Source organism: Calypte anna, chromosome 3 (genome assembly GCF_003957555.1).
Source record: "Calypte anna isolate BGI_N300 chromosome 3, bCalAnn1_v1.p, whole genome shotgun sequence".
NCBI lineage: Eukaryota > Metazoa > Chordata > Aves > Apodiformes > Trochilidae > Calypte > Calypte anna.
In genome coordinates, this window is record NC_044246.1 from 56,959,746 (window position 1) to 57,082,696 (window position 122,951).

At 38.9% G+C, this 122,951-nt stretch overlaps 3 protein-coding genes across 10 annotated transcripts in view; 1 reads left to right on the plus strand and 2 right to left on the minus strand.

Annotated features, from left to right (window-relative positions):
* The window catches only part of HECA (hdc homolog, cell cycle regulator), a 20,736-nt gene extending 10,074 nt beyond the window's left edge, over window positions 1-10,662 (minus strand). Inside the window, 1 exon segment of the mRNA XM_030448131.1 lies at window positions 10,466-10,662. Coding sequence (XP_030303991.1) covers window positions 10,466-10,662 — 197 coding nt within the window.
* Window positions 10,663-32,942: 22,280 nt separating this feature from the next.
* ABRACL (ABRA C-terminal like) lies at window positions 32,943-37,270 on the minus strand. Of its 3 annotated transcripts, none has more exons than XM_030447763.1 (3): window positions 37,125-37,270; window positions 34,581-34,647; window positions 32,943-33,477 (listed from the first exon to the last, which is right to left on the minus strand). In XM_030447763.1, the coding sequence occupies exons 2-3, from the start codon at window positions 34,639-34,641 to the stop codon at window positions 33,293-33,295; spliced, it is 246 nt and encodes an 81-aa protein (XP_030303623.1). In that variant the 5' UTR covers window positions 34,642-34,647; window positions 37,125-37,270; the 3' UTR covers window positions 32,943-33,292. The 3 variants fall into 3 exon arrangements, with proteins under 3 accessions (XP_030303623.1, XP_030303624.1, XP_030303622.1); XM_030447764.1 differs by lacking the exon at window positions 37,125-37,270 and adding an exon at window positions 36,849-36,941; XM_030447762.1 differs by lacking the exon at window positions 37,125-37,270 and adding an exon at window positions 36,555-36,780.
* Window positions 37,271-55,789: 18,519 nt separating this feature from the next.
* REPS1 (RALBP1 associated Eps domain containing 1) lies at window positions 55,790-120,692 on the plus strand. 6 transcript variants are annotated; one of them, XM_030446818.1, is made up of 20 exons: window positions 55,790-56,085; window positions 71,385-71,508; window positions 75,267-75,463; window positions 84,067-84,220; window positions 90,280-90,407; window positions 90,888-91,050; window positions 91,355-91,418; window positions 92,243-92,397; window positions 97,347-97,468; window positions 101,723-101,803; window positions 105,187-105,274; window positions 106,093-106,194; window positions 108,595-108,667; window positions 110,901-111,019; window positions 111,791-111,855; window positions 112,979-113,164; window positions 114,599-114,694; window positions 115,299-115,447; window positions 116,080-116,185; window positions 117,277-120,692. In XM_030446818.1, the coding sequence occupies exons 1-20, from the start codon at window positions 55,933-55,935 to the stop codon at window positions 117,343-117,345; spliced, it is 2,394 nt and encodes a 797-aa protein (XP_030302678.1). In that variant the 5' UTR covers window positions 55,790-55,932; the 3' UTR covers window positions 117,346-120,692. The 6 variants fall into 6 exon arrangements, with proteins under 6 accessions (XP_030302678.1, XP_030302684.1, XP_030302681.1 ...); XM_030446824.1 differs by having other exon boundaries at window positions 115,299-115,404; XM_030446821.1 differs by having other exon boundaries at window positions 108,598-108,667.
* The last annotated feature ends 2,259 nt before the right edge of the window (window positions 120,693-122,951 follow it).

The following is a 122,951-nucleotide window of genomic DNA, read 5'->3' on the forward strand; positions in this document are numbered from 1 at the left end:
AAAACATATGATCTCTAGCCCACTGAGAAGTTTACAGTCTCTTCATTATGCTGACAAAAAGTGAAATTAATGAAGTGGTTGAAATACAGAAAAAAATACCACAGCCCATGTATTGCACTGAACATACCCATAATTATTTGATTAAGATAATGTACTGGGTGTTTAGAGGCTATTGTAAAGGTGACTTTCAACAGATTTTTTTTTTCCTCCTTTTCTTTGGTTGGTCAGTGAATGGACTGTGAAATGCAATCTTCTTCAGCTTCTCTTAAATTCTCAGAATTTCAGAGATGCCAGATTGCCTGAGGAGGTCTACAGCAGCTGAAAGAAAGCAACGGAGTGAACAAGAGCCTTCTCCCATGCAAGAGACTCCACTGAATTGTTTAATGTTGGCACTGAGATTGCTCTGGAAAACACACATTGCTAAGAGGAGAAGCTGGTATCTGTTTACCTCTTCTAGAAACACACCTGACATTTCACTACTGTCACTGCAGTGGCACAGGAAACACCAGAAAAGCAACAGATCTCTGTCATGCCAGTCAAAGCACCTGCTTTCACTAATACAGGCTTGTTATTCACACCTTTGAAAGTGCTCTGGGTTATTTAATCATTTTATAAATGAGACAAAGCACTTATTATAGAATTAAAAGACATTTTAAATTGTTCTTATCAAGCTCTTCAAAAATTTTTATCAAGCCCTTCTATTTCACATTTATCAGAAATGCATTTTGATATTATTCCTCAGAAAGACAGAACTAGAATCACCATCTTAATATTTTATAACAGTACAATGATTGCTGTCAAGAAAGAGAATAAATGAGAGTAAATAGAAATTCACAAGGCCAAATTGCCCATCTACACCAGCAGCACTAAGCTGGTTTGTCACCTAAATATAATTTGCTTCCAAATAGCTCAGCAAGATTTCTAGCTTCTGAAGTTATAAAATCGAACTTCAGGAAAAACAAATGATTACCAGGTATCAAAGTAGCATCCATTCTCCCAGCAGACCCTTCTGAAAGAATGACTAAATGACCACAAAAATAGCTGGTCTATCTCTCAGTTTCAAGATGGTTTCCTCAGCCTAGGAGAACAAAACAAGACAGCATGCAGTTTGTGTAGCAGAATGGCTTTGAAGTTTTGACACAAGTGCATGGCTGTAACAAAGACTGCCAAGCTGCAAGTACAATTGCATGCTGCTTTTTTTGTAGAAGTTATGTTTCTACATAAAAGACATGTTTTCTCAATATTCCACTGTAGTGATTTTCATAAGTAATTTTGAAAACAGTTGAAAGGAGGAGCACAAAAAATCCCTCTGAGCCAGAAATTACATACAGTATTCCTAACAAGCATACATTTGAGCAAAGATAGTTCACTGTTTAAACAAGCTTACATCTTATGTTGACAGAACTACCACAAAATTAACTTCTTATTCAAAAATGAGAACCTGACAAAAGAGTAGCTGGTTTGGGTATTTGGCTTTTTCTCATTTTTTTGGTCCAGGTTTATAAACATTAATAAAAGCCAGGAATAGAAACAGCTGAGATGAATCTCCCTAAAAAAAAAAAAAAAATAAAGAAAGCTACATTACATAGTTTCTACATTTTAAGAAAAACAAAAAAGGGTATATGAAGACCACCCTTCCCATTTTCTGACCCAAATGAAAGGAGCAGAACAACAGCTGCCTTAGGAACTTCCCTTTGGTGAAGTAAATGGAGGAGAATGTTGTTTACTTCTGTTTACACACCCATTATAAAAAGCAAAGATGCACCCAGCAAGCCAAATGCAATGACTCCACAGCTTTGGTTTCGTGACTGCTCTCGTTTGCTCCAAGTCCTCAATGCAGATGCCTAAAGCAAAATTTGATCTTCCTCCTCCATGTTTCCACTTTATCCATTGGGTTAAGTACCAGTTTTTCAGTCACTGGACAGAAAAATACAATTATTTCCTGTATTCATTGGCGCAGGTTTCATCTTAGCACACAGACTTGCCATGGCTGGTAAAGCTCAAGTGAAGTGTTAAAGATGTGAGGCTGGAGCAGAGGAGAGAGAAACCCAGATGCTGTTGAAAGGGACAGTCCTACTGTCACCCTAAAACAACTGTCGGGAGACAATTGGTTGTTATGGATCTGGAATGGGAAATCACTTTATAAAAAGGTAAGGTCTTGGCACCAGATCAGCTGCGAGACACTTACTATGGCTTGGTTTTTGTCTGCTGTTACTCTAGTATCTCATCATCTATCTAACACCAAGGACACTTTACTTGCCAGTGCATTACCCAGGCCAGAAAAGGTACCTGTGGGACACAACGCTTTGCAAATCAAGCACTTTAACCTCTGCCACTGCTTTCCCACAAACAGTGCTCTCTTCACAACCCTACACAGCTCAGAATTGTTTGCTCTGCCAGCTTGAACCAGAGCTGAGTCATTTCTGTGGAAGGCTACTCCCTACCAACCATCTGCATGAATTTTCTGAATCTCCTCTGCCATCAGCATAGCTTTATTTTAGTTGAAGCAATACAATATTCTCATGCTAATGCCTGTAATGCATCTGTAGAAAATAAGCCACCATCACAACAACAAACCAGAATGAAGAGAAAACCTGTAACAACTGTCCATAGTGTTTGCTTTGGAGAATTTTGGAATACAATCTAATATTCAAAAGATTACTGAGATGTGATAAAAATGGTATTGCCATATGCATAACTGGTTAAACAGTACAGCTAATACAGCAATGATCAGCCACTTTCCTAAGTGAGAAGACTGCAATGGGAAAAAAAATCGATTCACAAGTGGATCTAAAAGGCATGCTTAGATCTTCAGTGCAACAACAACAAGTAAGAGCCAGCAAATAGTAAGAGAAGGCTTTCCAAACAGCTCAGCTCACAGCCTCTGTTGATAACACTCACTGATAATGACTTACATCTCTCCAAAACTTTTTAAGCCATCTTTGCAGACTGATCAAGACGAAAGTTTCCAGCCATTCTCCAAGAGGGAGGGAAAAAAACAAGTCAGCAATATCTGGCAAGCTGCCTAAAACACAAGTTTTCTTCTGTAACACGAAACTTCCTCTTATGTTCTTGGAATGAGAAGCCACCACCTGCAGTCCATCTGCAGTGAGCAAGGGACAGAGCTCAGGCTGGTGTTAAACCCAGCACAGACCCACCTGATTCACCCTCAAAGAGACACTGACCCCAAACAGACCGTCATTGCAATGGGAGTCTGGTCCATAGCTTTCCACATGTAAACACCTACATATTGACACTTCTGTGCCAATCCAGAGCTCAGTCCTACCCAAAGGACCAGGTAGCTGAAGCCAACATTTACATTCAGAAGGGACTTGGAGAGCACAGAACCATAAGTATCCTGTGTCTCCTCGGCACACTCAATCCATGTACAAGAGTTCACTAGTTCTATTACGTGAAGTGATCACCCAGAAAAGATTCCAGGTACTTTGGAGCTGCTAAACCCTAGTTCACCTGGGAACTCAGATGATGGAACTCCTGGAAGGCTCAGTATTTGCTAGAACCATCTCCATGCATTTCACTTACATTTCACCTCACATTTGGCCTCCAAGGGAGTCTCTTCACAAAAAACAAACAAAAAACCCAACCAAAACAAACAAACAAACAACAAGAAAGGCTTGCAAGTACCTATCAGTGGGAAGATCCCAAGGAAATGATGAAGGCTTAATTCAAGCCTGCCACATTCACACCTCCAAATTTGCAGCACAGTCAGGGCCAGTGCCCCTTTATGGAATCAGCAATAAGCAGGTGATAGAGTCAGTCATCTGTGGCTATAACTCAACCACCTACTACCAGCTCAGCCATCACCTCGCCTAAGTAAGCCAGCAATTCAAGAGCAAAACTGTACAAACTAAGGAGGACAGACACTTAGATGTGCATAGTAGTTTTGCTTTGCAGTTTGCTTATACAGACATCTGTGCTCAAAGCTGGACCAACCACATATGCCCCTGAAATCTACCTTAAGAATTCACATGGTCTTGCAGAAGTCACCATAATCTGTACAGTTATCACCTAGCCAACTCAGCCAATTTCTTTTTGTTTAGTAACCATTGTACTAACACAGAAAACAATCACCAGTTCTGGCTTTTGTTTGGGATGTAAAGACCCTCTAGACCTTCTCTGCACAGGAGAAATCTTGCCCTGGCTTAGGCTGTAATACCCTCAATCCAGACAAAAGTATCACCAATTCACCATACCAAAGAGAACAGGCCTGAGCCTCCACCTGTATCAGCACCAGGGCCACCAATGTCAGCACCAGGACAAACAATGCCAGTCAAGTCCCAGTAGTCCCATGTGAATTCTGAGTTGGCTAAACCAGGTCAGGCAACATTTAGTCCTCCATGCCACAAACAACTTTGCCTGGGCCAGGAAGACTCCTTGCACTCCTTAGTCTGGGGTGGATTTTTCTGGTTAGTTATAGTTAATGCTGAGATTAGTGACCATCTCAAGACTGGTGGGCATTAGCATGTTTTGAACATCAGCTGTTGCTTTGTCCACACATTAACGAACCTCACAAAAAAGCTTTTCCACCATGAAATTCTCCCTCTGTAGCCTTCTACTAGCTTTTAATAGCTTGAAATACTATAGAAACTAATGCTGATGTCTCAAGAAACAGACATCCTAATGACTGAAGCAGACTCTAACACACCTGCCCGAGCAAGTTTTCAGTGGCAAACTTCAATTCATGCTGGAAAAAAAGGAGATACATGTGGCAAGCAGTAGATGTCCTAATACAACCCTACCCATTCTATGATTCTATGATTCTACGATTCTTATCCCAAGCACGGATGTAAACACCACAGGCTGGATTTTGCCCCAGTTCAGAGCCTGCTAGCCACTAGACTAAGTTCAAAAGCATAAGAAGGGAAGAGAAAAAGGAGAAAAAGTTAAATCAAGTGGTCTTGGCATCGACATTGCTTTCAAGTCTAGGGCCATTTGTATTATTGTTCTATCCTTCCCAAGTTTCAGATTGATAGTATTTTTATTTTCCATGCTAAAGGCTAAATAAGTTGGTAGAAACTCAGTGGAAAATGGGAGACACAGTCACCTTAGATGCAGTACCCAGCATCTCTGCAAGACAGAAGCTCCTGAGTGCGGAGCTGTCGGCTCAAATAGACATCTCCTTCACGATGCTGTGCTGGCTCCCAGCCCTGCCCATGTGCCATCTCGGGCATCTGTGCAGTACACAGAGACCTTGACTGTGCACTGCTCCCAAAATGGGTATCGGTAGCACAGGAGTGGAGACGGGGAGTGCCAGGCACAAGTAAGAGCCAGGCTCTGACAGGAGCAACCTCCTCTGCCAGCAGCCATTCACGACAGGAACAACAGCAATATCCCTCTCAAGTCCTGGAAGAAGGACTGATAGGCTCTACCATTGCAGGAGAGACAAAGGGAAAGAGATAAAGATCAAAGTGAATGCTCTCAAGATAAATGTCACTGAAGTCTACTGGGAAAAGCCAGTGCTCCACTCAAAATCCTGCAAGCTTTCAAACCAGAATTACCCACTCCAGTGTCTAGATTACTGCTTCAAGAGGACTCTCCGAAATTATTTGAATTTCTATCAAAACTGTTTAAAGAAAGCCCATGCCCTAGCAATGCTGTTGTAATTTAGACTCTTCAAGGATTAGCTGGAGTATTTTACCCTGAGCTGGATGCAAGGTTTACCTCTGCTTTTTCCTCCTCACATATGCTGCAGGAAGAAAAGCAGAGATGGATGGATGCCTGCCAGTCATCATGGTACTTTAAGATCAAAAGATGTCTCAATATGCAAGGGTGTAAGCAAGGCTGAAGAAAACTTACAAATGTCTCCAAGGGCTAGAAATCATTTTGTCACTACTTGTTAGATCACTGGGAGGACGATAGGGGATGAGTACACACGAGGTAAAGCAATCAGTACAAAAACTGTATTTTCTCATAAGAAACCAAACAAAACACCAAGCCTAACCCTTACTCACACAAGAACTACACTTGAGCAAATGACTAACCACATGAGCACAGAATGCTGCCAGGGCACCGATAACCATTTTGATAGCAAACAACTGTTGAAAAAATACTAAATGGGTGTGTACTTACTTGCATGAAAGGAGACACAATTCCATTTGCAAAGATTTGCAGTACGTGAATCGCACTTGCAACAAAAGCATGTAATTGCATAGTTTAAAAAATCCTAAAACGAATATGAAAGTCCTTTCAGACCCAATTTGCATAGATATACACAGTGAAATTTGCATTCAATTGATTTCTGCAATTAGAAGAACTCAATGGAATTATGAAGTAAAATGGTTTTCCTTAAGAAAATTCATAGGTATTAAATTTTGTAGTCAAAACAGAAAAGAAACTTAATTTTCCAGGTGGTCTCACTGATACCATTGGGACTTTCTCAAGCTAAGAAGGTACAAATACTGAACATTGCTAGAGTGCCAAACTGGAATTGGATGTTACATGCAGCAGAGAACATTTGACAGCAAACATTAATCCATGTTTAAATACTACAGCAATTCATGCTCTAAAAATATGTTTTTAAAATAATATTGCCCTGACATGTTTTTGGGCCCTCTCTAGCTATCTGACTTCCAGGACATAATCTGTCGGAGTTTTAAAAAAAAAATCTTAATTGTTGGCAAGTCACAGTTTTCAATCCATTATTCACTGTGGTGCTGACTTATTTTCTTCATACAGTTGTCCTACATTAGCATTTTTATTTGAAAGTAAACCAGCCTTACAAATTTGTAAAACCCAGCTGAAGAGCGTGTAAAAGCACAGCCAGCCATTTTAAACCCAAGTAACTACAGCCAAGTTCAGAGCCTGGCCAGCATGGTGGGCACTGGTTGCACAACCCCTGCTGGTATGACAGCAACCTCCCCCCAGAAACCATGCTCCAGAGAGACTTACAGCAAGCACCCCCACCAGCCTTTTTCCCCTGAAGGACTCATTCCTGGGGATGCTGTATAAATCCTGTAGTGGGGTAAATACACAGCCCCGTGGTACTGCTGAGATTATTTTAATTCATGGCAGCTCAGATTTTCCAGTTTGGTTAAGAAAAGTAGCACATTACCTTAAGAATATAGTTGAAGCACTCTGAAGACAAGGAATCTAAGAAATGAGGCTTAGAGTGACAAAAAATTTCAGTTTCCCTGTGCATTAACCTAGCCCATCCCCAGCCCTGCCCCCGTGACTTGTGCCTCATTCAGTGTAGACAATGGATGCACTTTGGTCAAGAAAGATGCATCTAGCCTATGCAGAATTTCTGCTTGGTCTGATGGAAGAGATAGGAAAGGAAGGCACAGATAGGAAGTGTGAATCCTTGTTGGCATCATCCCAATACCTGCTGAAAAGTTACAGTGCAAGATGTTGAAAAGACATCACATCCGGTCAGTGGTTAGGGTTTCCACCCTCCTGATTCCCACAGCTGGACGTGGAAGCTGAGAACCATTCAAATGCAGTTTGAGCTCTGAACATGCACACGTTAAACCACCACCAAAAAAAATATAAACAAATGCCCTCTTGGGGCAGGCTATGTTTCTCAATAGTGACATCAGAAATTGACTGACAAATTGAATGAAAATTGTGCAGAGTTTGAAGTTAAATTTGTCAAAATGTAAAAGGAAACATCTTTCCACTGTAAAGAGGTGCTATGATGGCATGGTAAGAGCTGCACGGAGAAGTCCTGAGAAACTCAAAGATTCTGTTTGATGATAGCACATGGGGGGGCAGAAACAATACATGGACCACATAATAAACTGTGAAGACTTAAAAAAAAATCTGAACCACTACCTCTTCCCTAAATGAAGCAGGGTCCTGATGGGACTGTATAATTAGACTGTCATAACAACATCATGAAGCAAAGCCAAGGTTTGCACAGACAATCTTGATTTGCAAGCATTAAATCTGCTGCTTTGATCTCTGCATACTTCTGTTTCGCTACATTAATGGAAGAAAACATGATATGCTATTAGGATCATCTACCACTTTTCCAGAGTAATGGTAGAGAAGGAGAGCAATAATACTGGACACATGCAAATTACTCTAGAACAAGATACAGTGATCATGCAGGAAAGAAGAGAGAGCTCAGGAATGAGGGACCCAGAGGACCAGTGAGCCTGAGCAGCACGAGTCACAGCATGCAGCTGCATGATCCCAAAGCAGCACAGTGAGGACCTTCCCTGCACCCAGCATGCTTAATCCACAACCCAGATTATCTCCCATGAATAATCGAGAGTTGACTGTGTACAGCAGAACTCTATTAACCTATAACTCACTGCAGCAGGCCACATCCTCCATAAACTGCTTAGTGATCAATTAACCATAAGTGCACAGCCTCTTACAAAGGTCTTGAGTCTAGTAATGGGATACTTGCCTCCAAGGCCCTGGCAATACTACATAGCTTCATTTCAGATTCATTGGTTTTGAAGACTAAGGGGAATCCATTATTATCATCATCTGATCTTTTCTTGCACATGACAGCCAGATCTCCAGCTCTGTAGCACGAAAGGAGCAGTTTCTCCTTTCATTTCCTGAACCAAAACTGTTGAAAGCTTTGGACTTATCAGCAAGAAAACAATTTACAAAACTTCCAGCTCAGGATTATCTGATGGGCAGTGGCTGATGTAAAATAAAGCTTGCAACTGCATCTATACCTCCAGCCTTTATGATTATCTGAAATGAAAGATATTACTAGACACAATAATCCTGTCTGCTGACCAGGCACTTAGAGCAAATGCCAAAGCCAATGAGGTACCTCTGTTGTGAAAGGAAAGAAAAATAAAAGGGGGGAGGAGGCAGGATTTGAATCAAGGATGTCTCTAACTACATGGAGGAGAAAGAGAAGATGTTAGCTTTCAGAACAGCAGCCTCAACTTCTCAGGAAGTTAGTCAGCACAGAGAAAGGATGCACAAGGTACCTGGGACACACAGTCTTACAGCTGAAGATGACTGACAACCTGTTCAGCTAGCAAGCTGCACCGCTGCCAGTGCTCATTGGCATCACCTTCAGTGGCATCTGCACAAGGAACAACGCTTCATTATCCCCATGCAAAACAGCCACACGGGAAGCCTGCCTCTGTTTTCACTTCTGCATAAGCAAAAATATTGGAAACACTGTTTCTCTTCAGCTCAAAAACTAAATACAAGCCAATGGTGTCATGTATGAGAAACCACCTGCAAAGCAGACGTCCCACATGTTGCATCACTGCAATGAAATAATGATAAAAACGCTCTAGGAATTCTCTTAACTCCTGCTAATCTCTATTTCTCCGCCTTGTTCACTCAGAATAAATAGTAAAAAACCCTCAAACACAACAAACCAACCAATAAAAAAAAAAAAAAACACCTCAAAAAGGAAATTCTAAGCATTCTTCATGATTCTCTGGAGTAAATAACATTCTTATAAAAGCATTCTGGCAAAGACCTTGCGAGCTAAAGTGATTCATAATTAATTGCTAATATTTATAAGGAAAACTTTCCGTTAAATAATACATGGGAGTCAGACATCTTGAAAATCAAAGTAAGATTCGTGGAACTATCCGTTTGGCTAACAGCACCCAGGCAAAACTACCATCACCAAGTATAAAACCAGTTGTAGATACCCTCCCACTTTTTCCAAAGCATAGAGAGCAAAAAGCTGAAGTCCAGCTTGGGAGGAGAAAAAAAACAGAAGCAGGGATTCTGTGTCCCTGTTTGTAAATCTATCAGCAAACCTAAGATGTGAGGGTTCTTGGTTTAGCAAAAGGCCTAATAAAATCCTAGCTTACCCTTAGTTTTAGGCTGAAGTATCATTTTGCAGTAATACCATCTCCAACCATGGAGAGCAAAGCAAGTTTTTGCAAGAAAAACACCTTACCAAAATTGCTGTGAACCAAAACCCAACCCTTCAACCAAAGGCAGCATAAAATGGTTGATGAAAAGTGTGTTAACCTGACAGACACAACTGCTGCCAAATGACAAATAAAACGGACCGAAAAGTGGGACTCCATTTTCAATTGTGTTGAAATAAAGTCGGAATGTTTCAAGTCGGCACTCGGTAAGCGGAGACTCGGTAAGCACCTCCCGCCCGCCACCGGGGATGCGCTCTGCCCCCTGACTGCGCTCCCGGGCGGACACTCCCCCCATCCGCCGCCAAGGCGGAGGCCCTCGTTCTCCGGCGCTCACCGGGCGGGGACACCCCAGCCAGCAGCCCGCCGCGCGTTTCGGGGACATCCCGGCAGCCGCAGCGGTCGTGCAGGGCCCCCCGCGGGGCTCGCCCCTACCCTCGCTGGCCGCCCCTCCTCCTCCGCCCACTCCACCGCTCCCCGCGCATCCCCTCTCGCCGGGCGCTCCTCTACCCCACCGGGCCCCCCCGTGCCGCCCACCCGCCCCCAGCCGCCGCCGGCGCCACCGCGGGCCGCGGGAGGCCGCGGGGCCCGGCCCGCCGCTCACCGCTCTTGACGTCTCCAGGCGCCGCGCCGCCCGCGGCTGTCCCGCCGCCCGCTCCGCCGCCCCCCCGCCGCCGCCGCCCGCCGCCGCCGCTCCCGCTCCGCCGCCGGCCGCGGCCCCGCCGCCTGCCGCCGCCGCGGCTCCGCCGCCCGCCACCGCCCCGTTCTCTTGCTCGTCGCCGCTGCTGTTGGCGCGCTTGTTCTTCTTGCCCTTGCCGCCCTTCTGGTTCGGCATCGCGGGGCCCGGCCGCCGCCGCGGCGGGGCGGACGGCGGCGGCTGCGGAAGGCGCCGCCGCCGCTACCTCCGGCTCATGGCGGGGCCGCGGCGTCCGCGCTGCGCTGCGCCCGCGGTGGGCGGTGGGGCCCGGGGGGCCGGGACGGGGAGGGCGAAAGGCGTGTCTCGCTCGGCCGGCCGCCGCCGCCCCGCTTCCTCCCGGAGCAGGCGCGGGCGCTGGCGGCAGCGGGAAGCGGATCGCGCTGCGGGGGGGCTGGGGCTGAGCCAGGCGGGGGCAACGGGAGGGGCTTATCGGGAGAGGGAAAGCTCCGTTACAGTCGGCGCCGGGCGGGAGGCCGCCGCCGGTGGCAGGGGGGCGGGAGGGCGGCAACAGATCCCGGGAGAGGACAGATCGCACCCCTCTGCCGGGACCCGGAGCGGGAATAGCAGCACCCCTCCTGCAGCCGGGGCGGGGCAGGCGGGCGCGCCGGGAAACTGCTGGCCAGGGCCGTACCGCGCCCCAGGGGTAGGGCGGCGGGACGGGTGAAGTGGGGAGGCGGGGAGCAGCTCGGAGCCCGGCTGGTGTCGGGGGTCTCCACGAGAGCTTCCCGCCGAAGCTTCGGCCCGTCAGCATCCCAGGCGGTATGAATGCCCAAAAAACGGGGAACGACTGGAAAACGTCACCTGGAGGTGCAGGAATAAAATGGGAAGGGGAGGGGTGTCGGTCAAAGTAATGAGTCTCGTGGTTGGGGGGGGGGGGGGGAGGGCGGGCGAGTTTATAAGGAATAAAAAGCTCTACAATATTGCAGTCCTCAGTTGAGTGTTTTCACGTCATGTTGTTATTGATAGTGGTATCTGCGTGGGGATAGCGGGGATAAAGCTTTAGGATACAACTTAGATGAAGGCTGTCAAATAGCTACACAAGCCTGAGAGACCTGGAAGCCACCGCGCCTCCATAGAGGAGATGAAGAGGGGCATCCTCAGCTTCTGCAGGAGTCCGGGCTCGATGGGAGGCCCTGGGGAAACTGGTAACAAATATTCACGGGATTTCCCGCACCCAGGGAGAAGAGATGCTGCCAGTCAGCTGCAAAACTGCAGCACTCACAACACGGCTTTAGCTCACCGACCAGCAGCGGCTCCCTGCTCTTAAGTGTCCCTGCGGGTGTGCCCGCGGTGGTACCTGCCAGTTTATCCAATTTGAGAATGAAAAAAACAATCTGTCCTAAGAACAGCGTGTCACCTGCGAGGATGAGCAGTTATTCTTAACCTGGTAAGCTTTTCCTCTCACATAAATTAACTTTTTTTCCTTCTGACCCATATCCTACAGATTGGGTTTCTGTGATTTCCTTACAGTAGGCGTACAGGAGTGCACCTTCACAGAGCAGTTATGGTTTGTGCTCTGTGACTGATCCAGCCTGGGAGGACAAGAGCTTTTGCATGAGCTATCTGGGTTCTAAAGGTCAAGTCGAAGTGGATCAGTCAAATCAAGCGAGCTCTGTCTGCCGGGGGAGATGCCACATTTTGTAAGTTACAATTTATCTACATTGTTTTGCCAAACTGTTTGGCTGGAACAGTTCCCAGATTTCTTCGTAGTGGAAAAGGGAGATATGTCCTGAATCATCTTGTACCTGTAGCTAGGGCTTTAGGGTTCCAAGAAAATTAGCCACTGTATTTTCAGATGCACTTTGAAATAACTACCAGAAGTTTCTTGTGTTGGTAACAACCTTCTGACATGCTTTCAGTATCTTGCATTCCCATAGCCAAATGTCCTGCTGACCTTAGTCCACAGTTTTGAACCTTCTTGGTTGCATTTCTTTCTAAAAATGAGAGGAGTGGAGAAAGTGTGGCCTATTTCTGAGGCAACAAGTTTGGCCAAATCCTGATCCCAGTATTTTGGGGACTGCAGAATTTCCATTTGTTTTGGCAAGACTGGATTCCTGTTCTTTAGGTTTAAAAAAAAAAAATTAAAAAAAAAAAAATGTTTCCAAGACCACATTTACAGGTTCATAAATGTGCTTGGCTGCAGCAACAGTCAGACCTCCAGAGAAATCTTTTGAAGTCTTCATGTTCCTGTAAAACGCTGAAACCCCCATGGGTACGAAATAAGGACCTGATTCTGGAGTAGGTGTGGAGTATCAGATTAAACTGTCCAGTGTGAAGCAAGAAAGCAGCTTCTTACCATGCATCAGAGGAGTAACTTCTTAAATGCCACGGCTGAATATAGGACTGTAACATTTCAAACATCAGTTTTGCAAAATCTGAGCTTCTTGGTTTGCAAGGTGAAATCTTGGTGATTTCACTCAGCTTTCACACACTTCAAGGGTTATGCCATGTGTAGGTGAGACCTTATTAGAGTGAAATCATAGAAATATATGCAGAGATGGAGTAATTAATGTCAGTTTCAGTAGCCATGGAGATATGCCATCGTGTTCTGGAGATGAAAAAAGTCTTTCACAAGTGTGGCAGGTATCTGCTGGCTCGCACAGAGTGTTAGCGTGAAAGTGTGAAAAGCCTCTCCAGCTTTTCTTTTTCAGACCTACTTGATGAAGTAGTGACAGGCCCTCTATAGGCACAAGGCGTCATTATTAGTAAATGCATATGCAAATAAAAGGCCTCTTAACATTGCTGAGAACTGATTTGTAACTATGCGGCAAAACTTACTGATTCAAAGACTTGCTGGTTAACAAAGAGCAGGATTGTAAGTAGCAGCAAGAGAAGTAAAGACGGGTCCTAAGTAATCAAAGCAAGGTGAAATTTCCTCTCTAGAGTAGTGTGATGTCTCTAACATGAGTTGGTAAAAGCAAACTGGGCATCATTAAGGGTGCGTTTGTGGTCAGCATGAGAGGGAGTAGCACAGATAGGTGATTCAGGATTTCCTGCAACTCTGAGCCAGCTGTGAACCAGGTTTGTGACCTAGGACAAGTTTTTGGCAGAGCAGTGAGTATGCCAGGCTGGAGAAGGCTCAAGGTACATAATGGTACAGATGAACTCAGCTGTCTCGATGCTACCATGTATGCTGCCTAATTCCCCTTGCTTTGGCAGCAGAACTAGACTACCACAATCCTCTGTGGAAAACAAGTGTCAGCTCCACATAAAAGTTACAAGCAAAACCTACCCCCCTACACCACTATCATGCATATCAGACACACTCAATGCTCACCTCTCTTTCCACTCCAGCACTAACCCCCACCCCTACTCAGGTTGGTAAAACACTGCTCCCTCTGTGGTCCCCATCTGCGGCTTCCACTGCTGCTGCAGTGGTCTTTTGCCTCCCACTCCCTATTATTAAAGACCCTAGCTGAGTGCCCAGGAACATCCATCTTCTCTCCTCGATGGCTTTGGCTGAAACTCAGAAGAAAGCAAGAGATGAAGTGACATTGTTCTTCACTCTACTCAAGTATTTTTGGTTCTGTAAGTCACTGAATTTTTTCCAAGGTAGTGTTACATGAGCCTTTCCACTTTTCAAGACGATGAGAGCTGGGTTCCCCCAACACATCTTTCTTCTCCCTTTATGTGGGAGAACGGGAAGCAGGCTGTTCTTGTCACAGTCGGTCAGTGAAGTTTGCCAGGGAAAAGTGGTTTAATCAGAAAATGTGAGCTTCTCAGCTCAGAAATTATTTGTGGCAACTGGCTGAACATGACTTTTGTAAAGGCCCAAGTATTTGTCAAGTCCTGAGAGCTTCAAGTTCCAGAGCAGCACATTCAAAGTTTAGCAGTTACTGTGGGAAAATTATTGGCATTTGTTACCTTTGCTGCTTTTTACATAAGTGAGAAGGTGATGAAATTAAAGGAAATTGTATCAATTTCACGTAGTTATTGCTGAGATGACAGACATTGCACAGATTTTCCAAGGCAATATCATGTATCTATGAAAAATATCCATTTTGTGGGAATCTGCAAAACACAAAATTATCTACAAACTGGAAATTTTTCCAGTTCTTCATGAATCTTTACTGCAAAGAAGTTTTTCACATTTCTTCCAGGCATTTCTTGACAAAGAAAAAAGAGAAAACAAAACATGTAATCTGTGAGCTGTTACTCATTCTTTGAATAATGGATGCTATTTTTTGTAAAGGCCCCGAGCTACACATCGGGAAGTTTTCTCAGCATCTGTAGGAAGGTGATAGAGCACAAGTTATTGAAGGAGAAGGGGGAAAGAAGTTTTCATGTCACTTATGTTATAATTTACTTATGAGTTTCCAAACATCTAGTCAGGAAGTGTTTACCATCCTTGGGATCTGTCTCCTGTGTTAAAGGGATGTGACAAAAAGGAGACTGGTCTCCTGCTGTCACTAAGTGTAAACCCCTGAAATTGGGGGCTTATAATGAGATCCCAGAAGATAGGTTCTGCTATTTCTAATTGCAGATTACTCACTTGAACTGGAAGACTGGTTTAGACATCTGTGATAGGGAAACTGCAAGGCACTGCAGAGCTGTACATGAAATGAAAGGAAGTGGTGTTGTATGCAGTTCCTGATGCTCAAGTGAGTTTGAGTGCTAACAATCAATTGTTAAGCATGAGAGTGATGTTCAGCTTGTGCTGAAACTTTTTCCCAGTACTGAGGCCAGGGCAGCTGAGGCCACAGCACAAACACTGTGTTTCTCCAGCCTTCTGAGCACAGCCTGTGCAGCAGGTTTACCTGTCCCTTCCCAGTCACAAGGTAAAGTCCTGCACAGTGCTAACAGACAGTTATCCCACATTCCTTGTTTGAAGATGTCACTGGTGTTTGTAATAATTGCATCTGCTCTCTTCTGAAAGCAGCAGGGCAGGCTGAGTTCAGCACTTGATGTTCTCCTACCATCCTCACTCTTACAAACAGATGGGCCTTATGTACAACTTGTGTCTCAGTTTTATTTAGCTAACAAAAGCAACAATCAAAATCACCACTGCATCCACAAAGAACAATGAGGATTAGAGTCTCATCCAACATGCCAGGAGGCTCATTTGCATTCCCCGATCTGGCTATTCCCCACTTTTCCATTTTATGAAAGGACAGCCCCCCCATTCCCACACCCCATACATCTTTCTGTCCCTGGGACAAGAGAGCTAACAAGCTTTCATTGATGGGTGGGTGTAAGAGCATGGTCATCACACCTCCTTTATACATAATTCTTACACATCATATACTTCTGCCACAATTATAATCTAATCCATGCCTCTCCAGAAAAATACACCAGTCTCCCTGTGGTCACGCAGTTTATCATCTCCATCTGTGGGAGCCAGTCCTGGCCAGGTGCAGGGACAATGCTTGGCCATTCATTTCTCTGTACCAGCTGTTCCCCTCAGCATGCACCAAGTCTGGGTCCTGCTGGTGACAACCCCATTACGGCTGCTGCGAGTTTGATTTTATTTTAAGAGCTAATCCAGACTGATCATTCTGAGAACATGCATATATATAGCCAGGAGTAAGTCTATTTTATGGAAAGGGGTATTTCATAGAATAGCTTATAGGTCTGCGTGAGCTTTGGGGATTTTCTTCCCCAGTCTCACGGGAGATATGGACTGGTATGATCGAATAACAACAGGTAGTAAATCACTACCCTGCTATTGGCATCCACCGAATTCTGAGTTCCAGTGAAGGGGTCAAATAATGACTTAAGCCACTAGCAACAAGAGGAGAGGGTGCTGGTGTTGAGGGCTTCATAATGAATCAATGGGATAGAAAAGAAAATTTGCGTACCAAATATCATGTGGCATCTGAAGCCTGGACTGAAGATACAACTCCCAGTCATTTGCTTTCAGGAGCATGAAATCCATAGTTTCCCATTTGAAAAGTACATAAGGCTACCTGGGTTTTCAGAGAATTTCTGGTTTCAGTTTCAAGTTCTGCTGTTCACCAAAACATCTAAAAGGTTTTTAAAAATTTCTTTGAACAAGATGTTTTGTAGCAAAAGGGGAGATATAATTTGCAGCTGTATGAAAACAATGCAAAAAGAAAAGAAAATTTGAACTTGGAAAATCTTTTTTAACCTTGATGATGTAATTGACAGATTCTTCCAAGAAATTGTTTTTAAATGAGTTTTTCAGGTAATTGCTTTACTTCCAAACTTTTCTCATTAATATTAAAATCAAGAAAAAACTGTCTTATAGTTGTGGCAATTGCATTTAACTTACCATCAATGGAGACTTTCCTTCCCCTCCTTCTTCTAGCTCAGTCTATTATCAATCAAACCTCCCCACTGAAGAATGTGCTTCTGCCACTGAGATTTCTGCTTTCTCTCCTCCATCTGTGAGAAGGAATTTGCCAGTACTTTGACCTTTCTCTCTCTCCTAATCTGATGTGAGTCAGTAGATACCAAAGGTAGCTTAGTTATTTCATACTTTTCCAGTTTTATCTGCTGATAGTCTGTCATTCATTGTGTAGACCCAGGTGTCTGCAGAATAGTACCTTCTATTCTTTTACAGGCCAACCAAATAAAATAAAAGGGATGTTGTAAATACAGGAATACAAACCAGAATAAGTGAAACTAGAAGCTTTGAAATAGCTTCAATTCCACTAGACCCTATATTAGTGACTTAAAAATATGTACAAAGCCAATTAAAGTGTCAGTTCATACTGGTTCAGTGTGGACCACTGGCTATTTTTTATGGATTTTTAAACTTTCTTTCAAGGCAATCTGCTTTCTTTTGCCAGTAGTTCCACATGTTCATGATATGATGTTAAGTAAATCATCCTCTGTAGCTCAAAATCTCCCATTTCTTAGAAAAAGGAGCATGATTTTTCTGTGCCTTGTAAAATACCTTAAAATCCATGGATGAAATCAAGCCTTACGCTGAAAAATCAACAGCCATATGCATTTACAGAGAAACTTACATGAGCCTCAGAATGTTATCATACAAAAATGCACACATGAATTCAGAAGCGCTCTAGTTAGACAAAGTTGTCTGAAAAGGCTGTATTCCTACTTCCTGGGCAAACAGATTTGTTGCTGTTGGGTTTTTTTTTCAGTTTCATTTTTGACTAAAATTGTATCAAACTCAGAGGTGATTAACATTTCCCACAAATAGAAAATTCCAAGGGGAAAAAAATAATAATCACAAGTACCAAGGAAGGATGGCTTCCAAAGGAAAATACATTCCCTAGTGTACAGACAATAGGTGCCTCAGGTGGGGGGTAAGGGAGGAAAGAAAATTAGACTTGCAGGATGCCTGAGGACATCCAGACACACCTTCTATAATTAAATTGCTGTTCCTCTTTTTGTGTTTTAACACAAACTCAAAATTCAAGGTTCTGTAATCATTTGCCATTAAGAAGGGTAATGGTAAGAGAAGTGGGTGTTATTGACAGAGCTCTACTTGTTTACAAATAATGTACAAAATCTTGCTTCCTGGAACAAGGCAGAAACCAGCAAGCTGGAGACAGCTTCTCAGATGGGAGTCCAGCATGGCCATTCGCCAGCACTCAGCTCAGCAAGATCCCAGAAAGATTTTCCCAGCACCATCTCCCCCATGCTTATTCATACCATAACTTAGGCTTGGCTTTGCCTTCTTCCTCTTGGGTACAGAGGTCCTCCTGGACTGCTTGCAGGGAGACACCATCCAGCCTACAAATGCTGCACCTTGAGGTGTCTCGGAAAGCCCCTGTTGCAGGGCACAGCATTGAAGTAACAGAGTCTACATTGGATAATTTCAAGTAGAAGTTGAAAAAAAAGCTCTCAGGGCAATCTGAAAGCTCAAAAAGAGTCATTTTCTTCACCACAGAAAAATGACAGGGTGGGAATGGATAAAGGTGATAAATAACTTAACAGAAAGGTGGTAGACAAGTGCCAGCAGCATGTCACCTTGGCACGGCCATCATTGCCAGACTCAGCCCCCTCTCCCTTCCTGTCACAGGCTGAAAGGTCTGTCTTGCTGTCAGTAGACATCTTTTTTCAACTCCCAAGTTATTTCTAGCACCAAAAAATCTTCTAACAGTCAGGAAGGAGGAACTAGGAAAAAAAAAAAAAAAAAAAAAAAGCCTTTTTCATTGTCTAATTTGCCATAATTCCTTGATTTCTCCATGTGAGGCTGCAGGCTTTACAGTAGACCATTAGGTCTTCTGTTCTCCTTTCTGTAGCATAGATCTCTGCACTACAGAAAAGGGAATCTGGCATTGGAACCTGTAGGGATGCCAAAAGCTCTAGCAGTTCTAGCAAATCCATAGAGAATTTATGGAGGATAACCCTAGGCACATGATCAAAAGAGCAGAGAGAGTAAATGTGATGTTCAGTGTTTGGAAACACTGAGAACATCTAAAGTTTCTTGGAAAATCTGATTTTTTTTTCCTAAGTTCCCACTTCTCTAATGAGCAAGAATACTTGTCAGATACTGAGTTTTGATTTAGATTGCAGTGTTGTTCACCACTCTGTTATAAAAGTCAAATAGATTTAGCATTCAGACCTGTAAATCCTATGCAGGGAAACAGGAAAAAAATGAAATTACAGAATGACAACAAGTTAATGGGAAGGTATGCATGAATGGCCTGTAGGGTTTTATCATTAACTGCTGTACTGATTTATATTGTTGTCATTGCAATCTTTTTGTATCATATTTCATTACATACAAAGAATATTGTTACTATTAGATTGAAATTTATCTTCATGGGAGGCAGTGCACTCACTAAAGGACAAGCATGATATTCCTGGGCAACCTGTAATGCAATTTGCCACCTACAGCTGCCAGATCATGTCTACTGGATCTCCATCTCCATTGACAAGGCCAGCCCAGACCCCAGGGAATGGTGAACAAGGGGATTTCAAAAAAACCACATCTGCAGGAAGCCTTCAAGTAAAAGATGAGCAACAACCTTTGCGTGGGACTGAGGAAGGGAAAGTCCAGTCAACTCCTTCCCTGGTTCAGGGAGAGCTGAAAGCAGCTGCGTCTTCTGGGCTTCATGCTCATGCTGCCTGAAGATGTCCTGCCTGGCTGGGATATCTGCATGCATTGCAGCTAATCACACTCTGTATATCAGACAGCAAAAACAAAGACAATTAATCAGCATTTCACCTTGCCAAGTAAATAAAATACTACTACCATCAGCTTACATACAGGAAAAATGAGTCACCAAGCTCTCACAGAAAGAGCTGGGGCCAGTGCCAGGACAGGGAAACAGGTATCCAAACTCTCTGTTGTGCTATCTCTCGTCCTGCTTCTCTCAGGCAATAAAACTGATTTCCCACAGTGTCAGACTTGAGTAAGTCCCTCTGGAACAGGCCAAGCCAAGAGATGACCTGTCTTGTTGTCCCATGGACTGTCTTGGCCAGCCAGACCCTGCCCTCTGCCAGGAGCATGTTGTACTTCCTAACTTTTTGCTTCCAGTAACTTGTTCTTTGTGTACTGAGAGGAACTGGGGTCTTGAGGACCCCATATGATAGTAGCAGGCACAAAAGATAATGGTGGCAGGTTTTGAAGACCAGCTAATATTTCATTTCCATTTAAATTTTAAACCTTTTGTGACTGCATGTACAAACACACAGGTACAGATTAAAATCCTCTCATCAAAAAATAAAACCAATAACCTGGACCTTTCTTAAACTTGGAAGCATCAGAGCTGATGCTTCACGGTGCTCATGGCTGACTCTGTCCCCTTCAAAGGCAGGACAAGACAAACTTCTTGCTCCTGCTCTCATCACTCTGTTCATCCTGTAGGACCATGAGACCACCTGTCTTAAAACAAGCACACAGGTATTTTTCATCTTGCAGCCCTTTCCTCTCACAACAGAACAAATAAATAAACTATAATAAATAAATAAGCAAACGCCAACATCAAACTTGGCAGGGCAAACAAGATGCTTGGCCAAACCTGGTTCTCTAAGGGAACAGACAGCTGATTTTCCCTACTAACACATCAGTAATTCTCGGTGCTACAGAAGAACGGTATGGTTCACCTTGTTTGCTCTCAGGGTTGGTGCTGAAACCCTCGAGCTACATTTTTGGGAAGGGGTCTTTTTATTGAAAAACCTTTTTTCTTTGCATTACAAGTTTTGTATGTAGCTGATACTGCCCTTTCATTATACCCTTGAATGGGATTGACTGTTGTGATGTGGCAGCAATGTGCTGATAGTAGAATTCAGCCTAACAGAACTGGGCTCTTACATTTAGTATGGCTAATGTCAAGAAGTAGGTCTATGTGTACATTACTAGCTCAGTGGAAGAACTCTGCTGACCCATATTCAAGAGACTAGCCTCAAGAATGACATGGTATTAGGATGGTGGGGAGAAGAGGAAAGAAGAAGCTGAAGTTATGGAAGTTCCTGTTCCAAGAGCAGCACAATGGATTCTGAGTTAACATATACCACAGGGGACTCCCCAATGTATGGGCAAACAGAAGAAAGATAGGATGAAGAGACAAGAATTTGAACCTGGCTAGTGGAGTCCATCTCCAGACAGACCCAGGCTTACTGAAGGTGTTGTGCACAAGGGTGGAGGGGACAGATTGTGTGCTTGCAGCCGGAGAGAGAAGACATAAGCTCTGCACTTTTCATTCTGGAAAGTAAAAGGACAACTTGTTCCACATTAAAAAAAAAAAAAAAAAAAAAAAAAAAAAAAAAGGAAAAAAGGAAAACTAGAGAATTTCCACACTGGACCATTCTTAGTCCACTTATACATGTATCTTTGTAGCCATTGGCAATGAATCTGGAAGGTTTATCTGCTTCCAAACAACACACCAACACCCACCGATGGAACCTCACGTGCTCTTTATATCTGTGTGTTATTATTTTACCCATGGGAAGGGAGGAGGAGGAAGAAATACAGTGGATTCACTTTAATCCCTGTGTACAGTTCTAGATCTGCTTTGTATTTTCTCAGAGCCACTCCCTTGTCTATATAAACAATCCTGCATGCTGAACAGGGCCTTCTGTACAGCCTGTGGAGAAGAAAAAGCAGAGAAGGAAGCACAGTGAGAAACAAAGACAGTACCTAGTTTAGGGAAGCATAATATAATAGCAGCAGAGTTTGCATCTTATGCCAGAAAATATCCTGCCAGTTTTCTTTACTTTTTTTGCTAGAACTTGATAAAGTTAAGAGGTAAAGAGTAATTTTATAGACTCTGACATGTTTAGATGAATTATAAAGGGAAAAGCATGGGAAATAGTTTTCACATTCAAATGTACAAAATCATACATCTTCTTGTTTGTATCAGCCTGGCTTTCTGCATGCCTAGGATTTAAATTTAAATCTTGTCAAACATAAGGGTTTTTAAAGGTGTTAATCACATTGCCTTTTTTTTTAACAGCGTGTGAAGTGATTTGAAATCATTAGGGAGCACTAATAACTTGCAGGGAGAGTTTCAGGTTAGAAGACTGCAGCTTGCAGCACTGCTAAGACATATAAATCATTTCAGCTACCGTGGAATGTGATGATTTGAAACCATTGGGCTTGGAAATGGAAAAAAGACATATCTGGAAAGATTCAAGCCACTTTGAATATGCTAAGCCCAGTCCTATAGCTCTGATTGAGATATATTCAACAAATTTCAAGATACAAGCTGCAATATCAAATATTTTCTTCTGGAGATGTTCCAGGAAAACTTACCCTTTCTAGCTCTGCATATATTTAGAAACACTGGGCCCTGGGTACAGCAGTTTGCACTTGGCATAGTCACCTGCTGTTGTGCAAACTGAGCACAAACACCTTTTCTGGTCTACTAATAATTGTAAATCATTTTGCCATCTTTGTGAGATGCAAAGCCAGAGTGAACAAATGCCTTGTTCTGCAAGGAGAAAGCAGTTGGAGAGACAATCTTCTTGCTTCCACAAGATTGCTAGGCTATAATAAGCAGAAAAAGATGGAAAGATGAAGGGTTCTTACAAAATTGGAGAAGTTACATAAGACGAAAGCAGAAAAATAAGGAAAGTGCAGCAGCTCCATTCCTTCAAGCAACATCAGCTAGAGGGTAGGAAAGCATTATCATCTGTACCATCATATCCTCTAACTTTGCTCACAGCCAGTCTTGAGGACTGGAGGGAAAATACAGCTTGTATGCAGCTTACATATTATATATGCTGGACCTGCACTGTCTGAGACCTAGTACTGTGCCAAAAGGGAATGTTATGAAAGGGAAGCTCTAAGAAGGAATTAGAAACAAGCAGCTGTCAGTAGGTGATGCTCAGTAAGATATAATTAGTGACACTGGATCAGATAGGATGTGTTTAAACATTACACTTGCTTCTAAAAGCCATTGTGTATCCACAGAGAATAGAATAAAATGTATCTCTAAGTTTACCTATGTTTAGACAATGTAGTCTAAATTTCAAAGCATACCAGCATCCTTCTAAAGACGATTCCCTGCCTTTTTGGCATGACTTAGTTCAGCAGTTAAAGTTGATAAGGGACAGCAAATTGGACTTGTACGTGCAGGCTGTGAGGAGTTACATGTTTAGCTTGATTAATATTTTCTATTGCGAAATATAAATGACTTTTTTTTGGAAGAGCTCAGTTGCTACCTCTACCTTGTGGCAAGTCTTTGCAAGTCTGAAGGGGAGTGATGACAAATGCTCTGCCTGCCTTCCATGGAGCTCCACTCGAGCTTGAACAACATTTTTCAGGTTAATGCAGTCCTTCTGACATCCGACATCCTTCTGTCCCTTCTGACATTTGCAGCACCAAGATCCTGCAAAAAATAATGGAGCATGAACCCTTCCAAAGAGGCAGGATGGAGTGTGCAACCAGGAACAATGCATACATAAATCCGGAGTGAGACTCTGCTCATCAGTCTTCCTCATGGAGGATTTGTATGTATAAAGATTTATCGATACAGAGATACAGCTTATCAATATGTATATATGCTCATACATAAGCTCTTAAATGTGAGATGCTATAGACTGGGGTTAAACATGCTAGAATTATAAATTATGTCTTTCATGTAGCCTTAATTTCGTTAGGCTTGGGCTTGTGGTTTGTTTTCTTGGGTTTGTTTTGTTGTTGTTGTTGTTGTTTGGGTTTTGTTGTTGTTTTTTGTTTGGTTTGTTGTTGTTGATGTTGTTTTTTTATTGGGGGGGGCAGGGTCTGTTTTTTTCCCACAGGGATCTTTTCATATGGTGAGAACAGCAACAAGAAAGAAGAAAGATTGGGAATTAATGAGGCTTCCTGCTTCATCTGCTCCACCATGCAGGGGATGACACTTCTGCAAAGAGCAAAGGCAGGACACTGCAGGAGAGAGCATGTCTTTTGGAAGGAAGCAAGTGAACACTACAGAATAAAACTTAGTCATGTCCCTGCTGCTGCTACAGACTTCCTCCCTGACAGTAACCACAGTTCCCTCAGTCGGCTTCACAGACAGTGAATCAATAGTTTAGACACGACAGGGTGGAAAAGAAGTGTGTGGGTCAGCGTAATGTGGGCAGACATTAGCGTGCCTGGGAGCTTTGAAAATCAGTAAAGACCAAGTCTTTTTAAGAATAGGAAGGCACAGAAACAAGACATGACACCCAGTAAGGATTAGGTGCCTATTAACATCCTAGCTCTCTGTGATATGATATAGTTCTTTCATTCTTCCATAACAGAATTTGTATTTGGCAAAATTCCCCTCGGGACGGTTTTTAGGTTCTACTCCAACACGTAAAACACCCAAGTTTTCTGAAAGCACTTCCCCAATTTTTCTTCCCACTGGTACATTAAATGACATAATTCTGGAGGTGAGCCAAGGAATGGCCTGGCAGCTTGTTCGAAGGAATAAACTGAAGATTTGGAAGCATATGTGTAGTGATCCTGACCAGGAGACTGCTGTGCATCGAGGAACCAGTTATCCACATCACAGGGAACCTGAGTGGTCCCAAACCTCTGCTGTGCCATGCCACATGTCCAGAGTGGCTTTTGGACTGTGTTGTGCTGCACAGATCCCTTGGACACAGGAGAAACACAGCCACCTTTTCACACAAGAGGAGCCTGTGGGCTGTTCCCACTTGGTGCCAGTGATTACGCCACCCACCAGGACTTGTCTTTATCTAGAAGTGTAGCCAGAAGTTCTCCTGCAAACATTCTCTAGGAATAGAGTTGTTTTCTTGTAAGGAAGTTATTTAATAGCTTGAAGGACCAAAAATAAAGTGCTGCTTCTTAGAGGGATCTGCCATAGGAAAACTCATGCGGGGCCTGTCCAGTGCTGTGCAAACATGGGGTGCCCAGTGACTGAAGGGACATAAGAATTACTCTGTATGTTCCTCTATTCTACCTCGCTGAAATGGTTATTTATTAATCTATTTGTTGTTGGGCTTTTCTTTCTGAGATCCAGAAAGAGCCAAGGTGTTTATAACAATGTAAGAGGTAGGGCTATGTGGCTTGGGCTTTAAGGGATGGAAGAGAGCAGAGGGATGTAATTCTGCTTAATTTAAATGTTCATCCTAGAGACAGAAACTAAAACAACAACAAAAAAAGAGACCTGTTGTTGTTACAGAGACACAAACTCCCACCTCACTTTCTCCAGCAAGGGCAGAGATAGTTACCCTTTTGGACAGTCACCCAAAGTGGTGGTAAGTGGAGGCATCATGCTCACCATACTACAGACCACCAAGAAAGAAGGAGCCAGGCAGGTGCTTCCCAGGAAGAGCCAGCAGTGTCCCCAGAGCAGAACCTCATCTTGCAGCCATGGGCAGGACAGGGATAAGCACTTAATGTGACCTCAGGTTCACTCCAGAGTTTCCACCGGGGCTGCCACAGGGTTGCTGTTTTCCATCAGCCTTTGCACCTGTACTACCCCAGTGAACCTTCTCATGAGGGAAACACATCTCGTGACAGGCGAATTTTTTAAACAGTAATGTTATTGGTTTAAAATTATAAAGGTTAAAATGGTAATATAAACCTGTGTCATGAGACAAATTATGTAGGGTAGGTGTTCATACCCAAGCTGTGGCCTTGGTACCATCTGGTCAATGTTATGGTATCCCTAAATACTGCAGTTGTGAAACCACAAGATAATGACCTTGGGCCTGAATGGCTCACAAACCAACTGTGCTGGGGATGAGAAAGTGCAAAAATAGTGGGTGCACCAATGAGACCTGTGATTTTCAACCTAATTTCCCTCTTTCTCCTGTAACTACAGCCGTATGCATGACTTGATGGTGTGTGAATTGCCCCGTTGACTCCTAAACATTTGCAGAAATAAAGGTCCTATGAAAAGCAGAAACATTCTTAGAAATGTGATGCAAAAAATGCATTTCCTCTTCTGGCCTCACCTGAACCATTGGTTACCCTCAGATTTTAGATTTAATAAAAACCTTACCTATGTGCTGTAAACAGTGGCTCAGAAATATGATCCATTCACAGACAAAAAAAAAAAAAAGAGACAAAGAAAAACACCTCAAGCATTCTTTAACCAAAGAACTTTCCAAAACCTCATCTTTATATCATCCTCTTGATATTTTTGCAGCCTGACTCATAAAATTCTGAGTGTGTGTGGGAGAGGTAGAGTGGGAGTGAAGGGACAGCACTGCCATTTAAAAAATTATAATAAGTAGATAAAATGCCAACTGTCTGCAGTTTACCCTCAAGACATCATTAACTGGATGAGATTTTTGCCATCATCTATAACTAGTAATGCAAAGATTATTAGTTTAGTTTCTTAAATTTGAAGGAGACCATCATAAGACTTGATGGCAACACATGCATCTTGTCAGGTATGGCTCAGGTCAGGATTTCTCTAGACCAGTGATGTTTCTTTATTTTTTTTTTAATTAAAATGGAGATTATCAACACAGCCATTTAAAATATGTACTTGCATGATCACTAGCAGCCTGGATTGCAGTGAAACAAATTTCTGCAGTATCATTAACTTTGCACTGTTTATCCTGTTTACTTCCTCTTCCTTGTGCTGCAGCGAATGGGTTTCATTTTCCCTTTGGCAGAAGCCCAGGGTGTGTCCCACCCCGACTGTCACCCGCTGCATACCCTGACAGTGCTGGAGCCACAGAGGGTGGGGGGGAAGGTCTGGCTTTGAAAACCAAATACATCTTGCTGTCTTTGTCTGATTGAAATATGCAAGGGAAGCTTGCTGGGTACCAGGCCTAAGCTTAGTGATGACAGTGGGGCTGTGGTATCGCCATTTTTTTTAACCCGTCATGGTTTCGCTGGGATGGAATTATAGAATCCATTTTCTGCTCAGGGAATCTGCATTTTTGAGAAGATTGCAGCTGCCAGTTTGGTGGGAACAAAGCTGGTAAGACGCTTTGTTTGCAGACAGCCATGGTATGTGTGTCTCTGTAGCAATCCGGGTGTGTAGATCAGTTCTGAGTTAGCCAAGTGCTGCAGCTGGAAGGGGTGAAACCCAACGCAGCTGACCCAAGCTGGCCAACACAAGTATTGCCTACCATAAACATCACACTCATTAGAAACTGAAAAATTTGCTGAGGAGAGGTCTCTTTCCTCCATGCCCACCATCCCTGCAGGGTCTCACCCATTGTTTTGCCCCTGAGGCCTCCTCTCCTGTTTGCTGTGACCATCGTGCCTCCAGCTGGGGCTGTGGTGCTCACAGGGTTTGACATGTGGCATTCACTGACCCTTTATAAAGCCTGAGTATAACTTTGTATTTCATGTTAATAGTGAGATTAAGAATACTTCTTTATTATTATTTTATTAAATCTATTTTCATTTAAACCCATGGGTCTCCTTTCTTTTTCCCGATTCCCCTTGTAAGTGGGGTGTAGGTAGCACCGTCAGGTGCTAGAACAATTGCTCAGTGTGGAAATAACCCCTCATCTTCTGAACTACATATTGAGACAAGAAGTGCTCAATAATGTCAACAAAGCTGACAAGACCCTTACCAGGGTGCACATCTATAAACAGGGTCCCAAGCACAACCGGGAGCTCCTTTTCTCACTGTGCAAAGTATCTGAGAGGGAATCAAGCTGATATGTGCTAGAGACTTATGGGTCCTTTCCAATTCGAGATATTCTGTGATTCCATAAACTGGCAAGTTTGCTTATAGAGAAGAAAACAATTCTGAGAAGTCCCACTGTGGCAGTTCCCTGCTATTGGGCCAGCTGGCTAGGCTCACTTGAGTGTAACACAATACAAATGTAAGCATACGCAGCAGCACTGTTTTCCACAACACAGAGTAAGACATGGGTTAGGGAATCCCACTCTTGGCTCCGAGCAAGCTACTCAGTCTCGGTGTTGCTAACACAGAAGTACAGACAGACCAACTTGCCAAGGAGCCCGAGGCACAGCTTTTTACACAGTGGATTCTCTTCGCCTGCTGTGCCATGCAGGGGGTACAGCAGCCTTTGCCCACCTGCTGCAGATGCTCCCAGACAGATCCATTTGTCAACATAACAAAAGGTCTCTTAGTAGACTCTTAAGAAGAAAATTACAGACATTTCTGTACAGAGCTGAAGACTACTCACTGTCCATGTTTCCCAGCACCAGTCCTGCAGGTGTTTAGGCACCAATGTGTGCTGTTCCCCTGCAAACTTAAGTCTGAGACGGGCACTTTGGTGTTTGGCGCAGACAAGCTGGCAATGCCTCTGGGTATGAGGAGGCTTGTAGGAATTTAGGTTCCCAGCAAAGTTTTCCTATCAAACCCTTGATGCCTGTAGACTTGGAGCTACCTGAGTAGCATGCAAATGTTATGAATCACATGCTTGGATTCAGGTACTCAAATACCACCGAAGGTACATACAATGCAATTATTTCCATCTTTAGAGCTTGACTCCTGTGTCAGCTGCTACTTAGTGTTGAACAGCTAAACAGTGGTGTCTTCAACTGCTGCTGCCTTTATGTTTTGTTTTGTTTTGTTTTTCTGAGAAAAACAAAAGCCAATTTCCAAGAAAGTCATACTGTGCTCCAAAAGAAAGCTTTTTAGAATACTAACTAAAGAGACAGACCAAGGCTTCTTGACTAACAAAGAGCTGGCACTCTGTCCACAAAGATTCACAAAAGACCTAATTCTGAAGATATATAATCTCAATTATTGTAATGTGATCCTCTGTGGCATTTAGCAGACTTAGCAACGACCAGAAAATGCAGCTCTCTATATTCCCATTCAAATGTAATTGTCATTTACTGAGTGTTTCCCCACTGGGAAAAAATAGTCAGGTTTTGAGTACATGCTGTACATGTTTGCATAATACACATATACAAATACATGGACAAACTATTGTCCTCTCAGGAGAACAGCTTTAAGTATGGCAAGGTGGCCTTAAGACTTACAGTGTCACTCAGCTTGCAGGGGCTGTGCAAGAATAGACTCCAAAAATGAGTAAGGTCACAGATACAAAGCTGATTTATTTGTGCAAATGTGGTACTGGAAAATACTCAGGTCTGACTCTAAGCATTTCTCTGAAAACAAGTTTGATCTGGATCTGAACTGACAAGATTCTGGAGTGTTTGTAGATAGCACTAACCCCTCCTCAGGTACCAGCCTTGTATTTAACCTCCCCAAGTTGCTCAGGTGCCCTGGCAGAGATAAGCATAATCTGCAATGACATCTAGGCTACACCACAAGATAAAATGCTTCTTCTGCTGTGTTATTCAAAATAACTGCCATGAGACAAGCTTCAGCTGCTAAAATATGCATCTGCAGTGCATTTGTGGCTAAAGCTGTACTCAGAGTGGCAGAACTAAACTGAACTGCCACCCTTAGGAAAATTTTATTAGAACAATTTCACATTAGGCAATTTATATAACTAGATCTTAAATACACCAGCTTTCTAGAAACACTGTCAAGCACTTAGCCTTAACTAACCCGTTCAGCTTTTTTTTTTTTTTAAAGGAGTATCTGGAAAGACTGAGTATACAGATTCTTAGAAATCATTGCACTGGATCAGCTCTTCAATCTGCTATTAATTTTCTTTGAGAATGCCATTTCAGATCAAAAGGCTGAAGATATCTTGCCTTGAAAATCAAAGCCTTAGGATTTTTATGCAGGTATGGTTACTGGACCTTTGAGTAAAGGAAGACTTATTTTTTATCATCACCTGATGATAACAGTCTTGACTTGGATGTTGTCTGCATATCTCGGAGAGAACTTAGCTATTCTTTTGAACTTGTCTTTTTCTCTGGTATATAATGAATGTACCGAGGGGACAGTCTGGGTCTTTTTCATAAGCTTAATGGTCAGTTTCCAAAGTTAAAATTGACTGGTCTGTAGGGAAGCAGAAAAAAATACAGAGTATTTTGGCATCACCACCTTTTGGGTTGCAAATCAAAGTACGTCATACTGACTTCTGCCCTGAAAAATATTCAGGGTTAAATGTGTCACTGGATCACCAAACTCATGTTCTTCAATCTAGCCAGATCACCTGTTCCAAGCAGCTGCCAGAGCACTGAAACATATTTTTTGGTCTACAGGTTAATTTTCCTTCAAATTGCTTGGTTCATATACAGTTCTACCCTTTGTGGCTGGATTTGGAATGAATTCTTTTCCTACAAATCAGAAAAAAAGATCCATTTCACACCAGACATCCCATGTTTGCTTGAGAAGGGTGTGAACAAGAACAGGAATTTTTAAAAAATTATTCTTTGCCAGTTTCCAGCAGAATATATGATGGATGGGCTTTTTGCTTTAAGTCCCTGAAAACATGATGCTACATCATCTTAGCAAAGGCTCTGCAACTGCTGAAGCATGCATAGTAGTCACTTTGTGCTGCTGGAGTAGAAGAGAATCTCAGCCTATTTCTGAAACATCCAAAATTTTAAAAATAAATCTGCTAAGTGGTAATCAGTGGCAATATAGTCAGTTTTCAGCATATAAGACATTCTTGCTTCTATTACTCTTGTTCTTTCCTTCAAGTGTTTGTTTTGGGGGTTTTTTGTGACAAAGAAACTAAGTAAAGATAACTAATTTTATACAAATATGAATGGTAAATGTGACATTGCTGTCACTGAGAGATATCCCTTGAAGTGGAAAGATCACCTCCAGCAAAGCTTGGAGGAGATGAGAAACAAGCAAACCACAGTATGCCTTTTCATTCCAACCTGAGTGAGGCATGGAAAAGATAATACCACATACAGTTCAACCCTTCTGATCAAGTTCCCAGCAAAAACGTATGCTCACAATACAAATATCTGCAAAGTTTAAGTTGTTACCACCACTTGCTAAAGGTTATGCAAATCTGCACCTCAGCACCTTCATAGCTTTGACAAAACTGCTCTGAAAAGCATGTTTATCTCCAGCCACTGGATTTTGCATGGAGACAGCTGAGGTGAGGTGAGTTACTCCAACAGCCCCTACTGAAGACATACAGTGGTAACATAACGGTACCAGCTGGGTTTGCCTGGAGCTCATTTGACCTTTCTTTGACATTCCACCATGCACTGAGATCTTAAGTAGATGGAGACTGACTTAGTTAATTCTTTCACTAATTTCTCAGCATCAGAATAGGCAGGTAACCACTCTACTTACCACTCTTTCATGCTGTTGTCCAAGATCTCAGTATCTTCCCACTTCCCAACAGTTAGGAGAATGATTTGCTGTTTTGGAATCACTGGCTGACCTACAAACTTCCTTCAGACTCATCGTTGGCAAGGTCATAAACTCATCACAGGGGACTGATGCTTGTCCTACTGTTTACAAAAATAGGCAATGCCTTGCCCATAATTAGCTTTTCTATTATTGTATCAAGTGTTCCAGCAATTACATCCCACATTCAGGCCATTTGCTGTAGTAATTATCTCCTACATTGAGGCACGGTCCCATGCATGTGAAGCAATATCAGTATTCAATTTTCCCTGCCAAATAAATTATTTACAAACAAAGTCATCAGTGCTTGTATGTCACATGAATTAAAGAAGCCTACGCAATTCTGGGACCAGTAGGCACATTAAATATTGTACTGAGGGCAAGTTCTTGGATATATAAACTTGTTGATGTTGTTCCTCTTCCATTCTCAGAAACACAGGGAAAATTAGTATCAGCTTCCCTGGGCAGTGCACAGTCACACTATCCTCTGGTTTCTACATGTTTTAGTGCCAAGTTTCTCAATCTCTTGCTACACAGTGTTCCCAGAAGCCCTGAATACATTCATTAGCATTGTTAAGAGGATAAATCTAAAATGATACAGAAAGGTCTCTTCATGAACCCATCTCAGCTCCAAGCCTTAAATTTACTAGTACCCAAATTTTCAAGACTGAGGCCCTTTCCTTCTTGAGGAGCCATTATGAACATACACAAAGAACCATACCCTGGCTGGGGCAGGATGGTGCCCTCCTGTACCAAAACCTGCATCCCAGAAAATCACAAAGCACTCAGTATCTGTCAGCATCCTCAGGCCATCCTGTGAAGCCAATGACTTAGACTTTTGACAAAACAGAGGCAGGGGGAAACCAGCTGTGGTTATCTGACAACACAGAGCTCCCTGGTCTCACCACTAACATAGAAGGCTTGGGCTCAGCCCTCCTTCTTTTCACCTGTGAGGGGGCAGGGGTGCAGGCACACTGGCCAGCTCAGGTTTGGAAGCAGAACAGCCTCACTTGGGTGAGAGGGCACAGGAGCCAGAAATCTGTGATGAGCTCTTGCTCCGCTTCGCCGCTCCAGCTGGTTTGGACCCACACAGCTCAAGTTTCTCTGCGTTATCACTCCCTTGTTCTCCAGCTTCTGGGGCAGCACAGGCAGAGGCACCCTCGATCTGTTTGCACACAGGATTTAAGTTGTTTCCCCGTTGCACGAAGCAAGAGCAACCAGAGATGAAAGGGGCAGCAGCTGGAATTACACAGCTTTGTAGAGATTCCATAGCTGTGTGGGCATTCCTGTACTGGGAAATAAGGAGACTTTTCAAGCATTTTGCACTGCAAAAGGCTGCTAAGTAAAGAGAATATAGACCATCCTGCAACTTTAGGAGTTGCAGCTGCAGAACAGAAGCACAAAGCAGTAAACATTTTGCTTATCCACTGCTGCTTTCCCCAAGCAGCAGCTCTAACCCTACTGGAGAGAGCATTTTTGCTAATACTAAGAAGTATTAGCAGTAAGCTAGAAAACAATCAAAGGGGCTCTTTTTCTTTCCCTCCCACTTTTTGCCAGGAGTGATTTAGAGAAAGCATGATTTATGCGAGGAAAATAATCACCTGCTGTACCATTTTCTGGTTAACACTGTATGAAAGCATTCAGGAAGCTCCTTAACCACTTCCTTCGGAAGTCTAGAGGACAAAAAATGAAAGAATATTACACTGCCAGAGATGAATGAGGTATATCTATCACTCATGGCTTTCTGTGCACTATCTGGTCACTCCGAAGGATGGTTATTCGTAATTGAATCATGCTATAAAGTTTTTCTATCTCACTGGCATGCTTTCTATAGTTAGTTAACTATGCTGCTTACAGGAATTTAGTTTGCCTTTGTTTCAGATTGCAAATAAAAAGAGAAACAACAGCAATTAGAATTATATAAATTTAAGCAGTTGCTTTTATTTTATACTTTCATGGCACATTTTCATTTGTAAACATTAAATTACCAGTCCCCTTTTTCATACGTTGAAAATAACCATCAGACATTTGAGAGTATTACCTGAGATTTTAAAAGGAAAAAATAAAAAGTGAGATCTGGTATCTTTTACCTTACTCACATACAGTACCACTTAAAGAAGAAGTACAAAAGGGAATGTTTTCCAAAATAGCACAGTTTTGTTTTGATTATAAAGATATAGAAAATAAATCAAAACACCCTATAATGATCAGCGATATTCAGAGGATGCTGCAAGTCACTGTCTCAAACAATTCCATTAATGCATAGATGAAACGCTGCATCAGTCCTGCAGAAGCATGATATCAACGTTGTCATGAACACCTTGTAAAAGTAGCTCCCCTTGGTAAGTGACAATCTTTCGTCGTTTTGCAGCCTTAAGAGTTCCCACTAAGGCTTCAAAGAGGTTGGCACACTTTTCATCAGCAAAGAGCACACCAAATTTCACACTCACTTGTCCATCAGCATCTAAACCAAGGATAAAACATGAGAACACATGCAGATTGTGTTTCAGTTAGGAGATTATTGTGGAAACAAAGTGGCATGCAGTAAGAACATCGAAAATAAACACCATGGTATTTTCCAATTTATTGGGGAACACATTATGAATGCTGATGACAAACAGTAAACAAAACTCCTGCCTGGTAAGACCTTCCTTTTTTTCCAGAGATTTATGGACCACATAGCTGCTATTTTTACTGATGACTCTCTGAAACCTATAACTAGCACAGGCTACTGAATCTCTTCAATGAATAAGAAGGAAATGAGTTTTAACTAATTAAAATGTTAACATATTTTTTCAGTTATTAATAGTTAAGGTTCACCCTGAAAAAGTTCCAAAGTGAACTAATTTCTCACAACAAAACAAGATTTTTAAAAAATATGTTAGGGTTAACTAAGTTAACTAAAAGGCAGCTGCAGTCATACAAAATGCAAGATGCACATATCCATTTAGGCTTTGTAAAACAAATGGGACTGGACAAAACTGCATCAAAATTGAAATATAGGAGCAGGTAAAACATAAAAAAACCTTAACAATGTAAAATAATCTTAAGATAAAAAGCTACCTTCTAAGTTTAAGGAAGATTGGGACTACACCTGTAACTCCTGGATTAGTTTAGGCATACAGGTCAATTCCTTCCAAATAATACTGTGATGAACAGAATTCTTAGGTTCTGAAACTTGCAAGTTACTAAGGAAGAAGGTGGAAGGAAAAGTGCAACTTCCTTCTTTGACAGATGTAACAAGTACTTGATGTCTAAAGAAAAGGGTAATTGTGCAGTTGTTTTTAGGGGGAGCAGCATTTCAGGCTTATACCTACAACCTCTGTGCTGCAGAGGTTTAAATGTTTAACTTTGTAACAGAACTACTTAAAGAATGGGATGCAGGAAGTACCATACAGTCCAACATAAAATATACATGGAAGTTTTCAGGTTACCTGAGCCTGCTTAATTAAATTTGCCAGGTTCATATATTCGTATAATATGACTACATCTGTTTGATGTATATGTGGCATGTATACGCATACGTATAACGTGACTACAGCTATGAAGAGATACTTCAGTACTTACTTTTGGTTCCCAGCCGCCGAATCTCCTCAACTAAGAGACCAATTTCATGTTCCACGTTCATTGTGGTCTAAAATGTAAAATAAATTTTGACAAAGTTAGTAGGCAACCTGTAAATCCTTAGCACCACTGTGGCTTGTTTTCAGTTCATCAGGCATGTTGCAGCACTCTGGAAATCCCTGTAGGCTGGAGACACATGGATATGGGATAATCTGAGATTTCAGTCTTGAACAGGTAAAGTGCCTCCATGTTTGAGGGAAAGTGAACAGCAATTGTAACCTTGACACATCTAAACATAAATATAAGGAGCTAATCCTAAATATGAAAAAGGTGAAGTCAAGGGAAGGGAAGAGAGTTGCTAGTTTTAAAGAATGAGCTTAGGCTGCTGTAGAATCAGAGCATCCTGGTAATATCACAGGTCTTCAGGGGTTTTGCAACTCTCTATCAACATCCTCAGTAAAAATGGAACATCTTCCTTTAAATTCCTGATCTGCTATTTCAAACCACATCACAGCTGTCCACTTATGCAGGTAAGATACTGCAGACATCCAGCTGGTTACAGCAGCTCTATGCATGTGGTGCATGAAAGGACAACATAGTGGAAATGAACCAGAGACAAACCATACAAGTATTCTAAGAGGGCAAGCATTAATTTCCATTCACAGAAATCCCAAGAAACTACTACACTGCACTCCTCTTTGCTGCCTACACTAATGTGCATCAATTTTCACCTGTGTGCATCAATGCCTTCCAAAAGTTTAGCAGTAGTCAACTTAGTAGATCGCAACACTGCAGTCACACAAAACACTATTTGGCTACAAAGCATCCATGATTGGTAACTGCAGGCATCTGAAAGGTGTTTTGGGATCTATGCTGTGCAAAACAGCATCAACACAATGAATTCAGGTGTGGAGGTCCTTAAGGCAAAACTGGCACCAAGGTAAGCACAAGGGACTGGGCCCCACAGACACTGCCAAGTGTCAAATGCAGCTCCCGCAGGTGCTAACAGTACAGCCTGGAACAAAAGCTACAGAACAAGTTTCTGGAGCTGAGCACTGTCCCAGAGAGGCTCAGTGAGCACTCAAGACCCTCTCTACTGTTCAAGAAACCAGGATTTCTGCACAGATCTGGTAAGTAAACAGAGTTTAAAATTTGACATCATGATGCATCACAAACTACTCCCTTCCTTCCTTTTTTAATTGAGTTTAAATAGGTAAGAGCAACTGTTCCACCTCTTGATGCCTCATGATTTGTCCCAGAGGCAAAAAAAAGACTTTTTCTGCAAGACAGTTTGATCTTCATATTCCTAAATTCACTCGCAAAAAATCTGGCGTTTCAGGAAGCAAAACTGAGCAAGCTTAGTATCAGCACGGGTTTCAGGCAAAGCCCCATCCAAACCAGTTTCACCCCCAACGCAGGGTGAGAACAAATGTCCAAGGGGATGTGGGGAGCCTCAGCCGCAGCACTGCAAGGGGATGTGCTGCCACCTCTGCAGAGATGCCTTAAAAGGGAATGGCCGCGGGGCTACGGCATTTTCATTGCCTTAGATGATTCCTGCGAACTCGTAGGTTTTCTTTAGCCGAGCACCAAATTAATAGCTACCTGTCACCAAGGAAAATATGACCCACCTACCAAAAAGCTTACACTACCATGACTGATTTCTCAAACTGCAGATTTTAACACTCGTCATCACAATGGCGTAATTAGCTTCTCTTTAAAGTCGTTCTTCTTACTTTAAGGGCTTTTTTAACTCTCAATTCTATACATTCACGTTAACTTAAAATTCTTTTCCCTCATACACACACACTGCCAATTTAAATAGTAAAATTTAGAACTAGAAGAAAACCCATACATTATTGTGGAGCACTTTTGAGAAAACGAAACTTCTTTTTCTCTTCTGGAATGTCACCAAAGGGCTGCTCAGCACTAATGCACCTTTCTACCCAACGCCGCCACCATTGCGGGTGCCACAAATACCTGAGAAGACGGCTCCTCGGCGTAGAGGCAGAGCGCGGTCCCCTTCGTACCGAGGCCTCCCCCGGCGGGAGCCGCCCCGACACCTCCCCGGGCTCCGTCGGAGCACGGCCGGGCCGGCGCTCTCTCCGCCGCCTGCGCAGGGCGCAGCGTGAAGCAGGCGGCGCCCGGGCGAGAGGCAGCCGCACCCTCCTGCCGACGGCTGCCCTGGCAGCACTTCGCTTCGCTCCCCGGAGCGGCGGGAGGGACGGCTCCCCCCGGCGCGGCACCCCCGGCCCGCTCCGCGCCGCCACTCACCCTCTGCCAACGCCGCTGCCGCTCTCGCCGCCAGGGACCGCCGGCGGGAGCCGCGTCAGGCGGCGCGGAGGCGGCGAGCAGCGGGCGGAAGGCGGAGGCGGAGGCAGAGCGAAGGGCGGGAGGCAGCTACCCGACCTCCGGATGGGCCTGGCTTGGCCTCCCCACGCCCGGCAGCCGCGGGGGTAAGGCAGCGGGCCGGCGCTAGGCTCCCCGCCGCCCAAGCCGCGGCGCCGTCGGCCCGTACGGTGCTGCCGTAGGACTGGCCCTGTCCCTCACCCCTTGTCCTGCGAGGGCTGCCGGGCGTCAGCGTCCCATAGACACCCCTGGCACCAGGCCCGGCTCTTCCGCGTCGCTCCGCGGGAGAGGAGCTGGCAGGCCGAGAGCTAACGCTGCGCTCCAAGCTGAAGGGCTGCGTCGTTCTCCCTCCCCCTTGTGATGATGTGACCTCGCTCCTTTCCGCATCGGTGGCTCCCAGCACACCGCCGCCTTGTCCTCCTGACAAAGGCATTAATGTGTTCGGTAAAGTGTTTTCCACAGCCAGTCCCTCAGTATCTCCCTCTCTTCCAGTAGGTCTGCTCACAGGATAATACGTTGTATGTCTTCGGTGCTCTTCTGTCACAGTACCGTGACTTTCTGTCATTGCACACCATGCCTCATACTCTGCATCTTCGCTGCCTTTCCAGGGTAACAAGTTCCTTTTCGTAGGCCCCATTTGTTTTCTCTTAGAAAAACAGTTCTCTTTCCAGACAAAGTGAATGAAATAGGTTAGTATCATTTACTTGAGCTAAAGTCATGTTTGTGTTTTATCTGTTTTTTCACTGTTTTTTCACTTTTTCGCTATACCCAGGTACCCTACACTGTGGAGAGAAGGCAGTTTAATTTCTTTCATCATGTATCTTGGTGTTTACTACTGCTCTTGTCTCTCTTGCTTCCTCTTCACCTCATAGAAATGTTTAGGTCTTCTCTCAAGGAGAGAGGCACTTGAGAGCTGCACTAACTCCTAGAAGGCAATGAGCCTGCTGCTAACCCACTAGTTAGAGGCATGGCTCACACCAAATGTCTCAGGAAAATTCCCACAGCTCAAGGCATTGCCATTCCCAGCTGTCTCTCCCAGCTCTGTATCAGGCATGACTGCCCCTAAAGCAGAGTTGGTATGAGAAGCTATTTCCAGCCCTTGCAATCCACATTTTCACCCACTATCTTCTGAAGGCAAGGCTGAGAGAGTTTCTGAGTTGTGGTAGTGGTAGTTCTGTGAGTTGTGGTAGTGAGGTTTGGTCCCATCCCTGGTGTAAAGATGAAAAAATAGCTAGCAGCACCACTAAAACAAGCTCTGCTAGGGCTTGTCTGGCAGAACCTGCAGCTAGATAAGTCAATTTGCATGGTGGAAATTATGCCAACATCCTATTTTCATCATCCCAGAGATGTATAATTGGAAGCTGAGCCCTTTCCTTTGCAAAGCTGTTTTTTTGTTGGTTTTGGTTTTGGGTTGTTTTTTGTTTGTTTTTGTTTGTTCATTTGTTTTTTTATGTTGGTGTTTATATAAAAAAATTAACTTTTCCTTAGAATAATCACCATTTATCAGTAACACAGTCTTTGGTTAATCAAAAAACAAAAAACTCATGCTACTTTCTGCTCAAGGAGCTCTGTATTCTTCAGGTGGTAGCATACCAAAACGATTTCCTGGACAGAGTAGCTGTATTTAACATCAGTAAGGGATGCTCTTTTGAAAAAACAGCAAGTCCTAATAGCTAGGAAAACAAGCTAAAATTGAAAGAGCTACATTCCTAAGTTGATAATGAAATTAATTAAATATAAACCTGACTTGAATCAAAAGACAGTGGAGAATTCTCAGAAAAATGAGGTATCTGAAGAACATTGATGCTCTGTGTATATAATGTACCTATATTAAGGTTTACTGCTTTTCCTGAGATCTTTGCTTTGTTGACCAATGCAATGCTAAACACTACAGTTAAAAGGATAGACTTTTAAGGCAAATCTAAGATGAGCCTCTCACAAAGTAATCTAATCAGTATCTTAGCAAACGTGTCAAATATTCCAGTTATTTAGCACTATAGAATAAAAATGTTTGTTTTCTGTTCTTTGTTGTTAAGATCATACTTTCAGATGCATGTACCATAGATTTCTTAATCATCAAAAGATCATTACATTTGCTCAAATAACTTAGGCCTTTGCTCTGCATAATGCGATTCTTATTATGGTTAATTTACGTTTGATAGAGTAATAGTTTGGGAATTTTCAGACTAAAGGTATTATTCGGATGATGATGAAACCTATGTTAGAAATTCTTTTCTAAGTCTGTTTTAAATCATAGCGCCTAATTTATAAGAAGCAGATCAACTATACACCTGAAAAAGATGAACAAAAATCTGTAATTCCTTATCTTAATTTCTTTTACTGCTTTTTTTTTTTTTTTTTTTTTTTTTTTTTTTTTTTTTTGCAAATACATTTATTTTTTTAAAAATCCATCTTTTGAAAAGAACGTGTTGTGTATCCAAGTATTGATCCCCAGGAACACATAAAGAGATTGTTTAAACAGAGTATACTTTCACTACTTTTTATATCATGACCCTTCCTTGTTGTGTAATCTTAAAATAATTCTAGGTGAATCAGTCCTCAAAACAATCTGTTACCATGACAATTAAGAGAACAGTGATGCTGCCTGAGTATGAAAATAAGCAAGGCTGCATGAGGACTAAGGCTGCATGAGGACTAAGTGACCGATTGTGTCCTTACAGAGCTGCAGCAGAAAGTAGGAAATGTAAAAAATATGGAGATGGTGATTTTTGGTTGTTCTGCTTCCATAAAATCATACTTTTTTTTTTTTTTTTTTTTTAAGCACATAGGACAGACGTGAAAATATTGCTCATACATATTTCATATCACTGATTAAGGTCATGCTCAGACTTATAATTCATATTTCCCTTTCTGCATTTACTCAGAATGCTCCCCAAAAGTAATGAGATTCTGCCTTAAAACAGACTATTTTAATTAACCTGCTTTGACATTTCACTGTACTGTTACTGTCCCCCCCAGATGCATCAAGGCAGCCAAAGGGAAGAATTATGCAACACAAGATTTAAAAAACATAGCTCATCTTATTTTGGAGAACACCTTAGTAGACATACTAGATCTGATCAAATAATCAGTTTTTAATTCAGCATTTTTCCTCCGGCAGTGACCAAAAGCAGGCATTTTGAAAGCAGAGTAATTAACCAAAGCTGTTGCTGGTTTGCCTGGTTTTTGTTCTGGCCTCTGGCACGTATAGGAACAAGTAAACATTCCATCTTCTCCTTTCTCCATCACATTCATGCCTATAGCTCTTCTATCTCTCATCTTATTTTCAATCTGAGGAGCCTTATTTTTACTTAATCTCATGTAAAATTAATGCCTTCCCATATTGCTGATCGTCCTTGTTGTTCTTTATAATTTTTTTAATAATTCCTCATTAATTTTTGGAATTGAATTAGTAGAATTCAGCATTATTCAGCACATGGTTATACTATACAGTGACATCATGATGTTTCTGGTTTATTCTCACCCCTAATAATTCCAAACATTTTATTTGCCTTTTTGAAAAGTGCTGTGCACTATCCACACTGGTTTCAAAATCTATTTCCAAAGTGTTAGTAATTAATTGTTCTGTTACCCTCAATTAGGAATATTTTCCCAACAGTACATTACTTTCCATTATTCGGTACCATCCACTGTTTTACTCTGTGATTTGAAATAGGATCACACAAACTGGAATAATTGGAATATTTTGTCACCTCTTTTCATCAATGACAGCTTTGAACAGCACAGGTCCAAACAGAGATGGTACTAAAACCACAGTAGTAACCTCTCTCCCCTGTGGAAGCTGGCAGCCAGCTTTAACGCTGTCTCCTTCCTTTCAGCTCTTAATTGATTCTGAATGAAGCCTGTGTTCTTACTCCATGGGAAATTGTTTTTGTGGAAGTATTAAATGTTTACAGAAAACATGTTGTAAGCTTGCCAGTTGTAGCAGGTTTATCCAGACAGGATTGTAGCAGCATGGGCAGAGCCTGAAGAAGGTAGGGGAATGTTACAAGGTCATTTCTTAGCCTATGGCCATTTTTTTTCTGTTTTCCAGCATACATTAACTAAATATTCTCATTTTGCTTGTATTTATTGGTAACCCATGCTATTCTTGTTTTGTACAACACCATTCTCTTGATTTTTTTTTAATTATACATGCTTGTATATAGGCAGATGCATGCACCACACATGTATACAGTTTTCTGTGAGACCCTCTCCAGCTAAAAACCATTAGAACTCCCACTGTGATTTGCAGATTCCATTGCTACAAGAGAACAGCTTACCTGCCTTCTTACACAGTCCATGACTTACTTGGTTCTTTCAATACATTTTTGCTTGACTTGTTGATTTGCTAGTCGTGAGTACCTGCCACATGTCCCTGTATCCCATCCTTTTGCTTTAACACCAGCAACCTATAGAAGTGCCAGAGATTCTCCTTACTGTCTCCAAAGCTGGACAGAAACCCCAGTGCTGTGATTCAACCAGGAATGTGTGTATGTCTCTTGTCTTAGCCCAGCCCCATCATGTCCTTGTGCTGCTGGCTTGCCATCAGTCACTCCTCAACATGGGTGTGCCATATTATGCAACATACTGTAGGCTTATGACTCAACATGAAGTCATAAAGCCACCTCAGCCCAGGTTTTCACATGACTTAAAGATTTCAAGAGGTAGGGGGTCTGCTACATTTCCTCATTCCTGTGGACTTTGTAACACCACATAAAAAGTACAATACCTTTCTGTACAACAACACCTTGGCTGCAATGAGTAAGAAAAACCACAGCAAGTCAATGCTGTCATAGAAATCTGGAGGGGGGTAAGCAATATTCAGAAAGTATGGTTGTTAGAGACTGTCAGAATAACAACTATGTTGTTTGAGGCAAGCCCATTAGCCAGGAAAATACCAATCTGTTCCCTTGTGAACTCCATATCTGAAGCATCTCCATCATTTTTGGTCCAATCGTTAGTCTTGGCCACTCTCTCTGTCTTTAGTTAGCAGTTGTTTCAAGGGAGAAATTTATTTTAATAAATTGAAAACCATAGTGATGCTGTGGAAAAATGTCCAAGAATTTTCTTGTAAAGCTATGTTTTAAAATAATAATTTTATGATCTCATAGCTGTATTTTTCCTATAATGCCAAAAAAAAAAAAAAAAAAAAAAGCTTAAATCAAAACAGAAACCCTCCCAACCCTCACTTTCTCTTTTTTTCTCTCTCAGTGATTTGAAAAAGTAACCTAGCAAAAGATAAGCATTTCTTTTAATGTAAAAGCAAACACGATGGACCAGCCTCAGAACAAGAACTAGTACAAATACAAAGAGTGACCATTGACAGTCTTGACACCCGAATGAGCACTTCCATTGAGATAAATTGAATTATTCACTTATGCTGGTTCTCACCTGAGTCTGACCAGGAGAGGGGACTTGTTTCAGAAATAGCCTCAGAGCATCAAACCCTTTCTGTTATCCACTAGGTGCCTCAAAAAATGTAATGCTGCTTCTTCCTAAATTAGTAATGTAAATCTTTACTATACTTGAACAGAAAAGAGTAGTACTTGTCATGAATTACTGAAATTACTTGCTCTAGCCCTAACCCAAAAGTAAACCTATACATGGAATGACAGAAAGATGCTGTATCAGTACAGGCTAAAGGACCAGGCCTGTAACGTAGTTATACAGTACACTCTGTAAAAAGAATTATAGGATGACCCTAATAATGTGTCTGAGAGTAGTTACTTGAAAATTGTAAGACTGAAATAAAAAGACCTCCCTAAATATGCACAAAGTCAGAATTAGTAAAAGGTTTATTTTGAGCTTGGATTATGTTTTTCTACACAAGTGGATGTGAAGTAAAGATTGTAAATACTGCACTGTATGTGCAGTAATGTTTTGAGGAATCAGAGTATCAGAAAATATTTGGAGACAGTTTACAAGGAGGAAAAGAAATATATAAATATCTGTTTGTATTTAATGTGGTTTATGGTGTCCATTGCTATAACAGGTGAATGTTTGAATATCTGAGAGAGGAATATGAGGACTAGTTTTGCAGATTCCTGGTATCAAAAAACCTCTTGTAGCAAGGTCTCCTAATCTCCAGACAGCACAGTAACAGCTGAATCATTCAGTCCCTCTGTCCTCTTGTTTTGTATGCATCATGAGGAAAAAAAACACCTCCCCTTTGCTTTTCCCACATACACATACACATACACATACACATATACATACACACACACACATACTGACATTTTCGTGACTTTTTCAGAAAATCAAAAGAACTGACTTTGCATAAAGATGTCAAATAATTGTAGCAGAGATGGAAGTTATATTAACATAGAATTACTTCACATCCATATCAAATACAGCCCTAGGTGCAATGGCATTATTTATTAGATTCATGTAAATCTCCTTCCTAAAGCTCAGGCATTTATAATGACTTAAGACAGAAGCACATCAAATCTTTTCCTGAAGGAAATCTTACTGAAACTGTAGATTGACATTTGTCAGAATGCATTTACTTAAGATATGAAATCTTGTCATGGCAAAAGTCATTACATTAAATTGGGGTTTTTTTTGTGAAATGTCAAGACCTCCTGCTGGCCATGCAAGTGTGGTTCACAGAAATTTATAGCTGGCTAAATAATATAAGAAAACTTTATGACTGGATTAATGACAACAAATACTAATTTAATGCAAAAATACTTCTTATAAGCATTTTGGGGATAAACCTGTGATTTTGATAGTCTACATTCCAGGTTCTTTGCTTAAAACCTATGCTTTAGGTGCACTTTGGACCATTCAAATATTATAATCTTCACAATTACAGTGAATTTATACTATATTTTAAAGCCAAGTACAGGAGTACTTTATTGGCTGCTGCATATGGAGTGTATTTCTAGGGTCAAATTTATATATAAAGTGCCTTTTAATAACTATTTTCTGCTTTCAAGATACAACGCCAGTTTTGAAATCCAAATGAAGTTCAAAGTCATAACTGATCAAACTTCTATTCATTTCCCCGGCACTGCAACCACAAATCTCTTGAGCCTAAATAAATGTATTTCATGCTGTTTGAAAGTGCAACACAGAACAATGATCAGACTCCCAACACAGCTTGCCACAGAACACTGTGAATGGTCTCATCTACTGACCTAATAGCCTAGGAAGAATTTCTGTCATGGTGTGGAAAGTTAAACTGTATGCTGATTCCAAAGAGTAGAAAAATATGTACTAGTGAAATATTATCAAAACCTCAAATTAAATGACAAGCCAGTTTTCTCCTTCATCTAACACCCCAGGTTTATAAATTTTCATTAATTTTTCATCTGCAAAATTAAATGGGATTGTGAATCCCAAACTTCTGGGATAAGCCTTACCCTTTTTTATTTTTCCTCAAGAAAATTTTGCCTGAGCATCTCTCCTTTGCTGAAGAAGATTGGATTTAAAATCATAGTTAAGACAATTAAGTATAACCATTTATATAAACAGTATTTGCTTCTCAAGGCATTATGAGATCATATGTTAATGTAAATATTATTTGTTCTCTGTCACACAAATAGCACAAATGAATGTCACTTCCCTTATGTTTACTGAGGGAAGAACAAAAGCTGTCTTGTGCACAGACAAGTGTGTTCTTGTCTGAATAACTGGGAACTGTTACCAAAACTTCCCAACACACTTCCTCTGATTCCAAGTCTTTCTGAAGTAAGGTTAGACCAGCTTCAACTTCCTTCTGCTACTAGGAACCAGTATATTTCTCCATTTAAAAAAGTTCATCTCCATTTTGAATTTGGAAGCTTATGAAATCGTGTCAGATGATGTGGAAATTTGCTTCTGATGGTCTGCAAATTTAGCAGAACCGAGGTGGGAGAGGGCTGACAATTCCAGAATTTCTATATGTATTTCTGCTCTAAACCCCATACGTGTTTGTATTCACAGTGCTAACAGGAAACAGAAATGAGAGGTTTGTTTTGTTTTGTTTTTTCTTTAGACTATCAGTTTCATCATGGACTAAGCAAAGTAAGTCAGGGAAAGATGAGAAACTTCCCAGCTATATAAACAAGCTTGGTACGCATGTCTATCAGAGGGAAAAGGTCCAGCTGGGAACAGGTACAATATTTGGGATAAGGTACATAGGAAATACTAGCTATCGTTCTCAGAAGTACATTCAGGAGAGGTGGGGTATTCAAATGGAGATTAAAAAAAATTAACTGGGACGTCTCAATTATTTTACCAAATCACATTGGCAGAAGTCCTCTCTGTGAAGCAAAACTGGAAACAGTCTCTAAAACAGAGGCAACTGATCTTTAGGTCAATCTATGGTTCTTAATACTAGTTCACTGTAGTACTAAGGAGGCATGCAAAGCCCTAGACTCCATCCAGCCAACTTTCCCCCTTTCCTCCTATCGAATTATTTCACTTGCCAGGGGAAGCAAAGGAGAAAAGAGATATGGTGGGAAAATGTTGTGAAAGCCTAATTTCTTGGGGTTTTTCTTGAAAGGGTCTGTTGAGAACTTTTGTGATCTACTCTTTTAGGAGACCTCCCTTGACCTCAGCTGGCATTTTCTCAGTGCATCTTTCAGAAGAAAGATTGACCATGATGCACTGTTTAAAATGGCTGCTGTTGCACTAGAATGTGCATTAGCCATGGAAAACTGTTTATCTGCAGGTGCCAGCAAAGTAATACAGCTGTGAGATGCATAGAAAGCAATTAACGCTTGCCCTGAGAAGTCAGCGGGTATTTAAGACGTCATTGGGTAAAGTGCAGTGGTTAAGATTTTGGACTGGAGTTGCATGTTAATTGTCTTTGTGGTAAAGAAGAGTGATAAATACCTCCCCTTCCAAAAAGCACTACTATAGAGAGATCTTCGATAAGTAGGTGGCTACTACTACTAACTTTCAGATACTTGAGGACACATAGAACAAGAATAGTTCTTTGGACACTGCTGTTGGTTGAGAGACATAAACTAAAGTACTGAGGCTGTACTGTTGACCCATTGTATCAATTAATGAAAGATTATCTAAAAATACAAAATATCCTCCATATAAACAGCTTCTCAAAATAGCAAACAGTCATCAATAAAGACTTAGTACATCAGTCAACTGGTTACTACAGATCAGAATGTTTCCATCACAGAGGCAAACAGAAGGTGGAAAGACAAGTGTTTCACACCAGAAAGAGTGCAGACATTTTTTCATTCACTTACTTTCTAAGGAATACACATCCTTTATTTCATTACTGGGAAATAGTGTTTGTATGTGTTCCCAAGCTAAAACTGACTGCACAGCCTATTTTTCTCACAGGTCAGATGTGACGAAGCTGAGCCATTTCACTTCCTTCAAAATCTCTATATAAAGAGAAGAGGAAAATGGGACCAGCCCTATTGTTCTTAGTTTCCTGCCTCCTTTTTAAATATGCCCCATTCAAAAAAGCAAGGATTTGTCACTTCCAGTGCATCATTTCTATTTAGTGTATTTGGATATCTAATCGTATATAAGTAGCACCTATAGTACGCAGAAATATCAGAACAATCTGAATTTGATTAAAAGGTTGTACATTAAAGGTAGCTGCTGCCTCTATTTTCTTTCATATAAAACATCATAGTTCTTCACTCAAAGCATTCACTCTCTTTCAAGAGAATAAGATCAAACCATAAAAATAAAAAACCTGCCCACAAAATCCCAATAGCCTATTTTTCTGCTTCTTTTTCTTAGCTGTTTTTCCTAAGTCCTCATTCCTTTGAATGGCTGGACTATGATGATCAAATCTGGAGCACCAGTCCTATGACGACAAGCTGAGAGAGGTGGGGCTGTTCAGCCCAGAGAAAAGAAGGCTCCAGGGAGACATTATAGTGGCCTTTCAGAACTTGAAGGGAGCCTAGAGAAAAACTGGAGAGGGACTTTTACAAGGGCATTGAGCAAGAGGACAAGGAGTAATGTCTCTAAAATGGAAGAGGGTAGATTCAGGTTACACATTAGGAAGAAATTCTTTACAATTAGAGTGGTGAGACATTGGCACAGATTGCCCAGAGAAGCTTTGGATTCTCCATCCCTGGAAGTGTTTAAGCCCAGGTTGGATGGGGCTTTGAGCAACCTGGTCTAGTGGGAGGTGTCCCTGCCCATGCAGGGGGCCTGGAACTAGATGATCTTTAAAGTCCCTTCCAACCCAAACCACTCTATGATTCTCTAATTTTTGGAATACCAGTCATATTACTTGGAAAAAACCAAACAATTTCAAACCCTCTCTCCTCAGCTTTACTTATGACCTCTTCTAATGCGTTCTATGATTCTATGAAACATAAACATGAGAAAGGTCTGAGTTATGAAGTACATTTAGCCCACTCTTGGCTACCATAGCCCAAGGCTTTTTGCCAAGGTTGCAACAATTCTCACTGGAATGAACTGGGAGGGGGTACAAGAAGTTTCTTTTCTCTCTTGGCAATTAACCATAACAGGAGATTTGGGGAGGCAAGCACGAGCCCACCATAGACTCCCAGCAGCCCCTGCTTTGCTGCCCAGTGCTATTCCTTGTATCTGTACAAGATCCTCCCCAAAGTTATTGCAGGGATTGTGCCTGAGGTTTGCTCTCTCTCAGTCTCTGAGCCATCTGTTAGACACCTATAGAAGCAAGCAGTACCCAGACATCTCCCAAAGCTGGTCAGAAGAAACCTACTAGTAAATCTCTGTCTGGGTCTGGAGAGGAAGAGGAAGATGAGGTAGCCTGATACTTTTTAGCACCTGTTCAAGCTAGGAAATCTAGGCTGTCATCTTAGCCAGGTAACAGCAGTGCTTGGATTCCTCCAAAGAATCAGCATTGCTTTATATCATATCCATTGTTTGATCTATGGGGGACTACAGAAGTGATACCAATCAGAACACAACCTTTCAGTCAGTAGGGTGATTCTAATCTCTTCCTAATTAAATTATTTGCCCCGTAAAGAACCACACTGCTCTTAGACTGAAAGAAAAGGCATGTGGGAAGAGTAATGATGCAAAGAGCTGCTTTTCTTCATCTTTTATTTCGTTCTCCAGTAAAAGAGAGAGATGCCCTTCATGCACTCAAGAGTATTCCCTGTGCTCTTTCACAGACACAAATCCTGCCAAAGGGCTTTGGTGGGAAGCACACACAAGGTCACCCACACATTAACCACTGTATGAAAAATATTTGTGGATAGCAAAAGCTACGATTGTCTCTCTGCATTTATGTGCATATATTAATTCCATCCTGCCAGTTTCTAATGTGTTCATTTTATGATTAATTTAAAGAACTGTAAGATCTGCAACAAACTTGGCTATGTTTCCACTTAAATTCAACAAGCCGAAGCACTGTGGGCTGAGCCCCAATTCTACCAAATATAGTCCCTCTAAAACAACTGGAACAGAATGTGATGTTTCAAAAATAAAGAAATGAGTTCTTTTAAAACACTTGAATGTGTGTTAATAAAGTATATTTATACTATGCTTAAATAATAGGTTCAGTTCAAATAACATGTATTGATTTTACATTACAGGACTGTCATTAGCATTTGATAACCAAATGAAGTTCAGCAGGAAGTCATGATGGTAAGAGCTTTACTTCAGGAATTATTTATACATTAACAGGAAAACTGCATCTTGTCTGACATCTTGATTCTCTTAATGCAAACAGAGTAAGTTTCAGTGTTATGCATGTTTTATATATCTTATTGACGAAATCAAAAGATTATTTTTTTCGTGAATGGGAAGGGTAATGCAATGAAAATGCTACCAGATTTCAAAATCAACTTCTGCTCTTACATACACTAATAGAAATACCAAGTTAGACTCCTCAGTGTGATGGAATTATTCCAGTTTTACAACAATATATGTAAGCTGGGGACATGGAGGTTACTTCATTGACCTACAGTTGAGCGGGGGTTTGGCTGCCAGGGATCAGGGCCAGCTCTCAGCTGCTGCTGGAGAAGCATCCATAGCCAGTGACAATCTCATCCCATGGGAGCTGGCTTCAGCTGAGGCTCTGCTGTGGGACCTGTCTGGAGCTGCAACCACACAGCACTGGTGTCCTGCCTGTCCCTGCCCATGGGCCTCTGGCCAGACCTCCCAGCCCTGCCTGGTGCTCTGGATGCGGGCGGTGGGATGGGACCAGGGACAGCCACTGCCTGTCTTGTCATCACGCTCAGCTCCTCACTTCCTTTCCCAATCCCTGACAATAAATGTGGATTAAAAAAATGTAATTGGAAGTAGATCTTCAAAATTAAGATGTTCCAAAGGTAAAAAAACAAACAAACAAAAAAACTGAAAAATCACGGGAAAAAGAAAAAATAGCATAAAATTAGAAAGTGTGATGAGAGTCTGTAAAACATATTAAAGCAAAACTCTTATAGAAAGAGACACCTTTAATTATTAGACTCCTTCCTACAGCCACCACAGGTAGAGCATACAGCATTCTTAATAGTTGTCCTGTGACTGACTCAGACATCAGAGAAATGTCATTGGGGGTTTTTTTAGCAAAAGAAACAGATTTTAAAGCATGTTGGGGTGGTTTTGATCTAGAGGTCTAAGAAAAAACAAAACAAAACAAAAAATTAGATTATTGCTATCTTAAGCAAATATAAAACACAGAAGGAGTTTTACATTTTATTTAAGCATATCAAGAGCAGCCCATATCACCATGGAGAAAAAGAACTAAAATCCTTGAGAAACTGATCTTAATGGAAAACAGCTAAAAGAAAGAGCTGAGTCAAATTCTGAACAAGAGGCAGAATCACACTGTGAAATAACAAACTGGTCAACCCAGAATAAATTAGATACCAAAGCACAAGGAAAAGGTGAGCTGGAGTATGAATGCCAAAACTATCAATATTGTGGAGGATTGTATTGCTAGTGTGAGGAAGAAATATGTAGAAAGAAAGCTTAAAGGGGCAAATTAAATCCTTGAGTAAAGGATTATAACTCCCAACTATTAAGGGAAAAACAGTAAGATAGAAACTAAAATATAAGTAAGATGGAAAATTAAAGATAGAAGCAGAGAACAGGAAAATGAAGGAGGCATAAGAATGTGTGTACAGGAAACAGAGATGTGAAATTCTGCTTTCAGCATTTCATCTCACCTTGTAACCAATTTCTGAAAAATTCAGTAATGTGCCAGAAGTTTCTTGAAGTAGCCATTAACACCCCTCCCAGATGTAGATAATTATTTGGTGGGATTACCCATTAGGAAGAGATAATGTCCTTGTCCATCAGAAAGATACAACCCTTCCACATTCAAGAAACAAGAGGAAAGGGTAAAAAGTATGAGAACAATGAGAACTGCTCAAGAATCCAAGAAATGTGAGCTAAGTAAACAAAGGCAGTGAAGGAGATATAAGACTGTTTTTTTGACTAGTTAGGCCCTCAGTAATGTAAATTTTAGAGCTTCAAAACAAAGAAAGGTATTAAAGGACTACAAAGGTAACCCAAAATACATACTAAAAAATATAATTTGAATATATCCTTATCATTCTTCAAGGCAGTTGTTATGAATATATAAATAAATTTATGAAGTTAGTGCCAAAAAGGGCAAAGAACAGTTAAACTATCTTACCTTTCCTTACTCTATAAAATTAGAGAGCATATTTATAAAAAAGGATGCAGCAAGACTGTATGGATTTACAGTTAAATGTTGAAAGGTTCTATGGGGAGTTTTAATTTCTGTAAGAAGAAACTTATAGTATCATGGAAGCAGCAGACATCCTCTCCTTCTGGAAGAAACAAGGTTAGTTTTAAACTCTAAATAGAAGTCGGACTTGATCAGCTGCTGAGGCTTTTGAGCTGCTGAGGTAAATAGGGTAAGTCACTCAGTCACTCTCCTTTCAGTACATTCTCTAAAGGAATTCCTCTCTGGAACCTACCAAACACATAGAGGTGTTCTGGGATGAGGGTAGATGACCCCCACGTTTTGAGATGCAGAGTTGAATTCTCATTAAGAAATCTGCCAAAATCTATTACCTTCCACTAGGATTGTTTTAATAAAAAAAAAAATAATTCCTTCAGTGGCTTTCATACAACTGCTTACTCCTTTTGATCAATATATTTGGATGAAAGAGAAAGGGGACATTTTTAAAAAAATATGTGTAACTTCTACAAGGACCATGACAGATATATATAAATTAAAAGCTTTAATGAGAGACCAGGGAAAACTGAGCAGGTGCAATGGTGAATGATACAGAAAAGGTATTACTCATTCTCCACTGAGGGAATTTACACAGACAAACACTATTAAATAGTCCACAGATAGCAGATATCTCCAGTGAGGATCCCATACATACTCCAGTGGTGACACAACACACCAGGGAGGTTGCTGAGAAAGTTGTTTGCCCTTCAGGGATGTGTCTGCTGCAGGTTCAGGAGGGACCAGAATGACCACATCGTGGTGAGTAACAGTGCCTTAGATACACAGTTTGCTTGCTGAATGCTCCTTGCAAAGGCTCTCTTCTTATACAGAAGATAAAAAATAAACAAACAAAAAACCCCAACCAATACACCCCTAGTTATTTCTTTTTGTTATGTGGCTCTGCGTGGAAAAAGGATTTTTTCATCAGTCATGGAAAATCTCATAGTCTTATACACGGAAGGCTCTTTTGATGGAGAAACAATCCCAGCAGGACAGGTAGAACAGAGGGCAAGTTCTTTGAAATGTGGATGCCATTTTGTAGAAGGTAAAATCAGCAGCAGGTGAAACCTGACCATATGACAAAACTGATGTTTCTCAAAATTGCAAGCATGTTAACACCAAGGTTGGAAAGAGGCTGTTAACTATAAAATATAGAACTCACATGCAGAAAGTACAAACATCTGTAAAGATCCTGTCTTTGCATTAAAATGCTGTTTCTTCATAAAGGAAATAAGGATGGTTTTATAAAAGCAGAACAAGGACTTAATTTTGTTAACATCATTCTCAAAGTATTCTGTCTAGGAATAAAGTACTTTTTTTTTTTTTTTTAAAGATCATCAGTAACAATAAAACAGCTCTAAGGTCTGAAAGAGCAGGCTTTTTTTCAAACATTTCCCAATCATCTCTAGCTTTCATTTACTTGTCTTTCCACTAAAGAATCAAGCTTCCATAACTTCTGATGAGATGCAAGTAAAAATGTTTATTGACAGATTGTAAAACCTGCTCCACAGCATTGTGTATGCAAAGAATTTAGAAAGGCAATGACAACCTCAGGGACATTTTTCTAAACTTGAGGAACCAGGTGCAAGAAGGAAGTGGACCCAAATACACACTTTATAAGGTTGAAAGTTATTTGAAGGTGTTTTAATACAAAACAAAAAAAAATCTGAGCACCTAACTTACTTTAATGTGAATGTGGTAGTATGTGAGACCCGCTAACTGTAAAACAAACTCAGAGATTCACAGGCCCATCAAAAGCAGGTAAACCCCCCACACAGCACTCCCATGACACTTGATGCAGACAAGACCCTGCATATGTGTAGAAGTTATGTTTATTTTTTTTAAATAAGTCTCAGCAAGTGTAGCAACTGGTTTTTAGAAACCAATAGTAATTTCACAGCTGATAGAAGATACTGAAACCTGGCCTGTGTTATAACTGGCATTTCCTTGAATGCAAACCCCACTATTTTTTGTTAAATAGCAATGGACGTACTTATTTCTGGACACATATCTAAAACATATCTAGACACTTGTAAAAGTATTCCTTTCCTAAAAAAAAACAACAAAGTTTTATTGATGTGTAATCTGACTCTAAGAGTTCTTATAGGCAGCAAAATAACTTTGCACTTCCTTCCATTTGGGTCTTTATATTTGGCTTTCCTGTAACAATGATGATTTTCTCTGACTTCTTAACAGCATGACTGCTTTGATATCAGTATATGTCATCTAAGAGTTGCTTCACAGAAAAGAAAGTACAGTAAAATTAGGCACCATGAGAAGAATTGCTTAAGTCTTAACTATCTAGAGCTCTGAATTCTAAGATACATTAAAAAGAGAGAAACAGAGGTAGAAATTCTAATTAATTAAGAAAAGGTCCTCTTCTTGCTCAGTTTAAGTTATAATTCAAGACATTTAAACTAAATTAGTTTCCATGTGCCAAAAGCTGAATCTTCTGTATCAAAAGTGTATCACCAATAATATATTTTGATGGGTATTTTGCCATAAATCATCTTCTTTACACATCTAATATCATCTCTGTGGGAAATGCAGATCTTTCCAAACCAAAATAACTTAAAATAGAAATGTGGTTTCACTGTTTGCCTCAGTTGCTCAGAAGTGCAAATACAGAGCAGTTAATATATCTTACAGACCTGCAGGAATACTATTTTCCCCAGTTGATCCTGTAGCAAACAGCACATTCTCCAGCCAAACAAGATGAACCCTCACTGAGAATCCAGTGAAAAGCTGTGCATTCTTTTATCTCAGTAGTTGCTAAGTCTGGCCTAATGGTAACAGGTAATGTTCTGGACAGCAGATCCTTCCTTGGCCTCAAGGTTTTCAGGGGGGTGATCAGGGTGAAGGAAGATCCTATAGCCAAAACCAGAACCACCGTACTGGGATTCTGAGGCAAAGATGCTTCTCCCACGTGTAGATCTTGGGAAGCAGGGTAATTTGCTACATGTCATGTCACTGGCTACACATCATGCAATTCATATTCTTTCTGCTTAGTCTTTGAACCACTACAAAGCAAGAAGGTAAATTTATGATGTGAGAGTTGGAAATGAGATTCGAAAACCTGTTTTCCAAATTAGCTACCTGAAGGTTTTCAGAGTAGTGCTTTACACAGTGAGCAGCCCAGCATATTCCTCAGAGCACTCTACTCTCCAGTAAGCAAATATGTCACATTTTTGCATTACACAACACGGTTTTAGTGAAATATAGTCATTAAAATGACTTCAGAATTGTTTGGCATTTGAATTTGTGGGAATAGTCCATTCTAGGGAACCTCCCCCCTGTATTATTCTTTGTATCTTGCAGAAAGTGTTGCAGCCAAGTGATCTCCATCAATGTCAGAAGAGTGCTCTTGTTGCAAAACTGAAAGGAATAAAATAGTAACTCAATTAAAATAGTAAGAGCTCAGATTACTTTTTGACATAAACTTCAAAATTACTTTTACAGTAAAAGTATTTTAGGAATTTTGTTCCTTACTAAGAACGTTACAGTATTAACTGGTTTAATGTATTAAGACACATAAATGTGTTAAGCTTGCAAACTCCAGTGCTTGGACTTGCATAGAATCACTGAACCTGTACAAAGCAAAGGAACTTGAACCCAAGCATCTACTAATAAGTGATTTTAAAACCTCTTCTGCAAATGGATCTGTGTAACAGAACTGCAGTGTGTAATTTAGCTGTGGAGGAAAGGTTACATTCCTTTTACTTGCAAGGACACTGATAGACAATCACCCAAATGACCTACAGTGCTAAGTTGGCCTTATCTAAGTTTCTGAAATCATAATAACTAGATACATTTAAAAAAAGTTAATTCTATTTTCAGCATAGACTATTTTGAGGAATTTTAACTGAGAAATGTTATAAATCCTTGTGGTTTCTTCATTAAACATTTGGGGTCACAATCTCTTGATAATGGTACATTTAGAGAAGATCCATTTGTCTGCTAGCTGTAAGCTAACATATCACTGTTTTTCAAAAACTTTAGCTAGCAGCAAAAGGGTATACTGTGTATTCCTAATGGCAATGAAGATGAATCTGAACAGAAATATCTTAAGAGGTGGAAAGGACAAGGTGCTTCAGGGAACTAAAGCAGTTGGCGATACCCGTCTGGAAGGATAAAATTGTGAAGTTTTGAAACAATGCAAAGTGGCAAAACAGGAAAAAGTTTAATGCCTTTAAGTATGTGGAACTGGACTGCCAAATCAGTAGGATATGTATCAGAGCAGGCAGTCAACTGGGTCTCGCAGGAGACCCTGGCATTCTGCACAGGCTCTTTGCAGGGGTGTCAAGAAGCTTCAAGTGGCTTGAAGGTAACTTTGCTGGTGTGGTGCAGCCAGGGCGTTGATTTACCCCGGGGAGCACTGAAAATGCAAGAAAACAGAGCCAAGAGAGACATGAAGAGACAGAGCTCTGGCTGGTGAGCTTTTTATTCTCTCCCACAAGGCCGATGTAAGGCGCTGCTACCCGGGTCACTTTTCCTTGTGCGTTCTGTGGGGCTGCTGCATCAGGGCGCATAGCGGGGAGGGCTCACAGCAGGGATACGTCGCAGGACGGGAAATACCTCGCCAGTGACGAGCAGAACCCGTACCCCTGAGGATCCCGAGTGCCCGAATCCCCACCGGACAGGCTCAGGGCCCCGCACCCCGAGATGCTCCACAGGTCCCCGCTGCGAGCGCCCCATCCCGCCCCGCCCCCACCCGCCCCCACAGAGGGCACTGCCGCGCAGGGCTGCTCCGCACATCCGGGGCCCGGGAAGAGGGGCGGCGCGCCCGGACGGCCACCGCTCCCCCTCCTCCTCCTTCCTCCCCGCTTCCGAGGTCGCCCTAGATGGCGTCGGCACCGCGACGGGGAGAGGGATGGGGCCGGCCGGCCGGCGGACACCGCCCCCCCCGTCCCTCTGGATCCGCCCCCCGCCTTACCCACCCCCCCCCCTCCCCGGGGCGCGCTCTCGCCGGGCGGTGTGCGCACGCGCGGGGGGGCAGGCGCGCAGGCGCGCGCGCGCGCCGCCGTGTGGTCGGGAGGGGCGGGGCGGTTGGCGGGAGGGGGTGTGTGGGCTGGGAGGGGGGGGAAGGTGTGAGCGGGCGCTCGCGCGCGGCGGTTGGCTGGGGCGTGCGGCGGCGTTTCCCTCCCTTCCTCCGTCCCGTTCCCCCCCTCCCGCCCTCCCTTTCCCCCCCCTCTTCCCCATCACCTCCCGTTCCTCCCCCCCCACCCCCGCGACGGGCCGGGCGGCGCGAGGCAGCCCCGCGCGCTCTCAGCGGCACCTCTGCCGGCAGCGCCGCCGCCGTTGAATGCAGGGCGGCGGCGGCGGCGGCGGAGGAGGAGGAGGCGGCGGAGGCAGCGGCAGCAGCAGCGCGGAGCGGAGCCGGGCTGTAAGATGGAGGGCCTGACGCTGAGCGAGGCGGAGCAGCGCTACTACTGCGACCTCTTCTCCTACTGCGACACCGAGAGCACCAAGAAGGTGGCGTCCAACGGGCGGGTCCTGGATCTCTTCCGCGCCGCGCAGCTGCCCAACGACGTGGTCATGCAGGTAGCAGCTGCGGGCCCCCCGGGGGGGCGGAGGGCCCGGGCACCGCCCCGCCGTTACTGCCCGCGGGGAGACTGCCCCGTCCGGCGCTGCTATCCCTCCCCTCCGCCGCGCTCGGCTTGGCCCTTGCCTGACTGGTAGCCTTGTGGCGGGGGTCGTCTCGCCGGCGGTAGCGTTGGCGGGGAGGGGAGGCCGGAGTGGGATCCGCCAGGGGACTGGGGAGCTATTGTCCGGCCTGGGAGACGGCCACCTGAGCCCCGGCAGGAGGGAGAGGCTGAGCCTCCCCGTCGGAGAGGGAAGGGCGGGGGGTGCAGGGAGCTGCTGCGCAGGTCATGGCCTGTAGCAGGCCCCTACTCGTGTACTGGTGGGGCCTGTCCGCAGGGCTGGCAAAGGGCTGTTGATAATACCTACTGGCCGTGCCCAGCAACTGGTAGGTAAGTGTCTTGTTTGCTTCGTGTCGACAGAGGCTATCCAAAGCTTGAGAACCCCAAAGCGTTTTGGGAATGCTGGCGAGATTTACACCACAGTCTGCTGATAAAGAGCAACACAAGGAAATCTGGGTTTGTATGGTTGGGTGCTGCAGACGCTAATCCACTGCACCTGAGCTGTTCAGTCCGTCTTGGACTTCAGGCAGGTATTAATTTACCTGTAGTCACCAGAACATATCTAACAAAGAAAAATGCGGTGCTGAGAGTGATGTGGGACATACTCTCAATATGCATGTGTCTAGTTTTAGCCCTAGCTTTCTTATATTCCTTATTTTCTACATTTAAAAAGTGAAGCATTTTTACAAAGCTGCAGATACAGAAAAGGGAAAGACTGCTCTGATGTGTTTTGTGCAATTCTTTGAGAAAGGTATTCCCTGTGAACCATTCTTATGAACAGCTATTTGTAATAATTTGCTGTTTATGCAGTTCCCTCTGTCATTGCTTATTGCTTTAAAGTTTATGTGGTGTTTCGAGTTGCTGTGGGTGAAACTGTATTTAGAAGACCATGCTGTCTTTTATGCAATTTCATTCTCAGCCTGGTGAGATAAACAGCCCTTTTAACAAAGTGTTAAAGTTACTGCAGTTGGAAATCCAGTACACAAATTTTAGCCTTCTACAATTTAGTATGAAATTTCAGGGGAATGCTTTTGCTTAACTTCAGAGCAACCTGGTTAGTCAAAATGAGTTTAAGATGCAAAAAAGAGCAGGAGAGCTGAATAAGAAATGCTTCTTACTGGTAAAACTTGCAGTCTCTTATTTGATGACTTGCTAGACAGGACTTAATGGTAAGAGAGCCTGAATGATCAGTGTTATGAGTGAGATTTCTCAGGGGCTAATCACTGTTGATTTTTGTGTGTGGCCAGCCAATTTCAGAAGAATCACCCCAGGACTGTGAACATTTACCTGTTTGTATTTAAAACCTATTTCCCATAAGATATAACTTTTCTCTTTTTCATAAGATATAATATAAAGTAGCGTAGTGTTAAGAGATTTTGTTCTATGCAGGGATTTGTTCAAGAATTTGGAAAGATCTGGAATTTTGAATACAAGTGGCTACAGATTATATCCTTATCTGTTGCAGAGGAGGTCAAATATTTTTTTGCAGAGTTGATTACATCTGAAGAAGAGAAACTACTTGGGCATCATTCCACAGGTTCTAAATAAATTAACTCAAGCAGCAGACCTGGCTTATCACTGTAGTGATCTCAAGGAAAACCATGCAGTTAAAATGGCAAACAAGATATTAGATTGCGTGAGGAATGAAACTGTAAATAAGATAAAGAAAGTCAAAATGCCCTTAGCAGTTTGACCCATTCTGATTATCTTGTGGAATCGCTATTGGTAACCTGTAAAGTGCCTTGTGCTTGCTTGGGAGGGAGAGAATCTAGTTCTTCAGTGATTTTATGTTCCCCTTTATTCCAGCTTTACCTCAGGTTAACACAGCTGTGAATATATTGGGTGAAGATTCCTCCAAGGGAATTTGGATTTGATGCTTTGGAAGCTGTGCCTAGGTAGTTAAAAGTTCAAGATGACAGAGTTTAAGAAATAAGGAAACCCCGTGAAGGAGGTGGAATTTTCTTCTGACCACATGGTGCTCTGTTCTTACCTGTTCTTTTGAAGCACCTGATGCTTGTGGCAGAAGGAACTTGAATCAGTTACCCAATTATTATATAATCCTGGAATGCAAGTGTAGTACTAGTCATGTGAATGCTAAGTACCTTTGTAGGTGTGCAAAACAGAATTGCTGCTCTTCAGACTCAGGACCAAGTAGTCCCGAGGAGCTGCTTCAGAGTTTTTCCTCTTCAGTAGCACAGATTTGTAGATACCTTTCAATAACTTAGAACTGATTCTGTAGGAAATAAAAATGTTTGACGGTTGCCTTTTTTTAGACCCATAACTTGTTTTACTTGCAAATCTGTTGTTTAAAGGCTGCCTTTCCTGCAGAGTGATGTTGATGTGAAATTTGTCTTGCAGTAATAAAAGTCAATACATGTGGCCAGTTGTTGCTAATCATTCTCACTTTTTGCCTCTAAGGGACACTGTCAGCTGCTTATAAGTGAACACATAGAAGACTGAAATAGTTATGGTTGTTGTATACAAATCATATGCTCACAAAGGAACAAAACCCAGGGAAAGAAAAACTGTACATCCACCTAATACACGTTTACACAAGTACAGCCACATTACCAAACTAAAAATACAGCTTCAGCTGCACATGTGAGAACACCAGGCTTTATTAACCCATAATTCTGCCTTTTTTGTGCATATCCTTGAAATTAGCCTTGAGGCAGAAGATTTGCGTAAAACAGTGCATAAAAGTACATGTGTTGGGATAACAAGTCCAACTACTTCATAACAGTTGCATGAGTTTTTAAATTGCTCCCAGGGTGCAGTTCCACACTGCAGCTAAACCAGTCTAATGTGGAGCTGCCACTGATGGAGGTGGTTCAGTCTTCCCCTCTCTTCCACCACATGCTCCTGCTGCTGTTTCTCCTTGCAAAGATGATAGTGCCTGTTTGACGCTGTTATGTGCTGGCATCAGGGGCTGTGTAGGCAGAAAATTAATCACAGTTTTTTCTTGATTTTAACTCTATCAGCTAACAGTGGGGTTGAGTGAATATCGATGTTGGTTCCAGAAAACCATTTGATTATGGAGGGGAAGAGGAGAGCTTGCCTCGTTTGAGAGCAATTGTGTTTCAGTTATGTGGCCTAGCATGAGTTCCATGGTGGCTTAAACCACTAGAAGCTGGAACTACCTTATGCTGGCACTGACATTCATTCCAACAGACAGTGAGCTAGTTCTGGGAGCTTGTTCAGCCAAAAGTTAGGTGGGTTTGTCTAGGTATTTTTCACCTGACTCAGCTGCCGTGTGCATTGGTGCTTGTATTAGCAAGTAATACGATGCAACACAAGGAAGAGCTGCCATCCACCCGGTGTGTGTATTTCAGAAGTTTTCCTTTGATCAAGTTCTGGCCTGGCTGTGTGGACTGAATGTTAGCTGGGATTCATTAGGCACACTCCTGATGTGTCTGTGTGCACACTCACTTCTAGATTAGCTTTGTACAAAAGAAATGTAGTTGACTGTTCTGAAGTGATTGCACAGTATGAGCCAGAGCAGTGAGGGTGATAGATGTCATTTATGGGAAAAAAATTACTGTCTCTGGCTGTCTACCTCAACTGTCCGTCAGAGCTTGCTGCCTTTGCATCAAAGCTGTAAGAAAGTCCATATCTGTGGTACAGCTGCTTTATTGTAAATCCCTGACTTGCAGCGTAAAGCCTCATTCATCAGCTACAATGTCTGCACAGTGCAGAACAACTAAGGTGCAGGCATATTGCTGCCTTCTGTTGTTTTTGGGGTGATAGCTTTTGGTGAACAAAGGGGATGGAGAACCTGAAATGGTAGTCTTCTCAGATGCCAGAGCTCATCTGTGCTGTGTGCTGCAATTAGAATTATAACCCATAGGTAGAATACGGCAAAACAAAATTGCAGGTTATTGATTTAAAATGTTGGTCTCTTTGTTGGAGAACTGATGTAGAAAGAAAGAGATCTAGGGGGAAAAAAACCCATGCTCACAGTGATATATTGTTGCAGTTACTGTTTCACTGAAGTTTACCACACAGAGACTACCTGTTAATCATCAAATCAATAGAATTTGCTAAATGCCAACTGCAAATGGAAGCTGAGCCAGGGCATGCTTAGGAGTACATGTGTGGTGGAGATGTGTAGAAAACTCAACCTAGTTCTCATAAATTTGCTGAGTTTATTATCTTTTTCTGAACTGTTGAGGTAAGAAATTAGAATTCCTTATACACGGCAAGTCCCATGCCCTCTTTTCAGTGACGTGGATTTGGAGAACATTTAAAAATACATAGCACTCACAGATCTTTAAAAAAATGCTGTGTAAAAAGCTTTCCTTGTCTAATACTGATCTTTACCTAATCTGCAAACAAATAATTTCAAAAAGAAATCACCTAAATGAGTCCCAGCCATGTGTTTTATACATTTTATACATTTTATACGTTTTATTTTAAAGTTTACAGATTTCCTACATGATGTTGAAAAATACATCTAATTTAGATTTCCTCTGAGGTGATACTCACAAAAGATCATTATTAAGGCCTACTGACTGTAGAAATGTATTATAGCTATACTAAACTATAGCATTTTTCTTAAACATTCTTAATATTTTGTTATCCTGAGCACCATAAAGCTAATGAGTCTGTGGATTTTTAGTGTTATAATAATACATAATTTAAATATAACATTTATGTGTATTTTTACATGCTTAAATAATGTTTGTACATATATTATGCTATATCTCAGTTCTCCTTTAAGATAACCCAAACAGCTAGAAATGTGTTGTAAACACAAACGGTGCCTGGATCTACAGCTAAGAATATCTGTTTGTGGATTACTTACACTGTCCCCCTCAAATGTTACTATAGTAGAGTATTTTTCTTTCCTCTCAGCTGAGTAGTAGGTTAGTTTTGTTTCTCTGTAAGAGTGAGGTATATAAGAAGTCTACTCTCTGTTATTGCCAGAAATGGCTCTTTGTCTGCTTTGTATCCTGTGAACTGTGCTTTTGAGTTTTCTGCAGAATTCTGGTAAAAATGTTTAATGATGTTACGTTGACAAAGACTATTGGGCTGCTAATTGTTTTGTCTTTACAGTTAATTAGTTTGAGTAGTCTCAATCTCAGCTGTGTTTAGTCAGAGAATAATCATTGTTTTTGAAATTAAAGGCAGGAAGTCAAGGGGAAAACTTAAGGAGTGCAGATTAGGTCTATTAGATTTATATTTGTTTTCGTTGATTTTTCAGTCTAATTGACTGGCATTCACACTGTTTAGTCACTTCCACAGCAAATAATTCCTTCATAATTCTGTATGCCAGCACAGTACTCGGTTAATTTCAAGTACTTTATTTTTTCCCTTTTAAATGTGCCATCAGATGACTGCAAAGGTGATTAATATCCACTCTCACATGACTGGGTAGAATTTTTAAGTTATTCAGAAGTATCAGAGCCTTTGGCAAATGCAGTTTAGAATTAAGTTAGCTGTACTAAATCACGCACTGTAAACTTGATCGTTTTTCCTGTAAAGATTGTTCTTTTGCATTAGAAGTTCTTTGCACTTCATACACTGCCTTTGAAAAATTGCAGGCATGCAGATGCTGTGTAATTATAGGACTTCGCTGACAGCCTATGACTTTGCAGTCATACTTTCTAGCTTTGAAACTATTAGCCCTTACAGACAAGTTTCACACCTATTAGGTCATAAGTATTTTCTGATTAGATTAGTCATTCTTATAGAATTCCTTGACTTCAAGTTGAAGTTCTGCTCTTTGCTTAGATGAATTTGAAGTTAGAGTGAGTGTGGGAACATTATATTGACTATTAGATTTTTCTTGTTTGAGTTCTAGTAACAATTAGTGTAAGAATCTATTGCCCACTTGTTCTTTTTCTTTTACCATTTCTTTAGGCCATAGGGATATTATTAATCCACCAATGTCATCCTTTCTAAACAAACTTACTGAGTTGGTGACCATGTTTGTGTCTTGCTTGTTTCTCCAGCTGAGGTTGGTGTCTAATGAGTGAAATTATCCCCTGGGAAAACTGTTTTGATAGGCTAAAGGACTTGGAAATATGACAGTCTGACCAGAATTTCTGGAATGATTGACATCTGAGATTTAAAATGCTCCTAAAGGATAGTAACAGAGCAATTAGTAAGCTCAGTTTCAAATCCATCCCAGAAAAGGGTGATCAGGAAAGAGGTGTATAAACTTTAGCTTTAGGTGCTAACTTCTGCTTCAGACTGTTGTGAATTTTGTAGGAAAGTCCATTCTTACCGCAATAATGTGCACAGCTTGTTTTTTTCCGAATTAAAATCTCTTAATTTAAGACCTAGTGTTAGCAGCTCTCTTCTAAGTGTCAAATGTATCTCTGCAAATGTGCAGGTTTTAGATTTTTAACTGAGCTTTGTTTAAGCTTTGATAGACACATTGTCAGGTCTTGAAAGGCCTTACTGGTAACAGGAGAGCAGTGCAAAGCTAAGTAACCAATTAGCACTGGTCAGGCCGATGCTCAGAGGAAAACAGACTGGGATGGGAAAGCAGTGTATAGTAATGGGCATAGTAGCTTAAAGTAGACTTGTACAGAAGTGCTGAGAAAAACCAAGAGAAGATCTGAACATTTTGTTTGTGCCTCAGCACAGTGCCTCAGCACAGCCATTAATTCTAGGATCACAGGATGCCTTAATCTTAATTTAACAGTAGCAAAAAGCCAGAAGACTGAGTTCATTCTTTGAGACTTTTCTGTCGTAACGTTTTGTTCTGACATGCTGGTGAAAGGTGAGGTGTGGAAAAAATATTAATGTAAAAAAAATAGTTATTAGCAAGGAATTCCGATCACTGCAAAGTCTCCATTATAAATGAGGTCTGAAAAGTATCAAAATGTCTATATAAATGCTGTTCTCTTCAGCATGTAGTACTTAAGTAGAGATTTAGCAGGAAAAGTACTTAACTTAGTGCTGCATGGCAGGAGCATCTACAGTTGGAACATCTGTGTAACCTCCTTCGCATTGTTATTGGAGTGTTAATTTGAAATAATAAATACATCATTGTTGTAAGATATCTCTGCATGCTGCAGCTAGATGATTTCTTGGTGCTTAAATGCATACTTCGGCTGCTACCATTTCTTCCAGAAAATACGGTCATCTGAATGTTACAGAATCATCACAGGGTCTCAAATTGTCACAAACTGGCTCAGACATCAAGAATTCTTGATGAAGTGTGTTTCTTCATCTCCTGTTGCTTGAACTCTCCATGTCACCACCAGGAGATAGAAGGCACCCTTTTTTTGAGGGCATTTCCTAGCAGTCAGTTATGTGAATTTATCTTTCCCTCCTAAGGTGGGTTTCTTTGGGCAAGGCAAAGAAGTTGGAGTTGCAAGAGCTCCTGACATGTAGTTTTGTTCAGTTGCCTCATTTCAGCCTTCTCTGTTCCTCTAAGTGGAAAGCATGCAACTTCCTTGAGGCTGAAGCCTTACAAGAAGTTTGGTGTCATATTGAACCAAACTTGCTACCGGCTGCCTGTTCTCATGTATCTTGTAAATGCTGAGGTGTAAATTGGTTGTACAGTGGGCACATTGACTTTAATAAATGAGCTGATAATCAACACAGCAACTTTTTGCTGGCTTTCTTAGTAATCATACTGTGTCATCAGATAGATGAGCAACAGTTCTCAGGAATGGGGAACTGTGCAGCTAACAGCGGGGAGGGAGGAACTATTTAGGTTCAGCAGTAATGCAAAATTGCATAGGAAGAGGAGACAACTGTGTGGAATATCTCCTTTAAAAAGAAGCTCCCTTTTTGCATGGAGAATTAAAAATGGTTCATGTAGGTCCCCAAGCTGTCTTTTGCTGCTTCATATTTTTTTATTTCCAGTTCTTACTGTTTAATCACCATTATTGCTTGTAAGGTACCTTTCTCATGAGTACCTACTCTGCCAGAGGAACAGCAGTAGACAGAATCTTGAGTTCTTCCAGCTATGACTTCTTACTTGAGAGAATAGTAGTTGCTTTATAAAGTGAGTATTCATCTGGCTATCTGGGTTTTCCTTTGTTGATGCAATTGAAAATGTCAGAAAGGAATATGCTTACTTATACTGTCTCCTTTTTGAGAGGTATTTGGCTATAATTTGTTTGAGTTGTACTTGAGTAGGATAGCCTATGACTAGAGATGTTTGAAGAAATTGCCATTGTAAATCAGTATTTTGAACTTCTATGTAGTTGCATGTGCATCTGCACCTTCAACTGGATGGATTGTTTGGTTGTGGTTACTATATACTAACAAACCAAGATGGGAACCACTGACCTAGAGGGCTGTGAAGCTTTGCATAGGAGGCACTGCAGGTAAGATTCATGTATGCACCTTGTAACAGCTTTAGCTGGAGCTGTTAACAAGACTGCAAACTTTGATTGCAAATGTAAAAATAAAAGCTGTTGCAGTAGGAAGTGTTTCTGATCAGTGAGGTTAATCCACCATGAGTATATGTGCTACCAGAAACAATAGGAGATGCTGCGGGCCAATTTTGGAATGGAGTCAGGAATAATGTAAAATATAACTGGCTCAAAAAGTGTGACATTGGTTGAAAATTGTGTAGGGCAGTTTTGGGGGTTTTTTTAAGTGGGGTTTTTTTTTCACTTGTTAAGATCCATATTTATTATATGCGTCTGTCATAAACCAGTAACATTTCAGTGCTTTTTGTCCTCATTTTTTTCATAAACATAGTGAAATCATGACTCCAAATCTGCCAACTCTTACTTAGAGATGGGCCATCCTTGTAAAACAGATCTGAAAATATAGGGGCAGAATCATTCCTCTGAGATGTAAAACACCAGTTCATTTTTTGACCAGCTAATTAAGTTCTTTATTTCTGATGTGATTAATTCTAAAATTTCATTTGATTGAAACATATGTATGTTTGAACCTGAAGTGTCCTGTGGAATGGAAACATTCAGTTCTAAATATCTGTAGATAATTGACCAAACTGATGAGTACTCCTGTTTTGTTATTGGTGTTTTAGCTTCCAGTGTGGATACATGCAATGTGAAAATCAAGAGAGGATAAGTTTCAGGAGAGACTCAGACAATACACTAAACAGTTCAGTGTCAGAGAGCGTGTATCATCTTGGAAGTCCTCCACTGCTATTCGTTTTATTTCTTTGAAATCTTGTGTTCTGAAGCCAGGTTTGTGGTGTTGACTGAGAGCCATGTTAATGGAACAGTCAGACTTAAAAGGAAGACCTCACTATTTGTTATGCAACAAAATACAGTGATGTCCCAAATACTCCCTGTGCCTGGAAGTTCTTAGTATTGACTAATTAAGTATAATTTACAACTATGTTTCTTAGGTATCTAATAAGAAAAATCTATGTGTTAAGAGGTAATACTGTACATGCTGTTTAGCCCATGACTGTTGCTGACTTCATACTTACTGAGTTAGAAATAGCTATTCTTGATATCTTTCATAAATGCATTTTGCAAATGATCTTTGGATAGGTCTAAAACTGTTTAAGTGTCATATACTGTTAATAGTGCTGAAACAGAATTCAGAGCAATACTTGGACTGTTTCTTTCAGTGCCATTTTTTTTGTCCTATCCAGTTTTTCTCTTGTGTGCCACCATGTGCCAGCATTTGTGGAGCCTTGCCGAGAACTAGGTCAGAGGCTTGACTTGGTTAAAAATAACTCTTGAAAAGGAGGATCTCTGTCAGTTCTCTGTCTTGTTCCTGCTACATAGTGCTGTCAACAACTGTTGCATCTGAAAAGCTACCTGTCAAATGAGATTTTTCTGAAGAAAAGGTAAAAATTCTTGTTGAATAACAAATGAATATTGTTTTGCCGAGTTGATGATGGATGAGAGGCTGTAGTTAGAAAACTCTGTCAACCTATGGTCTGCAGTTAGTGAGAGACTGAGATAAATGAAGTGACAGGATTTGATCTATTGAACAGTGGTTGCAGGGTAGCAAGATGAGAAGATAACAAATTGTGAGGAAGGAAATGTATTCAATGTAGAAAAAAGCTCCTCCTTTGTGCTTCATAGGTCTTCAGTCTGTAGTGATGGTCAGGTTTTCTGCTACAATGTTAGTGACAAGGACATGCACATATAGCTTATATATACATCTGCAGGTTACGTTACACTGTAGATACATGATTATTTTTACTGTATCCGAGGTGAGTGGATTACATGACTTCAGAAGAGTACCTTTGTTGCACAGCATAGTCTAGTACTCAATTTTAAGGTGTGTTCCAATAAAATTTTAATTTGGAAAGCATCCTGTTGTGCCTGTTTAATTTAGCAGAGAGCTTTAGATTAATGAATTGCTTCATATGAGGTACAGAAGGAACGTTGATGTGGTAATTTTTTTCATTTTAAACTGTGAATGAAAATCAATCTGTAATCAATTACATTTTTATTAAATAACCTAAAGCTGAATGCAGTTTATTTTTTTTATTTTTAGCTTTTATAACAGAAGTAAGCCGTAAACTTGGGTTTTTTTTAATGTACTGTTTTCTTTTCATTTAAAGCTTTTTGTCAATATGCACAGTAAAACTCAAATAATGTGCTAAATACAGAAACACAACTATATTCATATAGTTTGGTTTAACTCAAGTTTGTATCAGATATTTCAAAATTATGAAAACTTGTTTTGCACTTCTGGTCTATGGTTGATATGATACTGTTTCTGGTGACTGCTTCATTTAAAAATAAGAGAAAATTTCTTACTTTTAGGGTTGTCAAACACTGGAAAAGGTTATTCAGGCTGTAGAGTCTCAAAATGCTCAAAATTCAGCTAGGCAGCATCCTAAGCAACCTGCTGTAGCTGTGCCTGGGTCAAGCAGCAGTAGTGGGGAGTACATGATCTCCAGAGGGCCTTTCTAAGCTCAGCTATTCTGTTGAGTAAGTCGGATTTCTTTGTGTTCATTAATTAAATAGAAAAAAAAAAGTCATCTTACACTGACAACAGAAACATGGAAGTTTCTGCCAAGTTATAGTAGGGACTACTAGAATACCTCAAGGTAAGAATGCGTTAATGAAATCAGGGCCAAAACGCTGAATCCTGGTTGTACTTCTTTCTTGCTTTGTATCAACCTGTGACTTTTTTTTGTTGGCTGTTATTTTGTTGTTGTTTGTTTTATTCTTTTTTTGGTGGATAGACTTGTGTTAATGTCCTGGTTCAGATGTGGTCATACAAAAACTCCTTCTTTTGAGTTTTACTCCCCTCTCCTGTCAGCATACACAATGTGTGTTGTTTCTTCAAAAGTTGCTTGTCTTCCCTCTTAACACCTTCCAGTGGTGTGGAACAGTAGATATTTTTGTAACTCTCTCCAAGCAAATGATATTTTTATCTTTACTGGGTATGTGGCTTGCATGTTGCTTCATTTACTGTTTTATTCTTGAAGTAGTCCCTGCTTAAATACTGTTGTACTTTTGCATGGATAATGTTTACAGATGATGAGATTGATTTGCCTTGCAAAACAACCTGGGGGCAGGTAGCCTGTGATATTCTGGAGGAGTCTCCCACAGACACTTTGAGTTCTGGAAAGTGTTTCATCACATTTGGTAGAGATGTGATTGGTTCCACTTCACCTGGAATTTTCCAAGGTTCTTAAGTCTTTTTTTGTTTTGTTCTTTTTTGTTCACAAACCTTTCCAAGTTCAAGTACCTCTTACTTGAAATATAAAAGAGTTCTAGAAGGTATGTGTTTGAAATGGTGCCCTTTGTCAACAAACTGATTTCTCTGTGTCTGAGCTGTGCCAACTCCTGATGTTGATGCTACTGTTAGGTCTTTGCAGTATGATGACTGTGTGCAGTTTTGTAATTTACAACTGCAGCACTGTGTGTTTTTTTTTTTTCTTTTGTATCAACAGCTTCCAGTAATTCTGGAGCTTCATAGAGTTGTTGGCCTTTATCCAATTAATTACAGTACAGTGACCTCAGGATCTTAGTATCTAAAGATATGAAAACAGTCATGGAGCATTTTGTCTTGATGGCTGTGAATTCATTGAAGAGTTTAAGGAAATTCCTTATCCTCTCTTTTGCTAAGAAGATGAAAGCCTTAAGTATAAATCTGAGAGAACCAATCCCTTTCTTATTTTTCCATTATTATTCCCACCACCAGCCATCAGCCAGTAGCTTATTACCTGTTGAGTGCTTAGATCCTTCTTTGAGGAGATTATAGGTACGCTCTTTTGAGTGTGTTCAAGCATGCTGTCAGTCAGCAGAGGAGTTTCCACTAGATACTTGCATTTAATGATTTTACTCATCCTTCAGACTAATCAGGTTAAATTTTGAGTTTGAAATAGAAGACTCCTTAAGCTACATACGAGTGGATTTGACAGCTACTTTTACAGCATTATAAGGGTGCAGGAGTTCTTTTGTCCTTGGCTTCTTAATTTTCTTGATACTTAACACCCAATGTATTTTCTATATTTTTATCTATTTACTTGGAATCCATGTTTGTCTTTCCTCTCTAATACTTACCTGCCATGATAGTTTAATTATTAATTCAGTTTTTGACATTTTTTTTTCTCAATCTGGTAGTACTGACTAGCTCCAAAAAAGATAATTTCTAGTCCAGCACTGTCTTTGAAATTGCTCAAAGCCATTAGTGTCTGATGATTTCATAGGCTCCAAATGCACATGTCATCGCTTTCTTTCATAAGAAGCTTTTCCAGAGTTATTTGTATGGTCAATTCTAGCCACTGGATCGACAAGCTTTCTCTGTGTTAGATGAAGTACATGGGTGTTCATCAGTCTTTCAGTACACAGTGCTTTTAAATAAAGGAATTGCTCTTGCTTTCTCACTAGTTTCCATTGCTAGCTGTCTCTTGAATTTCCACTGCTTTAGTTCTGCCAGTTATTTAAACCTAGTGCAGTTATTTTTGGCATTAGGCTAGGAATAGGCAATTTATTTCAGATCTTGATGCTTCAAAATTTTTATTGTTAATATTGTCACCTGTCAAATTAGACTTGCTTCTTTCCTCATGGCACTTTTTGTAGAATGACTGACCTGTTGAAACTAATGTATTCAACTGTATGGAGTTATTTTCTTTTAGTTATTGAACTTAGAAAATGCTCTGACTTCTGTCCAGGCATCATGCTGCAGAAATTCTGTGATGGGAAAATGTGGGAAGTGTAACTCGGGCATAGCCAAGTGATTTAATGCAGTGAGCTACTGTCCAGCAAGATTCAAGCTGCATGTACAGCCCTAGACCTTCTGATCCTTTAGGGACTACGTATTTGTCAACTTCCCACACCTTCCAATGACAGGTATTATAGCAGCTTATTTTCACGAGGTCTTAAAATCTTGGTGCATGGGAAGAAGATAGCCAAGCAGCTTTTTGTTAAGCCAGATCTATCTCAGCTGTAGTTAATAAACCTGCTAGTTTGATTGTATGGAGTTACCAAAGTCAATTCTGTGTTTCAACAGTGCTGAAGCATACAGGCTGGCTCCTTGTGGAACACCTGGTTCAGCTGCTACTTTGTCAAAATGTAGTAGACTTTTTCAGTTGGAACTTACCAGCAAGCAGGTGGGGTCATTTGCTCTTGGTGTCCTCCAACAGCTGGGAAGTTCTTTCAGAACAGCTTTCTTTCATCCTGGAATTAGTACATCCCAGTAGTTAGGAAAATGCATGTGGCAAGAGACCAGTTTTGCCAAACAGGGAACTTCTGTCTGAGCTCTGGTGAAAGGGGTTGGTGCCCAGGGTTGTATACGAGACTTGAGATTTTCAGTGCCTTCTCTGCACTGATCTTTACAGATAAGGTCTCCTGGCTCTTAGCGCCTGGAGATGGGATTGAAAGAAGAGAGAAACTAGTAAGCAGTACCAATCTTTTGATAAATATCACAGTCATAGGATTAAGATGTGATGCTTCTGAGGATGCTGAAAGAGCTAGCTATCATTGCAAGTGAGCTTTCTTTTTGAATAGTTGTGGAAATCAGGCGTAGGCCTCTAACTGGAAAAAGATGTTGCAGCCATCTTGAGGAAGGGCTGGAAGGTTGGTTTGAGGGACTGCAGGATAATCAGCTGTACTTTGGTCCCTGAAAAATTGTGGAAGAAATCTGCTTAGAAGCCTTTTCTGGGCATATGAAGGTAGAAACAGTAATTAGGGTTAGCAGACATGGGTATATTAAAGGGTACTTGTCAACCAGACTGTCTGCTGTGATGGAAAGACTTGAACTGTGGTTGAGGAGACAAAAGCAGTTGTGTAATCTACCTTGACTTCAAAACTTTCACTAGAGTGTCCAAGATCATCTTGTATCTTACTTGAAATTTTACAGTCTGTAGATAAAAAGGCAGTCTGCATCATTGAGCTCGGAGAGTCTGATTTGGGGTGTTTCATGCTTAATATCGTAGCAGTGACCTGGCACAAGCAGGACTGGACCCTCAGCAAGGTCTTTGATCTGAAGGGGTGGGTGGTCAGTGTGTTTGAAAACACAACTTGCTGTCTGAAGGGACCAAACTTTCTTAAAATTCCTAACACAAAACAAAATCACCGTTATATAGAACACCAGGGGAAGAAAAAGGAATAAACAAACACTGTTTGTTGTATTTCTTAAATGAAATGGCATCTGTAGCACTGTTTGGAGAACCTGAAGTATTGCATTCTCTTTCAGTGCTGAAACTCATGCATGTGTGCTGGTACTTCTTTATGTTCTGAATTAATACTTTAGAGGTTTGTTTTAGAAGTTGAGTTGAACTAAAGCAAGCCTATATCAGAAAAGGCTGAAAGGTATCATTTGTGGTTGTCAAGCTTTTTTGCATTTTACAAGTTCTAATCTTGTTCGTTGAAATTCTTCGGGGAGAAATTTTAGGGCAAACTGTTTTTAACTTGATCAGTAACACTGTTCTGTTTTGCCTGAGAATTATTTGGAAATCTTTATTTTGTCCTTCTGGATTAGATCTGAAAATACAGTACTAAAAATATTGAATGTTACTCCTTTTCTGTGGTCATTACTGAAGACAGACAGTAGCTGCTAATGGAATAGCTAGAAGTAACATAAGATGTTTATGAGGTGCTTTCTTGGTGTCTTTTGGGAGGGGAGGTTGTGGTTTTTTTAAAGGAACATGAACCCCCAGCTACTCTTCCTCTCACATCAACCGTGTAGAACTTCTAAAGCCTAAATGGAACAGAAGATAGGTAACTGGGAGAAACTGGAATTTAGACTTGGTGCTTTGCTGCTTATGGGGAATCACATACTGTGGCTCCTGTCACATAGGTTTCTTTGTGTAAGTAGCTCTATGTTTTCTTTCAGATTACGGAACTCTGTGGTGCAACAAGACTTGGCTATTTTGGAAGAAGTCAATTTTACATTGCTTTGAAACTTGTTGCTGTGGCCCAGTCTGGTCTCCCTCTAAGAGTGGAAAGCTTAAATACAGGTAAATAACAGGACTGGGGGGAAATGGAGTTACTAAGGGGAATTATTAGACTGGGCTCACACATTCTTGTAGAGTAACCGTGTAAATTACTGTGGTATTTCTTTTTATACATGTTGCTAGTTTTAAAAATGTAGAGAGACTGTGAGGGAGTGTATTCTTATTGTGCAATAAATAGGAGGTGGAATACCTTACTGAGTATTGTTTTCATCGTGGGGTAAATCAACCACTACTGCCAACTTATGTAGGTACAGGTTTGTTCTGTAGATTACTAATGTGAAAATTTGTGTGCTGTACCATACTCTGAATAAAGTACTAATAGGACTAGTGTGAATTGGGAGATAAAAGAAGAATGCAACATTGCAGGCTTTTGTAATTGCTGAATTTATGAAGCCTTGGCTGCAACACATAAAAGCTCATATTTTCTAAAGTCACATTCCTTCACACCTGGTTTGAGTTCTCTTGCTGCTTAGCACAAATACAAAGATTAGAAGACACATCCATGTCAGTGTTGCTCTGAGGTGATAAGAGTTGTAGGAAAATGAAGTAGTGAGTTTTAAGCCACCATAAGCCCTTTGCCGCATAGTTTGCAACTTAGAGGTATATTTGGAGCACAGCTTTGCATATAAGGTGACTTTCAGGCTAGGTTTTATGTCTGTAGAATACTTTATGATATAATTTATATATGCTAGTAATTAAAAGAAGGCTTAGGAGCTTTTGTGTCTAGAGGATCTAGATTAAACAGTGTAGATAGGGAGGCTATGTTAAAAACAATCTGATAGGACTGAAGTATTTGATAAAGCTATAAAATAGCTTTTTTGAAAAGGTACTTTGTTGCAGACAATGTTCCACTAGTATTCAGTTTCTCTTCTGCTTATGAACCACTCTGTGTTCAAAAACCATTTCCCCAGTTTTTGTTCCAGAATCTAAAGCCTTAGCCAGCTGTAGCAGAATGCTGTCGGATCAAGAAGTTAGAAAAGAGACCTTTGACTCTTTAAATCCAGTAGAACTGAGACTCGGTATAGCAGTCATGGGATTTCTTGCCAAATACCCATATGTGTAGCTGTTTCTAGGGTTTTTACATGTTTCATTATATTTTAATGGAAGATAAATAGAATGAGCTTTCCTATTAAAAAAATAAAATTGGAAGACATTTGAAGGAAAAAATTGAAATGAAAGTACAGAATTAATTCTGAAATATAGAATGTGTTGCTTTAAACTTAGTAACCATTGGAACTTCTATAATGGAATACATTTCCTTGATTCATGACAATACTAGAAATTCTTGTAATAGTTTCTGGACTTCTAGAAATAAGTTTCTGTAACTGGTTCCAAACCTACTAAATTGAAGAAGTGCAACAGAACATCTATTTTTACCCTGTTTTTAGCTTTGGTTGCCTGTTGCCATGGTTCCAGTCCTGTCTATGAAGCTTCTACTTCTAGGATGATTCAAGTATTGTAGCAGCAACTAAACAGCTAAATATGGCAGGCTGAGGACTCATAAAATGATTAAGAACTTGGTTTACCTTCCTTTGAAATCTAAGGTTGAGCAGCCTGGCCAGCTGGGTTCTGCCCACGGTCTATCTCTAAGAGATCTTGAAGATGAGCTGTTAAAGTCATGCCAAACCAACATTTAAAATTACTTAAAGCTTTTTAGCTTTGCCTTTCATTTATATTTTATTCAATTATTGTTTTAATGTTATTCACTCTCTTATCTTGGCATTTTCCCTCTCCATGTTTGTTGTGCTGTTTGGTTCACTGTGTATTTCTTTGAGAGGAAGCTTGCTTTACCTGAGTTGCTGAGTGGAAACTAGTCAAATTTTCCTTCCAGGAAGATAAAAATTGAAAAACTAACAAGCAATGTCTATTTCAAAATAATAACTGCTTTCTAATTATGGAATACAGTTTTTTGGTGGAATTAAATGTGGGTGTAAAAAGTACACATAACTTTCTAATAAATTCAACATCAGGATTTAATTCCATTCATAACAGCAATTACATTTATAATTGAAGGATTTCTGGATGCTAACAAATGTAGTGTTCGAATGAATTTATTTTTTTTTTCTGCTACGGGGAAAAGATGGAGACAACAGAGGTAAAAATGGCAGATCTCAGTTGGCCATGTGGAAAGTTCATAGAGCAAGGCAAACCTATATTTATCTGGTCATCTTGTTTTTAAAGAAGACGGTATTTTCTGTTGCTGCTAGGCTCCACTGTATTATTTTGTGACTACTGCTAGGTATCTTATGCCAAAGCCTCATGCTGGAAAAACTGATTGCACAGATTTCCCCTGTGTTAGTTGGATGTTCTAGTGTCCGTGTGATCCCCTGTTTTAAAAGAATACAAATTTTCACTTGTATACAATGACTTTTTCATGCTTTGGCTGGTTGTAGTTCACTGTTTAGCTGTACGAATATTTCCTAGTAGTGCAACATGGGGTGCACATGTAGTGCAACATGGTAATGTGAAAAGGGGCATCTAAGAATGAGGAAGGCATCTGGAATCACTTTAACAGTGTTTCTGTGTGATGGGTAACCACAAATTCAGCAGAGGCCATGTTGCATGCTCCTTCCCTGTGATGAAAACTGTTTGGCATTTTGAGTTGTGCTTAGTGACAGACTTAAATCAAGAATTTTGGAGCATTATTCTTTACTACTGGATGAATACATAAAGGTGTCTATGGTTGTTGAGTACTATGAATTCAAATTACACTCTTCAAATACAAATCAGTTTATTGTTTATGTAATAAGCATTAAAATATTTTATATAATAAACTGTATGCAATCTCATCTCAACTTAATTCAGTTTTTAGTACCACTGAGTCATTTTCAATACCAAAAGTAGCCAATGTAAGAAGTTAACAAATGAAATTTGAGCTGTGCTTGTAGATCTGTTTTGTGTTGGAAAAATAATTTCCAAGTAAGCCGAACAGTAGACTTCTAATTTATTTTTAGTCACAGTAGACAAACAAGAAAGTTGTGGTTGGATTCAGAAAAATGGTAGAAATCTTGCAGAGAATAATTGAATACTTGCATAGCCTCATTTTTATATCAGACTACTCTGGAATCATTGTACATAAAAATAAGGATCTCTTAGCATTTTGTAAAAACTTTGCTTCATTAGGTGTGTGTAACAAAGCAAAGTGATACTGGAATGTTCCCAGCTGTACCCCAGAAAAACAGCTAATTTAGCTTCTGTGCTAAAGGTGTACACAGATGCGCTTAAGCAATACTTGGAGTTTTTGCAATGAGACCGGATTGTTATCTGTTGTAAATATAAATGTGTCATCTGCTCACTAAAGGATTATACTGAATGTACTGAAGTATTTTAACATTTGTTTTACTGATCAGCCATTCTGTATTGAGATTCTAACTTTATGTATGTGCTAGAAATGGTAGATTTTTAAAATTACGCTTCAATAATTACATGTTGGCAAAAGTAAGAAAAAGGAGCTAAATGAGGTTTAACTGATTGCTTCCACATTTAATGTGGACTTGTAGCACAGAGGTGTTTTGGAGCTATTTGAAGTCCTCTTCATATACCAAAACCACAGCTTGAGTAGCAGAGTCATGAAGTATAATGCAGAAAGAGTATTTGGTGTTTTTTTTTCTAGCTTGCAGGTGTTGCTTGACTATTGAAGCAGTCTCTGTGTGTAATAATTGAGTGATGTGTGAAATTTTAACTACAAAATAGAAACGCATTTTTATTTTTAAGCATTGTACTTCTGTATAGTAAATGGTCTGCTCTTTTTTTTTTAACAGTAAAGGACCTCCCTCTTCCCAGATTTGTTGTGTCAAAGAATGAACAAGAATCAAGACACACAGCCTTGTATTCTTCAGATGCTGATAACTCAGCTTCATATTCAGGTGTGATTCCTCCTCCACCTGGCAGGATACAAGTCAAAAAAGGCTCTGTGAGCCATGATGCAGTTCAGCAACGTACATCAACTGATCAACAGGTAAATTAACTTAAAGATTTAAATGGGACTCTTAATCACTACTTTGGTGCTTAGTTGTCAGTTTCATAGGGGGTTGAAGCTTTTTGGTTTTGATATAGTTGCTTAAAAAACATAAATTGTACTAATGTATATTGTACAAGACCACCACATACTCTTCTAAACTACTTGCATATAGGAGACACTTTTTATGAAGTCATACCATCAGGGTTTAAAATACTAGTGGTAATGGGAAGAATTGAGACAGAAAAGAAAATCAGTGTGTAAGATTTGGTAGCAAATATAAAGTTTTAATCATTATTATATTAGTACCTCCTTTATTAGATCACATTGGCTTCCTGCTTATTGGAACAGTGGTAGTGGATGGCATGGAAGATATGATTTCTAGTCCTTCATGCTCCAGTACCTTTATATCTGAAACACTTTATTTAGGAAAAAAAAGTCTCATGGTTATTTTTCTCTGCCTTACATTTTACTGTTTGTCTACTAAATTTTTAAGTAATGACAATGAGAACCAGAAATAAGAGGAGTTTTCACATACCTTTTTATTACGTTCTAATAATGAGAAAACTGATTTCCTTTTGTTCATTCTTTCTTTCATCTTCAAATACAGGATATCTCTAAGTGAAAACTATAAACGTTTACAGTGCTGTGCCTCCTTATAATTCCTTGGTTTTTTACAGTCTTTACATTCTCCTTCCATGTGGAAATTTTTTTTTAATTGTCTTTTCTACAAGCAAGAACACCGAGTGCAAATATTAAATTATGCTGTTTGTGTGTAACTGTTGAATGACCTGTTTTCTTCCCTATTGTATGCTCTTTCCTGGGCTTGTTTTGTAAAGAATCGAGGAATGTAAAAGTCCCTTAATTTTTCTGTGAGTCAAGGAATCACTCAGACATTTATTAGTCTCTCTGGGAATAACCCAGACTGCTTCAATATAAAGAAAAGGCAGATTAACAGCAGCCAACACTACCTTCTTTTCTCTCAAACTGAAGGTATGGGCTTTGATGAAAAGAAGGCTTGCAGTAGATATGAAGATAGTTTGTTGCCATTTAGTTTTGGCTACCTGTGTTTGAGAGAACTCCCAATCACTTCATGAAGAGGTCAGCAATCACAGGTCATTCCTTAAATGACTTACTGGCTTTCATAATCTATATGCCTGGCACGTGATTTCATAAAATACTTTGTCTGAAGTATTATTTCTATGAAATCATAAGATTTCTTAATCTTCATCTTTAAAAACCGGGTTCTTTCATGTGAAGCTTTCCATTTTGGTGAGATTTGTCATGCATAAGTGAGTATCTTACAATTACAACTAATTTATGTAAAAGAATTTGTCTTGGAATATTGCCTACTGAAATGTCGTAGCTAGAACTATTTCTTTATCAATGCATTATTTTGGCAGTTTCCCTCAGTGAGATTCACTCTTGGAGGCAGGGCATCAGGAATTGGCAAACAGATTGGTTTTTCTAAAGAATAGCTATGAGTTCACCTTTGAAAGTAAGCGTAAGCTAAGTTCAGTAACATCCTTTTTTTGGTCCCTACCCAGTTTTGTGGTGGCATTTTTGGTTTATAGTGGCCCAGAATTATGTAAATGTAACACTGTCTAGAAGTTTGTAACTTTGTAGTGTTGTTAGTATTAACAGAGGGTGACAGAAGTCACACCCTGCTGTCATGGAAGCTGCAGATTTGATTCTAGGAGTCAAGACTGATAGTAAAAGATGCCTTTACTCACTAGATGGCATGTTGACTGCACATCCTAGTAAGGACAAAACATTGGGTGAAAGTTATGGAAGGGCCAGGGTTGAAAGAGACCTTTGAGATGATCCAGTTCTAACCTCCCTGCATGGGCAGGGACACCTCCCACCAGACCAGGTTGATCCAAGCCCCATCCAGCCTGGCCCTGAGCACTTCCAGGGAGGGGGCAGCCACAGCTTCCTTGGGCAACTGTCACAATTTAATGCTGGGCTGGCAATTAACTGAATGACAGATGATCTCTATTAATCCCCCTCCCTGATAAAGAGAGGAGAGAAAACAAGGGAGAGAGACTTATGGGTTGGAAACTAAACTATACAGCTTTAATAAAACAGGAAAAATTATTAAATATATACAAATATGCAGAAAAATGATACCACAGTACTCCCCCATGCCCACCAGTAACATTTCCATCACCACTGAGGCATCAGGGCAGCCCTGGGAAAGTTCAGGCAGGCAAATGGATGGAATCCTCCCAGGATGCCGAAGCAAACAGGAACAGGTGAAGAAGGGCAAAGGCAAAAGGCCAAGCGAAGAAGGCAGAAATGGTTTGACCCTCGTGATCCCTCAAATTTATACTGAGTATGATACATATACTACAGAATACTCTGGTCAATTTTGGTCATTTACCTTGTCCTCTCCTCCCTAAAGGAGGGTGTGACCTCTTTACTCCTTTTCTCTTTTTGGAGCATAAGATGTTCCTCAGAGCTGAGCAGTGGCCTTGGTTCTGCACACCATTCTCTAGCCATAACTATAAACATCGATCCTAGAAGCAGACACTGACTGAGAAACTTGCTGTTAATTTCAGCAAGTATAGCTAGTTAGAACAGCCCCAACTCTTAGCTAAGGCTAAGTAGGTTGGAACACCAGCACTTTTGTTGATATAGATATATTAATCACTGTGTATATGTATCTCTATGCCTTGGTAGTTGGAGCTGTCCTACTAAAAATGTTGATTTGGGCTAGTCTTGAGAATACAGATTCTGTTGAGTTCTTGTGTTGGGTTTTGGACGTGTTTTTTTTGTTTGTTTGTTTGTTTGTTTTTAAAGCAATCCTTGTAGAATTAGGAGTTATCATTGTAGGTGGAAGCTTTTTTGTTTATTTTATAAGGTGTAAGACAAATGTACTGAAAACAGTTTTTTAGAAGAAGCAACAAAATTATGTACTGCTTTGGATACTTTCACCTGGCTTGCCACCTTTTCCAAGAAAGGTGGGTAGCTAGTTATGATAGATGTTTAGGCTCTCATAGCTGAAAAACATGTCTTGCAATACTCTCAGGCTGATCCCTGTTGTATCAGGTGAAAATAAAAGGTACTCATGTACCTGTGTATGCATTAAGTGTAATACTGGCAATCCATTTTTTGCTATATCAGTGCAGTCTTAGGGAGTAGACAGCTCAAATTTGGTATCCCTAGCAGTCAAAATTTGATAATCTCACCTTTTTTTAACTGTCAGAAGCTGTCATTTTCCTTTAAGATTTTGCCAGTAGTCCCTTTCTGTTAGCTTCTATTTTGTAGATTACATAGGTAATTTCAGTAAAGTGTATCTGACAGTAAATACATTGTTTAAGAGTACAGGGCTGGAGAAGACATTTTGTGTCATTTAGTCTTACTCTCTGTTACCATGAGAAATTTTTTTAGGTAAGCGAGTTTAAAAAAAGAAATCAAGGTTCTGTCTTGAAATAGCAGCCTTTTATCCACACTGGCCATGTTGAGGAAAACTATTCCAGAGTCTTGGGAATACAGGGAAATATTGGTGGGAATTCCCACTTTACTCAGGTCAAGTAATACCTCTTTTTATAGCAGTTCTATCCTTAGTATTAGCTGCAGAACACCAACAGTACTTACTGCAGGACTGTCATATTCCCCTTTTGCATTGTTGGGTTTCTTTTGACAAAGCAATCAGTAGTGATTACATCAGTAGTGTCAGTTTTGCCTCAAAGTAGTTACCAGTAATCTTCGTAATTCTTTTCTGTCTTTAATCCCCTTTGAATATGTTCTTACTGAAAATATTTTATCAGATTGTATTTCTTGAGATCTCATCAGTATTAACACAATTTTGTCGGGTACTTCCCTACTTTTGCTTGATACATCTCACCTCATATACCTTAGCAGCTGTCTGATACTTCCTTACATTTGTTGCCAGAATTCATCAGCATGCTATTTAATGTGCATAAACAGCTAAAGTATCGAATTAGGGCATACCCCAAATCAGTCATTCGGGAGTATTATTAAAAACTTCCCTTCAATCCTATAGTTCCCATTCTGATGCAGTCCAGCTTTGCTCCTTTTGTAGCCAGTTCTCTTGCACCTTAGATTCTTGTATTAATGTCCACATTGTTGGGATTATCTTGCACTGCACCCCACTGAAGTATGCTGAGGTTCAGGTTAAATGTAGTGCTGCTTCTTTGTTTAGAAAATCACAGAAATACTATCAACCAAATTAGGTGAAATTTGCTATGCTGTGATTAATTCCTTTTCCATTTGTGTTTTTAATTACAATTTTCATCAAAACATAGTCTTAAAACCTTTCAGACTGTTGAGGTCAGGCTAACAAACTTGTAGTTGACTGAACCACACCTCCCCTCTCTGAAAATTTTTAGTGCTGCATGTGGAGAAGGTCACATTGAAAACTGGACTGTTTTGTTCCTCAGTATGAATGCTGGTTGATTACAAAAACATGGGTTCTGCAGTGCGATTACCATCTCTAGCATAATCTTCATGATGGATCTGTTCCCTGACTCTTATGCAGGCTGTGTGGTATCAGGACCTGGATCACAACACCCTTAGAACTACCCTTCGGATACCATGTCTGGCTTCATTGTCTCTGGAATTCTCCTTAGGAGGCTTTCTTCTGGCCTGAGGTGTGAGATCCAGGAAAAGGTTTATAATCTCATTTGACTCATGAATGCTTGCAATGCCCTTTTGAGGTCAAGATCCCTTCAGAGTTGATTTAGGACAGTATTGTTTTGCCTCATGCCAGTTTGACTTAGCTTCATTAAGGTTTTTCTTTTAGGGCCATATATTTTACCAACTTTTTAAATTAATATGCTATTTTTCAAGTCCAAGTTCAAGTTCTGACTCCTTCATAGTGACTTGGTTTCATAATTCCAGTTGGACAAAAATCAGGCTTTTTTACAACTACTGTTTTTTCCAATTAAGATGGATTATTTAATTTTTTTCCTGCTAGCTATAACCTTATTTTTTAATTAGTTTTTGAGAAGAATGTACTCAGCAGTTTGGTTTGATTTAACATAAACACGTTAAATAGTTCTTAACTATTTATGTCAACATGCTGGCATTTAAGTCCACTTTCTGAAATAATTTAAAGAGGATAAATAAATGCCTTAAGATGGTAAAAAACAGGATGTTGTAATTGCGGTGATCTTTATTGAGACTTGTTTAGAGAGAAACTAAAAGCTAGTATTAAAAATGTTTTAATATAATTGCATTGAAAGTGCTAAAGCTTTTTATCAAAATAAGATTTTAATAGTAGCTAATGTAATAAATGCTACTCCAGCTGCAGTATGTAGATGGTGAGTAAAATTATCAAGTTCCCAAGGAGATTCAGGGGGTAACTTCTGTTAAAATTGGTGACATTCAAGATAGACGAGTTATCAGTAGCCCAAATTAGGCAAACTCGTGTTGCATGTTAGGATTTTGAAGAGCAATTAAATTAGGTTCTGTACTATACTACTCTCAGAAAACTCTAGTCCTAGATACCAAGTTTTCAGAATTAGTTTGTTCTGTTAATAAAACAGACAGATGAAAGTGAACAATACTGCTTCCTCAGCTGCAAAACACACTTTCAGAATGTTCAGTTCTGAGTGAATGCTGTGGCTGAGGAACAGAGTTGTCTCTAAAAGTGGAGCATAGAGCAAAATGAATGTGGAAAGTTTCGACTGCAAAACCTGTTTTCTAGGCATGATTATATGAAAATGACAATGTCTGACCCACTGCAAAGGCAGATACGTAGTTGCTGTTAACCTGTATATAAGGGGTGGATGAACCTGTATGTAATTACAGTTACGGCAAAACCCGACACATTGTGTTTTCCTGTGACTGCTTTTAAATCTGAGTCAATGTTTCTACAGTCCTGCCTCCTCCACCGTCTTTTCTGGCTTGCATTTACCTTCTTAATACTTGCATCAAGCCATCAGTGATTTGGCTAAGCCATTTGTAAAATACATATACACACAGACACATTTATATGTGTGTATATATAAATATATATATACACACACACACATATACATACATACTTAAAATAATTAAGGAGTTTAGCTTTGCTAAGCTTCTAGTAAGCAGGACTGATGAATGCCAGGAGTGGTTTATGAGAATGACTGGGATTGCAAAGGAGAAAGATGGTGCTACAGTTATGCCATCTAAATTTGGCTTAAACTGCTTTGTTGTCTTGTAATGACAGTAAAGCTGGAGATGTGGCTTGTCCCTCTTCCAGAAGCTTTTTGGTACTGAAGTTAATGACACACTTTTGCTGTTCAATAATTATGAAGTCTGTAAGCTGGATCTCCAGATCAATTCTGAGAAATCTGTAAATTTCAAAATTCTGATACTGTGTTGACTGGAATATTGAGAACAAAGTTAACTATTATGCTTGTACTTCTGATGCTCCTGATTACCATTGTTACATGCTTTACAGAATCACATGAACCACGTGTAAAGTGAACATTTAGAAGATTTAAAGTTGAGGATCCTGTTTACAATTTTTTCCTATGCCTTGAGCATGAGACCAAATGTTAAATGGAGGCTTACTGAATAGTGGCAGCTTCATAAGGGCAAGGCTGCTTCATGAGAACTATGTGTCAAGAGTTTTACTGTTCACATGCAGTTACTGGAAGTAGTGAATGGTTTCCTTTAATTAGACTACCATATGAATTTCTACCTCAGTCCTTCATCTGTCTTTCTGAACCACCCGACTTATATCAGAGCAAGAATGCTGGAGTAAATGAATAGTGTATGTGACCAAACATAGCTTTCCCTAAGTTTACTCATGGTATTTTGTCTAAAATATCAAATGTCTTCAAATCTTGTTTGATTGAAGATGGCTTGTGTAAAAGCTGGTGGAAGAAGAAGCTTTTAATTGCTTTCACTGATGCATCATCATGGTTCTCCTAGGGCCTGTTGCACTATGCTAAGCAGATTAGCCATTTAACCTTGGTTCTAGCTTCCAGCATACAAGTGGCTCTCCAGATGCCCTCACTCCTTTCTTTCTTGCCCCCCAGTACCACTGAGGGTTACAATGGACTGACATATTGAATAAATTCCTTATCAAATGTGATACTAAGAGAAGAAATCTTCAGACATATGCCATGAGGGCATGGAGCAGCAACAGAAAAATATTTAAATGGTGGAGGTACAAGGGAAAAACAGTGAATTTGCCTATGCAGTCAGCTGATCCCTGAATAAAAGTTGAAATGAATTAGTACTGCTCCCAGCTATTTTATAATGCTCTGCCAGTGCTTGTGGGCATCATTTAAATGCTTTGCACAGAAAGTTCAAAGTCTTGTGGCCTTGAACTTATTTAAAGAAAATCTGACTCAGAACTTTCAGAAAATACCTCAGTTGCAGGAACAACTAGGCTGACTTTGTATCCCAGGAAATAAAAAAATCAGAGGGGGGAAAAATTTGAAAGTTTACATTAGCATATTAGAAAGAAACCAATCATCAGGGCCCTAAAATTTTTTGTTCAGGTGCAAATGTAGTTTTAGTATGTACTTTTTAATGGCGCTTTCTCATTGACTTCCAGATTTGTGCAGATGTTATATTGATTAAAAAGCTTAATGACCTTTGAACACTCGGCAAAGCAAACCGGTTCAGTCTTAGAATCATGTGAAAGCCTGCAGTCTATCTGGCTGTTAGTACTTGATGTATGTTAACAGTTGTTAACATAAGAGTACAAAAATTTTCTTCTGCTGAAACAGATTTTATAATTGTTAGGTTTGTTTTTACTTTTCAGGAAGCTCAGAGTTCAAGTTTTGGTTTATTGTCATACTTGTTTTCACTAACACAGTTTAGTTCAAATTGGAAGATCCGCCAAACAAATTAAAAAAGATCTAGATATAGGGAGGAAAGTACTTTCTACTATATAAATACTTCATCCAACAGAAAATAATTTTCCTTTGTATTTTATTTGAAATGGAATAATGTGGTAATATGGATATCTCATGAGAATTGATTCTAGTTAGAATTGAGTGTGTGGTTCTCTGCCTACCTGTTCTGGGAGAATATAATATAATACGGGGTTAGAGAGTATCTTGAGCCTTAACATCATGGCAAAACTACCTTGTAATTTATATAGCAAAGAAGTATATCCTAAGTGGTAACATTCTTTGAAAAAAAATTAAATCTATGTTTTTGCATATTAAAAATATCCTTTTTAAATCTTCTATCTATTTTTGTCTTTTCTGTCTTTTGTTTGTTTTTTAAATGAGAGTAACTGATTGTGAATCACTTGATGAAAATTAGGTATGATAATATGTAAGTAATCTTCTTTTGAGACCTGGGTTCAAATGTAACTATCACAAGTGAAAGTGAGCCTTATAATCTAGTTTCCTTTGTAGTCAAGTCATTTAACTAGGCATTGTTGTTGTCTTAAGAATGCCAAGTTAAAAATGTATTAGATTATGTTGTTTGAAGTAAATGTGTCCAGTTCCAGTCATACTGTACCTGACTTCTCCTGTTCCCTCACTTTAATAAATACTAAAATTTTCGCTCTCTAAAATTAGACTTTAACTGCAGTGATGGTTGTTCCTAGAAATAATGGTTTTAGATAGGCTTTTATGTCTTTAGTTATTTAGTAAAAAACTTAAAAGGTTCCTTTGTTTTATTAGGAGTCCACATCTCCAGTTGTTTCACCACAGCAATCCCCACCAACCTCTCCACATACATGGAGGAAGCACAACCGCCATCCCAGCGGAGGAAATAATGAACGACCTCTTGCTGGACCTGGGCCTTTTTGGGCTCCATTTAGTGAAGCACAACCAGGTATAAATGTCTTCTGTTATGCTTCAGCTGTAACCAAAAGTTGTGGAATTATTAAATAAGTATATTAAATGAGGTGAGAGTAGTTTCTTTGTATTTTTGTATACTGGAAACTCTTGCAGATTCAGATTTTCACACGTATGGCAGTGCTGTGGACTCTGTGGTCTTGCATATGGCAGATCCATTTATGAGTGTGGTATGGGAAATGCTTAGAGTTTGGAGGGAGGGAAAAAGAATATGAAAGTTTGCCACTGGAAGTTTTCTAATACAAAACTGAAATGCTACTGAAACTGCAGGAACTGTCAGTGTATCCAAACACGTGTGGATCTTGAGGGAAAGCATCAGATAATGCATTGTTTGTTTAAATTACATTTCTGGTAGATTAGATGAATTGTTAGAATAACTAATTCTCTTAACATTTTTTTTTTCTTTAAAGTTTATGTAAACGTAACTGAAGCTGCTGTATCTCTAGTCTGTCAAGCTAGAACTGCTTGTTTCAGTAAAGGTTTTAATCCTTTATTGCTCTTTATTTAACATGAAGACCCTCCCTGTTGTTGTATGTGTGCTCAGATTAAAAAGCTTTCTCTTTAATACATTGAATTTCAAAAGTTTCTGTTTTATTTCTGAAATATTTGCTGTATTTGGGGACAGTGAAGCAATTCTAATTCAGATTGGGTTTTTTTAATGATACTGCTAAATAGTATGCTGTACTTTATAGACTGTAGTTTCAGATTAAAACATGGTTGGTTGGTTTCATTTGTGTTATTCCAAAATTAATATATTACTTCTCAATTTGTCATTCTGTAGTTAAAAACATGGAGGACCAGGAATTCTGTTATTAGGATTGGTTGGATAAGGAAATAAAACTTATTTAGAAGTGAAATTAATTGTATTCAGAGATTTATGCCAGTGTCCTGAATGTTACTTGCTACGAAGTGCCAGTCTGCTTCTTGTATAAATAATTGCTTCTAAAGGTTCAGTTTAGGTACTGGGATTTTTCAGCAGTTGTTCTTGATTTCTTTCTTGCGCAGTTTAGTTGATTTGCTTTTCTGGAGTCCTGGTTTTAGAGTACCCAGGGTATCTTCCAAGCTGAAATATAAGTTTGACTGGTAGCCAGTTTCTAACTTGTGAAGTTTTTCTAACTTAGGAAATCAAGAGTTCCAGGAAAACATGCAAATTATTCCTTATGTTGAAGAGTTTAATATTGTCCTTTTAAAAATAAAGTGTTTAATATCACCTTAATATGTCAGTTTTGCAATGTTTGATGGATAAATGATGTTTAATGGATAAATTTTCAGTAATATGAAAATATATCTGAACTAGCTCAACACTTGTCAATTTTATATTTCATACTGAAACACATCTATAGTGTATTAGTTGATTAGTTTAACAAAAATTGTCATCCTGATTCATTCTGGGCGATTCTTCTGCCTTTGAATTTCGGCTGTTGTAGACAGTTATTCAATCTTTTCCCTCCTCTTGAGCCTTCATTTTAAGGGGACAGTGTTTTGTAGAAAAATTATCTGACATTTAGGTAGACCCAGATAGACTGTTGGTTACTTTTCTTAAAATCAGTACTGCAAGCTCATCTTGATTCCCATGCAAGATGTTCTTGAGAAATCTGTTAATTTGCAAGTGTGTGACGTTATTTCTGTAACATTTAAAGCAGGGCTATGCCATTTCACTTGTGATCCAAGAAAAGTAAGAACCCAGGTCTCTCTGCTTGTGTGAAACACTTCTTGAATGTTAAGGGGATTGTCAGCTGAACACATGGAACAAGAAGTGTAAAAATGTTTCTGATAGATCTAATAGTAAACAGCATGCTGCTTTAAACCAGAAGGACAAAAATAAGACCATAAATTTTTTGTTTGGAGAAAGATGTGCTTAAACAGGAAAGGAAAGACTCTCTGGTGCATAGGAAAGACTCTCTGGTGCATCATTGTACTCCCACAATGAACAAAATTAAATGGTTCTTTCTGTATTGATGTGGACTGTACAATAATTATTAGATAATTTTTTTTAAATCCTGCACCTTTTTATGTATCAGAAGCCTAGAGCATAAAACTTATAGCTGTAGTAATCAATTTCTTGAGGAAAAAAGCTTGTTTTCATCTCCACAGAACAAAAGAATTTGTATGTTTGTTGTTTTGTTTTGTTTTGTTGCATTGAGTTGTCCAGTAATTCAGTGAGGGTAGTGTTAGTGATGCTTTATAAACAGTTGGGCTCTGAGGCACTGTTGTGACTACCTCAGTGTGCTTACACATAAGTGACCTGAAATAGGAAGTCAGTGTTTGTTGCCATTTCTTCAAGGCTTTTTGTAAAGAGTGCCCCAGAAAGGTGTGTGCATTTTATTTTATTATCCAGAATTAAAAGCTCAGTTACAGATGTTGATCACCTCTCTAGAATGCAGTTGTTAGTTTAGGTCTCATCCTTAAATGTTCTGAATCAATTCTATTGGAAGCTTAGTCTCTCAAGTCTTCCAGGTGTCTTGATTTAACAGTAGAAGATAAAGCTGTTCAGAAATCATGTTGTTAGGTCTCAGTTCTGGATTGCATCTCTGATCTTCTTAACATTTTTTCTAGGTAAGTCTTCATAGAATAATATGGTGGATGACTGAACTGTTTGTAATAAGTAGAGTTGTATATGACATGAGAGCCTCCTGTTCCTATAGTTACAAGAAGAAAAAACCCATTTCATACTTCTACCTTTTCAGCTCATTTTGTACTACAGGTTCAGTTACCATAAGTATTCTGATACAAACTTGAGAGAAAGAACATCTTCCCCACTTCAAATGATATGGTTGAGTGGCATATCAGAATAGGGGCTTTATTTTACCTTGTAGTCTTCTTGAACTGGAAGCGAAGCAGAGCATTTATGTTGGTAGCATCCAGTGATGAGTTCAAATTAGTCAAAAAATCTGAGGGTCTCTGTTAAATCACGGGACCTCTGTTAGCTTTTCTTGGTATTGCAACAGAATTCTTTTTTCATGTCTGAATACGTCCTAGAGCTTGCAGGCCTAAGTCATATGTCTGTCTTTTCATTGTTGAGGGATTTTGCTACAGTTCATGAAATAAAAAAACAGAAAACTGCATGAACAGAAGTCAAGTATGTCTACTATGCTAACAGTCCTAAGATATATACTGTGTTTGAAGGGGACAAAATTGTCCTTTGTTCTCCTAGTTACCACTTCAGTAACTGTTTGTATTGCCCTAGTTACAAATTAAGAATTTTTTCTTACCTGGATGTGATTACTGAGGGAGGGAAGACCTCTGCAGCATTTCCTTATTACCAAAATTACACTCACCTTCTGGTTTTGTTTCATAAAAAATTGGTGGTAAGGAGAGCTCTTGCTAATTTACAAAGTTAGTTGAAAATTTAGTTCTATGTAAGTAAACCCCCACTTGTATAGTTACTTAAAAGTACAAGACAGTAAATGTTATCTAAGTAGACCATTTTTTACACTTAAAAGCTTAAAGTGGTGGTGTAACCGTAGGCCAAGAGTAAATGAGAAATTTTCACAAGTTATAATGTGTTGGTAAGATGTTCAAGCTAGAGGAGAGCCACAGAGCAGCCACAGGAATTCAAGTTAGTTCTTCATACTAAACACAGTGTATTAGACTTTCCAGCTCTTCAAATCTGATTACTGGTCTTAGGCCTCCTCTCTATTCAGAATGCTGTTTATGGTGTTCTCATTGGTGAAAATGTACACCACTGAAGGTTGTTTCTTCACTGGGTCATGAATCATAAAAATAAAAAGGGTACTGATTGTTCTGAGTCTTCTCTATGAACTAATTTTCTTCCACTTTCCCTTTTACCTCAGTGCTCCCAGTCTGGCTTTGTATTTGGAGAAGGAAATGAGGTGTGATTCACCTCATCCTAATTCACATGTCATATAGATGTATTTGTAATGATTAAGAATTGAATTACTGGTTGGTGAAAGTCCACAATTAAATGTGCAGATCCAGGTGTCCACAGTTGCTAGTAATTTTCCTCCAGTGCTCTCCTGCCTTAACCATCCTGGGTCTTAAAAAGGTGCATCATAGAAAGAATGGCAGGAAGAGTAAAATAAGAGTATTCTTGTTGGGATGGTTTGAACAGGGGAGAAAGCAAACAGTTCTTTTGGTGCTTGGGAGGTACGACAGTCTGGTGCTACTGGCATCTCCATCATTGTCAAAGTATTGCTTTGGAAGAAGCTCTGTGTAAAGTGGGATACAAATTGAACTGCACTGAGGCTGTTGAGAGATGTAAAGGTAGTATAAATATATGTAAAGATAGTGGTATAAATGTCAGTGTCTGAGGGGCAGGGAAGGAGAGATTCATTTTATCAAAAGTAACATTAGAGTGTGGCATATCCAAAAGATAGACAGGAAGGACTTGTCTGAAGTCTCCTCTTGCCCTGTGCTGAGAGAGACCAGGTGGAGAGAGACTCACAGCTTTTCTCTTTCAAGTGTTTTACAGTTAGAGCAGCTACTGAAGAATGCCACAAAGGCAAAAATTATTGTCAAACTCGTTGCCTATGTTCTCAGCAATTTTGGATAAAGTCACGAGAAGCTCTGGGCCACAGTGGGACCTTCCACAAGTGGAAGACAAATTTGGGAGCAAAAGGAATACTTAATAATACCTTCTTAGCCTAGTAAAGCTAATTTCAAAAAAAACAACAAATAACAAATCCAACCAACCAACAGACAACAAGTCCCCTAAACCCCCTTGTGGTATTCTCATATTATGATGAATTTCAGAAATAATGTAGCGTTCATTTTCCTGTATTTGTCTTATTTCTTCCTTCAAAAATCTTACTCCCTTTGGAAGTCTCCATTTTTACTAATTGAAGATTAAATCTGTAGTGAGCAATTATGGCTATTGTATGTAGGAGAAGAGCACAGATAAAGTTCTAAGCATTTCTCTTATTACTTTATCCTAGGAAAAAGGTAACTTTTAATTAAAGAGTACTTAAGAGGCAGAAATTCCTATGACTTGAACGTATTTCAAAAGAAAACAGTTATGCAAGAAGAGTAGATAAAAGTAATCAGTTTCACAACTGCTGTTTAGATTTTAGTTGAGCATTTCTTTTAAAATACAAGGAGTAGAATGGATTCCTGTGACTCTTCTGGACTAGTTCTAGATGGTTTGTTTTCCCCGTGATCAGAGTTCCTGAAATTTTTATTTCATCTGCAATTTAAGATGATTTTGAGGGTTTTGTACATAGAGCAGTGGGTGGCTAAATCTTTCTACAGTTGCTTAAGACATTTGAACATCAGCAGTTCTTCAGAAGTAGATTATGACAAGGCAGTGAGTGAATCTCATTTAAAGTGTTCCCAATAGTTAATACACAGCAGCTGCCAGCACTCCATATGGATGCTTTTTATTCTTTTTTTAAGCAACTGAATTAAGTTAGCCTAGAAATTATTTAGGAAAAAAACCAAACATGTGCCCAAAGCACTGATTCTTAAAAGGCATTTCCAAGACTTTGTTCTTTGAATGGCAAACTAAGACCTAAAGAACAAAAAACATAAATAATGATAATAATGTTGCATGGTTTTAGGCCACATTTAGGTAGCTGTTTGCCCATGCAACTGTTGCTCATTTCAATTAAGTGAAAATATGGATTATTCATTAACTCATTCAAAACCCATTGCATGGGTAAAATCCAGTTTATATTTTACCACATGTTGCAATAATCTTGTTACTCACTTTTGTCTGTTTAATAGAGATATAAGCTGTATGTCATGTGTGAAATACATAATATATATTATATAATGTGTATATATTGTATATAATATAAATACATATATATATAATGTGAAAATCTACAGGAGTGAGTTGTCAGGGGTGAACTTCATCACCATGGTGCAGTTTGGGTTTAATTTTCTTCACTGTTCCGCAAGTGTGTATCTCCCTAAGAGGAGCATGTGTTTCATGAGGGATTTTTTTTTTGTTGGTTGGGTTTTTTGTTGTTTTTAATATTTTTTTGTTTATTTTGTTTTAACTCCTTTCCATATCCATAGTTCTCCAGAAGTTTTAAAGGCTGTCTTTTGAAAAGGAAATGTTTCTTCTGCTTTCAGGCTCATCTACTTCTAGTGATCCCATATGGTCTGGCCATTCACCACCACCCCATCAAGAAAATTGGGTCAGTTTTGCAGATACCCCACCAACCAGTGCTCTTTTAGCCATGCATCCTGCTTCTGTCCAGGTGTGACACTTTATTGGTATTTGATTTGCTTCATTCAGATTGATGTTGCAGTCCTTTTTTTTTTTTTCCCCTTTATAATTTTCCCTGCAGATGTTTATTGTGTATCTGTGCTGTAATTTCTTCAGTGCTATTTACCTGACAGATACTTGTTTCATTGAGTTGGCTCCGTTTGGAATGATTAACTGAAAGCTACTAATTTTAAAACGTCAACAATTACTACTTTAAAACATTTGTGTTTATCTTTTTTGCGTATGTGCCATAATTTATTTTCTGCTTACATACCTGCAGTCATTCCTATCCATATGTACCAGTGTGCAACAATACCATGTTAATATCCTGCAAATGCAATCTGCTGATAGTTTTCTGCAGTTTCTAAAATACTACAAAATTTAACTGTGCTTGACTTTTTGAAGGGAAGAAGTTGAGAATTCATAAAATCATTTTAGGCAGATAATACTGAGGAAAAATATTTCATTTCAGGACCAGACAACAGTACGAACTGTAGCATCAGCTACAACAACAAATGAAATTCGTAGGCAATCAAGTAGTTATGATGACCCCTGGAAAATAACTGATGAACAAAGGCAGTATTATGTTAATCAGTTTAAAACTATTCAACCTGATCTAAATGGATTTATACCAGGTAAGTTACTCTTTAAAAATGTAATTGTGGGTGCAGCACTTCCATTACAGTGACTTTGTTGTTTACTGAGGCTTGTGAATCATTTTGAAGGAAGTTCTGCATTTTACTGATAATGTTACAGTAAAGCCCAATGTCATTCAGGAAAATACATGAAACTAATTTCCCTTTTTACTTTTAACCCTAGTAATTAGTGCCGTTTTTCCTAAAACGTTTGCTAAGTAGCTCCTCTACTTTACTGTAACCCCAAGTCTTCTAATAATTTAACTTGCTTCAAATGTTAAAAATGGTTGTTGTAATTTTCCAGGATCTGCAGCTAAAGAATTTTTCACTAAATCAAAACTACCTATTCTTGAACTTTCTCATATTTGGTAAGTGCAGTGGGTCTTTATTCGGGATAATTATTTAGAAAGATAACAGCTACCATGCAGTCATCTAATAATCTACTTACTAGAAGGTTTTAAGTGAAACTTTGCTAGTTCCCTAGTGAGTTCAGTCCTACTCATATTTGTGCCAATAATATTTTAGTGGGCTTTAATGGTTCTAGCTGGCAGTATTTGCAGGGTACATTGAGCATTTGAAGAAATTGAAACCACTTCAGAATATGAAGTAGGTGGATCAAGGGTTTAATTGTTAAAGATGTATTCAAATACAAGTATTCCATATCTATATGTATTTATTCAAGTCTAAGTTTAAATGAAGAGTACAGGTGTGAATTTTTACTAGTCCACGTAGTAGGACTTGCTGAGAAATTTAACTTTGACTTGGCACAAAGTTTGTATTTCAGTTTATTCTAGGCTGCATCATTGCATGCTGTCTTGGCAGATTTGAACTTTATTTAAGTTCAGTGATTTCTAATTCAGGTATTTTCCTACTAAAGTTATCACTTTGCCTTGGCACTATTGTTTCCTTAGGATACTATACTAAAAATCTCAGGCAAACAATACTGTGTATTGCTATCTGAAATAAGTTGAAAACCTGGAGAAATAAAAGTGAGTTTAAACTATATTTAAGTTCTAAGAAATGTTATTAATGACAGCTCCTTTTTGAAGAATAAAGCATGTGGTGCTACTATGAAGTTTTTAGTGAACTATAAACTTCATTCTTTGATCTTCCAAGTAGCACAGTGGAAGTATGTATTTTGAAAAAAAAAATTAACATTAAGAAATTTTATTTATACTGTTTTCCTTTTTAGGGAACTGTCAGATTTTGATAAAGATGGGGCACTGACATTGGATGAGTTCTGTGCTGCATTTCATCTGGTAGTTGCTAGGAAGAATGGGTATGATTTGCCAGAAAAGTTACCTGAAAGTTTAATGCCCAAGCTGATTGACTTAGAAGACTCAACTGGTAAGACATGCTTCAGCACAAGTCTCACTATGTTCAAATGATGTTACAGTTAATATTACAGTATATCAGCAGATACTTAAATGTTTGTATGAGCATAATGGCCATCTTCTTTTATTGTAAAACAAGTAAAGGAAATGGAACATTTCAAAACTGCTTTAGCAAGCAGTCTTTGTTTGGGAAGTCAGATTATATTATGAGTTCATAGATAATATGATTACCTAGAATATTAGTTCTTTTCATTAATGACTTCAAATGGTAACTCTTTATACTGTGCTGGTAAGATATCAGAGACTTAGATCTGACAGTTATTGACGAGTTCTTACACTAGATACTTTGTCTTTTACTACCTGTGCTTTAATAATTAAGCCATTTCTTGTGGGATCCTCTTGGCCCCTCAAAACCTTTCCAGAATTCAGCCACAACAGAAGTTATTTCAATGTGAATAAGTATTTTGCTATCATGAAAATATTAACAAGAAATATTTACAATTAGCTGGGTCAATACCTACCAAGTATCTAAAACCTACCCATTCTGTCTGTTTTTGTGTTAAGGTGATGGCCAAATAAAAATATTGATAGGAAATGGAGTGAAATTTGTTTGTAAAAATCACTGTGAGGTATTTTTTTAAAAAACCCGTAACTGTACCTTAACCTGATGTTACTACTGCCTTCATTGGTAGTAGATTTTAGGGCTTTTATTGTTTAATAAGAGTTGCCTGGAAACTATATAAATCTGACATAAAACCAGAAAATGTTAAGTGAATGTTAGTTTCTCTCATTTTACAGGCAACTTTCTTAACGTAAGACTGACTTATTTATATGAGGTACAAAGCAATCTTTAACTCTGAGGAAAAACTACTTTTAAGAGTAATTTAAAAATGTGTTTTTTCCCTCTGGTATTAAAGGAGGGTTATCCTGTTCTAGTGAATATTAAAAGGTTACAGTGTGGTGTAAGCTCTGCTTTAAAAAAAAAAAAAAGTTCTGGCTGATGCTTGATTGTGCTGTTATTACTAGCTACAATGAAATCTGACAATTCATGCAGATTTGCAGAGTTGTAGCCAATTAACTAAATTTATTTTAATTTTTGGGGGCTACCAGTATTGGTAATAGCTAATTCTTTCTAGCACCTAACAGGTTTATCACTGTATCTTGTATGTTGAATCAGAGACTTCAGAAGAAGTTATTAACTTGACTATAGTTTTACTTGTAGTTAAAGCAGTCAAAATCTCCAGTATACATTTACTATGAGGATCTAAATTAAAAACTAGGTCTATGTGCAAACTAATGTGCATGTTAAATTACATGGGTTCAACCTAAGGACTGTAAATCAGTCTAGAAAGAACAACTAATTTAATTTCTGTAATAGTTTTTTTTAGTTCCCATAAAAACTGTATTTCCATAAAGCTTGCTTCCAATAGCTTTCTCAGGACTAGAAATTATAAATTATGGCACCAAAGTGGTTTTTGAGTGCGCTTTTTTCATGGGATACAACATTTTCAAAGAAAGAAATTATTAGTGGATATCTTTTGATGACTTGAATTCTCAGTGTGAATAACATACTTTCAGACTGTTTAAGAAGGTGAATTACTTGAACGTCTTTTTAAACCAATGTGCATGATGGTTAACAGTTATTTTTAAGCGTTAACAATGCCCCTCTTAATCCTGTCCTTTTGTTAAAAATTTACTCTTTGAATCTCCCATGCTTCTGCACTGCACTTGAAACCTGCTGGCTCTTCCCACTTGAACTTTTGAACCAGCTGCCAGCAGAAAGTAAAGTAACAGAGGCTCCCTGTACCCTGTGTCTTGGTGTCCACTCTGTCAACTTCTCCCTCGTCAGCCCCTGTGAATCTGTGATGTGATGAACTGCAGGTGTCACAGACCCATTAATGTTTTGTCCTCTTTTGCTTCTCGTGTCATGATACATATTTATCTCACGTGGCATAAATGCATTATATAGTACAGTATCTATATACTTGGTAATTCTTCTGGTGGAGCACTACACTGCTACATAATTTAAATGCAAAAGCATGTTAAACGAGATGCTAATACTTTTCTGCTGACAAAGGAGAAAAATAAGAGGTTTTAAGTTTGTAGAATAATGTGATAATTCTGCAATACATTTGAATGGTTTTAGTATTTTGAATTGGATTATATACTTAAAATAATTCTTTTAATTGTAGCGGATCCACTTAAAGTTTAATATTGTGCTTTAGTACTTTAAATAGATAAATAGATAATGTCAGCTCTTCAGAATGAGCAAGATCTGTCTAAGAATAGTCTATAGAAGAAAACTGCTGGGAATTAATATGGAAGCATGAAGCCAAGCAGTTGTACAAATACTTCTGTAAATGCTTATGTATTTATTTTATGAACTGAATACTTTTTATAAGATCTGTATCTGTCTTGGCAGAATTTATGATCTGTAGATGAAATGACTACTGGTATTGCTTTCTATTATGTAAATAAATGTCAGTACTTTCAACTCAATTTTATCTCTGGTATTGAAAGCAACCAACACTTCACAAAACTCAAAAGCAAGTTGTTGCTTTTCTGCAAATTATTTTTCTTGTTTGAGTTGCTGCAACAATTCCATTTCTTTGTGAGAAGAAGAATCTGCCATACTTCGTCTTACACAACTAAATTACTTTAACCTCTGAAGTTTTCCATAGGTGTTACAAATGTTTCATGCAGGTATTTGCAAAATTCCTTGAGTTATAGGTAGTTGTGTAGTCTATCCACAGCGGTTTTCAGTCTTTTTTTTTTGTTGTTTTTGACCTTTTGTTTAGTACTAGTAATTAGTTCAGTTCTATCTAGTGCACCACCATAGAAATGAGGATTGGAGTGTTTTTGTAATTCATTAGAAAAATTTTATTCATATTACACTTGAGAACAATTAATATGCAATATGGATTCCAAAACCATTACCACTGGTGTATTTGAAATTAGTAGATTATTTTGTGTACAGTGACCACAGCAAGTCATCTTGACTACTTGGTGCCATCATTGTCCTAGAAACATAAGATTTAGCCTAGCTAAAGATTTAGATAAGATTTAGTCTAGCTACTTACCATTTAGCCCATTTTTTTATTGCCAATTGCTTTTTTTGCTTGAAGCAGGTATTAGATGCAATTTCTCTCTTGAATAATTTGTAAAGCCATTTTCCCTGAAGGACTGTACTACAAATACTAGGTATTGGGCATAATTTTGGGAACACAGTCTCAACCCAATACCTGGCTGTTTGCTTAATTTTGATGAGTTACTGGTTTCTCTGTGGCTTTTTTCATGCCAGTAGCGCCTCAGCCTCCCCTAGAATCAAGATGTGATTGTTAATTTCTTTCTGGATTTAAGTGGTTTGGCTGTTATTTTTAGGTTGTGCCTCTTGCTGTCTCCAGCAGCACTTTGGAGATGATAATGGGTTGTTGATGGTCACCATTGAGAATTTCAGTATTGCCAATTTGAACTTCTCATTGGTGCCAGTTTGACATCACATGTGTCATGTCTGCCTCATATCCTTCATTCCTGCAAGGCACACAGCTCAATTTGACAATGGATTTGTTACAAGTTTCTTCTCTAGAAAGAGAGCAGAGAGAATACTGAGCTGTGGTAGCAGAAGCAGGCTGCGGAGTTCATCTCTTCAGGAGCCTGAAGCCAATCCTTTTTCTAGATTTTAATCAATTTTTGGTTCAGTGTGTCACACATTCTTTTGGTAGCTATCTTCAATCACATGTCTATCATGCAGACCTTTTAAATGGTTATCAATTAAGTCATCTTTCCTCTTGTGCAGTATTTTTTGCATTGAGAATTTTAATTTTTTGGAGTACAAATATCTTGTTAATGTCTAGCTACTTACCAGCCACTCTTTTAACTGTTCCGCCCGTTACTTATATCACAGAATCACAGAATGGTTTGGCTTGGCAGGGACCTTCAAGATCATCCAGTTCCAACCGCCCTGCAAGGGCAGGGACACCTCCCCCTAGACCAGGTTGTTCAAGGCCCCATCCAGCCTGACCTTGAACACTTCCAAGGATGGTGCAGCCACAACTTCTTGGGCAACCTGTGCCAGTGTCTCATCACCCTCAAAGAATTTTTTTCTAACGCCTAATCTAAATCTCCCCTCTTCAAGTTTTAAACCCTTTCTCTTTGTCCCATTGAGGCATAAAACTCTGAACTTCAGGGCATTGCTTTAGCTTGTATTGTAGTATCTAGAAAGCTAGAGGACACTGTAAGCAGGATTTGACTGTGTTATGCAGAATGCTTTATCTGCTGTTCAGATTTATTTTACCTTCTTCTCTCATAGTTTGGACAGAACAAAAATAAATTCTGCAACATGAAAATTTGTACAATCCTGAAGGAGTGTTTGCAAGGGATTGTACCTGCTGAAAGTGCAGGGAAAACTAAAATAACAATGCCCAGTTGCAATGTGACAGCTGCTGGACTTGTTCAATTTGCAAAAAGTAGCGAATGGAAATATGATGGTTTTAATAATAAGCCTTAAAATGTTCTTTGTGTAGTATTTTAAGGGAATGGTTTTAATTTCTGTTTGTGCTTTCATCGATACAGTGGTTTTGCTTTAACCTTTCATGTAAGCACGTATTCCCAGTGCTGGATATGATGAAATAAATATTAGTGTGAGGTTATTTTCTCAATAGAAGAAATAGTTGTATTTATTTCTACATGTAATCAAAAACTAAAAATGCTATTTAAAATATAAAGTACCAGGAGATAAAATGGTACAGAGTAATAATACTTAAAGTCTGTTTTTTTGAAAGATCTACAAAGTAAGAATAGTGCTCAGTGAATAGTATATTAGACTAGAATTAATGTGTTTTATCTGCTGTAAAGTATTTATTTTGAAAATATTAAACCAAAGGGTACTTTGCAAGCAGCTCTTCTGAGAATAAACTGAATGTGATTGGTGATTTTGGTTTATAGTGATTCCTGTCATTTCAGAAGTTGGGGAACAGGCTGGTGAGGTAGGTTACTCCAGCTCTCCAGCAGAAGCACCTCCAAGCAAGTCTCCATCAATGCCATCACTAAACCAGACCTGGCCAGAACTGAATCAGAGCAGTGAGGTTAGCACTTTTTATTTAAGAGTTATTTCATTGCCACTCAATAACTAAATTGTGTTTGCATTCATAACTCATCATAAATGGATTGTTGATCAGAATTTGTGAAAATGTTCAGCAGGATGGTAGACACAGGAAGGCTTCACCTGTGTTAAATTATAAAAAAGAAGGTAATGTTTTCCATCCAATTTTATTGTCTTATTTTGAAATGAGCTACTGTTTAAAATGTTGTAATTAGTGGTAATTAAGCTTTATATTAATCACAAAATGTTTTCATATAATTTATTGCAAAAGTTTAATTGACTTCTTTTAGATCAGGTTTTTAGTTGCATTTCTTTGTTGCCTCTGATAGGCTTGTATAGCCAACACTTTGGCACAACCTCAGAATTAATTTCTGATTGATATGAATACTGAGACTTGTTTCTGGAGCTGATTTTACCCTGAAATATAAACTGTCTCACTAAAAATGTAAAGTAGTGATAGCTCTGGGTTTGTTTCAAAAGCAAAGACTTAAAATTCAGTCTGAAGCTAACTGCTCGCTAAATTTATTTAAATTTAAAATATTTCCTGTTATGTACCACTTTCTTATAGTTTACTGTACATAATTACTATACAAGGAGTCTTATATAGCAAAACTGTATGTTGTCAGAATTTGAAATAGAAGATGATAAACCAGGATTTTTTTCCTCAATTTTCTATTGTTTAAAAAGCCTGTAAGAGATTGATTCCTAAAGTTTTTCTTGTTGCTCTGTTATAACATTTTAGGCTTTGTGACTTGGAAGAAACAATGTTTTATTCTAACAGCTACTTCAAAGATAAATGAGTTCCTGACTGCAGCCATACTACAGAGATTATGTAGGCTTATTTTTCATTATAAGGAAAAACAAAAGGGAAAAGTATTGAAGTTATTTATGGAAAACTTCTCATTTAGTAGTCTGAGAGTCTCAAGAAGAATCCAGAACTTTTAACATCTAAGTTCAATCAGCAGCTGAGTATCTTACCTGCTTTGCTTATTGAAAGAACTTTTAGTGACTTCTTTCTTTCTTTGTAAGAGTTGTGAATAGAAGATTGGTAGTGAAAGATTTAGACAAACCAAAGGTAGAGTCAGTGCGAAACAGAAAAAAGCAAATTTTTAGGATTAAAGTTAGGAGCAGAGGAAACTTCATCATCCAGGAGGAAGTACTTTGTAAAGTGTACTGCTGCTTTTAGGGTAAATGCTAGCCTCGCAGTGAAGTCTTTACCAAATAAAAGATGTAGGAAGTTAATTAGTGATTCCTAGTTATTCTATTTGACAGTGGCTGTTAGGCGTTTGGTAGGAAGCTGTGTCTTAAGAGGGAGGTTAGCAGATACTCAGTTGTTGCTGAAAAGCTGTTGGTATCTGCAATTATATTAAAATTTGTATTTGTACATTCCCTTATATTTGTGATGAAGATTATTTAAGGTAAGCCACCTTATAACTGAAGATTTCTTCAGTGTCCAGTGCTACTCAAACCAGTTGAATAGGATAATTGCAGTAGTGGTACAAAGTTAATGTACAGAGTAATAATACTTAAAGTCTGTTTTTGTTAATGTTAATGACTGTTAATGACATTAACTGTTAAGTTAATGACTGTTCTCTATCAGCAAAAATCTTACCTTGCAAAACTGTGTCCATTCAGATAGATAATGTGGGGTTTTTTTCTGAAAATATACTAAAACTATAAGAGGCTTGGACAAGTTTGCACACTACATTTACTACCAAATACTAACTATACTAAAAGAAGAGTTGAATGTTTATTAAGTGCTAAGAAGATTTTTTTCTATCACAAAGGAATTTCTATTTTTTCAGCTGTATTGCTATGCATGCTTCTTGCTTCTTAGCATTTTCTCTTCAGCATGTGTCAAGTCAAAGTCCTCAAGGTTTTAATGACGTGATTGTTTCCTCTGAACCTCTTATAACTGTCATTGGCAAATGAGTTTCTTTAAAAAGTTACGTATCTTTGGATCATCTGCCTTTCCAGGCAGTTTCATTCCAGTTAGTTTCAGAACTGTTGGTTACTCTGTTCTTTATAGCACATTATAGTTGATTTTTAGACTAAACTTCCCGTGCTCAGTTACTGTAAGTACACAAGTGTGAACCCATGCATCAATCCCTGGCTTCAGAATAAAGGGCACTGTGACAATCCACCTGGCTCTGGGTGCTGCAAGTTTTACATTCTCATCTCTTCACTCAACACTTCTTTTCCTCCAACCTCAAGGCTGAGCACTTAGTTCTGAGAGCTTAAAAAGTTTTTGAAAAGCCTGTTAAATTCTTGTTGAAATCACCCTAGTGTCATATGGTCATGTTAGCTTTGACACAGATGTGAAGATTTGCTTTTGAATTCACAACTGTCACACCTTCCTTCAAAGGTCTTGGTGCTTTTTTTAGTAATGGTTCAGGTTGTTGTGAGTTTTCGTTTTTAATAATCAATATTTTGAAAGTATTTTTGAAAGAGTTTTGCAAGTCTGTAAGATAAGTGTCTTGTGTGAGCCTATCAGTTGTACTGTCAGTGCCCTTAAACCTTGCACAGAGTTTGAGATGCAGCTCAGTGTTGAAAACTATTTCTGTAATCAGACGGTAGGTTTGCCAGTTTCACCAGAAGCTTTTAAGCCACTGGCCAAATTAAGCTCATGAGGTTAGTAATGGACCTAAAATAAATATTAATGGATGTTTCATGAAAGCGAGCAGTCATGTAAACAGAGGAGGCCAAATCCGGGGAAAGGCTGTCAGAACTTGACCATTGGTTTCTGGCTTAATGAAAATGGGCTCACTTAACATATTTGAATCACTCCACATTACTTGCAATGCTGCTGCTTCGTGAAAGGGTGGAGTGACACAGAGATGAGTTTTAATAAAGGGTGTCAGAGCAGTTAGTAAGGGGGAACTTTAACTCCTTACTAAAAGCTTTCATTAGATTCTGTTGATGAAGCGAGCAGCATTGTGTGTTTAAAACAAAACCCCAACAGCAACAAAGCACCCACCTCCAAAAACTCCATATGATCGGTATCCCATGATCTTTGCTTAAATGCAAAGTTTGAAATGAGGAGATAAGGTTCTGGCTCTACAAGGAGCTGCACCACACATACAAGCAGTCACAAATTCATTTGGATTTTTCTGAATTTAATTTCAGCTTATTGAAAACAGTTCAGGAATTTCCATGAACGGTTAAAATAGGCTCACATACACTCCGTTCACTGAATATAGTTCAATGTAGAGGAGAACACGAGATTAGGTTGACTAGCACCATATAGTTTGTCCTATATCTTCTGGAAACATTTGCATTAATTTGCCAGTGGAGATGGGACAAAAACATTGTTTTGTTTTCACAGTTGTTCTAATGTCATTTTTGTCAGATTTTCTGAGCATTAAAAATTTTGTATTTGTATTTTTTTGTTGTAGTGTTTGAAGCTTGGTTAATATTTCCTTGTTATTTTACAAAAAATAATAATAAGTTTACCATTCCTATTGTGATTTGTAATCTGGTTTCTGGATCACAAACTAAATATACATATTTCAGTACTTGTTTGATCCAGTTGTGGCCATAGCTTGACTTAATTAAGCATGAGGACTCTTGACAACTGTCTGTTGCTACAGCATGCCTATGTCTTACAACATTGTTCAGAGATTGACTTATTTGCTTTTACCAATCCACAGTATGGGTGAATTTATTTCTTTACTTTGACAGTGATTAGACTTGTAAAAATACTGTTTTACAACATAGAATTGCTTCTCAGGGGTTGCACTGGCAAGCTGAACTGGTGTGATTGCAGTACTCTGCTCAATGCTCATTTGTCTGGGATCCTTTAAGAAAATCAGCATTTACAAAATATGTTTGAAAGCCAGCAGCTACAAAGCTGAGGAATTTTCTGTGGAACTTATTATTATGTAGACACACAACATGTGTCACTGATTTTATCTTTACATCTTTATTTGGTTGGTTTGACAATTTTTTTACTTCTATGATTTTCATTGGCAAACATGAACTCTGAAGGTAGTTGCACACCTGTATCTTCATAATGAAATGTGAATGCAAAGATTAATATTGACAGATAACTTGGTTGCATGACAGTCTCAGACTAAATTAGAAATATGAGCGTATAATTTTACTTTTAAAGTCAAGTACTGTCCAGTGCAAATGTACTGCTTTCCAGTGCAGCTTCCAAACTACTATGCTAAAGCTCCTCAGTGATCTTCACTCCCATCTTTCTTATCATGCTGACTTCTCTCCTCTGTCTGTTCAGCAGTGGGAGACATTTAGCGAACGCTCTTCAAGCTCACAAACTCTGACCCAATTTGATTCTAACATTGCACCAGCTGATCCTGTAAGTCAATCACTTAGCTTGCTTGTTTGAAATTAATTTATTAACACCGAATTTCCATTCATTGTATTTAGCTGTTATGCATGATTCCATGGGCTGCCTTTTGGGGAACAGTGATAGGCTTCTTGATTTTTTAATTTTTTTTTATCCTTATTTAGGACTATAATTTTTGTAGCATTGCTCCTGTTTAAGATGTGAGTGCATCTTTGATTTTGATGTAATACAAAACTGATGCTATCAAAACCTGCATTTAAGTATTTAAACAATGCTTTTTTGAAAATATTTGTAAGTTAACACAAGGGCCCATCCCAGTGATAAAATGGGCGCATTTCAGATTTTTTTCAGTGTTGCTTTGTTTTTGTTTTTTCCAAGTTCCAGAGCTTTATTTGCACCAACTTTTAGGATTTAACGGTGCCAACTTCACTGAAAAAACCCCACTGGTTTTTAATGGGTGTGGCATTTTGTACTCGTACTGTTTTCACCAAATTAATTATTAATGAGGCTTTTAGTATTTCTACAGCATTTCTGTGCTTTACTAATGCACTCACTGAGGATCACTCAGTGAAGTTCACTCTGAAGGATTAAGTTGTTAAATGTCTTGCCAGGTTTGCAAGCAAAAATTCACTACAGCATTTCAAGTTCTGCTGGTTTTAAACTTCACAGCATATGACAGAAGCATTTCTGAAATGCTTTAGAAGTACTGCAGTAGTTAGCTGCTGCTTTCATCCTGCTTTTCTTACAGAATTACCACTGTTAGTGTCTATTTTAATTTAGTTATGTTGTTAATGTACATTTGATTATATAACAAAATATCATAAGCGTACCTGGTACTCATCTAATTGCTTTTGGTATTAAACAGGTCACTTCTGAAAAGATATAACACATAAGTATGCATATATTTTAAAGAAACAGAGCTCCACTGACAGTTAACACTGATATTTAGGTGGAAATAGCATTTCTAGGTGCTGGAAACTACAAGTGTCATACATAAAATAAAAACCATCCCTTCTTCATCCAAGAAACACTTTTTTGTTGTTTAAATGTACAGTATTTTAATGCTTTAATTAAGTAAACATGATGGAACTCAGTTGTTTCTTAATTATGTATAATTCCTTGGCAGTAAAGAGCTATTACTGTCTAGTTTGTACAGCAAGGTAGTAATTTATTTTTATCCTTAATTAGTAAATGACAGAAATCTGAAGATTTTTCCCATATGTTGATAATCTACAAAGTGGAACAGTGATAATACATGGAAAATTCATATATAGCTCTCTGTAGGTTTCTTATACGTGTATATGTGCATAAATAGAAATTTAATAGAAATTTAAAAATAGAGGGTGAGGTCACATTCTTGAGTTGTTTTCTCAACAATGCTTGTAGCTGAGAAAAAGCTTTAAAAATCACTAGCATCTTGGATGGTTGCTAAGGTAACAGACTTTGGTAATAGATACTTCAGTCTTTGTTTTTGTATGAAAATAAGAATAAATGACAGCAAATACTCAGTGGCAGTGTGCAAAGTCCTCATTTTAGCAGTCTCAACAGCGATTTATAGGACTGATTCACTGAACGCTGCTGCTTTCCCAAAGGAGAGATTCAGCTTTCCCAAGTAGTTGTTAATGACTAACTAAGGAGTAAATGCATAGACCAGGTCTTTTCTCTTTATTCTGGAAAAGCAGCTGCTTTGGAGATGAAAGATGAGTGGAAAGGGTAAAGCAGTACATTCATTCCCAGGTATAGGAACATAATTTGACTTTTGTATGTGAAAGTTGGTAAATGTTGAATTATTTTGTGTAAAATTAGATTAATGATCTGAATTAATACATTATATAAAAATCCATTTACCTGTTTGAGTAATTATTTTTGTAGTAGCTGGACATTGGATTATAGCAGAGGACTGAAGCAAGTACAGCAAGAATGATCTTTGCATGATGATCCCATTTCAAGGGAAAGAAAAGTGTAACATATTTTAAAGAGATAAACACTCTTGTTGCACCAGGCTTTTAAAAGTAGTTGGTGTGCGACTAGAAAGTGGTTTTAAAAGCATATATTTGCAAAAAGAGTAGTGCAAGCCAGTTTAAACAGTTTTAGAAAATAACGTTAAATGTATTATGCTTGGTGAAGCTGATCTACTTGAGCAGCCAGAACATACTAAATTTCTGATAAAAGGGTGGCTTTGAAACTTTTTATTTCTAGAAGCAGAATATAGTCTGCAGTATTTTGTGTTGTTATTGTTCCATCTATTCATATAATATCTATATTCATATATTCTGAATATAGATGACAGTAAATAAACCTCAAGCAGCCATGTCCATATTTTAGGTTAATTGGTAAAAAACAATTTTTGAGATTTTGTTTTAAGCCATCTGCACTCAGTCTCCAAACCAAAGGAAAAAGGCTGTACATTAAAATGGAGACTGTTGTCTGAACTACAGAGGAAATGCCTAAGTGTGAGGTCATCACTAACACCAGAGAAATATTCCATAGAGTTAATTAAACTAAAATTTAGAAGATTTTATTGTTTTAAAGACTCCTGAAACTATTTATCTTAAACTACTATGAAATACCTACATTATAGAGAAATACACTATATAAAAGAGGCCATAGATTCAGGAGGAACTGTAAGTGAAGCTGAGGAGTGGGGGTTTGAAGTTGTTTTTTTCAAGGTGCACTTCAAGTAGCATGTCTGGTATGTTAAAAGTCAAAGGATGGTTTGGGTTAGAAGGGACCTTAATCTATTTCCAACATCTGTGCCATGGTCGGGGACACCTCTCACTGGACCAGCTTGCTCAAAGCCCCATCCAACCTGGCCTTGAACACTTACAGGGATGAGACATCCACAGCATCTCTGGGCAACCAGTTCCAGTGTCTCACTACCCTCATAGTGAAGAATTTCTTCTTAATGTCTAATCTAAATCTGTCTTCTTCCAGTTAAAACCATTACCCCTTGCCCTGCTGGTTCAGTCCCTTATTAAAGTCCCTCCCCAGCTTTCCTGTAGGCCCCGTTCTGGTACTGGGAAGCCACTATAAGGTGTCCCTGGACCCTTCTTTTCACTAGGCTAAACCCCAGGTCTCTCAGCCTGTCTTCATAGGAGAGGTGCTACAGCCCCTGGAAATGGTGGAAAGCTGGTAAAATTCCTATTCACAACACAGTAGTCTATAGAGATGTTTCTAGTGCCCTTTTAAAGGTAGTATTCTAGGTTACGCCTTATAAGTAGAAAAACATCAGCTTTAGTTTAATGGGTATATTCAGCTCTCTGGAACTGTGTGGAAAAAAAATTGAATTTATGAAAATTTGTGTAGAGGCAGCATTTTGCATGGTGTTGGAGGCTCTTAATAGAACAATGTAAAACTAGATTAATGTCACTGAATTCTCATCTCTTCCACAGGACACTGCAATTGTTCACCCAGTTCCAATAAGAATGACTCCAAGCAAAATCCACATGCAGGAAATGGAGCTTAAAAGAACTGGAAGTGGTAGGATATTTTTCTCCTGGTAATATGGAGGGTTTTAAAAATCTTAAGAGTTCGGTTTGCTTCCTTAAACATCCTGACTATTTATTTTTTCTCCTTAGATGAATATATCTGAAATTGTAACAGACATAATTTATGAGATTCTCTGAGTGAACATTAGAATACTGTTCAGATGTGTGTAGCACTTGAATAAGCCATTTGCTGCCATGAAGATTTCACCATCTATAGGATGTTGCCTGGTGTAGTTGGGAAGCATCATGATGTAATTTTGATTTGGGACCCCAGGGTAGTGTCTAGGTTTCCTTATTAAATACTGAAGATGACTGTTAAGCTGCATTGATAAAGCTTGTTCTGCTGTGGTCAAAGTTACTCTGTTTATTATTTTAAAACTTGACAGCATTTGGTAGTATTAGCAGTCTTTTTTTATTTTTATTTTTTTTAAAGCAAGGTGATTTGATAATTTTCACTGGGGACAAGTCTCAATTTACAGATGTGTCTGAACATGCCAGTATTTTTCCTGTCATGTAGCTTGTGCAGAAACCTGCAGCATAGGAGAATAAAGAAGTGTCCATAACACATTTTTTTTAAACTGTCTTTAGCCTTGTAAATAGGTAAAGATTCCCAACTCTTAGCTCTGAGAAATGGAAATAACCCTATTACAATGTAAAACTTCAAAGTTAAAATAATTCATTCACTGAAACTGTTGCAATACAATTTTATTCTTTAGTGCAATGCTTCTGCTAAGAGCAGAAAACTAATGTAAAACTTTTTGGATGTGTAGTTTGAATACCTTTGTTTATCGGGCTCATTTTTCCATCTAGATCATACTAACCCTACTAGCCCACTACTTGTGAAACCATCTGATCTCCCTGAAGAAAATAAAATGAGTTCATCTGTAAAATACACAGCTGGAAGTACAGTTAGTAAGTATCAAAGTACTTTCTGATCAGTTTTGGGGTTTTTTTGCGTTATGCAAGATGTAGATCTGATATATTCTTCAGATAAATTTTTTAAATGAAAACTTGCTAGATAACAACAGCTCTAAAATGTGGTAAACTTAATCCTAAGAGTAGAGTAATTTCTCATATGTTGTGTGTTGCGGGAAGAGCCTTTCTTGCTCCTGAGGCTCAACAAGCTGCTGGTCTCTCCATTGCCTCACACCAGAGTGAGCTGAGCTGCCTCTGTGGGTGTGTGTCCCACCTTTATTGGCCCCCTGGTCTTGCTCATGCCCAATAGGGGCCTGTCCTAATCAGGCACAGGTGGACTCACACCCACTCTTTGGCAACTCGAGGCACCTGGTTTATCTTGTTTCACTACAATGTGTGTATTCTAATTAATAATTAGAATTAGTAACTAAGAAAGCTCTACAGGTGCCACTGGATATATTTTCCTGCCATATGTGTTCAAAAAAGCTAATTTTTGTAAGCTGTCTTCCATTTTTTTTAATTTTAGTGTGAGAAATCAAAACATATAGAATGTGGAATTTAATAAGGAGCATTTGATTGTACTTCCTCAGAACCATGTAACAGCATGTTTCCTGAATAATGAAAATGTGTTGACTACAAAATTTTCAGGCGCTTGTCTTGTGCGTGCTGCTAAGAAAATGAAGTAAACTTCTAGATTTCTTTTTTAGATATATCTTTTAAAGTGTTCGTTTGCTTCTAATAGCCTCTTTGATTCTCTCTCTCTCTCTTTCTCTCTCACTCTTGTGTCCAAAACATTTTGCATAATTTTGACTTGGTTAATGTACTTCTTTAATATTGAGAGAGGTCCCAGATGCCCATCTTTTTTGTGCAGAAACAGCTCTTTTTAATATTGTAAGTGATTTGGTTAGCTGGCATCTTTCAGGTGTATCCTGAATAAATCATTTAATACAGGCTGACACTAGAAAATTAATTTCTGATGCTTAAAAACCACATCTAACAGGACTTCTATGTGCAGACTTGCTGTCTTGGTAATTCTATTTCTTTGTTATTTGGTGTCATACTTTCATAGTTTATCTGAGCATCTTCTGTACTAAGTGACAATGTCTGTAGTGTGCTTCCACAAGTTAATGGGCTGGACTCATGTCTCAGTGTTTGCTTTACTTTTGGTTTTTTTCTAGCTGTGCCAGAATTCATTAAAGAACAGCGAGTTGCAATCTTAATTTAAGCAAATCTTTCTAAGTGGTGGGAGTTTTGTTGGGTTTTATTATGTTTTTTTCTATTTCTGTTTCGTTCTGGGTTTTTTGTTTTTTGGATTTTTTTTCAATATATTGCTCTTTTGAAAGTCTGGTTTCAGAAATGGATATTCTTAAGAACATTTCTTCTAGAATAATTTCTTCATCATAGTTTCATGGGTTTTTCTGCATTGTGCAGAGGAATACAAATTTCATAGTGGTTTTTTGATCAAAGTTTAGATGCAGGGTGATTATTTTCTATCTCAATGTATTAAAATATTATTTTGAACTGAGAAACAGTGGAGATTTATATGCATTATCTTGATGATGAGAAATTAGCATTTTGTCTTTATTTTCAGTGCTGTACATCAACAGTAGTTCAGCTTGGAAGGTATAAATTTATAAATAGCAGCTCACACCTATGCCAGGCAGCAGGGTCAAATCTTTCCATCACATGAGATAAGAGAGGAGTCAGTAGGCACAGGCACTGCACAGTTGTCTTTCTGTGCAGCCTCAAACTTTGCACAACTTTTGAGGGCAAGGGAAGCTGTCTACGAGATGCTTAGATGCTACGAGATGTAATAGCAACTTTCATTTTTATGGGTTGCCTTAATAAAAAGTTGAAAGCTTTTTAAAAGATTTACACCAAAAGAGAGCTGACTACCAGGCTTGAAAGTACAGAAGGTAGAGTAGTAGCTAAGGTACTGATTTAATCTGTGTGCTATATATGTCTTTTTTATTACTTCTGAGGTTGGTGGCAATCCTTCAGCACTCCTAAAATCCAGCCTATTCTACTTATTGCTTTTTTTTTCCTTGAATGTCCTTTACTTGTGTTGTCTAGATTGTTGAAGTCAAGTGTTTAAAAACTATTGCTTGTTAAACTTAAATTTTATGGTTGAAATACAACATTGTTTATCCTTCAGTACATTCTAGTAGTAACCAACAACCATTGGGCAAGAGGAGTTGGTTTCTGCTGCATCCTTCAATTATTCAGGCTCAGAGATTTTTAATCCTGCCCAGATAATACATTATAGGGAAGCAATACAAGGCTGTAAGTGCTCTTGAAAAATAAAAAATCGATATTTAAAATTGTATAATATGTATATCTGCTAGGATATATTAATGATGCCAAACAAATATGAAACTTTTTGCTTTCTCTTACCAGCAGATGGTTACAGCAGTTCGGATTCCTACACTTCAGATCCAGAGCAAATTGGAAGCACTGTAGCACGGCAACGGTCAGTAGAGTAGCCACTGAAAAAAAAAAAAGTTGTTTAAAGAAGCCTGTTCTGAGCTGCTGATTGTTTGACTACTAGCTTGTAAAATGATGTCTAAAGAAATTCTCAACTTAATGCTTGAGAATCTGGAGGCAGTCTGTTTTCTAATTCATTAACAATGCTGTTCCTGTTAATGTGTAAAGTAAAAATTAAAAAAATAACTTAGTCTGAAAAGTTATTTGGGATTGGCCAAATGAAACTCCACATTCAGTCAAGAATCTTGATAAAGATTTTCTCCTTAAATACTTGAGGTTGTATGCATGGGAAATCATGATGTTACTTGAAACCATTTTTTGTATTTAAAAAAAATCTATTAGGTTTTAATGGAGAATGATCTTGTGACTTTGTAGCATAAAAGAAGAATAAAACATAAACTAGAACTATCACAGCAGTAACTCAGTTTCTTTAGTAATAGGCTTCTATAAAATGAAGGGCAGTCATAGTCCCAGCATAAATTAAGGGACTGGAGGAAGTTACACGAGCACATAAGCAACAACTGCATCATTTGACATAGAGAATGTGCTGTACTAGCTGGTGCTAATTGTTCCCATTAAATCTGCCTGAATAGGATTAAAAATCAGCTACGGCATTAACCATCTTACAATCAGTTTCAGAGGTAAGTTTCAAAGCAAAAATGGTTAAGGTGACTTCAATAGCAAAGAAAGACTTGCAATTGCCTATCAGTATAGTGGCTTAAAAACTTCTTTCCTTCAATGTTGCTAAATGGCAAATCTGCTTTTCTGTCCCACTTCTGTGGGGTTTTTTGCACTATCAACATGATGGTTTCAACATATATTTTTATCTCTGATTTTGGGTTGGGTGCTCTTGCTGGATTTGTCTAGATGAAGAAAGCTTTCTAAGAAGCTAGCATTTTATAGCACAGGTAGCTTCTGTTCAGATCTGAAAATTCTGGCAGTGTCTGCTCAGGAAATCTTTCTCTGATTTCTCATTTACTTCATTCCACTGATACATCTTCTACCAATTACAACATTCTCTGTGGAGATTACATAACCCTACCATTAGTTCAGAGTACTTTGTGTTTTCAAAAAGCAAAACCTGGCAAGGCTATGATAGATAATGGTACTTCAGGGGTCTATTTAAACCACTTTCTCCATTTTTTTTAAATCCTACTTGTGCCTTTTATACTAGACTAGATAGCTATGACCCTGGGAGTCAGTGTAATTAGATTTGTATTTTATCACAGTGTTACAGAAGCATTGTCCCAAAGAGTATATTAATAAGGAAGCAGAATTTTTCTACTGTGATAACTGCTTTTTCTGTCTGCACTTTACATATGCAACCATTTCAGGTTTTGTCTGAAAATTAGCTACATCTTAACCCTCTGATTTTTTAATCTTATGTTAGTCGAAGAAGAAAGTTACAGAATTCAGTCACAGAATATATTTTTATTACTTATTTATCTACTGAATAAGAGACACTGTATTCATGTCAGTGATTTAGTGAATCTGTCTTGCACAGATTGGACTAGTTAGGTCATTTCTGCTAGCTGTTTTTAAATAGAAGGTCTAAAAAAATTCTATATACAATGAATCCCACTTAAATGACAGTGCAATACTTCATTCTTCCATGTGTGCTCAATGAACTTACAACAGGTATCCACTAGATGGTGATCCTACCTAAGAATGGGTTAAAATTTCTGAAAATGTTACTGAGGATATAGATTTGGAAAATTATAGGCAGAGAATTGCTATCTCATACACTGAGATATGTCCTTAAACTTGCATGTACCTGGAGGCAGGTCCAACAGAAGCTTAATACTCTGCTTCAGTGACAGTAAACTTAACCTGCTTAAAACAGGTTGTTGACTACATCTTACATACTTTGTAAAGTATAATGACTACCATCCGGAATGGCAATAGTCAGGATCCTCTGTTCTTAAACTGCCATTGTTTGGAATGTGTATCAAACTATTGGTTTCCCAAAGATAAATTACTTGTGGCAATATAAAAATAATTTGGATAATGGAAATAATCAAATGGAAATATAAAAACAAGTGTGAAATCAAAGAATACCATAAGTTTAAAACCGATTTTGCAATCTTCAAAATCAGTGACAATCAGACTCTTTTCCAGCTGTCAAACTTTAATTTTTAATTGTATACTGTGAAGAACTTTTGAATTTTTACTCTGTTGTAGCTGCCTAAAATCACTACAGAAGTGTGTGTGTTTTGCAGATCACATTCAGGAACGTCTCCAGATAACACTGCACCCCCGCCACCCCCTCCAAGGCCTCATGCTTCTCATTCTCGGTCATCATCTTTAGATCTGAACAGATCCTTTTCAGTTACCCCAGGTAGATATACTGTGTTCCTACTGTGATGTTTTGGGGTTTTTTTCAGCACATGTATTTTTGAAGCAGACTATTTTTTTTCCTATGGAGAAAGATATAGAGTGTGTTTTTAAAATGCTGCTTCTGATTAGAAGCTGAAAATGTTGTCACTCTTCCTGTTGATCTTAGAATTTGTACTCAATATTGTTTAAACTGATAATTTAGAATTAAATTCTGAACACTGGCATTGTAGTCCTTCAGATGAATGTTGGAAACAAAGTCAGGAAATAATACTTTGAAAGTCCACCCTAATGTAATAAATTACATCTGCCAGTAAGTTTTCAAGAGAATTCTTTTGGTATCAGCTGTATTAAGAGATGGGTGTTAAGTATTTCACATCAGAGGAAATTATGAAAGGTTGTTTCTGGTGCTCTGCTTAAGCGCTTTTATTGTACTTCTGACCTTTTGGTACTTTTCAGAATCACAAAGAATGAGAAAATGTTAAGTGTGTATAATGAGAGTAAAAGGAAAAAAAGGACTAAGATCAGAAAAGTATGACCATGTCTGTACTTTGAGCTGGAACAAAGTACAAGATCTGCATTCTGATTCCTTGTTTTGTTTGTCTGCAAACTTGAAAGGAGGTGACATTACAGTTATTGTCCTAAATATGAGAGGTTTATGTGTAGGCAAAATGCAGCATTTCATCATGTTTGCATGTCAAAAATCAAGTAGAGATAGCACTGTAACTAACATTTAGAGTAACAAACTTGGCTAAATGTGATGACTCTTTTACAGGACAGCAACAGGCTGGAGTTGTTGCCTATCCCCCAGCAGTGCCTCCAAGACCACAGCCTTCACAGGTGAAGTTGCCACATTTGAAAAATCGTATTCTAACCTGCTGTGTCATTTTTATCTAACTCTGAATTTTAACTTACCTCTAGAGTAAGTAGTATTGATTGATATTTTTTGAAATTACCAAGATGCGAATGATGGCAAAATCCAAACTAGAGCCAAATGTTAGCCTTTCCTGAAGAATAACTTGCTTCTTGTGGAACCACAAGAAATTATTAAAGTAGAGATTAAGGATGAATGAGTGGCTCAGGAGCTCAGAGTCGTAGGAAAAAGAAGAAAATTACGTTTGCACATCTCTTAACCTGTTCCTGTATAGCTAATAGGCCATCAAACAGATTGTGGAGCAGTCTTTCATAGTTTTACTTACAAAATGAATGTTTCTCTTCCATCTGTCTGGCATAGGGTATAGTTTTTATGTAATATGCCTGCTTCCAAAAGGATTGGTGCCACTTCTTCCTTTTAGTAGGCCTAGTCATCTTTATAGTCCTGATGTGATTCAGTTCAGTTAGTTGTTTCAGTAGGAAACAAATCCTGGGAAAGTTATTTTCTCTTTGTCTTAATCAGCTGCTGTTCAGCTGCTGTGAAATCTGACATGGGACAGATAAATTTGCTTTTCAGTTGTTCTTCAGCGGCATCTACTTGCTAGAACTTTAAGTTACCAGCAGTTGAAGTCAGTCAGTGGATCCAGAAATCATCTGCTAAGAATGTGGGTACAATGACAGACACATTCCATTCAGTGTGATCACAGAAGCATATTTATGGAACTGGACTAGAAATTTGTATCAAACCTGGCAAAGCCAAGCTGGACTGTGTTACAGCAGAAATGTATGCTGTCCAGTGAGCCCAGATGGTCTTACTGTACATCTATCTTTAGTCTCATTCTCTGGATAATGGCAAATCTGAACAGTTTCTTTTAAATATTCCTCTCCTATTTTAACACAGAGAGTGGTCTGTCTGTTTGTGTCTTGGATGAAATGCAGTTAGTCCTACTGATAGGACTTAAATTTTTGTCCACTAAAAAGGCAAATAATCTTTAATGTTCTGTGACAAGCTGTTGTTTGGTAAGATTATTTGCATCAGACAAATACGTTAAGAACAATGTCACTAAATATTTTTGTTGTGTTATTGCAGGGTGCAGGTCCTCATGTGCATCGCCCAGTAGATGCTGAAGGCCTAATAGCTCATACCAGTACCTCACCTCAACAAATACCAGAACAGCCAAATTTTGCAGACTTCAGCCAGTTTGAGGCATTTGCTGTTTCAGGTGTAAACAAAGAGGAAGAAGATGAAATTGAAACGCACACAGAAGTCTTGCAGGTGAGCAGAAGTTAATGTCTTGCCAATTGCATAATACTGCAAACAGTTTATGAGACTTAGTTAAAACTTCTACTGTTTTAACTCTGAGGGCTTTTTTTATAGTGTCCCAATCCCTTGCTAGAAAGCAATTACATGAGGCACTGCAACTCTTACTTGGTAACTGCCAAACACCTAGGCAGAAGAAATTATTTTCTTCTCAGTTCTTGATTGTAATTTTAAATCATTTGTATTTATTAGCCTATACATGCACAAACATAATTGTGTTGGTGCATTTAAGACTTTCACACAGGCCAAACCTTTCTTCTGCTCACTCTTGCCACCCATCCAAAGGACTTAATGGTAAGTTTTAAAGTAGTCTGTCTTAAGTGAGATGACTGTCAAGTATCATCAACTTACTAAAGCTAAAACTCCAGTAATTTGGTTTTGTTCCAAGCCGTTGGACAAGCAGCAAAAATAGAGCTCTGGCATTCTGCTATAATACATTGTTAGAGATGTTTACAAAACCTTGTTTCCTACTTCAAAAGGACTACTTCACAGGACTTAGAAAATTGGAAGCCTTAGAGGTTTTTTTCTATTAGTGTCATAATAGCTTATTGCTACTACATGAATTACTTCGTATTTTCCTTTCATAAATTGTAGCCTTCATCCAAATTGTAAGTTCTCTGGGATACTTCTGCATTCTTGGTTGCAGAATTACCTGTGATTCTTTAAAGTTTTACCAACTACCAGCAGCATGTTCTTTATACCCTTAATCAGAGAGGTTAATGACTTGGAACCATTTGAGCACACTCTATGTACCTCATTGCAAAATCAGCTATGTTAGCTTAAGCTGCCACTGAAAACTGCTTGAGTTAAGCTTGCTGATTGTTTTGAATTAGGTGAATGGGGAATAGTAGGATTGTGTTCCATTGGGGGGATTAACTTTTGGCATTAACAAATAGATAATGGTGGTAATGTAATAGCAGAAACAGCTGTAGCAGTTTATCATCAGCCCACAGTTTTTTTGTACTATACAGTGCCTCATAACACCAGGGATTTGACTTTATTCAGAGGTCTTCCAACATCTGGAGTACAGTGCTTGAGAGAGGAGTACTTTCAGATAGCTAGTTCATCTATTTTCATTTAAGATTCTCTATCAAATCTTAATTTCTGCAAGTACAGCTTTTCACTATGTTCCTCTTATGTAAGCTGCTCCCAGGCCAAAACAAGAGTTTCAGACCAAGAGAGTTGTAGATGGTTTTATTCCAAAGCAGGTACTGTATTCCTGCCTGTGCTTCTAAAGATGACTTGGAACTGCAGTTTAAGGTGTTTAAGTATATCCATCTATCAGAAATGCAACATACTTCTATTTTGTTGGAACTGTTGCAGAATGAAATATTCTGAAATATTTGAAATGAAATAGTAGTTTTCTAAATATGGTTTATATCCCTTTAGGTTGAAAAGCCCTCTGATTCTGCAAGTTGTCTTAGAGTTGCCAAAGGAGATGGAAGAGCTGAAGACAAAACACCTGCTAATGTCCCCACTAGTGTGGTATGCGAAATACACTTGGAAGGAGAGTGCAGTTGGCTGTTGTATAGGAAAATAGACAACTGATTCCATTAGCAGCAACAACATTATATACTTCCACTTGAATCAGTTTGCTTAGGTCCAGTAGGTGCTTGAAATAGGCACATATGTGTATCAGAAGTTGTTAAACATTAGCTTTTGTCTTGAGATAGCAGAAAATTAAGATACTTGTAAGTGCTGAAATTTTTGAAACAGCAAGTATTCAGTACAGACCTTGGTCAACAGTAGCTTTTTGTTCCCTGGGGTGGGGGGATGGAACGGAGGAGTGTGCTCTGAGATGCTGTGTATTTGCAATTGTCAGTAGTACTATGGTGGTTTTGCTTGCACAGTTCCTTGTCCGTGTAGCAACTTGATCCCCTTAAACTATGGTGTAGGATTTAGTACTTGGTTTTTTTTTTCCAGACCATATTAGAATACAGCTAGATATCCATCAGAAGATACCTGATAGGCTGTAGATGTCGTCAGCTCAGTAACTGATTTTTAAGGATATGTAACACAAACAAATTGGCAGGATGTAATCCAAGTTAAAAGAAGTTTCAGAATTAATGGGCTTGTTTTTCCTCTTCAGGGTAAAGGCACTACCCCACTTGCTCCACCACCAAAGCCTATTCGCAGAAGATTAAAATCAGAAGATGAGCTAAGACCTGAAGCTGAGGAACTTTCACAGAAAACAGGTGTCATAGCTGCTGTTCTTGCTTCACAGCCATCTATTCCTAGGTAACACAAGAAGTGTATAAATACATCTGTTACTGGAAACTTTACATTTAAACAGCATACACACTTTCTGTTCTAGGAGTTGCAAACAATTTCAGTGTGTTTGAATTAGATTAATTTAACGGTTTGTGGGGATTTGATTTTTAAACAAGATCATCCCAAAGCCTCAGCCACTGATAAGCCTTTAGGGATGCTGAATTTTGGAGTGTGAACTCTTTATTTTGTCAAGTATGTTGCAAATAAGTGGTGGGAGTATTAAGATGTAGTGTTTGATATTAAATAATGGTTGCTATGAATGACACAAAATGTAGTCTTTGTGTCCTAGCATGAAAGTAGACTATTAAACTACTCATTTTTAGGCAAATTAATGTGGTATGGTATGTTTTGACTTTAGAAAAAATGATTTTGTCAAGTTCTTGAATTGTGCTTCTTGCTGCTTCATTGAAACCAAGTGTATGTGGCTTCCATGCAAACAAACAAAGTTAATCAAGCCAGGCAGAGGAGGAAAAACTGTGTAACAAGTTAAAAAAAAAATGGAAAAGGGGATTCTGCTCATTAAAAAAAGAGTGACTATAAATGAAATACACAGCTAAGCAACAAAATGACTTACTAAAATATTTCTAATATATTCTTAGATCAGTGGGAAAAGACAAGAAGGCAATTCAGGCATCAATCAGGCGTAACAAGGAAACCAATACTGTTTTGGCCAGATTGAATAGTGAACTGCAGCAGCAACTAAAGGTAATTCCATATTCCATAACCTTTGTCTGTTTAAGAGAAGGGCCTGAGAGGGCAAGATGTTAATGATGCTCAGTAGCAAGCATCTCTGCAACCCAATGGTATTACATAGTGGAGGATATTGAGATAAAATACTGTCATTTTTTAGATCGTAGAATAAACTTAATTGTGGTAAGCTTTATGAAATTCCAAAGGATGCTTTTATTGCTACAAAACACATTATTCAGTGAATTCATTTTCTGTCAGCTGCACAAAACCCCAAAAAAAAGCAGAATCTCAAGCTTTGTAATTTATTTGCAATTTTACTATAAGGGCAGCTGTTGTGGTCATCAGATACCTTAAGAGCAGAATTAAGGGCAGCTGAAGTGGCTTGCCTTCTGAAGTAAATGGCAAACTTTAAAGTCATAATAAAATTGTAATTCTTTTTAAACAAAACAAAAGAACAGAACCCAAACCTCACAGCTTAAGAACAATAGTCATCAATTTGTCAGCTGTTACATTTTGGATTTATCAGTGGGCACCATGTTAACACCTTTCTTTTGCCATATTACTTAAGATGCCTAATTATGAAGTTAAAAAGAAAACCTTAAATGTAAAAATAAATCAATGGGGTACTGTCTAGACTGGAAGACAGGCCATTAAAAAAATCTATCAAGCCTGAATTTTACTTGTTACTTTTTGTGAGAGTCAAGGTGTATAAAATTCACATTTCACAGGAAAAACTGGGATTAAAAATTGCAAGTTTCAAGTCCTTTAACTGAGATAAGAGCTTTTACCTCCTTAACATTTTAAACTTAATTTGAATATATTATAGTTGATTTTGCAGCTGGTTACAACTTTGTGGTTTTGAGTAATTTGAAAGGAATGAGTACAAACTGGCTTCACCTTTGAGCAAGGTATTGATTTTCATTTATGAGTAAATTCTAGCTAGACAATCTCCTGTTCAGATTATAGGAAGAGTTCTGCAGATTCTAGAAAAGACCAAGATGCTGCTTCTCAGAACTGAAGCTGACATTTACCAGTTTTCATCACATGAACAAAAAATTTAGCATTCATTCTCTATGGACAGTCAGTAGAAAATCTTTCTTTTGTAGGATGTTCTTGAAGAGAGGATTTCCCTGGAAGTCCAACTGGAACAACTTCGACCTTTCTCTCACCTCTAAGCCTACTGCCGTTAACTGTGAATTTACTAACTTTGAAAGGGGTATTGGTTTCAAAGCCTATTTAAAGATCCATGCATCTAGCTCAGTGCACTGTATTCTACATTAAATGTTGTGGTTCTGTTTTGTCAATTTGTCCACTTTTGTATTTAAGTATTTTAATTTCAGTACAGAGAAGAAAACCTTTTTCCTTGAATGTGACACTGCCTCTCCCATAATTTTCTGTGGGTATCCATGATATTTGTTGGACTTGAGTTTGCAGAGTTTGTAGCCAAAATTTCCAACTGGAATTTTTTAGTGATTTCTTGTTTCCCATTGAAACATCTTCGCAGAAGAGGATTGGTAACCAGTTAACTTAAAACCTTAAGCCCATGAACTCTTCTTTTGCTGTGGCATTTTATTGTGCCAGAAAAGAGAAAAAACTAGTAATCTGTTGTCAGCCAATGTTGCTTTCCAAGCTGCCATTCACAATCAGAAAGTTGTTCACAATTCTAGAAAGCCTGCTTCTTTGCAATAAACCAATTTATTCAGGTTGACAGTTCTTGCAGGCTGTTTGCCATATCAGCTTGATTTGAGTTTCTGTTTTTGTTGCATACATTACAGAGTATGTAACCACAGACTGCCAGGTGTTCACATTTTATCCACTCATGATTCTGATTCAGCCGCCTGCATATAACAATTTACGGTACAATTGGTAATCTATCAAACAGGCCTTTTTCACCTTTTTTTCAGTCCTCCCTTTGTGAAAAAAAGTTGGGTGTGAATCTCCAACATAATTAACTACACATTACCTAAGCACCACCTGTAATTGCATGTTTCACACATTACCTTTTAATAACAAATCACATCCACCAGCCTTCACTGTAACAAATTCTGTTGTCAAGTAATGTGTCGATACCTCTATGAACTTCTAATTCCCAGCAAAAAAGAAATAAAAACAAAAAATGAACAGTTTGCTTCTTAGGAATTCTGGGATACCTTGTCACCTTGTTTCCAGGCCTTATTTCTCTGGCATTTAGACAGGCTTCACTATTAACAGAGTTCCTTGAGTGTATCCTGCTATTCAGGTTGATGTACTGTATTAGGATTTGTTGTATATTGTATGATACACACCTTTTGATCTCATATGTAAATTTGCATTAATTGCTGACTAACAGCAGATACTCTATTTAATGGCTTCTTCTGGCTGTGGGATCATAGATGTTTAACTGCATGGATGTATCTCTGCAGAATCAGAACTAGCAATTGTGTGATTTTTACACCAATAAAACAGCACAATATTTTAATTTTGTTGATTCATCTTTGTCTGGGAATTGAAACTCATTCAAATAGTGGGAAGGGTTTTATTACGGGTCTGCAGTTAATTTTTTGTACTTTTGTGGCATGTATACAAAACAGTTGTCATAATCCCTTGGCCATTGCCTTCCCTCATTTCTTAGTTTTTGGTCAGAAGTGGTCAAATTCTCTTGGTAATCTGTGGCTATACTCCTTTTGTATCCTCCTATAAGCAAATATAATGTAGTTGCAACTTCTGAAAAGCAAATGCTAGTACTGACGTGGGTTAAAGAAATGTGTAGTGCTTTAGTAATCATTTCTGGTTTGATTTCTGTGAGAGTATCCTCCAAGATTAAAAGTAAATGGGTTGCCTGTTGTCAGTCCTTATCCTCACTGTCTCGCTTCCGTGTTTAAATGAAATCCTCTTAATATCTGCTTCCTTTAAAAAAAGGATAGCCCAAATCAGATTTTTCCACTGGATATGACGTTTGTTAAGGTGAAAAAGTTTCTGGTTTTGTTATCATATACAAATTGGATAATTATGGCTAATTTTTATTACTGTAACTATTCCAACATTTTTTTCAAATGTCGTGGAAGTGTTGCAGGTGGCTGATGTATATAATCCAAAGCAACAGTCCCTGGTATGAAAGACCATGGGTGTCATAATTGCATGAAAAGAACTTTCTATTTTCATGTTAATGGATTAAGAAATGATAGATAAACGGGCACAATGTTTACATATAAATTGCTTGTTGACTACATCTTGGCAATTAGTAGATGAAGTACAAGACTTGGACTTATGAAATAAGAAGTAACCACAGAAATGCAAAAAAAAACCCTCATACAAACAAACAAAACCTAAAAAAGCAACAACCCCGAGACTCAAAAAAAACCAAAAAACCCAAAACTTTAAAGTTGATTAAGTAGTCATTTCTATTATAACTGCCAAACAGCAAGAACAATACTTTAAAAGTGGGAAAAGTGGGTCACTTACTATAGTAAAAAATGCTGATTTCAAACCAACTATCTTGTCCATAGTTTATTTTAAAGTTGAAAATACATTTTAAAAATAGAACTATTTTCATATTAATAATTTAAGTATTAAGCCTATGTTTATAGCAGCAAGATTCTTAAATCAAAATGTAAGATTTTAAGCTTAAATATAAAGAGCCTTTTACATTCAAATGTGACATGTACATGTGAATTTCTGTAACATTCATATATTTCTAGTAGAATGACAGGTTAGTGTCTCAAGTGAAGAACTTAAGCAATCTGAACATTTTTGTCTTGGCAACAGATCTACTTTTAAGATTTGTTTCTCTTTGTGGATTACTTCTATTGTATCATTCAATAAGTTTTAAACTAGTTTTTCATGATCAGAAGAGCTTCCAAGTGAAAAATTACTTGTGTCTTTAGGAACATCACTGCCAATGATATTCAGAAGTTACCTCACTTAGTAATGTAACCCAACTTCAATCCCTTATAAAATTATTCCCATCTTCTCCATTTGTTTGATCTTGGTCCAGCTACTTTATGCGTTCTCTTTTATAAACTTAGAATGTAAGCTCTTTGGGGCAAGGAATTATGTACCATACAAGTGATGTGTTCTCTGTGTTGCAAGTATAAATGTAAAATAAATAGTATAGAGTGTGATTCATGTACCCAGCTAGGATGGATGGACAGCAGCATGCATTTGAAACACCTGCAGAACGTTTTTCTATGGACTTTGTGATTGGAGGAGTGCCTCTTTTCTCATATGATTAGCATTTCTGTTGTTTCTCCTCTGCTTTGGAGTTGTTTTTTCTCCATTCATTGTCTCATCTTTGGACTGCAGAGAAGATTTCCAAACTCCAAAGGTAAAAAGCTTAAAAGCTGCTTTTTTTGAGCAGCATTTTAAGACTACCCAATGTAAGGTAGTATTTTCAATTTTTTTGTACCTCACATGCCCCTCATTTTATTTTCAGTTGTATAGTACATGAAGTAGAAGATCCCTTATTACTGAAAATGTCTAATGTGGGACAAACAAAGTTGAGGTTATACAAATTTAAAACTAAAGAAAATAAACCTGCAGCCTTTTTTCTTGTGTGAGATATGTCTGTCCCTTATGGATGGGGTGTGCTGTCTTTCTGGTCTATGTTTAAAAGTTGGGTTACTCTCCTGGGTTCAGCTATGCCAAGAGTTTGTCTTGAGATGCAACTTTCTGAATACCTTAGTCTGAATCACTGCTTCAGCAGTGTATGATTTCACAGGAGACATTGAAGGAAATATTTTTTGGATCCCTTATGGTATCATAGGAGTGTGTTTCTTTAAGCTGCTATGGAATTCAGCTTTCCATTCTAAGTGCTGTTGTGTCTTATTTTGCAGGTCTTTTTGAACTGATGGAAAGCTTCAGTTCAGTCTAAGTATGAAAACACAGTGTGCGTTTTGATAAAAAGTTCATTAAAGGATTTTTTAAGAAGTTGTTCTTCATTGTGTCGAATGTTCAGAATATTCAGGAGTCATGTGCCTCCAAATTTGACCTGTCTCTTCTGTTGTGCCTTCCTGCCTGTGGATGAAGAGTGCTGCAGTTTACAGCAAACCCCTCTCCTAGAGCTCCAGTTCCATCATCAGTCACTGCCCTCATGAATGAACTCAGTCACCTGCATTCTGATCAGATGGAGTTAGGAGACTGTAGAAGAGTCGAGGTTATTTTTCTGTAAAAGGGTACTTGAAAGGAATATATTCCTTAGTTTGCTCTGCACTGTGAGTATAAAGTAGTGTTGAAGCAAGAAAATTTCCATGGCAGAGAAGTCATGTGTCATTTTGTCAAAATTAGGAGGGTGATTATTTTGGTGTATTCTATGGTTTTTACCACATTGCTTCCATAAATGGTCTCGCAGACTAAGAAATACTCTAAAACTGTAATCTCAGAACTTTTAATGATAAAAATATTAAATGTTGTTTTATGATTTTTCTTTAATCCATTTCTTCTGCAGCCTATTTAAATAATGGAGTCCTTTGAAGTTAGAATTTCCTTTTTGCAAATAGCTGTGCGTGTAGAACAGCAGGAAAATTTTTGTTCTGCATGTGAAAAATTTTATCCAATGACTTATGCAGGATGGAATTTCAACTGCAATAGGAAAGCCTTATTCTTTTCTTTTAGTTCCTGTAGGATTTTTTTATGCTACATTAAAATAGATGGAAAGTCATGACAGAAATTGAAACATTTTTTGTTGCAGTGCTATCTGAATAGTCTTAACCTGAAATGCTCATTTTTTTCTGACATGCTCTTGTTTCTTCGAGTGCATTGCAGTTTCAGATGTTCAAAATAAATGTGTTTTTCTTTCTTGGCACTTGTTTAACTCTGGGCTTTAGTCTGGTATATCAGAATTTTCCATATTCTGGCCTTTGGCTTAGTGCTGCAGTGTTGCATTGGTCAGAGCAGTCAGAATAATTGCAAACTATTCTTTTTCTTTATTTCCCTCGGGTCCTGGTCTTCCAGTTTGTGGAAGAACTTTGTTTTTTCATGTTCTGTTTTTTGTTGTAGTACTGTATGTTGGAGGTCTTGTACTCACCTGGTATTTCTAAGTAGGAGGGGAGAAAATTTATGATCTGTTACAATTATTAACTTCTTAAGAGTCAAAATTTAGATTGAATGTTGGCCATTAGAACTGTCAAATGGAGATTTTTTTTGACTTGGAGCTCTCTTGGAAGTGTGCCACAATTCATAATGCAAAGCCCTATTTCAGCAAAGTTCAAGTGCTAATGCAGAAATCTGCCACATCAGGTGTCATTGCAGACCCAGAGCCACTGTCAGTTACCATACTTTAGATTGTGTTATCTTTTGCTGCTGCAGATTGTCATGAAAGAAAAATGACAGCCTTCCAGGGATAGATGGGTGAAAAGCCAGCAGTATAAACAAAACGTGTAACAGCTCCAAGCAGCATTACAGCTTCCAGTCACTTGGTGATGGAGACTCAGCAGCTCTTTAGAGAAGGTTAGTTACTAGCTACTGGCTTAGTTACTTAATTACTGTCTTAGTTGTAAGGTCATGTTGTCAGAGAAGATGGCTTGAACATTCTCATGACTTTAGATGCTGCTTTCTGTGGAACGAAATAAACAATTTTCACATGGCTCTTGTGAGCAGCTCCCTGGCAGGCTTGGTTCTTGTGTTTGCTGTGTCTTCATCCTAAAATCTTGAGTTACTTGTTTCAGACATGAACTTTAAAATAGAAGGTTTGTGACTGGTAGAGCTTTAGAACATTAAGAGAATAGAGTAGAGAATTGATTTACGCAGCTTGAAAAGAGAGATTATTTTTTTTAACACTTGTATAGTTGTAAAACATAAGAATGAT

What these genes read in the sequence shown, in the direction of transcription:
- REPS1 (XM_030446818.1), top strand. Translation starts at nt 55,933, where the DNA reads ATGGAGGGCCTGACGCTGAGCGAGGCGGAGCAGCGCTACTACTGCGAC. An exon ending in CTTGAACTTTCTCATATTTG is followed by an intron (nt 91,419 to 92,242) that starts GTAAGTGCAGTG and finishes TTTCCTTTTTAG; the next exon opens with GGAACTGTCAGATTTTGATA. An exon ending in CTAATGTCCCCACTAGTGTG is followed by an intron (nt 114,695 to 115,298) that starts GTATGCGAAATA and finishes TTTCCTCTTCAG; the next exon opens with GGTAAAGGCACTACCCCACT.
- ABRACL (XM_030447763.1), bottom strand. Translation starts at nt 34,641, where the DNA reads ATGAACGTGGAACATGAAATTGGTCTCTTAGTTGAGGAGATTCGGCGG. An exon ending in TCGGCGGCTGGGAACCAAAA is followed by an intron (nt 33,478 to 34,580) that starts GTAAGTACTGAA and finishes TCCTTGGTTTAG; the next exon opens with ATGCTGATGGACAAGTGAGT.